The following is a 139,097-nucleotide window of genomic DNA, read 5'->3' as shown; positions in this document are numbered from 1 at the left end:
GCTACAACAAGTCCTATGATTTTTGGAAGGTCATCTTACCTGTCCCATGTTGTGAAGGTCGCCTCGTTGAGTGGAGATGCCCAAGGCGTCTATTTGACGCATTTGTACTCCTGCATCTATATCATGAGCCACGTGAACAGGTTAAAATGGATATGGTAAGAAACAGGATGAGATTTTGAATTATTGTTTGCTTTTTAAGGACAGACCAATGTCCAGTGTAAACAGAGTTCAACAGACTTTAATTTAATCTGTTCAATTTGCATGGAACTCAAAGTATGTATAGTGGACAAAAGAGCATTTTACATGTCAAACAAGCCTTTTACATATAGTCCAATAAAACAACAGCACAGGATAACAGCCTTTAAAATAAGAACAGCCTTAATCAACTTAAACACCTATTAATGGTGTTGATTATTGCATTGCTACTTATTAGATTGCGCTGCACAGTAGCCAGGTGTACCTAAAGAACTGTGTAAGTTAGTCGGTGTTCAGCTGTATATGTTCACTTTAAAAAAAATACAGAACGGACATTTTAACATGAATTGCGGTCATTTGTTAATTTGTTAAATTTGCCTATTAACAATGACTCACATCCCTATAACTTCTTGGTATAGTTGTAGCAACAGGGAATGGTGCAACTGTACCTTTCACAGCTCCTTTTGACCACAGTGATAAATCCTTCAAATATTGCATCTGGGTCCATCTCCACATAACCGACTTCTGGATACAAGGGAACAACCTGGAGAATATTACCAGAATAAGAAAGATCAGCCTCAAAATAATCTAGATTGTGTAAATCTTTGCAGAAAGACAAAGGATGAAAGTGGGTGCTGTATTTGAGAAATTTGAGGCTGAATGGACAGCGAGAGGGTGAAGAATACCTTGGTGGTGCATGATCCTCGGACATTTGCCTCCTTGTCATAGATGTGACATCTTATTGTTGTCGTCCAACGTCCACTGACAAAATGAAGCATTCCTTCTTGAAACCGTACCTCTGACTTCCCATTGTTGAAACGTATGTCCTAATATTCCTCAACTTAGACCCACAGTCTCCATGGTCAGCTCATATTGGTCTTGTTTACAGCCTGAATGGATGGCCTGACCCAATACCTTATCTGTATTAGCTGAGTTGTCGTGCTGAGGCTGCAACGTAACCTTTGGACCGCAACATTCTTTGTCCAGTTCCAGTTCTACCTGTTTTTTACAACAATTACAGAGAAGCAGTGTTGGCAATGGAAATCTTAGATTTCAGGTTACCTTCAACGATGTTCAGTGAATAGGTATAAAAGAAGGGTAACATAATACAGCCCACACCTTACGGTGTAATTATCTGGCACTTACTGTGTAAGTGCCAGATAAAACATAGGCCTTATCTCATTGGATAATAATATATTTTACATTCATTTCCAATAATTGTTTTACATTCCCAGATAAATCAAATCAAAATTTTAGCAGTACCCTTAACTTAAAGGTTACTATTGGTCAGTACAGATACATTCTTACAGTTCCTACAGATACTTAAATGTAGGTACAGTAGAAACAAGGGACTAACAATTGAGTATTTTAGAAGAAAAAATGAATAACTTTTGTACATACTGGGGTACTTCCATGGATAAAGTACCCCACAGTTGGCAACAATGACATCCTGCGGTACCTCTAAGTAATTTATGGTGACGTAAATTGTATATTCATCGTTGAATGTGCTACCAAAACGTAATATACTAATAGATGCCCCTTTGCTCATGGCAGTTGTGTTTTTACAAGTAACCTACACCCACAGTCCAGAGTCTTCTCAGGTGCAACAACTAGGGAAGGCTTACATTGTCATCTAAGGACGAAAGATTATATAAAGTATTGTAATTTCAAAGTCCAACAACCAGGTACATGCTGTTCTTCTTACCCATTACTTACAGTAATATTTTGATTTAATAAAGCTGTTTACTTAAACTCTGAAGTAAAGTTTTTTTTCTGTTGTAGAAAACATTCATTTGTAGATTTGGCTTCAGAGAGGGACAAAACAGGTAACTCAACTAAATATAATTGTTTTATCACACGTTCATTTAAACTCCATGTAAATTGCCATATTATATAACAGTGCAGTGGTAGATCTTCCATGTTAAAACCACAGGAAGGCAATTCATCATTGAGAATGTACATTTAAGTTTTTATTTATTTAACTGCTAGAATATTTTATTTATGATGGAATGATCTGGGAATGTAAAACAATTATTGGAAATCAATGTAAAATATATTATTATCCAAGGAGATAAGGCCTATGTCTTCTCAGGCACATAACTAGAGAAGGTTACCATTGTCATCTAAGGACAAACGATTGAATACAGTATAGTAATTACAAAGTCACAACCAGGTATATGTTGTTCTTCTTACCCATTACTTACACTGTAAACATTGAGGGTGAGTATACTTCATGCAAGTATACCCAAAGAGAAGGGAACAGTACACACGTTGTTGTTGTTCGTAATTACAAGATTGTATTTGGTCTTTCGTCATTGAATGACAATAGAAGTATTCCATAGTTGTAGCACATAAGGCTGAAACACTGTAAACATGTGGCTGAAACACTGTAACACATAAGGCTGAAACACTGTAACACATAAGGGTGAAACACTGTAAACATGTGGCTGAAACACTGTAACACACAAGGCTGAAACACTGTAACACATAAGGGTGAAACACTGTAAACAAGTGGCTGAAACACTGTAACACACAAGGCTGAAACACTGTAACACATAAGGGTGAAACACTGTAAACATGTGGCTGAAACACTGTAACACACAAGGCTGAACCACTAACACATAAGGGTGAAACACTGTAAACAAGTTGGCTGAAACACTTGTAACACATGAGCTGAAACACTGTAACACATAAGGGTGAAACACCTGTAAACATGTGGCTGAAACACTGTAACACACAAGGCCTGAAACACTGTAACACATAAGGGTGAAACACTGTAAACAAGTGGCTGAAACACTGTAACACATGAGGCTGTATAACTTGTAACACATATGGCTGTATATGAGGCTGAAACACTGTAACACATGAGGCTGTATAACTGTAACACATATGGCTGTATATGAGGCTGAAACACTGTAACACCATGAGGCTGTATAACTGTAACACATATGGCTGTATATGAGGCTGAAACACTGTTAACACATGAGGCTGAAACCACTAACACATGAGGCTGTATAACTGTAACACATAAAAGCTGAAACACATGAGGCTGAAACACTAACAAATAAAGCTGTATAACTGTAACACATAAAAGCTGACACACTGTAACACATGAGGCTGAAATACTAACACACGAGGCTGTATCATTGTAACATATGAGGCTGAAACACTTTAACACGAGGCTGGCTCATGTGGTAGTTGAGTAACTCAAGAGTCGGTTAAGCTACTTGGCTACTCAACGCTCTAGCTGTAAGGAAATTGCGCTTTAGTAGTGAGGAAAACAATCCTATTTTTATCTCTTAATATGAATCACCTGCTACCCAGATATTTACCATAGATGTGCTCATAGCAGTGATTCCGTACACTGAGGTGTCCGTTCTGTTCAGGAGAGATTTCGAAAGTTGTTGCTGGTGAATCGCAAAAAGCTAAAATCCCTCTGGGCACCCGTCGTCCAGGATGCGCTTGCGCATGCGTACCGCTTAGCTAATAAACGATCTCATGCGGATGTTCTTTGCTCAACACACGTGTGTTTAACGGCTACGACGAGTTGCGATCTCGTGGTGAAAACTATGGAACAAACAAACGTAAGAATTACTTTACTTTACTTTTACATTAACCAGACTCCAACCTGCACTGGGTAGATGTTTCCACGCTACACAATTTGTTAACGGCAGCTACAAACTAACAAGCTAACGTTTTCAAGTGGGGTAACTTCGTTTACATACATTTTGATAAGCCTTTACAATTTCCAAGTAGTTACCGAGGGATTAAAAAAAATATCCCTGGGTTAAACATGTTAAATGTGAGGATTTTCTGCATTTACTACACTTATAATGTGAATATTGTGAGGGTTTGGAAGACATCGCTTTGGGCCCTGGGAAATGGTTATGGCCATATCCCATGACTGTAAGCCGTAGTGTTAATGTAATCTTAAAAACGAATTGAACTAATTAATCAGTATTGGATTTTTTGGCTTGCAGGCTTGCGCACAAGAACACAGGCTCACTAATTGATTAATGTGTTTTTCTTTTTCAGGGTACAAGACGTAGTGGAAGACAAGGCAAAGTTGTCCCCATGGAAGCTGTAGAAGAAGCGGAGAATGTGAAAACTGGCAAGTCTTTTCTTTAAAAAATATTGAAAAATTACAATAAATATTACTATTTGGATTCTACAATTATATTAAAGTTAATACAACTCAATGTATTGTTTCAGAAGGACAGACTAAGACTGTCTCTTCAAGTGAACCCATGGTTGGTACCGAGGTGGATGCTCCTAAAGATGAACAAGGTACTGTACAAGGCCAATGCATTACACAAGATGTCTGATTTATATTTCGGAGCTGTGCCAATAACAAAGCTGCATCTCTAGATATGATTTTTTATTTTTTTTAAGAATAGTAGTCTAGGGAGGAGTGTCCCTCCTGGCACTATAGCAACACATTTAGTATTTGAAAACTTTGAACATTAATTGAAATCAGCAGTATGTGTTGTGGCTTTCAATGTTTTTACAAACATCTACTCAGAAAAATGTGCCAGAAAAGTGAGATGGGACTAGAAATTGTGAACACTGTTTGCCATTTGAACTCACGTTAGTTAGTTATGGTGTCCTTGTAACATTTTGTATTCGGATTGTAGGAAAAGGGAAACGGAAGGCACCCTCTTCTGTTGAGACCCCCGCTTCAAAGAAAAACTAAGATCGATGAACGATGGTATGAACTCAGACTGCTAAATGTGTTCTGTAAGGTGCCTTTATACTCTTGCCCTCACACATCTTATTTCTTCGTAGGATTTTGTCTTTATGTCGGCAACCTGAACAACACCAAAACATTTGAGGAAGTCAAAGATTCATTAACAAATTACTTCATGGCACAAAGTCTCCTGGTTCAAGACATCAGAGTGGAGCCGGTCCAAGTGAGTAGGCTGTTCACAATTCAGGGCCCCTCAGCATTATATATTGTTTGTTTCATCCATTTCGATGTAATATTGCTGCTACTTTAAATACTAAATAAACTCTGACATAATTTTTTCCTGCTGTAGAAAACATGCATTTGTAGATTTGGCTTCAGAGATGGACTTGACCAAAGGTTTGACATTACATGGAGAAATGATGCATGATAAGCCAATGAAGATCGCCAAAGCGAAGGTCAAGAATATGGACAAGGTGCAGGTGAAAGCTCAGCAAAGGAACACAACGGTAACTCAACTAAAATAAAATATTATTGTTTTATCACGTTTATTTAAAGTCTATGTAAATTGCCATTTTAGATACTGGTGCAGTCGTCGAGCATGTATGTTAAAACCACAAGAATGCAATTTATCGCTGAAGCTATAAAACTGTACATTTCGTTTTTTAAATTATTATTAAGCATAATATAATATTGTCCAAGGAGGGGGATAAAGATTAAATGTCTAACTCGAGTACTGTGCTGTGTTTGGCAGCCAAAGATGACAGATGCTTGATTCTGAAGAACGTCCCGTACAACGCAACAAAAGAAGACATTATGAAAATCTTCTGCCAGGCCGTCGATGTTCAGTTTCCTGGTGGAGACGGAAGGCCCAACGACAGGGTGAGAGATTATTTATTTGGTTATGATAATCTAAAAATAAAAAACATGCATTTATTGGATATTTGTAATAAATACTGATTTGAAATTTCCATTTTCAACAGCATTGCCTTTGTGGAGTTTAAAGAGAAAACTATTGCTCAGAAAGTACAGCAACAAAAGCAGAAAATGATGATTCAAGGCCGGGTTTTGACCGTGGACTGTGTTATAAAAGCAAATCGGAAAGTCTTTAAAGCTAAAGACGACAAAGAAGACGCACATGGTAAGTCTCTGAACATTTAGAAATCTGTCGATAGATCACCTGATACTTTATTAAATTGTTCTTTCAAAAAATAATCTGTACATCAATCATTCAATGGATTTACATGTTAACAAAATATCTCTTTTTCACAGCTGCAGCTCCAAATAACACCTTGTTTTGAGCAATTTGCCTACCGATATAAAGGAGAACTTCCTCAAGAAATTATTTAAGACCGCTGTTAGTATCAGCATTCCTCAGTTTGGACGGCAAATCAAGGGGGTAAGAACATGTACACTGGTCTCTTTGTTTTTTCCAAGAATAAATATTCAAATGTTCTCAAGAAACATCTGTAATTCTTTGCAGGTTTGCGTTTGTCGAGTTTGCAGCTGTGGCAGATGCGGAACAGGTCTTGCAGTCATCTCAAAAACCTGAAAAATGTACAAGAAGGTCGTCGGAGTACAATTCAGCCAAATGCAAGCAAATTCAGAGGAGAAATGTATGTAGGATTGTTCATAGGTCTAATATTCAAGAGTCAAACATACATTCATGTGTTTCTAATTTTTTATCCATGACTAATGAACAATCTTTTTTCTTTAGGTCAATCAAAAACACTGATTGTGATGGGCCTTGGCCGAGAATACGACTGCAGAGACTCTTAAAAGTGCCTTTGAAGGGTCTTGCAGCACAAGAGTCAATCTTGATACAAATACAGGAGTTTCAAAAGGGTGGGTAGCCTAAAAGTTATCTTCTTAGTGTCATAATTGTTTAATGCTTTACACTGAATTGTTTTATTGCCACATGTTTCTTCAGGTTTGGCTTTGTGGAGTTTGAGAGTGAAGACAACTGCAAAGCTGCCAAAGAAGCCATGGAGGACTGTGAGATCGATGGCAGCAAAGTGACGGTGGCTTATGCAAAAGCCCAGTCTGGAGAAGCTCCTCTGACACCTGGGGGACAGCCTGCAGCGCAGGGGGCTGGTGCAGAAGCTCCTTTGACACCTGGGGGACAGCCTGCAGCGGCAGGGGGCTGGTGGAGGCAAGAAAAGAGGTAACATTTAGTTCAACTGGTGTATCAAAGTCTTGTTGTTTTTTTGCCAGTTACAAGTTGAAGCCCATCACTTTAGTTTTAACTAATTAATCAATTAAAGATCTAGTAATGTGAAAGTGTTTACTTTTACTGGTGATCACACAATTATCAACTCTGCAGTTCCACTTTCATAAATAGTCTTTGCATCTGTCGCCGTTTTTGTTTATTTCCATGCTCTCAACTCAAGATCAGCAGGCAACGGCTCTGATTAAACCACATTTTGCCTTCTGCCCGGAACTAATTAACATGCATTACAGCCACATTTGGCAAATAGCTAACTTAGTGGAGTATTTAAATTGTTACAGCTTGTTTTGCTGCCCACGTGTTGCCTAAATATATGGGGTCAGATCAGTCTCTAATTGCAAATGCAAACACATGCATTTGAGTCTTTCTGTGTGCATTTGCAATTATTGAGACTGATCTGACCCGATATATAAATAATCACAGATTCAGCTATTCTCTCGCAGCTTGTTTGCATCTGATGGTTTGCAATATTTTTGCTGATATTGAGCTCAAATGTTTGATACAGGGAGAGCTGGTTGTATCTGGGTATTTATTTTGTTTCGTATCCATAAACAACAAGAGCCTTGAGTTTACTGTCTTTGATTTTTTTTTTTTATTCCAGGCAAGAAACGTGGAGCTGGCAAACCACAGGAGGCTGTTAAAGAACTGGAAAAAAAAGTCATACTTGCTTGAGAAAACCCCTGACGTCAACTCTTGGGAAAAGTTATCGAGATATTTTTCTCTTTTTTTTTTTTTAAATGTACAACAATCTGAAAGCATGTACAAGCTCAAGGTTGAATTTGCATGGTGGTGAAAATGTGCACCGTATTGTTAGTCCTACCTGTTGGCAAGACGTGTGACATCTTGTTAGGCTGTCATATTTGTATTTTAAATCTTTTAAATTCATAACTATTTTTGAAAACATGGGAAGATCTTATCACATTATGTAGTTGTGTCATGTAAAACGTTGATAAAGATATACTCCTAATGTGAAGACAAATACATTTTAAAACCACAACCGGCTGTGTCTGAGTTTTGTTTGTAACTATCTGTGATGAAGACCCGAGAAGGACTGAACCCTCAGCCAACTTGCAGACTGTTCCTCCACTGAAATGCCATCACCGCCTAACGGGACATAAGTTCCACCCATCGACCCCGCTATCTCCTAAATGTTGCACAACCCGGGATCTGCTCCGTGCATCCGCCTCTTGTCTTTTCCGATTTGTTGCAAGTCGCCAGGAATTCAACCCAAACCCGGTGTCCGCTCGTGACCTCACATCCTGTTTTCCCCCCACTTCCTTCTGAATGGACCGATTTAGGACGGTCCGGTCTCAGCGCAGCGTGGATCTGTGTTGTGTTTGGCGTGTGTCTTCACACATTACGGCCACAGTGTTGCACGACGGCAGAGGGCATGTGAGCCAACTTTTTGATGCCACGGTTGACTCACCCTGTCTGTGCATTGATGAGGGACGTCGTCGGGTAAGTTGTCAATGCGCGTTGTACTTAATTCCACAGTGTTTGTATTTGCGGCTGTCTCATGAAGATTACAAGGTCACAACCAGGTATATGTTCTTCTTACCCATTATTTACACTGTAAAAAATGAGGGTGAGTATAAATGCATGTATAACAAAAGGGAAGGTACATTACACACCGTGTTCGTATTACAAGATTGTATTTTGTCTTTAATCATTGAATGACAAAAGTATTTCATAGTTGTAACACATGAAGCTGGAAACCATAATGTAACCGAGCGTTCTGGGTTTGTGTGTGAGGTGCACTTATATCATGTTAATGAACGGAGTCCGGGAGATTGGACATGTTCAGGACCACGGCTTCCCTCTTTATTTATTTGTTCCCCCCCAGTCCAGTTACTTTTCCCCTCTATGGCAACCCATAATCATCTCCAATACCAAACACATGAGACAGTCTGTTACATAACGTACCCCCCCCCCCCCCCCCCCCCCCCCCCCCCCCCCCCCTCTCAATTAGAAACGTCCCTGTTTCGTTACCAGCAAAGGCAAAGAAATGAACACAAATCATCGAGAGAAAACAACAAATGAACATAGTTAATGGCATAAATCAGACTATAAATGGCACCCGAAATTGCAAGGCGAACAACAAAACACAACACCGTATGCTTCAAAACAAATATAACGGCTTACACCAGGACTAACATCCCGGGTGGCAACCCAACAGTCAAAACAACATATTGTTGAAGATGTGATGGGGAAATGCACCACACGACCCTCCGTGGGACCGTACAGGGTCAAGCGGCTCTGCCAAACCTCCCCCAAGGCCAGTGTCCGACTGGCCGAGAAGCCCCCACTTCAGGAGAAGAGGGGAGAGAGGGGGATGTGTCAGTGACAGCCAGTGATGGTAGGGGCAGAGTGTCCCGCTTCAATCTATAATGATGAAACAACTGGGCCCGGTCCAGCGTGGGTTGACAATCCTGTATGTCAGGGCGGCCTGAAACCAGCGCCTGCTCAACCCTGTAGGGGCCCTTTCAGTGAGGCGCCAGTTTGGTGCGACTCTGTCGGGTTGTTAAGCCACACTAACGCGCCCTCTCCATAAGGACGATGGCAAACATCCTCCTCATGGTACAGTTTCTGTCTCTCATGAGCTTCTGTAGCATGATGCCTTGCTGCACTGAAGGCTCTATTCAGCCTCCCCACCAGAGATGGCACATACTCCGGTAGGACTCCAGAGCCCTGAGAAATATCGACCCTGTTGAACATCAGCTGGAACTCGTGCCTTGTGTCTGTTGTAGGCAAATGCCACCTGCTTCACATAATCATCCCATTCACCTCCATGTGAAAGCAGCATCTTCGCCAGCTGATCAATCAGAGTCCGGTTTTACGCCCACCATACCGTCTGATTTGGGGTAGGAGGCAGCAGTGCATGTCTAATTTTGATACCTAACAACTTGCAGAGACTCTGAATCACCTCTGCTACAAATTGTCGGCCTTGGTCGGTGTGCAGGACCTCAGGGATCCTATGCACTACCACATCGTCATCGAACAGGCAGCCACTGCGTGAGCAGTCTGATTGGGCAGCGGATACAGGTTAACACATTTGGTGAAATAGTCCTCCACCACCAATATATATCTGTTCCCCCGTGACGTTACAGTGCAGCTCGAGGATATCTACAGCCACCCGCTGTAGAGGACGACTAACCTGGGACCCTCCCATGGGAGCCCTCTGCCTGGAAACTGGGGCCCTGTGGGTTTGGCAGGCTCTGCACTGCTCACACCATTGTCTAAGGTCTCTCAACATCAAGTGCCAATAGTAGGCGTGTCTGGCCTTCTCCCAAACACAAAGGTGTGCAGCAGCTGGACCCCCATGCAGCTGCTGAAAAAGCTTGAGCACCAGAAATGAGGGGAACGTGCCTCTCCCCTGCTGGAGTAGTCCTGCATAACAAACCATCATCGAATGACAGATGGTTGAATTCAGTCCATAGTTTCCTGAGGCAGAGGGAGGACCCCCTCAGGTGTCTGTCTATATATATATATATATATTGCTATCCAAATATTTACCATAGATGTGCTCATAGCAGTGATTCCGTACACTGAGGTGTCGTTCTGTTCAGGAGAGATTTCGAAAGTTGTTGCTGGTGAATCGCATAAAGCTGAAACCGCTCTGGGCACCCGTCGTCCAGGATGCGCTTGCGCATGCGTACTGCTTAGTTCAAAAACGATCTCATGCGGATGTTCTTTGCTCAACACACGTGTGTTTAACGGCTACGACGAGTTGCGATCTCGTGGTGAAAAACTATGGAACAAATAAACGTAAGAATTACTTTAATTTACTTTTACATTAACCAGACTCCAACCTGCACTAGGGTTATGGTCATATCCCATGACTGTAAGGCATAGTGTTAATGTAATCTTAAAAACGAATTGACAAATGAATCAGTATTGGATTGTTTTGGTTTGCGCACAAGAACACAGGCTCACTAATTGATTGTTTTTCTTTTTCAGACTACAAGACGTAGTGGAACACAAGGCAAAGTTGTCCCCATGGAAGATGTAGACGAAGCAGAGAATGTAAAAACTGGTACGTCATTTCTTTAAAACAATTGGAAAATTACAATAAATATGACTGTTTGCACTCCACAATGACATTAAAGTTATACAACTCAATGTATTGTTTCAGAAGGACAGACTAAGATTGGTACTGGTACAAGGCCAATGCATTACACAAGATGTCTGATTGTATTTCTGAGTTGTGCCAATAACAAAGCTGCATCTCTAGATCATCAGATGGACACGGTCATTGAAGTAAAAGGAAGTTCTTCCACGGTGACTATTGCAAGTGATCAGATGATGGACAGCGGTAAGGATGTTGACAACATTCAAAAGTTACTATTTTTTATTTTTAAACTAAAACATAGGAGACTGGTTTTCATTGTCTTTACATCAAATCATGACTGCAGTTGACATACAGTAACCTCACACAATTGTGTCTGATATTGTGACTGTTGTCAGTAACAGAGCCTCCTCTTCAGAATCTCAGGTGGACACTGTCGCTGGAAGTACAGCTCCAGTAAGTGTAACATGGGAGAAGAACCAGGAGGGAGCGCGCAACGATGTTCTAAAGGAAACCAATGGAGGTGAACAGATGAAAAAGACACCAGGTAAGGATGGTTCCAAAGTGAATGAGTCGTCAATGATAAAACAGCTGCATTAAGTTCCTGCTACTGTTGTTCTCTTCTTTTCACTTTACTCACAAAAAAACAGTCTGGACTGGTCTCAAATAATGTGCAACAGGGATCAGTGTCCTCCTTCTGGCACTATAGCAACACATTTAGTATTTGAAACTTTGAACATTAATTGAAATCAGCAGTATGTGTTGTGGCTTTCAATGTTTTACAAACATCTACTCAGAAAAATGTGCCAGAAAAGTGAGATGGGACTAGAAATTGTGAACACTGTTTGCCATTTGAACTCACGTTAGTTAGTTATGGTGTCCTTGTAACATTTTGTATTCGGTTGTAGGAAAAGGGAAACGGAAGGCACCCTCTTCTGTTGAGACCCCCGCTTCAAAGAAAACTAAGATCATGAACGATGGTATGAACTCAGACTGCTAAATGTGTTCTGTAAGGTGCCTTTATACTCTTGCCCTCACACATCTTATTTCTTCGTAGGATATTGTCTTTATGTCGGCAACCTGAACAACACCAAAACATTTGAGGAAGTCAAAGATTCATTAGCAAATTACTTCATGGCACAAAGTCTCCTGGTTCAAGACATCAGATTGGACCGGTCCAAGTGAGTAGGTTGTTCACAATTCAGGCCCCTCAGCATTAGATATTGTTTGTTTCATCCATTTCGATGTAATATTGCTGCTACTTTAAATACTAAATACACTCTGACAATGTTTTTCTGCTGTAGAAAACATGCATTTGTAGATTTGGCTTCAGAGATGGACTTGACCAAAGGTTTGACATTACATGGAGAAATGATGCATGATAAGCCAATGAAGATCGCCAAAGCGAAGGTCAAGAATATGGACAAGGTGCAGGTGAAAGCTCCAGCAAAGGAACGCAACGGTAACTCAACTAAACATTATTGTTTTATCACGTTTATTTAAAGTCTATGTAAATTGACATTTTAGATAACGGTGCACAAAACATTTCGTTTTTTTAAAAACTGTTAGAATAATGGATTTATGACTTGATGATCTGGGGAATGTAAAACAATTATTGTAAAATATATTATTGTCCAAGGAGGGGGATAAAGATTACATGTCTAACTCGAGTACTGTGTTTGGCAGCCAAAGATGACAAATGCTTGTTTCTGAAGAACGTCCCGTACAACGCAACAAAAGAAGACATTATGAAAACCTTCTGCCAGGCCGTCGATGTTCGGTTTCCTGGTGGGACGGAAGGCCCAACGACAGGGTGAGAGATTATTTAGTAATGTTGTCACTGGGGCTGCTATGATGATTATGATGATGATCAATAAATAAAAACATGCATTTATTGGATTTTTGTAATAAATACTGAATGAAATTTCCATTTTCAACAGCATTGCCTTTGTGGAGTTTAAAAATAAAACTATTGCTCAGAAAGTACAGCAACAAGAACAGAACATTATGATTCAAGGCCGGGTTTTGATTGTGGACTGTGTTGGAAAAACAAATCGGAAAGTCATCCAAGCTAAAGACGACAAAGAAGACGCACCAGGTAAGTCTCTGAACATTTAGAAATGCGCTGTCGATGGATCACCTGATACTTTAGCTATTAAATTGTTCTTTCAAAATAATCTGTACATAAATATCTCTTTCTCACAGCTGCAGCTCCAAATAACACCTTGTTTTTGAGCAATTTGCCTTTCAATATAAAAGAAATCTTCCTCAAGAAATTATTTAAGACCGCTGTTAGTGTCAGCATACCTCAGTGTGACGGCAAATCAAGGGGGTAAGAACACATGTACACTGCTCTTTTTCTTTTTTCCAAAGAATACATATTCAAATGTTCTCAAAAAACATCTGTAATCCTTTGCAGGTTTGGGTTTGTCCAGTTTGCAGCTGTGGCAGATGCGGAACAGGTCTTGCAGTCATCTCAAAAACTGAAAATGTACAAAAGGGTTGTCGGAGTACAATTCAGCCAAATGCAAGCAAATTCAGAGGAGAAATGTATGTAGGATTGTTCATAGGTCTAATATTCAAGAGTCAAACATACATTTCATGTGTTTCTAAATTTTTATCCATGACTAATGAACAATCTTTTTTCTTTAGTCCAATCAAAAACACTGATTGTGATGGGCCTTGCCGAGAATACGACTGCAGAGACTCTTAAAAGTGCCTTTGAAGGGTCTTGCAGCACAAGAGTCACTCTTGATACAAATACAGGAGTTTCAAAAGGGTAGGTAGCCTAAAAGTTATCTTCTTAGTGTCATAATTGTTTAATGCTTTACACTGAATTGTTTTATGCAACATGTTTCTCAGGTTTGGCTTTGTGGAGTTTGAGAGTGAAGACAACTGCAAAGCTGCCAAAGAAGCCATGGAGGACTGTGAGATCGATGGCAGCAAAGTGACGGTGGCTTATGCAAAAGCCCAGTCTGGAGAAGCACAGGGGGCTGGTGGAGGCAAGAAAAAAGGTATCTCTTTAGTTTAACTGGTGTATCTCGTTTTTTGTTTTTTGCCAACTGCAGTGCCTTTCATAAATACAGTCTTAGCATCTGTCGGCTGTTTTTTGACATTTAATTTAGCCATTTTTGTTTAATCTCCATGCTCTCAACTCAAGATAAAACCACATTTTGCCTTCTGCCCAGAACTAATTAACATGCATTACAGTCACATTTGGCAACTGGCTAATTTAGTGGAGTATTTAAAGTGTTTAGAGCTTGTTTTGCTGACCACGTGTGTCCTAAATAATCACTTGATTCAGCTGTAATATTCAGCTATTCTCTCGCAGCTTGTTTGCATCTGATGGTTTGCTGATATTTGGTTCAAATGTATCCATAGAGGGAGAGCTTGTTTTATCTGGGTATTTTTTTTTAAATGTTTCAGTTCCATAAACAAGGGCCTTGAGTTTACTGTCTTTGGTTTTTTTTCCATTTATTCCAGGCAAGAAACTTGGAGCTGGCAAACCACAGGAGGCTGTTGAAGTGGAAAAGAAAGTCATACTTGCTTGAGAAAACCCCTGATGTCAACTCTTGGGAAAAGTTATCAGATATTATTATTATTTTTTTTTTTTTTAAATGTAGCTACAACTATCTGAAAGCATGGACAAGCTCAAGGTTGAATTTACATGGCGGTGAAACTGTGCACCGTATGGTTAGTCCTACCTGTTGGCAAGACGTGTGGCATCTTGTTATTTAGGCTGTCATATTTGTATTTTAAATCTTTTAAATTCATAACTATTTTTGAAAACATGGAAGATCTTATCACATTATGTAGTTGTGTCATGTAAAACGTTGATAAAGATATACTCCTAATGTGAAGACAAATACATTTTAAAACCACACCGGCTGTGTCTGAGTTTTGTTGTAACATCTGTGATGAAGACCCAGAAGGACTGAACCCTCAGCCAACTTGCAGACTGTTCCTCCACTGAAATGCCATCACCGCCTAACGGGACATAAGTTCCACCCATCGACCCGCTATCTCCTAAATGTTGCACAACCCGGGATCTGCTCCGTGCATCCGCCTCTTGTCTTTTCCGATTTGTTGCAAGTCGCAGGAATTCAACCCAAACCCGGTGTCCTCTCGTGACCTCACATCCTGTTTTCCCCCCACTTCCTTCTGAATGGACCGGTTTAGGACGGTCCGGTCTCAGCGCAGCGTGGATCCGTGTTGTGTCCGCGCGTGTCTTCGTCACACGTTACGGCCACGGTGTTGCACGACGGCTGCGGGCACGCGAGCCCACTTTTGATGCCACGGTTTACACACCTGTCTGTGCATTGACGAGGACTCGTCGGTAAGTTGGTCAACGCGCACGCGCACGCGCGCTTAATTCCACGGTGTTTATATTCGCGACGGTCTCACGAGAAGATTAGTTCTATAGAAGTTGTATCACAGCAACTTGCGACCCCCGCTTTTCTTGGTGGTTATGTGATTCCAACTGCGACTGAAAATGGCTCCTCAAGCATTATCTGATGTTTGTTTTTCCGCTCTGATGGTAAACTTCTGACCTGAAGTTTCTGTGGTCTCTTTTAAAGCGTGTTGCTGTCAGGGCAACGACACACAGGGCTTCTCGGTGTGTCAAAGTACCCACCTCATTTGACTTAATGTGTTACAACTTTTACGGTGGATGAACTGATTTGTTGACACAAAGTGTGGAAACCTCTACAAATGTAATTTTAAGTTCGATAAACAATTAAACCAGTGATGACGTAAGTACCTCTTGCTCCCTGACGTCAGTACACGTGCGAGAGAGTTATTAAGATACGTCTGGATTTTCTTGTGTAAACTTAAAAACAAAAAAAAAGTTATGGCAAGTTGCAACGAGGTCCGTGCCACACTTACTGCCTTGGTCTGACATGCAGGACTCCTCTGGCTGCTGTCGCACTGCAACATGGTTGTTTTGAAGCCAGCCCCGTGTGTAGTTTTGGCTCTTTTTGGGGTCTTTGTCTGGATGAAAAACAAATCTTATCCAAAGTCCTGGTTGGCTTGCAGACGGCAACAGGATTTCTATTTATTTATTTCCCTGCCTCCTCCAGTCTGCCAAGAGCACCTTTAATGTTGGGGATGGTGCTCATGATGTAAGATGGAGGAAAAGTTCAGCTTGTCTTAAACTTTCAGATTTTTTTCCCCAGCAGATCAAGTGTCTTATAACGTTTGTACCTCCATGGTTCAATTTGTTTCCTTTTAAAAACATTCAAATGTTTTCTAGGGATTAAGACGCACTAATATAAATCCAGAGGGATATAAAGTAATCCAAGAAATGTTTGCTTCAAAACAACCTCACACTGGTCAATATTGAGAGATCCGGTTGAATAGACTTTGAGTCAAACATTACAGGTGTGACTGTTGTTGGACATAAACATGTGTGAATGGTGCAACAGTTTCCATTAATTACAGCCTCTGCTGCACTGCGTTATTGCTCCACACACGCGTTGACAGGTTGGTGTGTTGTGAGGCTCAGTTTAAAGTCCTACATATCAGACGTTGAAGGATTTATTTCAATCCAGCCAACATGAGGCTGTACTTCAAGCTCCATCTCGGCTAATGCTCGATAAAAGAAAGCCACAACGAAGGGAGTCGTTAAGCTTTACATATGGTGTCTGGTTGTTACTAGAAAGATATATGTCTCTCCTTTTAGATGGCTCTTTATTTACCAAGTAGATATAGAACATTGTGTTTTAACACTTTATGTAGTGAATGAATCACTGACTTCCTGTTTGGGCTCCTTTATGCTTCAGAAGTCATAACACTAAATCGTTGACCGAGATTAAAGTTGCAACGTCTTAGCTGACCACAAAGCATTAACAACTTCTATGATAAGAACGCTTCAGCGAGTAAAGCAACTGTTGGAAATACAGGAAATAAAGTCTTTCTTTTTCTTTGCAGTTGTTGCTCTTCGGACACAATGAAGATGAGAGAGGTGAAGATTATAAACCAGGGTCTGGAGGATGAGATGGTAAATATCACTTCTCGTTTTAATAATGTCAACATTGTCGTCTTCATTGAATCATTAAACTTTTTTTTTATATTGTGAAAGAACAGTTTGGTGTGTGATTTTCAGTTAGTTTACTGAATACAATCATTATGACCAGTTTGGAGGGAAATGGAGGGTGTCACTCACAAATGATAACAATGAGAGATTTGGTGCATTTTGCCTTTTAAAATAAGTCATTTGTACATGTATCAGTGTGGATTGAAATGAACGTAGCGTTACATTTTTTTTAAATTGACGACAACAGAAATCACACAATGTAATTTGGAGAAATAGAGGGGAAAACAAATATCTTTACTCTGTCCCAAGTTAATAAAATCCACCAATCAGGTGCTCTAAAATTCACTTATTGGTGGTAGGCAGAGTTTTACCTCCAGACAGAGCAAAACCAAGCCGGTTGTTTCCAGTATTTATGCTAAGCAAGCTAACCAGCTGCTGGCTTTAGCCATATCATTAACATACAGACATGAGAGCATAATATGTATTTCCTCAAATGGCATAAACAATTCCTCTGACCATCAGACTTTCAGCAGGAGAGCGGATAAACACCAAAAACACCACTAGATTTGTTTGATCTCATTTGTGGCCGCTGCAGTGTGTCACTGCTAAGACAAGATGGCAATCAACACGTGTCACCGTAAAGACAAAGGAAGGAGTGATTATTGTTTTTATCAGCCTGAAATGGATGATACAAATAACAAGACATCATTTAGCCACACTTGCACTGGACAACATGTTCCTTCATTACAATGAACATGCACATCATGTTATGAATTCAAACCCACATACATCCTGTTACTGTAAATATTCTTGAAGCACCAAATGTGACTAACATCTGCTGATAAATAAGCTTTTTTTATACATTTTTTTAATAGAAAAATATTGGCCTTTTTCACAGAAGACATTTTGACATGTCACAGTAGGAGAAGCACCGATGTAAATAATGAAATTTTCTGATACTTTCTGAAGTATTGCATCAGAAAAGCTCTATTAAAATGTAAATGTGGGAAAAAGTTTTTACACTCGCTCGAAGTGTTTTTTTTGTCGAAAAAAGACTCGGGTGAATTATGGAAACGCCTTTGCCGAAAAAATTCTAACGTAGCGAATAATGGTTCCCAACCTCTACTTCTCCAACTGGCAGATTACAGCCATGCCGAGTCTGTAGTGCCAACTTCTGCAGCCCAGTTTATCACTGCATACCTTTTTCAACATTGAACAAGTTCCCTTAAACAATTAAATAGAAACATTGCAACTGTTGGTTTTGGTCTTGTCGTGGGTTTTGTTGTCAATAAGTACACAAGTATAGTATTTAAATGTCCCACTTCACAAGCTACAGAGCAGTATATTGGTCCCCGTCCTCATGAGTGTTTGGCCGTGCAGGAGGTGTGGGGTTACCAGCCCTGTTTGTGGAAGAGGGTCCTGGTGGGTGGAGGTGCTGTGTGCTCCGGAGGTCTCCTGCTGCTCCTGCTCTACTGGCTGCCTGAGTGGGGTGTTAAGGGCACCTGCACACACACCTCGCTGAGGGACGCACACACACTGCTGCTCAGGACCACGGTAGGAAAACGGCAGAATTTCTTTTCTTTTTTCACATAATTCTTTTTCCTCTGCAAGTTGTCTTCAAACGAGTAAAGTAAATAATGTAAATTCAGCATTTTTTTTTTTTTTAAATGAGGCTATTGCTGTGTTTGTCCCGCTTAAACAAAGAAACAAACAAGAACAATGTATCTACTATATACATATACTTTATATGTGGCTGAATCCTCTTCTTCTTCTCCCTTGTGCTGCCGCTCATAAATCCTTCTCACTTGTGTTACAAAAATTAAATTCTTTATGGTAATAAACAGGATGAGTTTAAGCAGTGGTTTCGAGCCAAAGTTCACGTGATGTCGGCTCCGGGGAAGAAACCCTTTGACAGCTTGGATCTGCAGTCCACGACCCGACGGCCCAACGTAGGCGGAGACCACGGCATCAGCGCTGTGCACGAGGAGCATCATGGGAAAAGTAGACAACCTTTTCAGGTGCCTGGAAGATTTTTTTTTTTCCTCTTCATTATTTGTTCCTCATCTGATGCTAATTCCATCATTATTATTAATCTGAGTAACTGATTGGTTATCTGATTATCTCTTCCCCCCTCTCAGATCCACTACTTCACCCACCACAGTACTAAATACTACTGGAACGATATGATACAGAACTATGAATTTTACAAGTAAGAGTCCAGAGGAAAAACAATCTGCTTGCTTTTGGATATAGTTTATTATATTTTTGCTAAATAAACTCAATGTCTGGTATTGAATAGTTGGTACAGTATGCATCATTTGTGTTGCTCAGTAGAAATGAATGTGTGTGACTCTTCTAGAGGCTTGGAGGATGTAAAGGTGAGCTGTCCAAGCATCCACTCTGACCACAGCCCTGGACTTTCTAAAACACTGCAGGACTACAGGTACACACAGATTTGATATTTTCCGACAGATTGTTCTCTCATGTCATATACTAATTTAAACGTTTCATTTTTCTTATTAACCATAGAGCAAGCATACGCATATAAACTGCCCCGCAGGCAGATTACAGCCATGCCATGTTAAAGTTACAGATTGCTTAAAAAAACTTTTTTTTCTATTAGGAGGTTGTTCTTTGGGGAGAATGAGATTGCCGTAAAGGTGCCGTCTCTATTCAAGCTCCTCATAAAGGAAGTGAGTTTAGAGCTCTTAATATCACATCTGCCACTTTTTGTTTTTAGCATACTAACATCATCAATGCTAATCTTTTACGTGTTTCCTTCTCTTCCTCCATCAGGTCTTGAATCCCTTCTACATTTTCCAGCTCTTCAGTGTCATCCTTTGGAGTGCTGAGGACTACTACTATTATGCTACAGCCATAGTTTTTATGTCTGTGATTTCAATAGCTACCTCACTGTACACCATTAAAAAAGTGAGTCACAAAAGAAGAGCAGCCCTTCATAATCTTGTCCAGAGAAGTCTGTATTCAGCATCTTGTGTCTCTCTTATTCCAGCAATATGTGATGCTGCACGACATGGTGGCCGCACACAGCGTGGTCCATGTTTCAGTGTGCAGAGGAAGTAAAGGCATGTTTTACTTTCTGGCTATTAGTGAAAACAAGACTGTCAATCATTCAGGAATGACTTAATGTTTTGAAGGTGTGATAGTGTTTACTTTGTATGTAGTATTGTATTTAAGTCCTATTATGTTTCTCTTATTTTGTAATGCATTATTCACAATATCTCCAGTAGCTTTCTCATGATTCCCAGCAAAGTGAGTGTGTCTCATTTCCACTGCTCACTCTCTTAATGTTGTTCCTAGATATTGAACAGGCCATGTCAACCGATCTCGTGCCTGGTGATGTCATCATTATTCCAGCCAACGGGATGGTCATGCCCTGCGACGCTGTGCTCGTACATGGGACCTGCATTGTAAATGAAAGCATGTTGACAGGTCGTATATCCTTCTACTTCTACTATCACACAAACAATCTTAACCCAATGTGTACTTGTTAGCGTTTCCGGGAGCTTTTCACTGCATCTCAAGGTCTTCATCAGCAGACGGAGCTTACTCAGTTCTCATGGAGTCTTCATGTTGAACGTCCTGGGAAAAGCTAGCAAATGGACTTTGAGTTAAGATTTTTTTTATCAAACTACTATTTCCAAGGTTCATCCTAACTGTCCTTTTTAGTTTAATTTTATTATTTAGACACACAAGAGAGAACTGGTCTTTTATTGTCTTGACCAAGGCAGGGCGAGTCCCACACTGACACGGTTACGATAACATGGGCAACATGTAAACCAGAGGCACTTCTCAAATTGATCTGAAAGATTCACGTTCCCACACAAAACAAATGAAGATTCTTCTACATTTAGCTCTTTATTTTCATACATACTGTATATGTGTGTATGTATAAGTGTACATAATAATTATTTTGATGAAATAATCAAAAGGCATTGCAGAGGTGAATTAAATGTGTGGGAACTTTCCTTTGCTGTCAATGAGCAATCACAGTTATGATGTTAACAAATACATACAAAAATTCACAGGCATTCTCGCTGTTGTGGTCTTGAAATAGAGTGCAGAGCCTTTGAGGAAAAAACAATTAAAGACAAGACCTTCAAAATGTGGTCTTGAAACCTACGTCTTTAGCTACCTGTACTAACATGTCACAAATAAAAACACAACAAAAGTAACTATGTTATGAAATCTATCGTGGTCTATCTCTCTGTGCCATCCAAATGTAAGTGACACTGAACATGCTGGCTATATTAATAGAGCATTAGTTATTTCAATTAAACTCAAACTATGAATTCATGTGACTTATTTGGTCACATTCCATGGCAACTTTATTGATTTGGCGCAATATTTTGGTTCATTCATTATTTTAAGTGCGCACAACTCTGCGGCTTTTGTTTTGTTTTAAGGTGTTTTATTTGATTTTAATCCTCTGTCCATCTTCAGGAGAGAGCGTGCCAGTTACCAAGACAAGTCTGCCCAGTTCAGGTGAGGAGGCGGCCAGGAGCTTCAATATGGAGGAGCATAAAAGACACACCCTGTTCTGTGGGACCCACGTCATCCAGACGCGCTTCTACGCCGGAGAGCTGGTGGAGGCTGTTGTCGTCAGAACAGGTGAAACAGGGACAGAGTGGGAATAACAGCTTAGATCACCAGTCTTCAGAGACTGATTGCCCTCATGATTGAACATATTCAGCCTCTGCAAGTTATTGCAAGAAAATGGTAAATAATCAAATGTCATCCCTTGTGTGTTGCCACAGGCTTCAGTACAGAGAAGGGCCAACTTGTGCGCTCCATCCTCCACCCTAAACCCACAGACTTCAAGCTGTACCACGATGCTTACCTTTTCTTGTTGTGTCTGGTGGGGGTGGCAGGCATCGGCTTCATCTACACCATCATCCTCAGCATCATGAACAAGGTAATCTATTCTTCTGGAATGTGGAAGGAGAAGCTCACGTTGGAAGGTTTCATTTAGGATGCTGTATCTCAAAGAGACTTTAGGCTCCTATCTTCCTATAGAAATCCTTCTTTGTCAGTCATTGATGGCTCCTCATCGATCTCCTCCAGGTTCCAGCTAAAACCATCATCATTGAATCTCTGGACATCATCACCATCACCGTGCCCCCCGCTTTACCGGCAGCCATGACAGCCGGTATCGTGTACGCGCAGCGTCGTCTGAGGCGCGTCGGCATCTATTGCATCAGTCCTCAGAGGATCAACATGTGTGGTCAACTGAACCTGGTTTGCTTTGACAAGGTAGTCTGAACCATCCTATGTTGCTATACTAACATCATTTCTGGGATTGTTTCACTTGGACTGAAGAACGTCCTGACTTAGAATGCATGAAAATGAGTTTTACGAGGCCTCCAAACCCAGTTCCAGTTCCAGTTCAAGGAGGATGACTTCATGGTTTTACGACCGTCAAAATCACTAATTTAGATGAGACATGATATGTCTTGAGGCAGGGATGTAGTTGTACATTGATTCCATTTGGCCACAACACCAAGCATTATGCTTCTTAAATTATGTTAATAGTGTGGTATTGATTTAATTGGAAAGGATCTTAATCTATAATGTGACTTTGAAATATATAAAAATAAACTTCCTATTGCTCGAAACATTCCTTTCAGTATATCACATTGAGTGGCCATGGAGATACTTGTTATACTGTTGGTGCCAAAGGAACCGTCAAATTAAAGCTCAGACCATTATTTGATTCTGACAACCGATTAATCTGATGTGAATATATATCTTTTGGTTTTGCGCTGTTGGTCTCATCAAACAAGCAAATTGTCAGCTTGGGCTTCGGCATTTATCAGCATCTTCAACATTTGAGAAATTCATTTAAACAAACCGATTCATTCATGTACTGACAATAATCAGAGTGGGGTTTGTGGTTGTGCAGATGGTCCAAAACATTTCCATAGCTGGGATTTCATTCTGCCTGAAAGTGTTTCTTAACTGTTACTTTTTTTCTTCTACTTTTTGGATCGAACCACAACAGTCCGTCCTAAACTTTTATTTTTTTTAATTTTTTAAAATTTATTTAACCAGTGTTAGCTCACAGTTGTTGTTTTTTAACATGTTTATTCTTATGTTATATTTATATATATCTTGTACATTGGGAAAAGAGAGTTAATTCAATTATTTTACTTTTATGATTTAAACACAAGACAAAATCAATGTATGTACCTCTGAATTGAGGCTTATAAGCATTGATTTCCTTCTCTGAGGTGTGATTAATACTATTTGTGTTGATGCATTAAATGTCTGCATGTTTCCCTTCAGACTGGTACTCTGACCGAGGATGGTTTGGACCTGTGGGGTGTTCAGACAGCTGAAGGTGGCAGGTAAAAGAGAGTCTCTTGTATTACTTGTCTTTTTGCAAAAACATCTGTATGAGTTTAACCACAAGAGTAACCATAAAACAGATTCATACAAATAAATCCAGCTGGATGTATTTTGTCTTCATTATTCTGACACATTATTTGAATGTTGGGCACTGGGACAATTTGTACTGTGAAACAATACAAAGGTATCAACAGATCTTTGGCATGACGTTAAAACAGCCATACGGCCGTATTGGATTTGATTTGGATAAACAGTTTCTCAGTTGATTGTTCACACCTGAGAGATCTGAAAGAAAGATTTGTGCCTGCTTTAGTCGACCTGACTTCCTAGTACATTGGAGAAAGAAACATTCACAGAGGTCTAAAACTAAACTATTGTTTACTTTATTCAGTAAAGGAGTACTAGGTTTTTATGTGGAGTTATTAACATTTATCACAGGACGTTTCATAGTTTTTAAATGACCTTTTAATTGGATTCAGCATCCGCCAGTGAATACTATATTATTATTCTCTCCTCCTTTCCTATTACAGATTTTCTCCCCCAGAGGCTGATGCCGCGATAGAAAGTCTGGTTAACACTGTGTTTGTGGCCGGCATGGCCACCTGCCACTCACTGACCAAGATTGAGGGCGTGCTCTCCGGAGACCCTTTAGACCTCAAGATGTTCAGCGCTACAGGCTGGGTAAGCAAAGATTGTCAATGTTTACACCTTACGTGCTGAGTCACTGACACCACCACTAGCTGGGGTACTGGCCTGTACATGAATTAAGCTGCACCACGCTCATCGCATTGGCAGAGAAAGCTCTTCTTGGCTAAAGTGGTTACAGTCTGGTACCATGGATACTGCAGCATGAACAGCAGGAAATACATAGACTACGGTTACACGGACTAGAGAAGTCTGCAAGCTCGGCATCTTAATAAGATATCATATGATCTCATTTTTGTTTATTTTTGTTAGATCCTAGAGGAGCCCACAGAGGAAGAGACTGCGCTCCACAATCCCATAATGCCCACAGTGGTTCGACCTCCAAAGCACTCCGTCCCTGAAGCCAACCAGAACAATCCACTAACTCACAACATGGTACAGTAACAATCAATGTCATTATTTTGTGATTATTATTTTGTTTATTATAGTTATAGTTGCTTGACCCCAAATTATAACATAATTAAATCCTTGTTTTCCCCCCAGGAGCTGTCTGAATTATCAGTAAGTTGTCTTTATTTTATTTATTTACAGCAAATGGGTTGACATTTTGCAAAATACCCTTACTCAATTTCTTGTCGAGAGTTAGATGAAATGATTGATACTACTCATGTGTTTATCTTAAATATGAACCTACTGCCAGCAGCTGGTTAGCTTAGCATAACATAAAGACTAGAAACACGGACTCAACAGGTATATTGTGGTTTTATGGGGGGGATTACATGCAGGCTCTTTCTTGGTTAGGGGCAGTGACTTGCTGTTGTGACAACCTCACAGTGACTACATGACTCCAGCTGCTGAAAGATGGTTCTACAGAGTCAGGCTAGCTGTTTCCCATTGTTTCCAGCCTCTATGCTAAGCTAAGCTAACAATCTCTTTGCCGTTGCTCCATATTTAACATGCATACATGAGAGAACGATCTGCCTTATCTAACACTCGGGACATTCCTTTTGCACTGAAGGTGAAATAAAAACTGATATGAGGTTGTTGTTTTTGCACTGAACATGTATACAGCGTGTCTTCTTCTCCTCAGGCCTGTGAGATTGGTATTGTGCGTCAGTTCCCCTTCTCCTCGACCCTGCAGAGGATGAGTGTGGTGATCAGGAGGCTCGGGGAAAAACACATGCATGCTTACTTGAAAGGAGCACCGGAGGTTGTGGCCAGCCTCTGCAAACCGCACACAGGTTTGACCCTTGTCCTCTATGTTAAAGGTTTGGGTGGATATTTCCTCCATTTATTTGTCATCACTACGAGGATACACAAAGTAATCAACAATAAAGTATTACACGTATTTCAGTGTCTTTGATTACGGCCTCTACTTCTCTTCCACATACTGCACCCGTCTAACAAAGGCCAGACTGACATGGCTCTGTCACTCTCTTCAGTCCCACAGAGCTTCACAGAGACTCTGGAGACTTACACCAGGCAGGGTTTCAGGGTTATTGCCCTGGCACATCGACAGCTGGAGTCAAAACTCTCCTGGCACAAAGTCCAGAGCCTCAGCAGGTACTCCGTCCTCCACAGATAACATTGTGCACAGAGCTACTGGCAGAGACCCCAAATGACAAACTGTTCAAAGTCAGCTTTTGTTGAAATAGCTTGTGTTTCCCGTTTTGATATCTGGAGGACTTGGCTCCACGGATACCTAGACACACATACATCAAATGACATATTTTCCAAATATTAACAGTACTGCTTGTACTATAATGTGAGGAAATGTCAGGTTGTGGTGTCACTTATCTCTGAGTCAAACTGCAGGCGGTTTGCTGGACAATTTTGTCACAACAACCTGCTGGAAGAAATCCATCGTAGAAGAAGCATTAAAAGCGTCAGTTTTCCCACAAACCTCAACCATATCATGATGCAACAAAATATAATAAAATATATATATATATATATATATAAATATATAAAATATAATTTAGTTGTTTGGTTGTATTGCTAGATAACAAGCCCATGTGACCATTTTATTACAAGCAACACAAATAATTGTGGAGGTCTTAAATCATTTTGCTAAATTTAGGACACATTTAACTTCCGTAGAGGAACAAGAAAGGTTAGATGAAAGCCAGGATATAAATGTGATATTAGCGAATACATAGTGTCTATGATCGATTGTATATTGTTTGCTTTTAGGGACCTGATAGAAACCAACATGGAGTTCCTTGGTTTGATCATCATGCAGAACAAAATAAAAGAGGAGACTGCCGGGGTTTTACTTGAATTACGGCAAGCTAACATCCGCACTTTGATGGTCACAGGTAAATCAGTTTTGTGATTTAATTCACTGATTACACCTTTTAATGTTTTGTCATCAATGCATCGACAGCTGATATGTAAAGGGGATCATCATGAAGGTCAACATCCGTATGTTATCTTATTCCCCCCCCCCCCTTTCTCTCTTTTATCCTCTGTTAGGTGACAACCTGTTGACGGCAATATCTGTAGCTCGAGATTGTGGGATGGTCCGTGCACATGAGAGGGTCATAATTGCAGATGCTGCGCCTCCAAAGGATTTCCACCCTGCTAGTATCACATGGCATTACACTGAAAACCCAGTTCAGACCAACAAGAACAATCAGGTGAGACAAAAAGCCTCTTAAGTAATGAATAAGTCCGACATATAAAAACACAAAAAACAATAGGTAGCCTGTTTATTGGAGAGAATATGTGTTTGATCTATCTTTGTTAGGCTGGGCTTATCACGATAGCCTTTTGTTTTTATGACCTGACCCGTCGACAGCCGCCTCCGCGTTATCCATTCTTGTGAATGTGATATCTCAGGAACACCTGGAGGGAATTACACTTGCACTCAAGGATGAATTATTCAATAGTAATCAACGGTCACTATGGCCTCACAAGACACAATAATGAATATGCTTATTATGACAATTGAACACAATGTCTAATAGGATCAAATTAAGTGAAGTGATGACCTGCACAATTATTTGGGCCTCAAGTTCAAATGTTTGAACAAGCTAAATTAAGAGTTTGGTGAAACCACTGAAAATGCTTTGTGTCGTTCATTATTGCAGAGCCTGTTGCATGCATTTACACTCCCATTAAAAGTAATGCAAGATAAAACAGTTTGCTGGTGTTCTAGTAATACTGACTCATTCTTTTCCCCTTCAGACTGTGGAGATAAACCTGGAGCACGGGGTACACGACCAGAGAGTTACTCAGCAGGAACAAAGCTATCACTTTGCTCTGACTGGCAGAGCCTTCGCTGTTGTCACCGAGTACTTCCCTCAGCTCGTCCAAAAGGTACAGGTTCATCTTCAGACACATGCACATGTTCAGGTTGCTGTTAGGTTTACATTAGGAGCAGTTGTTGCATCTGTTTTACACTGGTAGCATATCGGTTGGATTATGTTGTAATTCTTTGTCTCTCCACCTGGGGGCGCTGCAGCTCGTGCTCAGAGGCACTGTGTTTGCTCGGATGGCTCCGGACCAGAAAACTCAGCTGGTGGAAGTTTTGCAGAGCATTGAGTGAGTCTCTCATTTGTTTGTTTGTGGCTTCAGTTGTAATCTGTTGAGGATCATTTGATTGAAAAGATTCACCACCACTGGCAAATGTACAACTTTCACCCACTTCTTCCAGCTACACTGTTGGGATGTGTGGTGATGGGGCAAATGACTGTGGAGTAAGTATGGATTATTTTTATTTAATATATACACCAATTATACCTTCTAAATATACTTCATCCCATCGCTTGCAAGACTGATGACACCTTTGTACACCAGCTTGCATGCCGGTGTCTAATTGGCTCTTGAAAAAGTGACGTAACACTTGAGACTGTGTGAAGGCGGTGGAGGATTGCTCCTTTACTAAAAAAAACAACGTTATCACATTTGAAAAATAGTCAACTATCCAACAATTAAGAAACCTTCTGTGTGAGTGTTGAACTGTTTGTACAATTTAAAAGTTGTAAGTGGTATATCCAGACCTACATCTATCCATATATAACAACATGTAATGTTTCTAAATATAAACCTTATATTTACTAGTATAAGTTACTAGTATGATACTCTTAAAGTAGTATCCAAAATGTAAAATATTGTAACGGTCTGAAAAATCAAATTATACAAATAAAGGTGTGTCACATTGAAACTCCCACCCCTTCTTATAGGCAATATTTAAAATAAAAAGTGATGAATCCATTTAAGATTTCTCTCTGTCTCAGGCTTTGAAGAGAGCTCACAGTGGGATCTCTCTATCTGAGCTAGAGGCCTCTGTTGCTTCACCTTTCACCTCCACCACCTCAAACATCTCCTGTGTCCCCAACCTTATCAGGTAGCAGCATTTGACATTTCAGAAATACACCAACATGATTGACACGTGTTTTCCAACATCATTGCATCAGTTCTGTCACTAACCAGCAGGCGTGTGATGACGCGGATACAAAGTTCACAGTTCCACGAATACACTAATAATGATTTGGTTTGATAGTGGAACATCATTTTGTATTCTGATGGAATAAAATGTACATTTTCTCTTTTACTTTTGACATTTTGGTGGCAACTACGAGCATTGACCTTTTAAACTTTTCTTCTGTTCATTCTGATCATCTCTAAATGTCTCGCCTTCCTAAGAGAGGGCCGAGCTGCCCTCATCACATCGTTCTGCGTGTTCAAGTTCATGGCTCTCTACAGCATCATCCAGTACCTCAGTGTCACCTTGCTCTACTCGGTAAACACGTGGTATTGATTTACCTTCAACAAAATGCAAAACAAAATTAGGGAACAACTGTTAATTGTTTCCTCATTGAGAATATGTGTGGTGTTTATTCATTTTCCTCTGTGTTTTAAAACGGGACGAGGTGAAAACAACATCTTGTTTACATGTTATTGAAGGTCCTGCATTTGTTAGCTTGCATGTTTGTGCCTTTCACTTACAAACACTTGTACGGTTCCCACATGGCATACAGAAGGTTCATCAAGGGCAGGATAATGGAGAGGGAAGGCTTTCAGGAAAATGCATTGACTGTGACGTAAATGAGATTTACATTAAAGCTGAAGTCAGTGAGTCTTATAGATTGAAGGGTTGTAGATCCATTCCTGTGATTGTTTATTTCCTGATATTGTAGATTCTCAGCAACTTGGGAGACTTCCAGTTCCTCTTCATTGACATCGCCATCATTCTCATCATTGCCTTCACAAGTGAGCAGCATGAAGAAAAAAAAAGAAGCTTTACATCAAAGTTTGAATTTGATGGCGATTTCGATTATTTTAACTTAACAGTATTAACACGCAGTAACTTCTGTCTTCAGTGAGTCTGAACCCGGCATGGAAGGAGCTGGTGTGGCACCGCCCCCCGTCCAGTCTGATCTCCGGCCGGCTACTCTGCTCAGTTCTGACCCAGATCCTCACCTGCCTGGTCTTCCAGGTCCTGGCTTTCCTCTTGGTACGTCAGCAGAGCTGGTATGAGACATGGACGCCTCAGTCAGAGTGAGTGACATACCGGAAATTAGCTCCAGCCAAATGATGAATCAGTAAATCACTTGTTGGTAAATATATGTAAATCCTACTGCATAAGTATTTTGTCTGGTGAAATATTATCCTCACTGCACACTTCACGCTGGTTCCAAACTATTATTGCTGCCCACATGGCCAATAATGAAAAAAAATGTAAACAAAAATAATGAGTGAAGCCAACTGACAATTCAGTCTGAGTGTCAGGCTTTGTTCACATAGTGAGTCTCCTTCTGTCTGGGGGGTTAACTTGGCTAATGAAAAGAATACAAAAAGAATACATTGTTTATCCATCCAATTTGTTTTATTACGAGTCTGCCTTGTTTTTCGTTGTGGTTAGATACAGTAACATATTTTAAATAAGTTGAAGTTGATCAGTAGGCAAACAGAAGAAAAACAGACGTAAAGAAAGCAAAAAAAGTCTGACATCTTTTGGCTTATTTTTCTTTTTCCTGAATGCAGAACTTCCCCGAGGTTTGCATTGAGTCTCTTTTTTTCTCTCCTCCTTTAGTGCCTGTAATGTTTCCAGCTCCAGTCTCTCACACAGCTGGAATGTAACGAGCCCCCACGACCACAAAAACATCAAGAACTACGAGAACACCACCCTCTTCTACGTCTCCTCCTTCCAGTATTTGGCTGTAGCCATCATTTTCTCCAAAGGAAAGCCCTTCAGACAGCCGAGCTACAAGAACTGTAAGACTTATTGATTGGGCTGTAGCGTTGATCGATTGTCAGAGTGTGGAAAGCGATTATAATCGGCACAGAACAAGGTTAAATTTGCCGGGCACATTTTGAGCTGGAGTATTTTAATATAATGCTTAAAAAGAATAGTAGAGGTATTTATAATTAATAGAGATTATAAAGACATTATGTCATTTTAAATTCAGTTTTCCAAATTGGAATAATTTGTTAATTATGCGTCCACTCCTGTTTTAAAGCCATTTATTTACCACTTCAATATGAGAATGACAAAACAAATGTATTACAATCTCTACTGGCACTACTATACTTGCAAGTTGAAAATACCATTTAAGCTAAATGTTTTCCCATCAGGGCCGTTCATGCTGTCCTGCATCAGTCTGTACACCTTCGTCCTCCTCATCATGCTGTATCCGGTTCCTGCCATCGACAGCTTCCTGGAGGTAAATTTTAAGTCTTTCACATTTTTGGGGGGTTTTGTTTTCGTTGCGCTGCCTGCTCTAAAAGATATGTCCCGGTTGTAGATCTGAACAGCAGAAACATGAAAGTAGAAAGGTTTTTGAAACCAGAGGTTAAGGTGTAACGACGGCTGTTGGGAAGGTGCATGAAACTGACGGTGTGTGTGTGTGTGGTTTTGCATTCAGTGCTCTCTTCCTGCTGCTCTCAGATCGTGTGTGTTCCCCATGACTGGCGCGTTACCCTGGTCATTATTGTCATCGTGAATGCGGCCGTGTCTTTCATGCTGGAGGTACGAGACATCACACCTTGCAAGCCCTCTGTGATTGATCTGCTCTTTTGATTAGAATACCGGGACTTGCATGCATCGATTTATTTATTTTTTACCCTTAATAAATGAAATCAATGCATCAATGTTTTTTTGTTTTTTTCCAAGTTTCCTTTTTGAGTTATTTCTCTGTGGCTATAACCCAATCTTCATGACCAGCATATTCCGAAGTGACCACTGAAATCTCCCGTAGATTTTGATCCTTGACATCATCTCGCGGAGGCTAGTTTTCAGATGCAATCAGGGGGTCAATCGCCCCACAGAGCCGCTCTCTGCTGACACGCCTCAGGTTGGGAAGCTTTTCACTGCACTTTTGTTTGGTTTGGTTTCACTTTAATGATTTCGGAAAAACATTAACTTTTAACTCTCTAATTCTCTTGCTTCATTTTTTCCTTCGATGACCTCTTTCATGCTGCATAAATAATCAAAAACAAAATCGAATAGATCTGAATATTACATGTTCAAGCTCATCTTTCAGTCTACTACTATTTAATTTGGTCTTTGTGTTGAGAATTAATTTTGGCGGATGTCATGAATCCGTGGTCTTTTGGGCAGAAACTTAACAAAACATTATTAATATAGACTCTTGATAATAATGCAATGTATAGCTTACATGTGTCAACCAATCTCAGCATTTCCTGCACAATACATTAGGTGCTTTGTTCAAAAATGCCTGAAGAGGCTCACTGCTGCATTCAGCAGAGATTATGGAAAGACATGTTTATTGCTGACTGTTTTCATACTTTACGTGTTCCCAGGAGGCCAACGATCGCTGGGGCTCGTCCTTTCTCTCCTGGTTGTTCTGTCGGAGAAACAAGCTCCCGAGGGTGCGCTACATGCACCTGGCCCTGGAGCTGCAGGGCGACGCCGACTGGCCTCCCAGACCCTCCACTGTCACCTACGCCAGCGATCTACAATCCCACATCGCTGTCCCCCTCTGACAACCAACGTGACCGACAAGCAAACTACCGCACAGACTAAACCTAAAACTTTAGCTTGAGTTAAGCTCAGAGATGTGACAGATGATGTGTGTGGGATTTTGAACCGGCTGGCCAATCCAGGAGCCTCGTAAAGGTGAGGCGTCCTATTGCAACGAATGGCCGACTGCGTGAGCTGCTCATACAGAAAGTTCTCCTTTTTGTTTCGGTTAACCTCATCAGGATAGACACACACTGCTGAAACTGGAGCCAGAGGCTTCTAATAGTCCAACACTTTGGGAAATATGGAACTCTTATTCGCTCTCTTGCTGAGAAGACTGATAAGAGAGTGGTATCAATTCTTCTCGGCGAGAAAATTAGCATGCAGTATATCCCAAAATGTTAAACTATTATTTTAAGATGATTACTAACTCAAATGTACTTAACTACCAGTTGCATACACTTGCCATTGAGGTATACGAGTGTCAAATAAGTCTTTTAATTGTTTCCAGCCGTGATGGCAGCACAAGGTATTGAGTGTCATCACAGCAAAATGTGGTCCTGGAGACACCAGGGCTGTGGTCGAAATTATAAGAGCTGTTTGAATTCTGGAAATGCTAAGGAAAGGTGTTTCAATTCCTTTCTTAGCTCCTTTAGTATAGGATACACTGGGCCATCCTTTACCAAAGGAAAGAAGATAATGCCGCCCCACAATCCCTTGCGGCGGCAACAACATTTAAAGTGACGCACCATTCATTTTATATGTATTTATTTACTTCAAACATGTAACAAATTTGTTACATGTAATAAAATGAACAGTAAATATATCAAACTGTCAATGAACAAATTCTCATCCTCAATAACAAGAAGCATCAGTAAAAAAAAAAAGAAGAAAAAAAGCTAGTCCTATGATAGAACTGTTAAAAAGCAATAAATAACCGAAAGGTTGAATCTGAAATATTGATAGTTTCACAGATATTGCACACCTTAATTGTGAGTTTCTACTGGAAGCAGTGTTGATTGTATGTAAGTGTGACAGCAGCAGGAAGGAAGGAGCTCAGGTTTCTCTCCTCCACAAACCGTATGTTGCCTGCATGCTAAATTATAATATATTTCATAGGATAATGTCGTCTTAGGTGCGCTTTTTGTAGTCCTTCTTCTTTCCTTGACCTCATGATGTTTTCCATCGAGGTCAAGGAAAAGTGCTTAGGAATAGACGTGAGGAGTTAATGTTTTTACTTTTTGACCGTAGCCAACTGTAGCAGAAACTACCAACATGGTCTCTAGTTTTAAAAAATGTTTAATAACGTGACCCAATACTATATTATACATAATATACAGAAAAACATTCCACTGCTGCATTTCTGTCTCAGAGTTGCTTCGGTTGAAATTCTTCCTGTGGAAGAGAGAAGCAGAACTTTCTGTGTCCCTTTTGGTGTGTGTGTGTGTGTGTGCGCGTGTGTGTGTGTGTGTGTGTGTGTGTGTGTGTGTGTGTGTGTGTGTGTGTGTGTGTGTGTGTGTGTGTGCGCGTGTGTGTGAGTGTGAGAGATAGAGAAAGAGAGAGCAAGACCGTGTGTTAGTTAATCAGAATAAAAAAACATTTCTGTGTCCGTTGATTGCACGATAAAATCTTCACGCTCAAAATACGGCTTTCATTGTTTGCAAAGAAACAATAATTAAATCGTCTAACATCAGCAAGGTACTGTACAGGATTGATGTTGAAAAAATTAATTAAAGCAATAGAATTAATCAAAATTAATCAATGAAACACTTGCTGCTGTGACAATTATTTAACAGTTGATTTTAATGTTTGATTTGTATATATTCGTTGCTGTTGTATACATATTTTTCTAGTTACGGTTAAAAATGAAATAAATGTGAAGAAATATGAGAGTTAGTCTCTTCATTTTTGTCTTTATTGCCATAATAAATAACATTTATTAAGGGAATACGTTTTTTGAAAATTGCAATACAGTATTTGTACTTATTTTCTTATTTTAACAAAATGTTTCAGTGTCTGGCAACAAATATTGCTGTGTTTGCTCTGCAGAACTCCCATTAAACTTCCCAATAAATCTGTATATTAAGCCACTCTTGTGTGCTTCGTGGGGGGCTGACCTTGGTCACACTTTTTCAGCCAAGACTTACTGATCAATTATGGGCTTTCCCAGCCTCCTCGCTGCCTGGCATATGGGTGCTTAAAGGCGCGAGAGTGGAGGAGAAAGAGGGGTATCATTTCATGTGGAGATCAGGGCCTACAGGCAGTGAATGGGTGGATTTAAGGGGGACGGTGAAAAAGGGAAGGGGGTCCTCGCTTGTACCGAAAAGAAAAGAATCTCCCACAGATCAGGGAAGAGCCTTTTTGGGAATATTCATGATGAGGATGAGGAGGCATCATGAATTCATGTGTGTCTCCCTGACTTGCACGGATCATCTTTTCAGTAAACACTGGTGGGCACAGAGATGGCTTGCTTTCCATCCGTGTTTGCGATGTAGTTTGGTGGATAGTGTTGCCTCTCCACAAAGCAATATGGGTTTTTGTGTCCTCTCTGCTGTATTCCTTTTGTATCGCTGGAGCAACAGATGGAGAGTGGTGGAGGGACATAAAGAAGCTAAAACACACAGCCTTTCTTCCTCACAGCCAGAAACTCGCCCCAAAAAGATTTTCTCAAGCTTGCGCTCAGACGTGCGCTATTTCAAACATTTCTCCTTTCTCTTTTACCCATGCGAGTTGTGTGCTTTGGGCCTACGCCTAGTCTTTGTTCCTTTACTCACAACAGTCCCCGCCACATGATCAGGACTGCTTAGAATAACTTGTAGAGTAACGGCCACTGTTGCAGACTTTTGTGCAGCAAAAGTTATCATTTCAGGTGCTTTCTCAATGTGTCTGTCAAACAGCCCATGCGTTCACTTATTCTTCATAAAGTCTGCGAGCAGAAATCTGCTGCAGCTTCTCTGAAAGTAGTTGGACACTCATAAGGCCCCCGTCTTGATTTATAGTCAGGACACAAGGCCAACCTGATGCTCACTTACGGTTGGCTTCATTTTACAGATGACACAAAGGCAACCACGTCTGGTAAAAGGTCTGTGACCTACCAGACGGTCACAAAGGCCTTCTCCTCCCTCCTGTCCCGTAAGCATGGGCTCCTTCTCCGGCCCTTCATGGCGTCCCTGTCCCCCTTCCTTTATCAGTTCTTCCCGGCCTGAATGGGCTCTGTGGTTGGTCAATAAATTCAGTGATTCAGGGGGTGGACAGATGCAGCCGTGTTAACGTTTGTTCACAGGCTTGTTGGAGGGACGGGCCCCACCCCGCAGCTCTTTGTCCCCCGTGGTCCCTCAACAGGTTAGAAGTCAATGGAGGGCCTTGTGTGGAGGTGGCAGGGGCATGGATGGAGCCGCCTCTCACATGGCGTTCACACAGGGGGAGGACCGGTCCGGATCACTGTGACACTTGTTAGTGTGGGGCCACACAACATTGCTTGGGTTGCCTCTCCCGCTCTCCCTCGAGGGCCCGTGCGATATTCAGCACTTTAAACAAACTAATGGTCGAGGCTGCAGGGTTGCGCTGACGTAAGATGATCTGCACTCAAGAGGCCTGCAGTGACCACACTGAAAAGAAGTGCACAAGTGTATCTTACAATCTCAGGTTACAGATCAGACTCGCAATAGAAAATGAGGTCAGACCTTCATTTGGTCCACAATCTGTAGTTTAAGTTTAAACTAGAATAGCATTAATGCACTTTAGTGGCCCCTGAAAGTGTTGCTGAGTTATAGTCTGTTTCTCAGACTCAGCTGGGCCGACGCATGGGAACAGCCACGCTGGGAGAAAAGAGACACAGAGAGCCATAGATGGAGCAACACACACACAGAGGAGGGCTTTAGGAGACAGAGAGCAGTGGACGGAAAAAGGCACACAGAGACTGAAGAGGGACTTAGAGCCATGACTGAAGCCTAACTGTCATGAGAAGATGAGAGTTGCCATGGCCACCCAGGAGCCACCCAGCAAGCATGTGAGCAGGGGAGGCTCGGGGGCCCGGGCCCCGGCCGGTGGATCACATGCACTAACCAGGGATTATGTGCATAAGTGATGAGCACTAAGCCGGCAGGTGAAGAAGGGAGGCCCTGGGACAAGGAGCGCGCCATCCCTCAGGACAGCTCCCCCTGTAAAGAGCAGGGACTTTTTCCCAAGTGAGGCTGATCTTCCGTGTGAAGGGGACTCAGCCAGAGGTCCTCGAGTGCTGAAAGGGCATCCCCCAGGCTGCTTTCACAGCGTAAGTGGCCAAAACGCTGGTCTTGTGAGTCATCTTGAGTGGCAAGAATGGGCCATCTTCACATTCATAAATCCTAATGCAAACACACTCGTGGATATGGACTAAGCTTGGATCAGGATGAACACCACATGGCAGCGCATCAGCAGGGCTCAATGTTGACGCTTTTCGGGCTTGGTGCTGGTTTAAAAACAACCAATTCTACGGTCTTTTATCTGTCGGAAAAAAAGACAAAAAGAATAGTTTAAGCTGTAGCTAAGTTAACTTTACAGTATATTTATGGACAATAGCTTCACTTTATAGCCCGGATTTGATGCAAGGAATCAATGCTCATAAAATCAATGGCCTTACAGGAATGTGTTTGAACCTTCATGGCACAAAGAAATCACATTCCCATGGTCCACAGAGGAAAAATACACGGTTAACCAACCTCCCCCCAACACCTTTTCAAGACGATAGTATCCCTGAACATATTAACATGTAAATACACTTAGATACTTTGACAATGCACTGAAATGCATATAATCTACATGCTAACTAGTCCTTTAAAGACTTCTCCACCACTGAATGTGGTTTGGGAACACTTTCATGTCTGGGTTTTAAAAATTAAATGTGAGGCCTCTCTTAGAATCTCAAAAAGCGTTTTTCAATTTGATGAGGGATAAGGCGATGACTGGTTTCCCTTTTCAAAGGGGGAGACCTAGAGTTCAATAAGACTTCAGTCTCATTGCCTTTGCCTCCAAGTTGGAGATCTAAATGCTGGCATCTTTTAAAGAAAGAACCCACCACGTTAGGTGACAGATGGCAGGTTGTTCTGCTGAAATACCAGTTGCTATGGTCCCCTTCTCCTCCGCAGCTTCACTTGCCACAGCTAAGCATCCTCTCTGCTGGTGTACTGACTTGGAATAAGCTGACTTGAAACTACTCAGGTTGTTGTTGACAAACATGAGCCTAGATGAGTCTCCTAATCTCCCGCTCCTTTATTCGCTCTTTATTACCGTATAAACAGGGCTGAATACGCTAAAAAAAACTAAACCTCTGTTTTCAGCCTTTTCTTATCTCACGCAGGGTTTAATCTAATGCCCTCTACCCTTTTTACATCTCTGCCTCCGCTAAATACGACCATATTTTTGATTCAGCACGTCGCCATGACGACCAGTTATTTCCCATCCTTGAGCCCCCCCTTCAGCTACTCTTCTCTATTGATACTGCTACCTCCCCCTTCCCCTTCTTTTTTTTTTGTCCAAATAAAACAAAGCTCAGAGTGAATGTGCTCTGAGGTAGGTAAATGTATTCAGTGACATCAGCCAGGACGAGTCTATTCTGCCGGATTCCTGTACCACTTGTTTCCAGCCTTGTCTGGGGGCCGGACACTCTGTTGGGCCCATTGTCCCACGTGTATTCCACACAGGCCCGCAATTAATGGAGGCCTTGTCTAAGGCTTCTGGAGCAGAAACTGCTGTTGGGGAGGGGGACAAAAGGCAGGCAGAGCCGGGGGCTGGGAGTTGCTATGGGAGAGCCCCCCCCCCCCTCTTTAAGGGGGAATTCAAAGGGAGAAGAAGGGACGGAGAGCTAGCGGAGCGCTGGATGAGATGTTTAAGTGATCCCCTCTGTCTGTGCCCTCCCCTCCTGGCCTGAGATGTTTTCATACCAGCAGTTGAAAGGAAAACCTTCGCAGTATTTGAAGATGAGGATGGTCATTTCACTGCCCACATGGCGGTGGTGGCATGCGGGGGGGGGGGGGGGGCACGTTCAGACCAGGTGGACATTGACAGGAGGGTGGCGACCGTGTCGAGACCGCAGAGAGATTTATCAAATTTGATCAAATCTAGTTTTTGACAAAAAATGTCTCCACTACATGAGCAGTAATTCCAGGGTATGAAAGCTAATTGTTTCCACAATAAAATGACATTATACTGATGACATGTAGAAGCTCTGTTGTGCTCAAGCTCTGTTTGTAGACGATTCAGCTATCGTTGTCTCATAAAGATCATTAAAAAACAACAACAACATAATATTAGTTGATTAATTAAATAGATTGAGGACATGGCTATCTGAGAATATAGGCTTCTTTTTTTCTGAGTTTCTTGTGTGGATGAAAATCAAAGGATATATATAATATAATATCTGTCCCGGTTATTAAAAGTATTTATATCTTTCTGCTCCTGTTTCCCTAAACTTGTGGTTATCAGTCACATGCTGACCTTGATAGCTTCCTCACCCTTTCTTGGCTCCCTGGAGCCTCCCACCCCAGGGTTCCCACACTGATACACATCAGGGCTCCGCTATAAACTCCATGTCCACATCCCCATTGGCACAATAAAGGGCTGTTTGTGGCAGAGCAGCAGGCTCACTGAAAACAGGACTGATAGGATGTAATTTATTGTTGTTTGGCCTCTTCTCCAGAAAACCTTCTCATCTGCTGTGAGCAGAACCTCGGGCTGTTTCAAAGGAGCATCTTGTTAAAGCATCCAGTGAGAGGATTCATTTTTACGAGAGCAGTTGGCCATAGATAGAACAGCGTAGCTTCCTGTTTTCCTGCTAAACGCTTTACTTGGTACATTTAATAAGCTATTTTCTTTTGTGTCTTATGAGTTTAACCTAAACAACAACACGTCTGTCTTTATGTTCTATTATCAACGAGAGCAACAGTCCTCTTATCCTGAATGAGTTATTTTAGCAAAGAAAACATCAACACTGATCCACTTATCTTTTGTTTTATAACAGATAAAACCCATTTCGACTGGGAGTTCGACTCATCTAACTTCATTTGATATGGACTTGTGTAAAGGAGCCAGTGATGCTTGAAGTTGTCACTCCCAGACAGAGAAGAAACTGTCGATGCAAACATTGACCTGGCTTTTGGGGTCATTTCACCTCTGAGGATTTAGGTGCTTTAAGGAGAGCGTTTGAAGTCCATCAGGGAGGATGAAGGCATCTGATGAGAAACCTGGAGAGGTAGAGATGCCTGTCAATAAAAATATCAGCGAACATGCAGCACAAGTTCAGTTTTTACATTCAGTTATCCTACTACTACGGCGAATAATTATTTTGTAGCGGATTCTATTCTTTATAAATCAAAAATATTGAGCAAATAAAGATTTAAACAAGGAAAATACTTTTCCCCTAACCTTTATCTATACAATCAGGTTAACAAATTGCATCCTCAGTATTTGTTTTGTAACCATTTTGCAAATAAAACAGAAAGTAGCCTTTTCTAAAGTTTTCTTTCTCCTTTTATCTCAACAAATTCAGTGCAAATGGGGAAAAAAAAGAATTCTAAATTTGAATGTTGATGAAACAAAAAATACAAAAGCATTTTCTATACATACTTTTTCTATACATACATTAGCCAATAAAATGTGTTTATTTGTGAATTTAGTCTGGCAAAAGAGAAGGAATCTACATGAAAATGTGTTTTAAGTGCAGAAATACTGGGCTCTTAATAATATCTGTGAGGATTTTGTACACGTAACCTTTTCCAAACAGCACAATAAAAAGTAGCTCATAAATGTATGATTTTGTAAAGTAACTAGTGCTGAAATGGTGCCACATTTATCTATATATAAATACATAAATAAATAATAATGATAATAGTTTTATATTAGGAACACAGAGCTCAACCTGCGATAACAGACCGGAGGTGTCAGAGTTCACTGCAGCCAGAGGACGGCTGAGTGTGTCAGAGATGTTCTACTTCACTGGACATCAGGCCTGGAGTGTGTCAGAGGATGAGGTCTTCACCTCAAAGTCTGAAGCACTCGATGACCCCCGAAGAAGTGTGTCTGTGTGCGAGTGTGTTAACTTAAAACAGACATACACGCAGATAAAGAACCTGTACAATTGGAAGTGAATAAGTTCTCTGGACAGCTTTTTTAATTAAATAAATAAAGGATGTCCTGTTGCAGAAGCTGCATTATTTTTTGCATGACTGAACTTTCAGGCTGTTATACCACATAATGTAATCATCAATTAATCTCCAAATTCATCAAAGTTAGTTTTACTTTTGGGATGTGTGGTTGGCACCTTAATAAAAAAAACTCTCACGAACTCTAAATAAAAGTGCTAGAAAATACCCATAGAACAGCTTCTGTATTTGTTTATTACAAAATGTGCCAAATGATAAAGAATTTGTGATGATTAGTTTTGAGTAAAAAAGTTTGAACTTGTTTTTGAATTAACCAACATAACGCAAAAACTAACAATGTATATCTCTATTTGACAACAATATATTTAGACAATTATTGCATTAATGTATTAATATAACAGATTAAACCACGAAATTGACGAATGTATTTAACATTAATTACAGTGTAATATGTCGTTGCAGCTGCTGAGCAGCGTTTTATTTTATATTTTTTATTCAAGCAAAACAGTTGTGCGAACAAGCATATTTGTTTCAGCCAAGGAGTTATGAACAGATCAAATAAATCAAATTGTTCTACCATATCTACAACAATAACATGAGGCAGTGTGTTCATTTAAGAGTTAACACACCTGAGTCGCCGAACAGCTCTTCTTTGTAAAATAGTACCTCAGCATCCTGACAGGTAGCCAATGGGAGCGCCTTGTCGCACGAGCCCGTCGCCTCCCCGGCACCGAGTCCCGCGCGCCCATTGGACGGAATGATGAAACCGGGGGAACTCGCACACGAGCCGCTCGCGTGCAGGCTCAGGGACTCTATAAATAAACCCCAGGCGCTGGAAACAGGAGCGGACTGGGTGTCAGTTTGGCGAGGAGACAGAAGTCACTTGTGACATTTGTCATCAGTAAACTGCTCCGTGGTGCACGCGGGACTCACTGCACGGGACGGACTTGGTATTCCTGTTATTGATAAATAGTTTGGACGAGTTTTTTATTTGTAAGCCCGAAGATGCCAGCCGGTACTTTAGAGAGAACCTCTCCGGCCGCCGTGGCTCCCACGCCGGCAAGTGGAGACTCCACACCCGAAAAACCCCGGAGTCTCACAGAGAACAGAAAGGTAGACTATCGGAACAGTTTATTTTGCTAATATTCTTTTGTTTCACAGCTATTGTTTTATTTTGAAACTGTCATATGAACTTCTTCTTATCTATTTCAAGTCCTCCAAACCAATCATGGAAAAACGGAGACGTGCGCGCATCAATGAGAGTCTGAGCCAGCTGAAGACTCTCATCCTGGACGCACTCAAGAAAGATGTAAGGATGTCAAAATTAGACATTAAGATAGATTGAAAGTATGGATTCAGCGTTTAATCGTCACTTCCGTCCCTTTAGAGCTCCAGACACTCCAAACTGGAGAAGGCGGATATCCTGGAGATGACTGTGAAGCACCTCAGGAACCTGCAGCGACTTCAGATGACGAGTATGTACCGTTTCTGGACTGATGTTGTGGATGTCTAATTTTAGATGGTACATGTTCCCAGGGTCTCCACGATGATGTATTACTCACGCACAGCTGGTGTGCTTGACCTGATTGCACATAGCCCCATGAGCTTAATGACGAGAATGTGTATTTTATTATTCAAGTTAGCCAAATTGCCAATTATTTAATAATATTATTTTGATTTGTAAACTCTTAATCTCTTAATATTTGCTTTACTGTATAGCACATACTCAATACTATAAATGTGTGTATTAATTTGTATATATTTGTATTTTTGCTCCAGCTGCTGTGAACACAGACCCATGCGTCCTGGGTAAATACAGAGCCGGGTTCAGCGAGTGTGTAGGAGAGGTCACCCGTTTCCTCTCCACAAGTGAAGGAGTGAACACAGAGGTGAGGACTCGTCTCCTCAGCCACCTCGCATCCTGCGTGACCCAGATCAACCCTGTGAACTTCTACGCGCCTCACCCAGTCGCACTGGGACTCGGACAGACAGGTCCACAGATCACAGCGGTCTCTGCTCCACAGATGCCTTCCAAAAGTGGCTCATCAATGCACGCTTCCCCTGAAGCGATGAAGCTGTACGGTGGCTTCCAGGTGGTGCCAACGCGGGATGGACAGTTTGCTTTTCTTGTTTCCAGCGCTGCTCTGATGCCTCTCGGAGCACAAAACAGCCATCACATGTCACCCGTTGCACCTCAGGGCACCTTAGACTCTGTGTGGAGACCATGGTAGGAATTCAGCTCAACTGATTTTTTTTTTGGAGGAAAAGGACTATTTTTTGTAAATTTTGTAAATGTTTTCAATACCTACTTCAAAAGGATGTTTACACACATATTTGTGTTTTTATATGGACATCAGGAGATATTCCTGGTCTCTTGCCCGCTGTTTCCCCTGTTTTTGATACGACGCATTTGCCGCAGCAGGTCAGGAAAATCCTTGCAAAGCACTGTATTTTTTTGAGATAAATAAAATATTTCTATGATGCAATATTTGCTGCTATGGCGTCTTTGTCGTCTCTCCTCCCTCAATAACACCATCAGGTTGTCATGTCAATGTCCACTCATTTAGAGGCAGGTGAGCCTGTGCTACCTTTGAAAAATGCTATATAGTTAACACTTTGACTTTATCTCAAACCTGTAAACATCTTTTCAATTAACATCCCGTGGACAGCAGCCATTTAATTATAGCCCCCTTCCTGGGTGCGTGGTCCACACCCGCTCATCCCCTTTGCAGTGACTGAAAGTAAATACCTCTCTAATGAGGTAAAGAAACTGAGAGGAAACAAAAGGCGTGCAGTCTTCTGTTGCATGCAGGTCTGTCTGGAAATCATGCTGAAATACTGTATATTAGGGCATGATTGTAAAGTTAAAGACGGGGCTAAATGAAGACTAAATCAATTCTTGGGATTACTCAAGGATTAAGTGTACGTTGTTACTCTTCCCTGCATTATCTGCCACCAGAAGAGCGATAACTGATATTTATAGAACGATTCAATCTTTTCATAAAGCAGGAGATCTGATTTGATGCCATAAGTGTGTGCGTACACACTAGCTTAACCGCAGCAGACCTGAAGAGCCCGTCCAATCATTGTCCATTTAGTGGACAGTTAAAGGGCTGACAGTCGCAGCGTGTGTCCTGAGCGTGGTGCTCACACAGCAGGCCGCAAGCAGAGCGTGACCAGAGGTCACAGGTGCCCCTCATTCACACTCCAAAGACCACGCAGCTCCAACAGCATGTTGCCCTAAATCTTGCAACCCATCAACAGCCCTGTCAGCCCATCACCAGAAGACAAGGCCCCCCTTTGACAGCATCAAAAGGTGGCACCTCCAAAGGCAAACGCACTCCATCTACGACCATTGGACGGTTCCTGATTACAAGTTGTTCTTGTTTCTCAAAGAACTGAGAAACAGGTGTACAATATTCTGTGCACGTGTGTAAATATTGTTAATATGTGGCAAGGAGCAATTATTGAAAATAATTTGTAATTCTGCATTTCAACATAAGGAGCCATGTGAGTGTGAATCAAATCATCAATCGGGCACTCTAACAGCTGTTAAAACTCCTCACTTTGTGCAAATGATACAGTCAATTAAGTTTACATCTTTGTTTTGGCACAGCTGAGAGAAGACTGGCAGTAAGGAGGACTAAAAGACAAAAATAAGAGCTCCCCCTTCTATCAGAGTATCCTTTGAGAAGACCCTGAACACAAAAACAAAGACGGGCCCCTCAGTGGCTCAATGGCTCCTCTCTTTGTGAGCCTCTCCATCTTCATAAAGGGCCTTCCCCTTGTTTATCCAGGAAGAGGTTTAATGGCTGTAAGGGGGGGGAGAGGACCATGCTGTCACTTTTACCGTGCTAAAGAAGGCTTATTGTTGCCCCCTCTCAAAGGTCCTGGTCTTAAAGGCTTTTTGAGAACTCCTCAGGCCGGGCTGTTCAGATAAGAGGAGCAGTGAAGTTCTGACAGGTCGCTCCTCTCCATACCTATATGATGGAGGACCTGGAGTGGTTTTGATGGAGGTTTGTGTGCTATATAATGTGTGCTGTTTATCGGTGTTGGTGCCCTCCTTCCATCTTTTGTCTAATTGCTTGATATCCTCTCTCCCTGCCCCAGTCTCATTAAACCCGCAGTCTGATGCAGTATTCTCCCAAACGCTGAATAGTTCATGTGAAGCAGGTCCGCTGTGCTGCATGATTGATGGTCTGCCCTCACAAACAAAGTGACAGTGACAGGTCCCCCGCTTGTCGAGACAGTTTCCCCCTGACGCTCACCGGAAACCCTCACTGCCTCCGCCTCTGTGGGTGAATTGGGGTATATTGTTCTTATGGTTGTTATGGTGTTTGATGGGGGTGGATGTAGTCAACGGTGGTTCACATCAATGCTAATGAATAGATTATGCAGTCGATATCAATAGTGAATGAACAATGCTCTTTGTCCCTTCACTCCAATTCATCCCTTTTTGATTTAGCTGGTTGTTTTTGAAAATCTCAACAACATACTGATGGAAGTGAAGCTTCCGGGGGGGGGAATCTAGTATCAGCGTGACACAATAAGTGGAACATTTATCACGTTGGAGCCACACAGTGATAATGGCATGACTATTAAAACCAAATAACTTTGGTTCTGCACCACAAGCATCACATCTTCAAAGGAGATGTTGTGCTGCATGTCGGGGTGAGGGAGAGGAGCTCTTGTTTTCTTTGCCAACGAAGAAGACCATAAAGATAGATACACGTTCACTGCATGGGTCCCATCGACGTGAGACATCCCATAACACAAATGCTCCAATTTCAGCCTTAACGTTTGGGCCTGGCAAGTCTGACACACCATGTGTGAGGCATGAGCCAACCTGACAGAGTTCATAAGGAATAAAAAATGTATTACTTTTTTTAACTTTTGAAATGGGTTATTTGGTCTTATAAGTCATAATAACATTGTACTTACAACGTTCATTGGCCAAATTCCTGAAATGAAATCCAGTAGGGCAAGAAACACACGCAGTCACATTATCGTAGGTTTTAAACCAACTTCCAAGTCAGCCAAACTTCTGTGGAAGGGAAAACAAAATGCTAAAATGTTCAGACCAATTTACTGGTTTTCAAATTAATTTGACTTTTTGGGGCCACAGTGAACTAAATCTTGACCATTGTTCAAACCTCAATGCCTTCAGTTTGAAACTAACCTTTACTGCATGACGTCTCCTTTCACTCTTTCCTGTGTTTTCTGTCTGCCTCTTGAAAATCCAATCATTTGAACGCAAAAATAATAACTTGACAACATTGTTGGCACGTTTGTAACTTGTCAGATGATCCGGTTGCACAGTTTAGCTTGTGCTTTTTGCCCTGTTTGAGCCAACAACTTTGTTACAACAATGTCACTCAGCACTTACGTTGGTGAGTTCAGTGTTATGAGAACGGACAGAAATGTCTGAGACTGTCATGTCTGTCACGAGGTGTGGTGAGGCAAAAAAATCAGGTGCAGAGGAAGTAGGCAGGACTCCAGGTACGGGGAAACAAAAAGCTCTTTTTACTCAGAAAAAGGTAAAACATGGAACTCAGGCTGGAAAGGCAAAGTGACACAAACGACTAACACAGGGACTCTACAGGAACATGAATTAACAACAGGACTAAACAACAATCTGGCAGGGCACAAGGGAAAGAATGGGAGTATATATAAGGGGGAAACCACAGGTGTAGGGCATTAGTAATCAAGGAGGCAGAGGAGCAGGTGAAGGGAATGAACAATCAACAGACACTGGGGGGACAGAACTAACAGGGTGTTACAGAGACACTTTCTTCAAGGAATTTGCCATTTATTTATTTAATTTCCAACTATAAAGATACAATGACATTCAGAGAGGAGGAAACGGGCGGATACAGGTGGACAACATAAAGAATACTGAAATAGAACAATTAACATATGCAGTGAGGAAGATGCGTGGTGAACAATCAATGTGGGGAAGCGGCTGTGTGGAGTCAGTTTTTGAGGCATTTGTTGCGGCAGCAATAATAGAAACAAACAAAAGGACTCGGTTGGAAGAGGAAAAAATGCATTGATTAATGATTGAAAAAAAATAAATAAATCAATGCGACAATAACAATCTTGTAAGCCGTTTCGGTGTTGTGTGTTTGTGTCTGTGTGTTTTCCCCTTGAATGTCTGCCCCATAAGAGTGTGTGTTTGGAATAGTGTGTGTCCTATTTGTGCATATAAGCAAATGCATTTATAGATAACAATATATATTTATTCATACTTGTAAGAAGGGCTGATTTTTGTTCAAGTGTTACCTGTTGTGTTCAAATATTTAACTACTGTGGAGGTGGACGTGGACAAACCTCTGAGTAACAATTTAGTGGAATCGTTTTCTTGGCATAGGTAGGAATACCAGAAGAGGCGTTGTGATTTGTTTACGTGTTGTGTCAAATATTTCCAAGTCTCCTATGCACAGTGACGGGGATCGGAGGATGCTGCATTCAAAGAACAGTGGTATAGTTTAGCAGTTATTTCTTTCCAGAGGTTTTGTACTGGTGGGCAGAATAAGAGTGCATGGAAATGGTAGTCAGTCTTTCTTGAAATATGTGTTTAATTCCTTGTCTTGAAGTAATGATATATTATGGCGCCATCTGAGGGTGAGTTCAAGATTAAGCTGGTTAGAGCGTGGTCTGATATAGTTATTGGATGGATTGTGGAGTTAGATATATCAGTCATCATCAAATTACTAGGACTACTTGGTGGACTGTGAAAAGTAAATCTTTTCATTAGAATCTGGGTTTTATAGCCTCCAATAATCGCCAAGACCCAAGTCTGTAATCTTTTCTGTAGAGAGAAAGTTTTTGGTATGATGTGACGTTGTTGGCGTGTCTTGTGCTCAGTTGATGACTGAATTAAAGTCACTTCCATTGATATCAAAAATAAGGTATGGAATAATGTTAGTCAATCTGTTTTGAGACCGTATACAGCCAATGGTTATACATCTAGATGTGTCAGGAAATGTTCTATTTTAGGGTTGGGGTTAGGTACTTTATAAGTTGTAACTAATAGTTTTATAAATGTATAATACAGCATTTGTCTATGCTTTATAGATCACAACAAAGCACTTGGCAGATAACTTTAATCTTTAGGTTGCCAGATTACCTCAACCACTTCCCTTTGGATACCAGCTGCAGCATGTGGGCCATAATTAATGGATTCAGTTCATGGTTTTGTGAAGCACTGAAGAGTGACACTTCATTTTAAAATGTAAACAAGTCGCGGCTGTACACGCTAAACTTGGAACCAGGACATGACCAGCTTTGGACCTGATGGTACTGTATTCATGATATGTGAAATGAATGATGCTTAGCAGGGCTTTTGCTAAACCATCATTTTTGAAGAGCACTCAAGCAACATTTTTGTGTCGTTCCATTGTGAAACAATGGCCTTTTCAGAGATTACTTCTGCCGCTGGTCGTTGGAGTGCGGGAGGTATTTTTTCAATTGTTTTGGAGCAACAGGTTTGGCAGTGACCCTTAAATTCAGACTGCATGCATGCATAATAAAACATCTCTATCTGGGGAGCTGGAAACAAAACAAGTATAGGCGTATAAGAGCAGGGTCCGTAGGGCCATCGTTTCTGATTCATCCTCCATAATTGTAATGTGATTATAAGGAGCTTATAGCCTCTTGTTGTCCTCCAATAAGAATGGACAAGACAAAAGCCAGCATATCATGCAAAAGATTACCATTTTGGTAACATCTCTGCGTCCACTTAACACCCACATCAGGTCAGCTGTTCTTAATTTGGTCAGCAACACCAATTTATCCTCCACCCAGGGGCCTGGGTGCACTGAGGGGTAAATATTGACCCTTGTTTGTAAGCAAGGCTCCCATTCTGAGTGTGCAAAATGGTGTTTAGGTCATTGTGTCATGGAGGATGTGTATCACAATCTCATAGGCTGAGCGAGAGAGATAATCTAATAGACACCTGCCCTCATAATAGCAACTGGTGATGGTTATCATTTCACGGATGACTGAGCTCATTTACAATAAGCTGAAACCCCTCCAAAACAATGAGCCTCATAATCAAAGTAGAGATAAATGTTCCATTAATGTCTACGAATTTGACATTTATGATTAAGACATATGCACCGTGTTTGTAATTCAGTGTGATATTATTAATGATAATTTTGATGATACACCTGATCTGAAATTAGTTACAATTTTCAGACCAAAAAACTCCCCTCTTGAATTCTTGGCCCAGGCATTGAGTCTGAGATGACCTCTACTCTTTGTCCCGAGGTCGCTGACCAACCCTCGCCACCTCCCTCCTCACAGGCCGGTCTAAACTCTGTGGGAAACCCCCCAGTGCTTTGTGTTTTTTTGGACATTGTCTCACCAGATAATGTCTCCACCCCTCTGTTTCTTTCCTCTCCCATCTAAAGAGCGTGGTATGCAGCGTGGTGTCCGCCGCTAACTGCCAACTAAGCGGGACAGAGAGATGGGATCTGACGACGGGGGTCAGTGCTGCCTCACGGCACTCAGGCCCTGCTGCTGTGAGGCCAATGAGAGTAATTGGCAGTGATGGACACTGACAGGTGTTCTGGTTTTGAAGATATCTCTATTAACCTCTAAATATATGCTGTACCTAACAGTAGTTTAAGCTCTACAAATATCTTCATCAAGTCATTACTCAAACCCACATAACATAAGCTTAAATTCTACTGGCAATGCCACACTCTTCAAAAAAAGCCAAATATATAAACCACAGTTTTGGCTAAATAAGTATCAAATATGTAAACTGTGCAGCCAAAAACACGGCACTTGAGTTTGGAATATATATTTAATATTATGCAACTTAAGATACAGAATATCCTGAATGCAATATTATCAGAAACTCCAGAAAAGGTTTTTCTTGAAGCTGCATTAGTTTAGTTTAGTTTAGTTTTTGGACACTGAGGGGCAGCACAACAAAGGTACAAACACAACATTGACATATCAACCTTGTAAAGTTGATGTGGCTAACGTGTTAGCTACGCATATATGGAGCCATTCACGGAGAAACACTGGCATTCATGTGGAATCAATGTTTCGGTTGACCTAATAAATGTAAGTAAGTACAGGAGTCACTCTCCCACCAACTCAATAAAAATGTCTGCAGCAGTTAAATGCTCCGATTTGTTCACTGCTGCAATGATGAAAGTGAACCAAAATAGTAAAGCTGTGGACCGTAACAAACAAACAAAGAGTAAGCGAAGCCAAAATGCTAAGTAGAGCTGAGAGCGAGCTGATCATTATTTGTGTTAATACCATCAATATTTTGTGGAGGAGAATGAGGTTTGTTTAGGCCGCTCTAAATTATCAATGTAAACCCTGGCCACTCTCACTGAATACAGATATGCATTTAAAGACTTCCACATGTCGTGTTGCTCATTAGCTAACAACCCAGTGCTTTACATGTTAAATGTCCTGTTTATACCAGAGTTTTGCTCAAGTGTGGATTACCTCCAATTTCATGCCATCACTCCCAACTTTGGGAGTAAGACAGTCACCTCTTTTTGTCATGTGAATTGTGATGTCATTCAACTCGGACGGAGGACCCAATCGACCCCCTGGCCTTTGACCCTCATTAACCCCGGGGTAGAGTGCTGTATTCAAGGTGTAGCCATCTGTGAGCCTTGCTGTGTCTGGGCTTCCCCCCTCCCTCCCTCTTTATCGTCCCTCCCAGTGTCCAGGAGCAGTAGAGTGATCAACCTTTGAAACCCCAAGATGACGAGACGGTTCATGTGTACAATCCTGTAAAAAATAAATTATATATACAAGTGTGCCAAGTACAATTTTGAGTCACATGTAGAATTCCATTTTATACTACTTTATACTTCTCCTACAGATGAAGATATTGCACTACGCATGTATAACAGGTTTCTTTATAGATCATGATTTTATGTATAAAAGCAATGTTGAGCTCATTTGATTTAATGCTATGAGTAAAACTACCCAACAATGATATATACCAAAAAATTAGCTTCACCATGACCAAATACATCATTAAAATGCTGCATACACATTATTGCATCAGTAATAATAATCCAATCACATATGATACAATAGTATATACACTAATCACAACAATGACCAGAGCTATTCTACTTTTAAATACATTTTGCTGATGATACTTCCGCACATTTTGACTTGAATTTGAATACTTTTACATTGTGGTATATACAACTGTAGTTAAAGGAGATATATCAAGCTCTTTTCCAGGTTCTTACTTTATTTAGGGTTTCTACCAGAAAATATTTAAGTGCTTTCATGTAAAAAAAAAAACCCACATATTTCTTGTCTTACTGGCCCAGTCTTCTCTGATGGGTCAGAGTTTTTGTCAACCCTTTCCATAAATCAGCATTTCTGCAGATTACCCACAATTCATAGCAATGTGACGTTCAACACAGGGTTACCAGTGGAAACATGAAGACAAATTACATTTAATTAGAAACATTAAGGATTAAAGATGGACCATAAAACACATGAAATCAGAGGAATGCAAGCAGATATTATTCATCATACATTTATTTTTTTTATTGTTGTTTATATTTTTTTACAGTTTTGGTAAAAACGAGTAAATAGATTATTTTAAATGACCTCTGATCTCGTGAGGAAAGAGACTGAAAGACGTTCAAATCAAAGAGTTAAAAATATATAAAATAAATACCTACAATTGTCAATAATATTTAGTTTACATTGTCATGGTAACGTGATATGTTGCAGCAAAGTGCTGTCCCATTTGTATTTACCCCATGTCACGCCCTTACAGCCTCTCACACTCAACCACTTAACAGGTGACGTCAGTAAGTCCCTGAGGGTTCAGGGTTTAAGTTCTTAGGGGGGACACTGGGATCGGGCCTCTCTGTGTGGGTCAATGTATGAAGAGAACTGTGCCCCATCCATTCCTATGAATTTGCTGAATGGCGCATGAAGCAAAAAAAGTTAGATACAAAAATCGCAGTATAAAATTCAGATAAAATTATCTGGATCTTCCGGTGATCTTTAGCATCCATGGAGCCCATTGAGCAAGCACACTAACATTCCCTTTAACCCCGCCTCCAAGCACCCGTTGTCAGGCCCATTCACATGAAAGGAAGAAGGAAAATAACTCTGAATTCAGCTACTAGTGCATTTTACAACTTTTAGGACTTAATGATTTAAATAAGGACTATTCAAGTGTTCCTACCGTGAAGTGGATTCAGCAAAAAAAAAATATCCACTGATTTACAGACGTCTCTTTTGTAGAGTTTAGCGACACGTCTACCGGTGACTGTAAAGTTGCGACATCACAACATTTACGCAGGTCCGGTTTACTAGTTTAAAAGCACGGGTCCTGAATATGGGCTCTGTGCATGTCTTTGTGGATTGAGCGTCTTGATACTTGACACATTATTTATATAGCACAAAGACCTGCTTTATATTGAAAGAAGACATGTACATGTCACTTTCTACAACGCAGGATCTTTAGGTGAATGATCTGAATACTTCCTTCAACATGTTTCCTGCCTTTTTACATTTTAAATTCAAATAAATCAGTTTAAGAAGCAAATAATACATTTTATTGACCTTTAAACAGCTGTTTCAAAACATTCCTAAGTATTCTGTACTTGTTCTGATGATCAGTTTGACAATGCCAGTGTACACAAACAATGGAGCCAGAAGCATCTCCTGAGATTCGACATGTCAGCAGATGATTACTCAAAGTTCCTTTGAGCAGTAATCTTAATAAGCAATGGGTTGAACTTTGAACTTTACAAGAAAAGGGTTCATCCACCCCACTTATCATTCAGCAGCATGCATATCAGGTGGTGAGTTAGATGTTTGTTTAGAGTATTGACTGTGACAGTCAGAACATATATGTGACTCTTTGTATGAAGAACCGCTGAATGCACTGAGAACAAAGTCTGAAGAAGAAGAAAAACTACTGAACAGGGATCTCGATCATTGTCTCATTACTGCATTTAGGCTCATGTTTCATAATATGCTCCATAATGCTGCCGTCATCCTCCTGAAACTGTACCTTCACTGTCAGTGGAGAACATGTATCCATTTTACAGTTGATAATGACGGTGTCACCGACAGCTTGAAGGCTACAGCTCCTGAGATCAGGCATGTCATCTTTAGACACCGGACACACCAGCTGCTCCTTGTCGATTGAGACGACTGCCCGGCTCCTCAAATAGCCGGGGCTCGCACAGACCACCCTGTCGAGCATCTCTACACCTCTGCTGTTTGTCAGCATCCAGTCGTGCAGGTACGACATGCGGCAGTCACATTTCCAGGGGTTCCCGTGCAGTCTCACCGTGTGCTGCATGACAAAAGGGTCTAAAAAGCCCTGTGGGAGACTTTCCAGCTGGTTGTCAGACAGGTAAAGCTGCTGAAGGAGAAGCTGGTCCTCAAGCAGTTTGCCGTTAACATTGCTCAGGTGGTTCTTGTTTAGATGGATTGCTTTGATGCTAGATAGATTATGAAATATCATTTCAGGCAGCAGGGTGAGCTGGTTTTCAGACAGATCAAGATTCTCGAGGGCTGTAACATTTCTAAAAATGTCCTCAGGAAGGTCGGAGAGCTGGTTCGAGGACAAGATAAGGTCGGTAAGAGACGTCAAACTTCCTAGAGAGGACAGCTCAGTCAATCTGTTCCCTTTTAGATTCAGCTCCATCAAATGTGTTGTCTCGACTCCAAACACTTTATCGCTGAAAACTGTTAGAAGGTTTCCGCGGAGGTTCAGCACCTTCAATTTGGTTAAAACAAAGAAGATATCGTCAGCGAGTTCTGATATTTTATTACCCTCAAAGTGCAGCTCTATCAGCTGAGAAATATTGTGGAACATGTTAGATGTCAGATTTCTGATGAGGTTGTTGTTCATTCTCAGAATCTCCAATCTTGCCAGACCAGAAAAAACTTCCCTTTTTACGTCTTCAAGCTTATTTTGGGACAAATCCAGGACACGCAGATTCTGAAGGTTCAAGAAAAGGAATGTAGGCAGATCTGATATGATGTTGCCTTTCATCTGCAGAGTTTGGAGCTGTTTAAGAGAGTCAAACATGCCAGGAAGCACCGTCTTGAACCTGTTGCAGTTAAGCAACAGTTTAGTCAAGTTTCCCTGCTTTGAGAAAGTCCCCAAGTATAAGTGCTCCAGCCAGGGGTTCCCACTGATTTCCAGCTCCTGCAGCTCAGTCAGATGCTCAAACGCCTGAGCGTGAACACTTCGTAGTGCATTACTTAGGAAGATAAGCTTGGTGAGTTGGGGGCTCTCCTCTAAAGTGGGGGAGAACAGATACGATACGGCTGAATTGACCAGGATAAAGTCCTTGACCTGCCTGGACATGTTCCTGGGTAAAGATATCATCCGTTCATCAGAACACAGTATTTGGACTGAAGTGAAACAGTGGCAACGGTACGGACACGAGGTTTGTGACTGTGTGTTGCCTCGGTGACAGAGAAGCAGCGCCAGGAACAGAATCAGGCCCAATTCTTTGTCCATTTTTCACTGTCAAAACATGAGGAAAGTTTCTATGAATTAACAGGAAACCAAATGTCAGTGTTGTTTTGATATAAGAGCAGAATAAACGTATAAAAGTTTGTTCCAAGGAGAGAAGAATGAATGTTTTTGTATTGAAACAAAGAATGAAATCCAACATACCTGTGTGTAACGGGGATCCCTTAGCGTGGAAGCAGATGTCCCTGCATGTCAACCCACTGACCAGCTGACACAAAGTGCAAACGACAAGTTGGAATGAGGCAAGACGAAAACCTTTGGTCAGCGGCTAGCTGCTGCCATGGTTTCATTTGCTCTCAGAAAAAGGGGACACTCTTTTTGTCCAACAAATAAACTCACAGAGCAGGAAATAGTAAACATGTAGTAGATACTTTAATATTAATATACTGTCTTTTTTATTACTATTAGTTCCAGTCTGTCAGAGATGTGTCACGATTTACCAAAACAAGGCTAATAGATAGGGAATGTGCTGGTAATAATTTTTTTGTCCATCAGAAATAACTATACTTTTACAACCAGCAGGACTCCTACTAATAGGTCTATTTATTAAACCTGGAAGTCTTTGAAGACACATAGTTTATTTAACGAGAGACCCTGGCTAAGACAGCAGAGCAGACTCACATACAGTAATAACACATTAACAGAGAGGCATCAAATGAAGAGCTTGAGCATTATGATCCATTACACACGTTTTAAATGGCTTTTGAAAGCACAGCCTCAGCTGTAGTGTAAATACAAAATGTGAATTGCTTTAGTGCGTTTGAGTCCTGTGAGGTTTCGATGGTTGCAGGAGACCATCACCTCCACTAGGTGTCCTCCCGCTCTTCCTAACTTTACAGTTAGAGTTGATGACATTCCTGGATCCTCCTACTCCTCTGTGATGTTCCCTGAGGATGCATAGGCATTCAACCTTGTTTAGGATCAGATCCACCACCCCAAGCCTCCTGGGAACTACATCAAGAACAATTTAGGAACTTTTAAAAATCTTTTTCTCCACTTTCATCTGCTCTATTTTCTGAAATCAAACGATGGCCAATGCAGGCATACAGCTTCTCGGGTTTACGTTGGCCTTCCTGGGCCTCATTGGCACGATAGCATCCACAGCCATGGTGGAATGGAAAGCTTCGTCGTATGCAGGAGACAACATCATCACAGCTCAGGCAATGTATGAAGGGCTGTGGAAGAGCTGTGTATCACAGAGCACTGGTCAAGTTCAGTGTAAAGTGTATGATTCACTTCTACAACTACCAGGTAATGTTGTTTTACATATGTACACATGTACCACTGATCATATTATAAGGCACAGCCCAGTGAGCGTATAACAATTAAAGTATATTGAGTCCTAAATCATTTCTCTTCATCATCATTTCTTCTTCTACTAAAATATGGGTGTGGGAAGAACAAGAGAAATGGGATAATGAAACAAAGTTTCAATTATGAAATTGAAATTATGAATTTAGGAAAGGTCTCAATTTTAAAAGTAAGATGTGTGTATGCTGTAAACAAAGGAATGTGTGAATCCCTGTGGTCATTCAAAGCTCCCTAAAAATGACGTGCATGCTGAGACATGCCCCTCAAATACCAGCAGCTGGATGATAAAAAAAAGTATCCTTCTTTTCAATCAATTTAAGAGGGATATAAGTTATATATATATATAAGTTGTTGGATTTGAAATATAAATGTGGACTTTGTAAATGGATTTCTAATTTCTATATGATTAAAGGTTGATCAGATAGGAATGCGTTGAGTTCTTCTTAGGTGGATGTGACTCATTTCGTCTGCACTCCCGCCTGTTTTGTGCTTTACTGAAGAGATTTATTAAGCTTAGGTTTTGTTTAAGCTTTTATTTAAAATACATTAGGAATTAGCAAGTAGTCACAAGTAATCCCTGGTTGCAATTAATATGTATTTGAAGTACGAATATGGATGACCGAGGGAGACATTAATAAAAAAAGAATTAGAAAGCTGGGAAATTGCATGAAACCTGCTCAAATCTATGATTCTGTGTGGTGCCCTTGTTTGCAGGGATGGTACTGGGCACACGTGGACTGATGCTGTGCTCCATCATCCTGAGCTTAATTTCTATGTTGGTGAACACGGTGGGCATGAGGTGCACCACCTGCATGGCGGATCAACCGGAGCAGAAGGACAAAGTGGCTCTAGCTGGAGGGGTTATCTTCATCATCGCTGGTCAGACTCCATTCACTTCACACATGCACACACAAGCAAAGACACACACCGCTTGAGCATCAGCTTGCTTGGAGGGATATGTTTTGCCTTAAAGATGTTGCACCTCACTACTCTGTGTTTTGCTTCGACGACTGTATTGCAACACGTCTTATAGATGATTTGGCTTGAGGTGAATGAATATATGGGTTCATAGAAATGTTGATACATGACAGATGACAGTCGTGCATTTTTTAACCTGCAAAACTATCAAATGTTTTTCCGTTGATGGTTTTCAGGTCTGCTTGCTCTGGTGGGAACATCTTGGTATGGCCACAGAATAGCCAAGGACTTCTACAACCCATTCACTCCGACTAATTCTAGGTGAGAATGTCCTTCTCTGCACCTTCAGTCAGTAATTCACAGTAATTATAGGGCATCACTGTGTCTGTGTGCAAGGACAAAGAGGACGGACACTTGCCAGCTAAACTTTTTATTATACTGTTGTTCTCCTGCCAGTCAGTTAATCAGTTAGTATTACACACATAGTTTTTACTTCAGTACCAATACCATTCTGTAAAGATGCATACAAGTAAAAGTCCTTCCCTCAAGATGTTTCTACAGTAAAAGTACAAAAGTAATATCAATAAGTAGAATCCCTTGCTGGGCAGTAACTATTTTATATATTATTGGACACTTTAACTTGGACACACTTGGATTGTGTTCATGGATTGTATATATTGTTTGTACAATCTTAATCTGCAAACTAATTGGTAATTATGTGTCACATAAATGTAGTAAAGTGGAGTCCAAGTAAGCATATAAAGTACAATAACAATGAACCACTCAAATACAGCAGGCTACAAGTACCTCAGAATTGCAGCCAAGTAGGCCGACTAAATAATTGGATAATTCGGAAAATATGAAGCTACAACCAGCAGTGTGTTAGCTTAGTTTAGCATAAGAACCGAAACAATTGGGAAACAGCTGATCTGAAGTCGTTATAGTGAGAAGTCTCTAAACCAGCAGAGATCCGAAGTAAAATGTTTTTTACACTTTTAGCCAGGCTAGCTGTTCCCTCTGTTTCCAGTCTTTGCGCTAAGCTAGGCTAACTGTCCTCTGGCAGTAGCTTCCTCTTTAACGTACAAACATTGTCACCTAACTCTCAGCAATAAAAGCAAATAAGCAGATCTCCCAAAATGTCAAATTATTTATTTTTATTTTCAAGCATATTCTTTCACGCTTGGATGGTTCACTTTGAATTTTACTGCTGTAAATCAGATCGAGCCCAACGGAATATAATATATTCATCTTGTATTTAGACTTGATGACTTTCAATGCTTGTCTTTTCCAAATTTAAGCATAAATATCAGTGTGATGTGTGAATAATTCACAGATATGAATTCGGAAGTGCCTTGTTTGTTGGATGGGGAGCGGCCTGTCTCACCATCATTGGAGGGAGCTTCCTGTGCTGCAACTGCTCAAGCAAGGGCTCAGGGAAATCTCCCCACCATCCACCGTCCAGCTCCACAGGCCAGCCGGGCCGCGACTACGTGTAGGACAGTCGCTCCATCCGGCCTTTGCAGGGAATTGTCTTCTGTCTTTCAGATTTTTGTTTCTGTTTCTTAATGTTTTACAATGTATATTTGCAGCAAAAATAAGAAAAAAAGAAAAAAATATTGTTATCCCTCAAGTACTACATAATAACTATGGAAATCAATATTGCAGATGATAATAACTTGAACCAGTATGTTTTTGTTAATTGCTTTGAAACTTGCCACTATTCCATCAATTCATATAAAATATAATACTCATTGCGTTCGTAATATTGTATGTTTTTATAGCATCATGGCTGGTGATTAAATCCCATATAAAACCCCTGCGAGCCAACAATGTTTTTGTATTTCTCTGTACTTTTTAATTTTCCAACTATGTGTGTGTCACTCAACCACAAGCCCACTCGCTCTTTTCATGCTTAAAACCGGTGTACAGATATTTTAAAGGAATTATTATTTCAAAGGTGTGTGTGTTTGTGTGTGTGTGTGTGTGTGTGTGTGTGTGTGTGTGTGTGTGTGTGTGTGTGCTTGTGATACTCCTACCCAAGGTTCGGTATCTTGGTCATCGGCATCTTGTTTTTTGACCGTCACTATCTTGTTATTATATCTTGTTACGTCTGAATGCTGAATAAGACATTTCTAGTTGACCAAAGTGTTAAAATTAACTTAAAGTTGTAAAACAAAAACTCAGATTAGACAACGCAGTGGTGGAAACATGTCAATCACAAGGTAGCAACGCCCTAAAGCATACACAGGTTTATTGTCTATTTGACTCTATTTTATTACCTTTACTGGCTCTTATAAAGAATGCAAGTTTAAGGCACTTTTGTATTGGCGCCTGAGTGTGGCATAATGCACTTTGCTTCAGTACCGTTCTATTCCACCTGAGAAGGATGGTAATCACAAATGGTCAAATGTTGCTCCACCTCTCCTGAGCATTGGGCAGGTTAAATTACTACTCCAAAAGCTCAACGCTCATGCAGCAGTTGGTCCTGACTGCATCATTTCATTCATGAACATTATGAAATTCTCCACTTTCCAGTGTTAATGCTAACTATATAACTATTGATCCAATAATTTGTTTTATGGTTGTATGGTTTTAACTTAACTGTCAGTTATGTGGCATGTTAAGGCTTTTATTTGTCACAAACTTTTCCATATGCAGCCTGAATGGATGACATCATGGAAGAAGAGCTGCAGAAATATGTTGCCTTAGGGACGACAAAACTAATCCCGACAGAGAGAAAGCAGGCTGGGGAGCGGCTCCTGACAAGCATACCTGCAAGCCACTGACTCTTGTCCCAACATGCCTTTTCACAGTGAAGCCATCAGAGTTTATGAAAACCTGATTCTAAGTTATTTAAACCCATCCATGTTTCGTGAATAAACTCACATTGTGCGATTCTCTACATGGAAGAATTATGTACATCCCCCACCACATCCATCCCACCAGCACGCTCAAAACAAGACTACTGATGTATCTGTTGTATCAACATACTGTTGTCTTCATTGTACCACACACAACACACACAACACACACAGTGCAGTGATACTGCAGCAGCGAGCGCCACCATCTGGTAACCCTTGAGTCTGCTGCTCAAATACCAGGGAGAACATGCAATGGGGGTGGTGCAGTGGCTAGCACTGTCCCCTCACAGCAAGCCTGGGATCGATTTTTTGGGCCTGGGATCGATCTCTGATCCCAGGCCCAAGTCAAGGTCAAGTCCAACTCCCTGAACTGGGGAACACCCTGTGAGAAGCAAAAGTGCACTCAAAGTTCATGTGATGCGGTTGTGGTGTGGTGACAGGAAGATTATCATTAATTCTTCCCCCCTGACTTCCAGGAATAATCTGGGCTCATATTACTGTCAGTGATACCGCGTAGTATTGTGGCGTACACCAAGAGTACAGTTAAGGATATACTGACGGGACATATTAATAAAAGGTATCCATAAACAGCTAAATCTGGGTACATTTAAAAGCCTTACACTAGCATCTATTCTACTGCCATGTTACAGGAACATTTGAAATTGCAAGCTACAAAAACATTAAGATATGATTCAAAATGCAATTTTAAACAATGTTATGCCCATATAGATTGTATCCTTCCATTGTATTAACTTTTCAGAAAATTGATGAGAGAATAAAATATCTGTTGTTTACTTTAGTCCAAAGTCTAAGTCTAAAGTCTAAGTGCATTGTGAAAATATGTGTGAGAAGTGATCATGTGTGGCCACTAGAGGGCAACATAGGCCAAGTTGTGCATCAATTTCCCAAAACCTGACATACATGAGTATATATATATATATACATACATACACACACACACACACACACATATATATATATATATATATATATATATATATATATATATATATATATATATATATATACATACATAAGTCATGGATACTACTAGTTTGATGATAATCCTAAAAGACACAAAGGAGGACAAACATCTCTTGATCTTATAAGCACCAAGTAAATGTATAATTATCGTTGTTAAGCAAAGAAATTATATATTTGTATACTTATTTTTCTTAACTATTAACTATCCATCCATCCATCCATTTTCAATACCGCTTATCCTCATTAGGGTCGCGGGGACTATTAACTATTACTTTGTTAATCATTTGACATTTTTTCATGACCCTATTTACACTTCTATATGACTCTCACTCTTGTTAGCATTAATATCTTTAGAAGTGGTATATCATCAATAATCGTGCACTGCTGCAGCTCAGTGTGAAGAACGGAGTCAGAGCAGCTTGAATATGAATGTTGGGGTTTCTTGGATTCTCGGCTACTGCTGTAGGTCAAAAAAGTGGAAGTGTGCAAACAATAAACCACATACAAGTACTCAGATTTGACCTTTGCTCTTCCTCACACTTTATCTTCGGACAGCTTGAACAAGTCTTGAATAAATTGCCCAAATCCTATTTCCCCAAAGCTACGATATCCACAGCTGCTCCATGCGGACGTTACTGAAGCCAAGTTTGTATCGTAATTCACAGCGCCATTAAAAACTTTCTTTTATTTCATGATCCATCAAGTATTACGAAACACTGCAGTAAAGGTCATTCAGAGTGACATTTTTATGATCCTTCTAAAACAACTGGACGTTCAGACTGAGGAAGTGCATCAACAGAGCAGCACTTACAGTAACTCCGGGGCTTTTCCCCTCTTTAGCCCGCTATTGGATCTGGATCTGGACCAAACTCTAACTCAAACTGCTGTAATCAGCAGAGTGCAGCTGCCAGACATCACAGACAAATCATTGAACGGGTACACAATCAAACAGGAAACTAAGCTGCTGCTGCTAAAATCAGTTATGTCTTCCAGTGTCATCTGATGTCTCTTGACCACTACAGAACTGGAAGTAACACACTTGTCTTACAATAGTGTGTCAGCTCTACAGTCAACGCTGGGCACAGATCAGCTTAATCTCACGGTGCAGAAATCCAAACCTGAATTATTTGAGATGTTGATCTGACTAAAGTTACACTGACGCTCCCTTAAGATAGAGAATTACTACTATATATAGAGTGTATATAAAAATAGCTGTGCCTGTTACCAGAGAGTGAATATGAGTGAAGTAAAAGAATCACATAAGGATATAATGACTTCTTAAAGTTGTTATACAGACAGTGACGGTCAAAGAATGACGTTCCATTTTTCTTCGCTTGCTTGAGTAATTTGTGTGCTCTAAATTTTGAATCTCAGAAAGATATTGACCCTAACTTAATATCTACAATATGTCAATGGTTTATTGTCTTTGGTGCAAAATTGCTGCATGAAAAGTCTTTATATTCCAACAAGGCTCTAATAGAAACCCTGGAAATCAATCCACTTTATGCTTCTATTCCACTTCATTTCAGAGATAAATATTCTACTCAACTGCATTTATTCGACCTCCCTGTGAAGGTGCATTTATTGTCCTGATCCACCTCCTAGCTGTTTTCATTGTTATGTTTGTATTTAAATGGTACTTCAGAGGAATAAAAGCACACATTGAAATGTATTGAGACTTAATCATTGCATCTCAAAGTCGTGCAGCTTGCAACTCATTAACACTCATTAACACTTAATAACTCAGCTGACCTCCTCCAACACCTGGATCACTTTCTGTACGAAGCTGTCTCCATAGGAACCAGGGTCTCCATATTTGTCATGAGTAGACGCAGGCACTGCTTTCATGTAATGTCTCCATCCTCTACACCACATAGAAAAGAGGGCGATGGATGAACATTTGTGATTAAAATGAATAAAAAGTAATAACATTTCTATCATTTTAATCCCATCTTATGTTGAGAACGTGGTAATACAAGGACAATTATAAGATAGTTAACACACAATATGGTTAACTATAGTACAACCTCAACAGAGATATTCACTTGAAAAGCAATAACATGAACACAAAATGATACAATCTGCAGTGCAATTCTCTCTGCATTGAAGCTGTAACAATATAAAACAACGTCCTTTAACTCAGCAACAACATACTCAAGGCCTAACTAGTTGGCATTCCTTTATCGGAGTATCACATATATACAAATCTTCACCTTTTACATCAGCAGTCAACCCTTGCTTGACTATCAACTGCAGGATCAAACATTTTGCATGGTTCCCTCTCCTTGTATTTTAGGAATATTTCCACCTTCTCTCTTTCTCCAGGTGCATATTTTGGATTCCTGGCAGGAGTCTCCAAAATATCCAAAGCAACATGACCAAGATGTGGACACAAATGATTTACACACAGAGACATTGCCAGGCGTTGCTGCTCTGGCTCTCTGCCGCCTCCCATCTGAAGAAGAGCGGGAGCCAATTGGATCCAAGACCCGTCACCTCTGCTTTCCTGAATGATGCCACGTGAAGACAAACCTATTCAAGCCAGGCCGAGGGTCTGTGGAGTCATCGTTTGTCAAGATATACAGTGTATGAGAACATTGGATAATTTTTTCTTTTACTTTTTCTTTTCATGCAAACTTTGTCTAAATATTGCTGTTATGCTTGTTATGCAAGAAGTCAAATGATGGCGTCCCACTGTAACTTCACACTGTCAGTGAAAGGCCCCGCCCACCATGCTTCCAGTTACTTAGGCTGATTAAACCTCTTCGTGGTGGATTTCGGGTGGTGCTTTGCTGAGAGTTGAGTAATTGTATCTGCTCGGACGGGTGATAAGACACAGAGTTGCTGAGCCAAACGCAGCAATGTAGCGCCATGTTGTCCATCCAAATGCATCTTACTTCCATATTAGAGGTGAACTATATTAGAATGAATATAATATATGGATATCTTATTTACAGTAAACACACAAGAAATCAGACTTGTATCTGTGACTAAATGAATGCCATTCTTTTGAGCTCCGTGATTTGGACAACCACGTTTCCATCAGCAACGAGCAAAAGGTTTCAGCATATTGATGTTTCCTAAAATACCAGAGTGGGTTGGGAGAGACGGGACAACTGAGAACATAAGGAACTGGGAGACCTTAAGTGAGTCAAAAACACTGTGAAAGGTGCCTGGCAGTTGTGTGTATTGGAGGAGGAGTGTTGTTCCCTCACCTTGACAACAGAGGGAGTTAGGAGAGACATGGACTTATCTTTTGCTGTTGCAGTTCTCCAAAAACGGCGAATGATTAGAATATTTGTTGTCTCATGCAGTCATATGCAATTCCTCCATTCCTCCAATTAAGTATTTTGTTCTGGCTAACTGGAAACACTAAGTTAGAAGTTAACTCAGTAAGTCTCTTCATCACTAAAGGACTACTTAAATGCATGCCTGTATTTATGAAAAATCCCTTCTTATTTGTGGGAAACCACATACCAAAATAAGTACTGGAATTTCCCCCTTTGAGCTGACAAGTGAAGCCAAAAATGCAGATTAGCACTGGAATTACATGACATATCACAAATATTATGATATGGTATTTCACATGTGTAGTTTATGTCAATTAATTAAGTGTTAAAGTGCCTTTCATTTCCCACCATAAATATATGGCAGCCCTCCACTGGGGTTTTGAAACAGAAAAATATTAAAATACAATTATTCCAACATATGTTTGGTAAAATATATTTAAAAAAGGTAAAATATTAAAAAAATTAAAATATATTTGCTAATACATAATTGAATCCTGTTTTCTTTTTCCCAATGAAAAGAAACAATCTGAGGGCCATACAGTGATACATATTGCATATTGGTTACCAAAGTCTTTGGTGTGTGTGTCAGGCCTGATCAATATCGTTACCCTCTGCTACAGTCATGTGGGCAGACCAGCAATAAACATGTTACATATGCTCTCATTGAAAAGATACTACATCAGTGTGATATGATAATCCAGTTTTAAAGGATTCCTTTGTGTTTAGGAGTCTGAATCAAATCAACAAAATCCTGTCAAAGAGCTGGATACCTACCACTTGTTGTGCATACGTCAATCCCACTTATAGCATCATGCATCATCACTATTGGTCGTCTTCGAAGGCGTAGACTCTAACAAGGCTGCTGCTGATGAAAAGAACACGTAGACTAAAGTGTATCTATTGCAATTTGTAAGGAAAGATTCGAGCATCCAGATTCAAGCCGGACACAGTGTGTTGATAGTGTTCTCATCTGATTCAATTTACAAAGAACATGTGAGTGTCACTCAGAGGACAGACAGGAAACTGTGAGCGCACTGCTGCTGTTATTTCAGTCTGAAATTGGCCAAAATGTGCTATCTGTATATCTGACGATTTGATTAGACTCCATCCACCCCCAGTTTGCCTTTGGGAGACATTCACTGTGCACAGCATTTCTCTTCACAGCAAGGAGTTTAAACTTTAAAAAGAAACTTTCAACATTTTGGGAAATACTCTTATTTACTTTATTGTTATTTTCGTCTTTAATACTGGAGCACTTACGGCATTTGACGTGATAAACTCATCAACATTGGAGAAGGAATTGTCGGGGTTATATTAATTAGTGGGGAGAGGACCCCGAGGCGTTCCCCGACAATGATCGACCCCCCCTAGCCAGAACGACCCCCCAGCCAGACCGGCTGGACCAAACAACCCCTGGAAGAGGAGTCGAGAGGGAGGGAAGTGGAGATGGAAGCTAAAACAATCCAGGCAGGACCGACGGCTATTCCTCCACTCAGTCGGCTCCTGGCTAATGTGGGGTCGCAGGGCGCTCGGTGCTCAAACATAGACAAAGTTGGTGGACTGTGTTTCCTAATCTCAAGATGGCGGCCATAATGTCCAGAGAATTGTTTTGTTTCTGCTGTTTCCATTTTTCCTGATTCAAAAATGCACTCTTGTTTTTTTGTCTCGTTTTTCCTGTGTAGCAATACTCCAACTGCATTTTGTTGCGCAACCCTGTGTTGCATAATGACAACAAATTGTCCTTGGATCCTTGAATCATGCTGCACAATTTAACACGCAGCTGGTTTTAGCTTCAAAGTTACCGTCGAACAATGAATCTTCTCATCCAACGATCAGTGTATTTCTCTTTTTCACAACATTTTGGGTTATTCCTTTAATGTCTCTGCTTTGGGAGCACATCTGATTTTCCAAGTTTGTTTTGTTTACTGGTTTCTTCTTCTGAGTAGAGGAAAGAGCCCAGGGTAAACAGCGGGGTGTTCAGGCCCCAGTATCGATTATTGACCCCCAGAGAGTGTCGGTTGCTAAGGCCAATCTCGGCCTTTAAGCTACGGGTCACGAAGTGTTCATTTAAAAGTGGTTGCTGCTCTGTTGCAGCCGGTCTCTGCAGAGCCAGTGGAGAGACCACACACATGCAGCATGACGCACTGACTGGTCGGTGATTGAACTTGTGTAAATCAATACTCGCAATCATTTGGGGAATACAAAGTCAATAGCTGACTTTGAGGGGAGAATAATGAAAATGTGTGAGCCTGTTGAGATGTGATGGGCTCAGTGAGACTTGACACCAACACTCTACATACTAGAGTTCCTCTAACATCCAAATGCCGTCTGGATATCTCCGTGGAAACAAACATGCGTAGCGGCTCACAGTTTGTGTAATCTACTTCAGTTCAATAACTTTTTACGAGTTAGGTCCTCCATGGTTAATGTTCCCCCCAAATATTGAATTTATCACCTTTCGGGGAACTGAATTAGGGATAAGATGTTTCATGCACCTTGATAATTCAAAATATGTAAACACTACATTTTGGCTGAGTACACAGAAATACTACTGAGCATATTGCTCATATGAAATATGTGCTGTTATTTAAATGTCAGAGGAACAAGTCCACATACCCGACATAACCATATCACTGTTACAAAAACACATTTGTATGAGCATTTTGCTGATGTGCTGCCTCTGCGGGTTAAAGCTGGTATAATTAATCATTATTACGTCTCTAATTACTATATTTAACATGAAAGGGGTCACTTAGACACAGATAATTATCACACAAATCTGCAGTTCCCCTCAGCACAATGAAGCGTTTTAACTTTTGGTTTATTCTTAATGCAGTAATGCTTAATCAGTGTTGTTTCCAAACGCAGCAGGCAGCTGTTTCCAGCAGGACAGCTCTGATGAACCCACTCTACCTGCTCCGCTCCAAACAGCCGGCAGACACAGTTAACGACTAGCTGTGAACATAGTTTAACATTTTTGCAGATAAAGAGCAGGATATTTCCCTCGGGGCTTGGTGGAGACCAAATACCGAGCAAACCACTTTAAATGGATACTAATGTCTGCTGAAAGTTGGTCAACAATCAGCCAATTTGCTGACATATACCGCTGTGATAATACTGTATATCAGTGTTTATGAAAAGATCATAAGGAACAACTGTGACTGCATCCGACACATCCAAGCTGCATCCAAATTGCACTCTCCAATGACTTTGCAGCCTAAAAGTGTAATTTGGTCAATTTCCCGTATGACATTGAGACAATGCAACAAAGAGAGGTATACATGCGATGAGTTTTTGCCGTTTCACCGGGCTCGAATAGTATCCAGTAAGAAAAACTGAACGGAAACGGCTTTCTCAGCAACAAAAAACTGGTTTATTTCTGTGTGAATCTCACACCAAAGTCGTGTTGGTAATGGCAGCGTGAACACAAAAATGATTTAGGCGACCTTTTCTCATATAAAAACTGAACCTGCATGTTATTTTTTTGTCTTGTAAATGTTTATTTTTCCCCAAACACCTCATGTGTTTGTTTTTTTTTACTTCTTTTTGCCTTTCCTCACCTTATCTCTCTCTTTTTACCTCTCTAGTTTTCACATGATCTATACAATAAATACCAGTATAATAAAAGTGTGTTTGGACCCATCGCTCAGACTAAGCAGGGCTATTTGGGCCTGTTTCCTCTCCTGTGTCCTAGCAGAGGAATGTGATCTCTCAATCCACCCGGATCTCCTGCGGCGGATTGTAAACTTTGCGCGAACTGCCTATACAAATAAAGGTTTTTGTGTGTCTGTTTAGATGTACACAAGATATTCAAACTGTATTTCATGTATAGATGTTGAAAAGATATATCATTAGTTATATCTATTTATTTTTTTTTAAAGTGTGTGTTGCGGGTGAGAGGGAAGCCTGGGTCGGCCTGCTGAACCTGCTGCCACCGCGACCCGACCCTGGATAAGCGGCTGATAATGGATGGATGGATGGATATATCTATTTTTTTTACATATTAGGAAATGATGGATCAACACTTCAGTTTCCCTGATGCCTTCTTTCCAACACGGGGATACAGTGAACAGTGTTAATTACAGCCATGGGTTACAGTCTCTAGCAGACGTGTCACATCATTATGTGTCTTCCTTCTCGTTCCTCGTGCATTTACGGCACCTCGTTGCAAACTGATCCAGGCAGCGAACACCGACTAGTCCTGGAAATCTGTCACCTGAGGTGTCAAATGCAGAGCAGCGACAGAGGGCCCCACCTACAACATGGCCGGGTCCCAAATAACCCCTGATGATTTGTCTCATGTACGGCGCTGCCCTATTTCACACCTCTCCGTCGCTCCCGTGTGGAGCAGTTGTTTACCTCTAGCTCGGGTTACACTTGTGGTTGTGCCTCGGCGAGTCTTGTGAAACCAAAGCGATGACCTGGAATTCTATCCTTTGACCCCTGTGTGAAAGGTGCGCTTGTGACGAAGCAGCACTCACATGATTGGGTTCTTTCCTTCTTTCCAAACCATTTATGGGAAAGAAAGACAAAATCGACACAGCCTAAATAATAAAACCATACTACCTTATATTAAATGCAATAAACATTTCAGAAGGAAGTCTTCCATTCAACACTGTTATATCCAGTTTCAGGTCATACTCCTCAAACTGGATTTACCGTCTCTGTGTTTAGCCCAACCTTGAATGGACTACAGAGTGCATATCTTTCAAAAACACCGTGGCCTCGGGAACAAAGGATTGTTTCGGTGACATGAAAAGCCTGTTTACAGTATCGTAAACAATCTGCCACAGCAGGTGAAATATTTTTTGATTCTTATGACCACAATGGGAAATGTGACACTTATAGAACGTTACTGTTAATTCACGAAAGAGTCATCGCTTTCTTTGCATCTGTGTGTGCCTGAGCCCCTCTGGACAGAGTGACACGAGGTTAAGCTACCTCGCTGTCAGGCAGTAATGATGCAACAATATACATTGGTTAATAATTGATCATTACGCAACTCTTCAACTGCATGTACAGACTAAGCAATAACTTAATGGGACTTGCGTTGTAATTCACTACATATGACCCGGGCCAGCATGCTCCACAAGTCGAATTTCTTTGGTCAAGTTTTGCTTCGTTGAGGTTTTTGGTTGCTGGGATCCAATTCCTCAAAGTGCCGTGTTGTTTATCAATGGCTTTTCAGATTTCCATGAACCTCACCTAGATTTTCTAAATGCTCACATTGTTATTTTGGTTTCCAGCAACAGTGGAATCATCACGACAAGAGTGTTGAGTTTAAGTGCTTCCATTATACAACGCGGTTAAAGGAATTTGCTCGACATTTGGGGAAAGACACCAGTTCGCTTTCTTGTCCACATTCAGATGAGAAGATTGATACTCTAAATGCTATAGTTTAGCTTAGCATAAAGACTGGAAACAGGGGGAAACAGCTAGCGTAGGTCTGTACCAAAGGTAACACAATCTGCCTCCCAGCACACGTAAACCTCACTAAAGAACATGTTATATCGTGGGGGAAGAAATTGGTCATTATCCATTGGACAGGGCCAGGCTTGCTGTTTACTTGGTCCTCTTCTCTTCTCTTTGTACACCAACTCTCTCGGCTCTGTCATTCGCTTGCATGGCTTCACCTACCACAGCTATGCTGACGACACCCAACTGATCCTCTCGTTTCCCCAATCTGAAACACAGGTAGCAGCACGAATCTCTGCCTGTCTGACCGACATCTCTCAGTGGATGTCCGCACACCACCTGAAAATTAACCCGGACAAGACTGAACTTCTCCTCCTTCCAGGAAAAGGCTCTCCCACCCACGACCTGACTATTAACTTCAACAACTCAGTGCTGGCTCCGACTCCGACTGCCAGGAACCTCGGTGTGAGACTCGACAGTCAACTCTCCCTGACTGCCAACATTACCACAACAACACGCTCCTGTAGGTACATGCTGTACAACATCAGGAGAATACGACCTCTTCTCACTCAGAAGGCGGCACAGGTCCTGGTCCAGGCTCTGGTCATCTCACGACTAGACTATTGCAACTCCCTCCTGGCAGGTCTACCTGCTAATGCCATTCGACCTCTACAGCTCATCCAGAATGCAGCTGCTCGACTGGTCTTCAACCTCCCGAAATGTACCCACACTACTCCGCTCCTCCGCGACCTTCACTGGTTACCGGTGGCCGCCCGCATCCGCTTCAAAACATTGGTGCTTGCGTACCGTGCTGATAGTAATGTAATGTACTCAGTTTCCATTCTAACGCTAAGCTTAACAGCTGCTGGTTGTGGCTTCATTTTTACCATAAAGATATGAGACAAGGACAAGGAAACGAATAAGCACATTTCCCAAAAATTCCAAAACATTACAACTGTTGCGAAAAGAACATTGAAGAGACAAATGTATAGAGACATAGCACCAATATATCAATTCATAAAGATATATATATATATATATATATATATATATATATATATATATATATATATATATATATATATATAAGCAAAACCTGGATATTAAAAACACAATAGTATTTTTTTACAGATTGTAAAGTCCATTGTAATTTGTGATTTTGGGCTATACAAAATAAACTGAATTGAATTGAATTGAATATTTAGTGTTGAGGAAGGTTCCAAGTAAAACATCAAAAGCTTCTGCAATATGGATGATTAAAAGCATGCCATCTGCTCTGCGTGCGACACGCATTTTTTCCCCCCATGTTGCACCAGCATTCCTGAAACTAACAGCACATATATTTTAACTGTCAGACAAAAAAAAAACAAGACACGTGTATCTCCCACACAACCCTGCAGAGAGGGGGACACGTGCACTGCCAGGGAACTTCATATTTTCTGAGCTGCAGTTAAAAAGTTTGACATACCCATCTGTCTGACATTAACGCGGGTTATACATTAACCCGCTTCCTAAATACCTCCACTGCAGAAGCAGCATAGCTCTCTGTTTGTTTGTTTCTCAAGGGCAGGTGTTTCCCTTTAAGAATGGGTAGTAAATCACAAGTCGTTGGAGTGACCAAACAGGTTGAAAACCAAACTCATATTCTAAACCCGCTTTTGTGAGTTAAGAGTTGTCACTGCGAGCTGGGAGGGAGAAACGGGGACTAGAAAAAACACATTTAAAACCCGTGGACCTCTTTGTATTAAAGCTGCAGTGACCCAAATAAAAAAATGTTCAGAGAAGAATTTATTTCACCCCATCACTATGGCAACGGGTCATTTTGGACCAGCTGTACTCAATGAATCACATCTGTGCTCGACACTCAGGTTACACAGTCATAGATATCAGCCAGGGTAACTTAGAGGCTGCCCTTATGAAACACTTGACCACCATGTGCATGATCTCCTGGAGACATCCAATGACAGCCACCGCATGGCTTACATATTTAGCATGCAGTGATGTTCTGTATGCTTCACATGCAAACCCCTGCTTAAGGTCGAGGGCGGATCTGTGACCTGAGCATGTCAGAAAAGGGGGAGCGGGGCAACGTGTTTTTTCTTTTTTTTACTGAAGGCAGGGTTGTCTCAGTCTTTTAGAGGGAGAGAAGGTTACCTCTCGAGGCAGCAAGTCATTTGTCTTTATAGTCCAGCAGTTCCTCATTATATTCTGCAGCTTACAAGCAGGACCACTTTGTCGTAAACATATGCATCAAACTATAAATATGTCACATAAAGAGACAATGACATCTCTTGGTTTAAGAACAAAGAATGGTTACACTAATCATTGTACATGATTTATCACTCGTTTGTCATTATTTTTGGCATTTGCTAATTCCACATATAGTGGACACAATATTACAGTTAAAAAGAGCACACTGAAAAGAAACTAAGATGAAGAAAACTTTTTTTCAAGAATGAGATCGTAAGTGCGTGGTCAATAAATTAACAAGTGTTGCATTCATTCTTCATTGAAATCTTGGCTTATTTTGAATGTCTGTGTTTCGTTTAGCGGTCAAACTGTTTTTCAGTGCCAATATAACATTTTGGAAGTGTTTCAATACTACTATAGATATTCAATAATATAACGTGTTTTTTTAAAGATGTATTTCAGTTCAAGTTTTGTTTTCAATGCAAAATATGAAGCCCCTGTCCTGGCTCCATATGATTGCAATTTAGTTTCAATGTGAAGATAATGGTCCACCAGCTGTCCACGCACAGTTTTAGTTATGTTAAAAATTCAAGTGTTATATTATCTTGAGATAGTACGGGGAGCGTTTCTTTTATTCACCCCAGTAGCTTTCATTCAGTCCCTGAACTGAAATGGCCTGTAACATGAGCCCTTGACTGACATTACCAGCAGTAATATCTGTTGTATAACCTTGGCAAATCTAGAATGAATGTGTGTCCTCCGTGTTCCCACTTTCCCTCCTCTTTGGTATGCAGACTTCTGGCATCTTCAGTCACATCGTCCTGCAGCCAACTCCATTTAGATCGTCTGCATGTGACAAAATGAACCTCTTGCTTCTTCAGAGGCCACCGAGTTATAGAATTCACATATCACATCCGGATTAGCTGCTAATTGGCGTGTTGCTCTTATGACCATGCCTTCAGTGACTGCAGCTGGCTAATAGCATTAGCTCTGTGCTCTCTCATGTCCGAATCTTAATCAGGAACAATCAGCAAGTTGTTCACTTTTCATACAAGAGATCTTTTGAAACGAATAATAAATTACAAATGTTGTCAACATACTTATGTATTATTGCATGCAGTTAAAATCAAAAAGTGAATGGGTTCAAGTTTCAAAGGAGGGCACCTGAGGTCTTTCGAGAGCAGGCCCAATAAACACATGTCACCAACATCAATACATACAATCCTTCCTGTGTGAAGCTTCCAGCATCTACTGACTCAACGCCATGGTTTTTTTTTAATTTGTGAAGATCAACTTGCTTAACAAAATGTTGAAGTGTCATAAAGCCACAGAGCTTATTTTCTGTAAAACTCCCGTTGTTTTTTTGTGAAGGGAACCAGTGCGACGCTAACTTCCACGGTTTGCCTGCAAACAATATGTCAGCTATCAAATATATTTTTTTATTTCATTGTCTAAATGAAATTATTCATTTATATTTATATTGAATTAGGGCCCTATGTTTAGTATCAAAAGAAATCAATCAATTAAATTAAACAATAAAGTTAGAACTCAATATAGTTGTTTACCTCATTCACAAGAATTCTTAAGTGACCTTGATTTTCCCATAATTAGTTTCCTTTCCCGCATTCCCACATTAGTGTTTCTCCTGCATTGTTTCCGAAATGTTGAGCAAACATGCACAAAAACCACCGGCTGCCTTCCAACATCACCGAGAGCCATTGTTTATATTTCAGTGACATTCACACTCTTTGGTTTGTGTTGTGTTTTTATAGGAGCTCTGGTTCGAAGAGGACAAAACAAACACAGAGAAAATACAGACTGAAATTCAGCTTTGGAAAATTGTTATCCTCTCAAATCAAGAAAGATGGAAAGCATTGAATGTGCATGTAATTAGTTTATTTCCTTGTCGATAACAATGGTTTATTATATATGCATAAAACACTGATACACACAGAGACAAATATGTTTTTGTTCTTGCATTTCTTTAAAATGTGTACACACTTTTATTTAAGGAAGATGATTAGGATAAATATCAAATGTTAGAACTATAACAAATAACAAGCTACTTCAGTGGGACAACCTGATCTGCATGTTTATTTCAGAAAACACCTTTATTTCGCAACGTGCCATCTTCATACACTTCCACTTTGAGCTCTGGGAGCTGCACGAACAGACGGCCTCTTTTTCCCCCTCATGCCGCTGTTGGCAATTTAGTTTGAGAGTATAACCAATCACAGTATATTGTACTATTATGACTATTATCGTTAATATATTTGAATAAATTGAGTTGAACAGTTGCCTGGACTAGCACTGCAGCACCTTGCCAGCTCCTAATTGACTTCCTCACTCAACTTGATCAGGGTTTGTTTAGATAGATAGATAGATAGTTAGATAGATAGATAGATAGATAGATAGATAGATAGATAGATAGATAGATAGATAGATAGATAGATAGATAGATAGATAGATAGATAGATAGATAGATAGATACTAATCCCTAAGGGGAAATTCATAATTAATATATATATATATATATAATTAATATTTATAATTATATAATTTATAAATTAATAACCATCCGCCATGTTCCCTTGGCCCTTTTTCATGTCGTTGGTCTGTGTCTCACTAATGTACCTTCCCCTCAGCTCTGGGTTCGTTTTCGGGACAATCCGAGTTATCAGTCCAAACCTCGTGGTATTGACGTCAGACATTTCTCAACCATTTTGCTTTCCGTGTAGTGCTGAAATTGGTTCTTTTAACCTCTTAGTAAGTACATTTCTCCAAATGAATTATAGTTTCAGTAAAGTAAACATGTTCAGATGAAACATGTCATTCCTCATACATTATTCTCATTGAAATATTCCCAGCCATTGGTATTGCGAAAGTCAATTTCCAAAGCTTAACCACTGGAGAGGCACCCACAATCACATCAATAACCATCATGACTGTCCCTATCTATCTCACACACACACACACACACACACAGACACACACACACTGCCCTGCCCCCTCCGTCCTCCCTGAGGTTTAGCTGTAAAACAACAGGGGAATCGGCCGTGTTGACGCGGCGTCCCATGGTACTTTTCCACAGATAAAATGAAGTGAGCGGTAGAGTGTTGCAAAACGTGTTTATATTGACTTTGCACATGTATTGCCTCACATTCCACAAGGTAAACTATACTCAAGTATTCTTTCAGGGCAAAACAGTAGCAATTAAAGCAAATAGAAAGATGAAAGAAGTGGGCTGGAACATGTGAGGCCTGTCAGACGACCAAGTGTGTCCGTGAACCTGTTTTCAATAAACTCACGACTGTGAAGTGTGTGTTTCCCAGACAACTCACTGCACCTTACATGTGTCATGTTGTGTACAATCCATTTAGCCAAACCGAGGATGCTCTCTTTGAAGAGCAACAAAGCCACCATTCACGTATCCCCTCTCAGCATTTTATTTGAGATTAGACCACGAGGACGAGTCCCCATCCTCAAGTGACCTGAAACCGTCATGATGATCCAAATAATGTGAATTTTTTTTTTCTCTGGTCAGTGTTGAGTAACACTGCACACTGGCTTGTTGTTGCATCAGCGGACACTCTGAGGCCGCGGTTCTCGAGCTTTTTTCAGTGATGTACCTCTTGTGAAAAAGTGCAATGCATTTTTGGTTGGAAAAAAAAAGATTTAATACGCAGCGCTGTGCCGTCAGTGTCTGATTTAATATAGAATGTATACAACTTACACTTATATTGAATATTTATTAAATAACTATTTTTAATGGATGCTCATTTTAAATAAAAATCTATATAATCTCTCGTACCCCCAGTACAGTGGAAATGTTGAATCTAAATGAGTGTTTTAAATGTTTTTCACTGTTATTAAGCAGGCATGATGTAAAATAATTAACTTAAATAACTTTAACTCTTGCTAATTTATTGCTGCTATGATCTTAAGGGAACAACAATGCTCTGAATTCCTTCCTATGAAAAAAAATGTGTGCACGACAACAGCATTGACACAAATAAAACAGGTGGACCCCTTTAGCAATAAAAGAAACATATTAATAAAAGGTATGAATATTAAATGCAGGATTTCTATTATTTGTATCCAAAGTGCGAAGAGGAAACTAAATGGCTGAATATGAAACGGTAAATGTACGTTTCTGCAAAGCTTGAAATGCGCTGAATGTCGACATTTATGAAAATAAAAATGAATAAATATATTTCATATCAGCCATTTAGCCTTTTTCTAAAACCGTATCACGGTTTTAGAAAAATTACAATGAAGTTAGAAAATAAATATCATGGTTTAGGTTAAAATAATAACGTATGCACGAAATGTAACAATCGTAACAAAGTAACTAACATAAATACATCACAACCTTTCTCCGGAACAAGCATCATAGTCAACGTTTGGTTTTCACACGAGAAATGAAGGCACAACTTCTGGGTCCAGTAACACTCTAAAAGTCCAGTGTTTGTTTGCCCCATCCATCATCATCTCCACCATCATCTCCATCATCATCTCCACCATCATCTCCATCATCATCTCCACCACCATCTCCATCATCATCTCCACCATCATCTCCATCATCATTTCCACCACCATCTCCACCACCATCTCCATCATCATCTCCACCACCATCTCCACCATCATCTCCACCATCATCTCCATCACCATCTCCACCATCATCTCCACCATCATCACCATCACCATCTCCACCATCATCTCCACCATCATCACCATCACCATCTCCACCAGCATCTCCACCAGCATCTCCACCACCATCTCCACCATCATCTCCACCACCATCTCCATCACCATTCTCCACCACCATCTCCACCTCCATCTCCACCTCCACCACCATTCTCTACCACCATCTCCACCAACATCTCCACCACCATCTCCACCACCATCTCCATTCTCCACCACCATCTCCATCATCATCTCCACCACCATCTCCATCATGATCTCCACCACCATCTCCACCATCATCTCCAACATCATCTCCACCATCATCTCCATCAGCATCTCCACCACAATCTCCATCATCATCTCCACCACCATCTCCATCACCTTCTCCACCTCCATCTCCATCACCACCACCATTCTCCACCACCATCTCCACCTCCATCTCCACCACCATCTCCACCTCCATCTCCACCACCATCTCCACCACCATCTCCACCACCATCTCCACCACCATTCTCCACCAACATCTCCACCTCCATCTCCACCACCATCTCCAACACCATCTCCATTCTCCACCACCATCTCCACCACCATCTCCACCACCATTCTCCACCACCATCTCCATTCTCCACCACCATCTCCACCTCCACCACCATCTCCACCTCCATCTCCACCACCATCTCCATCATCATCTCCACCACCATCTCCACCATCATCTCTACCACCATCTCCACCACCATCTCCACCACCATCTCCATTCTCCACCACCATCTCCATCATCATCTCCACCACCATCTCCACCATCATCTCCAACATCATCTCCACCATCATCTCCATCAGCATCTCCACCACCATCTCATCATCATCTCCACCACCATCTCCATCACCATCTCCACCAGCATCTCCATCACCTTCTCCACCGCCATGTCCATCTCCACCACCATCTCCACCTCCATCTCCACCACCATCTCCATCACCATCTCCACCACCATTCTCCACCACCATCTCCACCTCCATCTCCACCACCATCTCCACCACCATTCTCCACCAACATCTCCACCTCCATCACCATCTCCACCACCATCTCCACCTCCATCTCCACCACCATCTCCAACACCATCTCCACCACCATTCTCCAACACCATCTCCACCACCATTCTCCACCACCATCTCCACCACCATCTCCACCTCCATCTCCACCTCCATCTCCACCACCATCTCCACCACCATTCTCCACCACCATCTCCACCACCATCTCCACCTCCATCTCCACCACCATCTCCACCACCATTCTCCACCACCATCTCCACCACCATCTCCACCACCATCTCCAACACCATCTCCATTCTCCACCACCATTGTTTCCGGGTGACAAAACGTGAACCGTGTTTCACTTGACAAAAAGCTGCCGGTTTGAGTCTTATCTTGTGTCTTAGAGGCAGCAACTAACTTTGTTTTTTAATGACCCAATTATGTTCTCAATTAATCAATAACTTTTTGGTTCGTTAAATATTAGTGTCTAAAATGACAGTTACAATTTCATCGAGTTCATGTTTTCTAATAGCTATTTATAATATATATATAACGCAACAATTTTTTCTTGAAAATTACTTAAACTATTAATCCATGATTAAAATGATTGCCAATTCATTTTATGAAGATCGACTAATTCTTTCAGCTCTACAGTGTTATGTTTCACGTCTGGATATTCACAATATAGATTCGCCACAACACTTATTCACAGATTCAATCCCCTTTCTGTTTGACACCAACGCGTTTGATGCATCCAGTCAGCTGAAGTTCATTGGTTATTATATAAAAACTGCATACCAGCAATGTATATATTTACTTCTGACTATGTCCCAAGCAAGCGCGTGAAGGCAGTTCAAAGTTCACAATGTTTTGTTTTATATTCAGTGTTTCATATTCAGTGTTTCATGGGGTTGTGTGCAGTGTTCATAAACAGCTGCTGAAAAATGACACTGAACTTTGTGCTATAAATAAGTGAGTCAAGTATTTTTATGCGTCTTGTTATACCTTCATACACGTTGATCACAAACACGCTACACGATATTATTATTGTTTTGCCTTTTCTGTGGAACCATTGTGCCATGCAAGAATATACCGACCGACTCATTATGCTGCAAATTTGTTTTTCTCTCTTGCATGCTGCTCCCCAAATTCAAGTGCACACTCCTGCTTCAACAGACCTCTCTCTTTAGCCCCTTCGGCAATGTGTCTGTCAAGACTGAGCTAGTTTTAGAGTCATATTTTACTGATATGACCTTTGATCCCTGTCAGACAACCATGTACCTGGGTCATGTTTTGGGACAGGCACGTTGATATCCGTCTGCGTCCTGGGTCAGCGGGGTTCATGAGAGGGGGAGGGGGGGGGGGGCGCTTGTTAACACATAGCAAAGCCTCTTTCACTAGCCGAGGACTAGAGGGGAACGGCAACGCATTTGTTCCAGAGCTGGCTGGAAAAATCCCATGTGTTGTTTTGATGACGTGCATTCTTCACGGGCCCTGCAGACAATTTATTAATTTCACAGGCACACATGATCAGAAGGGGATTACATGCTTTTTTTCCCCTGTTGATCTTCATTTAAATTTAGTGATTTAAAAAAAAAAAGTGGCACTCCACCCATTACTCATCACGGCTACTGCTCCTCGGTCAGTAAAAACAATAGAAATATGTAAAATATCTTCGATCTTTGGCGGAGCTTTCTAAAGGAAATAACCCTGAAGATGTCATTGTGATGTCATCAGGGTTATTTTTGAGTGAGGTCAGAGACCACACACTTAGATGAAACTTAAAGTTTGGACTTTGAAACAAGTGAGACTTTACCTGGCAAGGAAGGTCTGAGGAGACAGATACACGATTGAGTATTTTTGAAACTTGATCCATACAAGGGAATAAAAGTCAGCTTCTGCTGCATTATCTTTAAATGTGTCTTTTGTAAGCCTCACAACATCAAACACATTGTGGAGGTGCAACAATAAATCACTGAGGTGGCCCTTCACCCTTTAACCCATCTCTGTGACCAACAGATAAAACGGAGACATTGTCTTCCATTTTCAGCAGATGAGGTGATACATTAACTTTGTGTCGCAGAAAGAATCAGACCTTGGAGGAAAACAAACAAACAAACTGCCAGTGAATATGGACTCTTCAATGAACCACGCACAGCGGTTTGTGTGTTTCACATCTGCTCAAGCTTTTCTGCTATTGTACGGCATGCAAACCCCTAATGTGAGGGTGAAGATTCTGCAGTGATATGAACAAGAAAAAGGCCGACCGATCAAACGTATGCAGCCTCGCCTGCAAATAAACAACTTTTTACCAGGAAATCCGATGTACCGGTATATATTCTGCCACGGCTCTCATACTGAACAAGTTTTGCCTAATCTCATTCAGACCAGAAAGTATTACTTCTTTCAAAGGATGTGAAGACGATCAACCTACAGGAACTTGGGCCACTAAAGATAACCGCAGGGGGAAAACATCTAGAGTGAAAGCATTACCCAGAAATAGACCTCTTTGTTGCCATAGCCACCTGAACAGCTGTAATTTAGATCTGTTGAGCTGCACTGTTCATGTATTTCACAGGGACAATTCAGTCAGAGTTGTTTTTTTCTGTCACAGATAAGCATAATGGTGGGACTAAATACATATTTTGCATTGTTTTATGTGCGGGGGATTCGAGCAGTGATATAATATTTGTATAAAGATTTCTGTGAACAATCACTAAGTGTCATTTTTACTGTTCCATGTATGTTGCTAATTATGACCGACACATTGTAATTGACACTTATTGGAAGCTGGTTAAAAACAAAGGTGTTTACAATACTAATATGAGCAGTTGTAAACATGTGTGCAGAGCACTGTTAATAATGGCATACAGTAATATTGACAAAACGTATGCTCAATAAAACTGGATCAATGAAGTCTAAATGTTTAACTTCAGTGACGAACATGGTCCTTGTTAAGTCACAATTACTAGCTCTGGTTCTCAATTACTGTGGTTGTGTTTTTCCTCCCACTGAATCCTCCGACCTGCCTCACTGCAGCTCACAGTGAGAGATTTAGGCAACACTTTGCACAAGGCAAACCGAATCCTGCAGTTATCAAGAAACTAGTAGGAACACACCACTTATCGTAAAATAGACACAACATAGTAACAAATGTGTAATAAGTACTTTAAATGTTGTGCTATTTAACAGCTCATTTGGAGTTAAGAATTAAGAAATTGGTCAGATATCTAGAAAACGTCATTACACACTGGTTCTTTTATTACATAGTATGTAGCAGTCTGGTCTTTACAATCGTATCATTATATAATTGTATTGACATTATTTATACATTTCTTCTTCAGAGTAATTTAGGAAATTTTTGTTAGTTGTTCAACAGTTCCTGATTTGTTGACTAATTAATTGGTAGCATTTAGGATTTGATGTGACCCAGATAAATATACAGCTGCGATGTTAAGACAGGAAGTGGTGGGAACACAGACGAGTGCAAGTGAACCATTGTTGGAGGGTTGAGAACTTTACACACAAACATTGCTTTCTAAAACGTATGTGCGTGACATTAAAATAGGACGTCACGGCACACACACTGCGTGCAAGGAAAGGCTGCACACACTCTAAGATGTGAGATAAATGATCAGTAATGCAGAAGTTAATAAAATGTTCAGTGCAAACTTTTTTATAAAACGTAGGTTAAAAAAGAAAGTATTCACGTAAGAATATGGCCAGAAAATATTCTGGGTTGAAATCAAAGACAGAAACATCTGGTGCGAAGATTTTACATAAGAAAATAAAACTAAAACGGGGGCATTATACTGCTACTTATTAGAAAACAAGACGACTGACTTTTCTCAACTCTTCGTGGCACCTCAGGCAGGTTTACTCACATGCTCTCATATTCCCCACGGTATTTATAACTCGGTCAGCTGACCTTGCACTCGGACCCGGCCACTACACAGGGAGCTTAACCCACTAGGAAACAAAGTTATTAACTGATACAACTACTCACACCGCACTGACCAAACACAAAGGAGTAATTGTTATTTGCGGCTCATCGCAAATGTAACACCGTGCAGTATTGAGGGTAGAGGGTGGACATGACGCAGATGGTGTGGGGTGTGGGGGGGAGCAGCTCCCCCGCCGCGCAGATAATGGTACGGTCCTCTGTTGAAATTCCGAGAATTGGGCTGTTGTGTTTCTTAGAACTGGATTCTCAGAACTGGCGATGCACAGAGTTTCGAGGAAACTTTTACAAGGTGACTTTTTTTTTCTTTCCTATTTTCCCAGCATTAGGTCAGAAGTGTGGTGAAGTAGCAGATGCTCGTGTGACTGCTCCGGGGGCTGGAATCGTTTCGATATTTTGCATATTTAGTGATTTCGTTGTGAACTAACAGATTTGGAGTTTGATGGTTGACTTTGATAGCTGCGCTGTCTTTGATTGTGTTGTGAACGTGAGACGGAAGTGAGGCTCGTGAGGCTGCGTGCGGATTTAATTGCACCTTGTGTACTTTAATAGCTGTCTATGTTTGTTTTTTGGGCGGCGTTATCCTTTTTAGCTTAGGCAGCCATCTGTATTAATAGCAAGCTCGGTATTATTTTGGACCGTTTATAGTTATATGTTGTTACAGCATTTGTTGGAGGCGCAAACAAAAAGTGGCGCAACAGGACAAGTCGATCTGGTTGTCCCACCGCAGTTTGCTCTGCGCATTTCTTATGTCGAGAAAACAATCTTCACTTCACTAAATGTCTCCAACGTAGAGCGGGTGACTTTCCAGAAGTTTTAATTAAAAAATAAATAAATAAATACAACAACAACAAAACTAATCTGCAGTACAATCTCCAGACTTGTCAGTAAAACACATTGTTTGTAAACTTGAACCGACTTGATCCCGGCCTGCTCAGCCGAAGTTACGCAGCAACAACTATAACCACTCCTTGGAAATAACATCCTACGAAATCACGCTGTCTCGGTTTAGTCCTAATAATATGTCATAACTCGAGATATCAGTCGAGCAAAGAGGAGTTTTCGCGTTAATGTGCTGAAGGAGACGACTGAGTTCTACTTTGGGGAACAGGAAACCTCTCTGTGTAACGTTGCTGGCAACTTAATCTGAGCAGCGGGGACGGAATGTGCTCGATGTCAAAGCCCGTTGACAACCTCCGGGCTGCAGGCGGCCAGCGCCGCGGTCTGCAGCCCCGCTGCACGCCGTCTGCACGCCGTCCACGAGCCGCAGCGACACCCGTTATTTACCACGAGAAGTCAGCGGTGTTGCGTTTGTGTACCGTGTGCACGTTCAATGTCTGCACACACACTGCGAACATGTGTTTGTCGCCTCCAAAAAAAAAAGAAGATGACCAGCGTTGTTCTGACAACCGGACAATACATATCTATGATATATATGTTAAAACATATTGCCTCCCGTGATAACACCGTCATAAAGGCCGAGTAAGAAGCACGCCATGGCTGAGAGGGTTTAGTGAAACTCCCTTTTTACTTTTCTGTTTGCAATGGCGCCGCTCCTTGATGGAACACGGGAAGACACTTGTCACGTTCAAGGTTTTGATCCCTGGCGGCAGGTGGCGCGTCATAGATAAGCATGATGACATGGGTGTGTTTATTATCCTATAAGTGTTCGTTAATTTACAATTTACTCATTATAATTGATTACAATGTACTTAAGCTTAGAGTTTAAGATAAATAAAACAACCTAATTTGAATGCTGCCATTGTTTATACAGTGCACACATTATTATTGAGTAGTGAAGCAATATTTTGGTTATGCTCATATTTGTGGCAATATACTCCATGTTTTTCTCAGCTATGTGCACCTCTCTTTGCTCCCGGCTGTCTCTACATTTAACATTGGATCACTTTTTAGAGTTGCCAATAATGATTTATTTGTTATTTGTTGCCCTTGCTCAGATTGTAACAGCATGGCCACGACTGCAGATGACTGCATTCAATTCACACGCCATGCAGGCGACGTCCTGCTCAACTTTAACCGCCTCCGCAGCAGGAACATCCTGACTGATGTCACCATACAGGTGGACGGAGAGCATTTCCATGCTCACAAGGCCATCTTGGTGGCCTGCAGGTATTCACCATCATAAGTTCAGCAGCATGAGTACTTGCTTTAGTTTTAATCACTGCCCCTGACACGACCGTATCCCAAATTAACAATGTTCAATAACATTGTATCCCCCTCTCTTTTGTTCTCTTGCAGTGGTTTCTTTTATTCTGTGTTCATGGACCCCAAGAACGCAAACCTTGGTGCCATCAGCTTAGACCCCAAAGTGGACTCCAAGGGTTTCTCCGTCTTGCTGGACTTCATGTACACATCCTGTCTGGACCTTAAGGACAGTCTGGTCCTGGCCACGATGAACACGGCCATCTACCTACAGATGGAACATGTGGCCGACACCTGCCACAGGTTCATCAAGTCCAGGTAAAGGGGGAAAAAGAAAATGTGACAAGACGCACTCTAATGTCTTGGTAAAATGGATGAGATCTGAGTTGGAATTCATAACATCTCATTGAATATGTCTCTGCAGGCATCAGATTGAAGAGGTAGAGATCAACTCATCACATCTGACTGAGGAGATTCCTGCTTTGATGCCTGTTGACGAGAAAGAGCCAGACTATAAAAGCAACCACATGTCAACCTCATACCCTCTCCAGGAGTGCAGGGGCTTCATCCCTAATGTTTTCAGGGGTATCAACACCTCTGGTTCCAATCACGTCTATGGTGACCTTCCTGTCCCTGCTGGGATGCTGGAAGGTACCTATAAGGTCAGCGACCTTCCTAGAGGAGGGGCTTTGTCCCAGAAACAATGCTTGCAGGTAACCAGCGCCAACATGGCTCACAACGAGTCCACCACCATCATCTCCCACCCTGTGCCATCCCACCCCGGTATCCCCACCACTATCATCCGACCTGCAGGAGCCCACGAGAGCCTCCAAAGGCCTGTAACTCACGTGGAGGAAGACGACATTCAGTATCCACTAACCAGCTGCCTAAGATTGTCCCCGGGTTTTAGCAAAGGTGTGATTTGCAGCCCTCAAAGCCCCCTCAGATCTGACTGCCAGCCCAACTCGCCCACTGAGTCCAACAGCAGCAAAAACGCCACGCTGAGCCTCCGACAGCCCCCGGACTGCCCTAACGACGCCAAGGCCCGCAACTGGAAGAAGTATAAGTTGATCGTGATGAACCGATCTCCTGATGAGAATGAAAAGGAGGCTCAGGGAGGCAGTGCGGAAGCTGTAGCCATGTCCCCGACGCTGAGCCACTGTGGGAGTGGTGCATCCAGTGGACACGGTGAGCTCCAGGCAGAAGACGGAGCCGACAATCACAGAGAAGAAATCCTCATGTCTCAGAGTGTGGACAGCTGCAGCAGCAGCACCTGTAGCAGCATCAGGTAAAACTCTTAACTCATTGTGAGAACATATCAACATAATACAAATTGTTAAGCGAAGAACTCAACTTTATTTGAACTCTGTGGTCGTCTGTCTCTGTTCAGCTACCGCAGATGCTCCTCTTGTGGCTGTGAGAGCCCCCGGTGCATGGAAATGGGTCACCTGTCTCCGGACTCATACAGCCGAGATGACGCCACCAAACTACACTCAGAGTGTTCCTCCTCCAGCTGTGGTGAGTGGACTCCGCAAGTGCCATCCCATTAACACAATTACTTTAAACAAAACCAGAGGCGTGTTGAATTGACATTGATTTTGTTGCTTCTTTGTACAGAAGGCAACGGATGTGACTCCAAGTTCACAGAACAAGATTCCCTGAAAGAACACATGGCCCAGGTTCACAGTGACAAGCCATACAAGTGTGACTGCTGCCAGGCCGCCTTCCGCTACAAGGGCAACCTGGCCAGCCACAAGACCGTTCACAGCGGTAAGATTAATAATTTCCTTTTTAAAGTAGCATCAAGGTGACTGGATTGGATGTGACCGTTTCATTCATTGCACAACCTGCTGATCTCCTCTTCCAGGTTCAAAACCCTACCACTGCAACATCTGCGGCGCTCAGTTCAACCGGCCGGCCAACCTCAAGACGCATACCCGCATCCACTCTGGAGAAAAGCCATATAAGTGTGAGACATGCGGTTCCAGATTTGTCCAGGTGAGAGAGAGAGAAAAGAAAAGTACAGCGTCGCACATGTCAAACCACTGCTTTTTAATTGTACGTATTTTAATATATGTTTTATTGTCCTCCAGGTGGCCCATCTTCGTGCCCATGTGTTAATTCACACGGGAGAGAAGCCGTACCCCTGTGAGATCTGTGGGACTCACTTCCGCCACCTTCAGACGCTCAAGAGCCACATGCGCATTCACACAGGAGAGAAGCCTTATCATGTAAGCCTCCTCGTCACTCCCTTCCTCCTTATCCACCGCGTCTGCTGGCTAAAAAGAGAGTAATCCCTTCTCCCACATGATCCATGTGCCTATCTATAGTTATATATAAACCCTCAGAGGTAATCCTAGAGAGCTATGAACTGTAGCTGTGGGGATTGGGGGATGAAACTGTCACCTTTTTTTTTTTTTTTTTTTTTAAAAGACTTCTTCTAAATTATTGCTCTCTTCTCCTCCAGTGTGAGAAATGTGACCTCCACTTCCGACACAAGAGTCAGCTGAGGCTTCATCTGCGACAGAAGCACGGCGCGGTCACCAACACCAAGGCTCAGTACCGCAGGACTCCTAGCAACATGCTCACGGGCCTGGTGAAGTCCTGCTAAGCCCGCTGCAGTCCCCATGCGTGTCATTTTAGTTTTCCTTTTGCACCGCCCGCCATGTTGTTCAAAGGTTTTTATTATATATATATATATATATATATATATATATATATATATATATATATATATATCCATCATGCATTTGTAAATTATGCACATACTTTAAGCTCTTTGGTATTTCAAAGATTGTAGAAGTGTATGCTTTTGTTGTGACTATCTAACAACAGAATGAACATTTTGAATGTAAATTTGAGCAGTCTTTTCTCTATTTTGCAAATCACTCAACAGAATGTCAGCGTTGAAGGACAGTCCTCTTCCTCATTCAGACTGAGAATCACTGTTACAGTTTTTCTGTAGATATTGATATGAATTTTCCCAGCAATGTGGTCACAGTTCATGCAGTTATTTTCCATTCGGTTATTTTATGTAAATAAGATAATATATTTTCAGATTGCCATCTGCTGGCAGAGTACAAGTATATTTACTTTTGAGTTTGTCGTTAACAAAATGGTTTGTTGTTTTTGCCATCTCACAGCTTATGGTACGCGTATTCTTTTTTTTTTTTTTAATTGCTATGTACATATTTCCTTTTTTCAATCATTTCTAGCCTCTTGGTATTTTGCACATACTCATAATGCTGTAATTCATTTATTTTCAGTAAAATATTTCTACTTAAAATGTAAAAATGTAATGTTTAAATTGTTTAGACCCTTTGCCCAGCACTTGCTATTTTCTTATTTATATTCAAAGTTTTATTTGATGTATTTTATTACGTTTTGGTCGTGCAATGATCCTTGTTCCTCAGCGGGATCATTTAAGTCTGATTGTATTGTATCTAACTATTTGTATTATAGTGCTCTCGTACGAACCAGTTTGAATAGTGCCTTACATTCACACTTATATATTTGCTACCTACCCAGACTAACCATTAATGTGTTATAACTTTGAGTATATGAAAGGATAAACTGCTGTTGTGATGCATTTTACATTTGGTACATTTCCCTGTTGTCATGTGTATGCAAGTCTGGTACTGTTGTTTTGGAAGCTGATATCTGTTAAATGTGTGGCTCTTAAGATGCAGATGCACCAGGCCTCAAGCTAAACAACGCTCAGGAATATTCGATATATGTAAGCAAATTGCTTTATAACTGCAGATTATATATATATATATATATATGACATATGTCATATAATAAAAATAAAAATGTTTAATGTAGCAATTGGTGCACTAATTGTTCATTATTTTCAAGTGAGATGTTTTTAGCAAAGATGTAAGTGAACTTTGACGTATTTAATATAATATTCTAGTAGTGTTGTAGGTATAAGTAAAGTATACTTGCTTCTCTGTGGCCGACCCTGGTGTTCACTCTTAAGAACCATCATTTATTCTCCTCCACAGTATAAAAAAAGACAGACTTGCAGTGAGCATTTGGAAGAGCACAGGTTTAGTTAGCCAATCAATTAGCCTCTATTTGTGTGAGGAAAAGTGAGGACAAAAGTGACTTATCAATAATAACGTGAATAAATTAACAGTGACATTTGAATTACCCATTTGAATTAGTAAATCACTTTCTCAAATATATGAATTGTGAAATACAGAAATGCTTTACAATTATTAGTGATGTATATAGATATAAAAAAATACTGATAGAACAAAGAAAACGTTAATAATAGATTTAGATAAGACATAATAAATAACACATGTATCTGTTAAAGATCTATATTTAGCACTTTTATACTTATAAATGTAAACATAATTTTGTATTTCACCAACCATTTATTATTTAATGATGAATGAGTATTTTTCCCTCCTTTGTGAAATTCCAAATGACAACCTGCTAAAATGAGTGAGGTCTAGCGCCCCCTGCTGGCTGATAAGGGTTGAAAGCTATTAGGTTTTGTGAATTTTTAAAACCTTGTGCAGCCGTTAACATCTTCAAAAATATTTTAAAGTAATGACTACAGCAAAATACATATACATACATATATATATATATATATATATATTAACATATAGTGAGAAGAAAACTGAAAAAACACATACTGTATGAATAAACAACCCTCACTTAGTATTTACTAAATATTAACTAGATTAATTGAGCAAAACAAGGGGGAAAAGTAAACGTTTTTACTTTTCCATCAAGCAGATACAGTACAGAGTTAACAAATTGTCATCTTCATGTTTTCTCTGTGATTAGTCACAAGTGTCATATCTGTGATGAAGCACATCGAGGCGCTGTGATACAAACATCTACCTGATAACTCTACATGGCAGAAAAGCGCCTGCTCCTGCCCATTCAACATGAGACAGATGGTTCATGCATTTTATTTGGAGGCTATTGGATGTTTAGTCTTAAATCGATCCCAGTCTGTCGTCATCAGCTCAAACTATTTGGTCTACAGCATTATGGCTGCTTCCAGTGGCATGATACTCTGAGGATAACATTTTTGTGGAGACTTTAACTGCTAGAGCTTTGACAAAAGAAGTGTCTAAGTTAATTATACACTTTGTTCTTAGGCAAAGGCCTCAAACTATGATGAGCATAACTCTTGTGAGCATGAACTAGATGTTCGGCAACGCTACTTCTCATTCATACCAATACATATTGTGCACACACACACACACACACACACACACACACACACACACACACACACACACACACAAATAGATGGAAATATGTAACCAAAAGGAGGGAAAAGTCATATGAATGGACATATCAACGTGTTATAGTGTACTTGCAGTTGATAAAGAAAACTAAAAAAAAAGTAGATAAGTGAATGTTGTTGGCAGTTGGGGAACCTCAACCCTCTTTGTCGAGGACGACTTTCACATCAGCAAACACCTGAAAAAGGAAAAAGACGGTGAGAGTTCATCCATAAGAAGACTGAACAATTACAAAACTCAAACTAACAAGAGTAGCCCGAAACACTGGCCATATTCAGCACTCAGATCCTAAGTAAAATACAGAGAAAAGCATTTGAGCATTTCATTCATCAACTTCACTGGTGAGATTTGGGGATGAGGTGAAACGGCTTCATAAAAAAGGTCCAGAAGGATCCCTCAGAAGGATTTTATCTCAAGGTAGAACTGCAATTGAGGATTATTTTTCAATATTCATTATTGAGGCAGCTGTGGCACAGAGGTAGAGCGGTTAGATTCCACAGCTCCCACAGTCCATGTCTATGTGTCCGTGGGCAAGACATCTGATAGATGTTTACAACTATTCAGTTGGGGAAACATTTTTGCTTTTTGTTTTCACTTCCAGGCAAATTAAAATGTAGATAAAGACCCCCTACAGACAAGTTTAAATATAATATACAATTGTTATTGCTGAATAACATAAGATATCCACTCTTTCATGTCAGAAGTTTAACTATTAAACAGTAAGTTGCATATTGGACCACGATTGGCTTTGAAACTAGTTACTAAGATGTCAAAATCAGCTGGTACATTCACATCTTAAACTCAGATTGAAGGTGAGCACAGAGTAACTTTCCACCTTCGGCAAACAAAGGTGAAAACAGCCTTCGCTGTCAAACTTAAGCATCCAAGTCAAGAAACCATAAGCAAAACATATTTTTGACTAGAGGGAGACTTTAAAATCTGTCTTGTTGTTGTTTTTGTTTCCCCCCCTTTAGATAGAGGCACTCAATCCCCAAATGTTAGCAATTAATGCCAAATAAAATAACATCCAGCTGGAAAAAAATCCATAAACTTTACCGAACTGTTGCCAGTGCCCCATCGAGGCCATGCAACATCTTGGACTTAGAGTCTATGACGTCAGCCCTGTTTCTTTATTTTTGATCAACTATTGAAACTTTTGACTTTACAAATCCAGTATTTTCTTTTCTTGCGTGATCGTTGAAGAGCATCTAGTGGCCACCAGATGAACTACATATTAAGGCATTTCCCCTTTGGTTTACACATTTGGGGAAGTTTTCCCTTCTGCCTGACTGGAGGATTTCCCTGTTCTACCATGTATGTACATCAGTGACACCTCAAAGCCTGAATTAAGTTCTCTGTTTCCACAGATTTTTTCCCCCTAAAGTTGATGGACTTTGTTGACAAATAGAACAAACTACTTGGCAACAATGTGGCCAGTAAAGTGCGACTGGACTTAATCTGGTAAATGCTGCTGCCTTACATCTTACATCCTGATGTGCAAGCTAATGCGGAACTGCCTTTAAGACGCATTTCTTCAAATTACCACAACCAGATGTAATAAAATTTTTTATTAGACTGAGGATATTAGTGTGAAACCCCTCTCATGTCTTTTTAAGTGCTTCTTTGCACAGAGTGACACCTCTTCCTTGGCTGCACCCACAAAATGTCCCTTGAGAAATCTACGTATGGCGCATGGCGCTCATGGCTGTTTTCCTACAGGCGATGCCTTTTACTCACCTTATCCAAGGAGCGAGAGGCGTCTACAGTGTGCACTTTGCCGCGTTTCTCATACAGTTCAATGATTGGTCGCGTAGACTGCAGGTAAGTTTGGATTCTGCAAAAAAAAAAAAAAAAGCCTGGTTATTGGGGCCAGATGACACAGGGGACTCAAAGGAGACACAAATTAGGTCAAAAACATACATGCAGGAATCCAACACTCAGCTAAATGGGCCAGACAAATCTATACCAATCAGATGTGCTTGATGTACTTTGTTACAGACAGAAATAAATCAGTTCATGAAATGTTAAAGGCAGCAGTACAAACTTCTGCGGTTCAATACTATTAAAGTCTGAGGGAATGTATTTTCTTCTTGCACAATAATACCTTTTCTCCAAGCTTTCTCTGTTGTCATCTGTGCGTCCACTGCTCTTCCCTCTTTCTAGACATCTGTCGATGCAAACCTGTGGACAAAAAATACATAAATCTGGAGCTCAGTGTAAGATGTCTCTGAGGATATCTCCTCAGTTCCCTGTGTAAAAAAAGCTGGAAGAGTTTTAGCTTTCTAGTTTCCATGACTCACCTCATTGCTGCAGTCAAAGAAAAGCACAAATTTGACATCTGCTTTGCCAACCATAACGGTGTCCCACCCCGTAAGGTTGTCCTCGTTTCGGGGGAAACCATCTATGAGGAAACGGAACTTTTTATCGTCTTTCTGCATGGTCTCTTCCATTGCCTTACAAAACAGAAAACAACAATGCATAAATACTTTACTTGTAATGTGAATTAATGCAACTCATTCAACTGACATGGACATATCAATTATACTCAATGTGCTCTGTGTACGTCTACATGAAAAGAAAATGGCATCATGGTTCTGACAAACCAGGCACCTTGATGAAGTGCATCTGTGATTCTCGACATTCAAACATTAGCAATGATCCATATCAGAAGAGGTATTGGGTTGGAAACCATATAATTTTATCAGGAACAAAAATAGAGCAGCAATTACGGGAGAGTCTTTCAAATCAAAAATAATGACAACAGCAAATCAAACTTACCAATTACTTTTTTACTACCCTCATTCCCACTAAACCAAAGTATCTCAAAGTACATAGTAAGTAACTGTTTATATTATTCAACGTGTATAGCAACTTTCTCTGTTGAGGTAGACACTATGCCACTGTATCTTTATATAGCAAATTGTTGTTTGCTGCTATATTAATGCTCTGAACGCTGTATGTTGCACTTTAACTAATTGACTTTATGTATAAATGAAATCGATGTATTGATTGTCACAGCCTATAAATTGAGTAATTTGCTTGGTTTCAGCACTAAACAAAAAAAGAGGTTCTGCCCAGATATTGGCCAAGAGAGTAGACTGAAATTCAAAGCATTTTTTTGTAGTTTTATTTTCTTGTGTCCTCTATGACTCAACAAACAGGTCCTGAACAAAAGTGTCTGCGCCCAGGCAGGCTAATTGGTTAGAAGTTGAGTCTTGCGAAACAAACAAACGTAAACCTGACATACAGCATTTACTTAGTGCATACCTTCCTGAGTAAGTTGATGGTGATCTCCACAGGGACAATTTTGCCCTCCTTGATGTAGTTGTCAATGAGCTGTCCAAACTCTGACTCCTTTCGGGATCGCTCTGCCCTCAGCAAGTCCCCAGCCGACAAATGGGTGTAGTTGTAATTCTGGGAGAGACAAACGTTGTTTTTTATTTTAAGTTGATTTCAGGTGATGGAATTTGTATCTCATAGCAAAGCCCTTCTGAACTAGCCATCAAGAATGAATTACTCTGGTGAGGAGAAAGTGATGGACGGCCATTTAGATTTATATTAAGACTAAAGATCTGTATTTGACAAGACGTGAAGTGCACTGAATGAAAGGAGCCTCTATGCATAGCTGCCATTCAGGCTCAACCAGCACCCTTGAAGCACAACAGCCAACACCATCCGTGACCAGAAATAGTTATACAGTCTCTCGCTCAGTCAAACACACACATCACATAATCCACAGCGGGCGGAGTGAGGGCATAACTGCAGACATTTGGATGGAAACTGTAATAACGATGCCTTCAATGTACACATTCCACGTTGAGGTGAATTATGTTGACGTATGACTCACCATCCCTTACACCTGTATAGAGTGATTATATAAAAAGTCCCATAGCCAGTCAATGTCTTTGTCCCCAACTGCTTCTGTTTGTTCAAAGGCGATGGTGGCGTGACCAAGCCCAGTCCGGAAAGGAGTCCATGATAAGGTAACGACATAGTCAATAAGGCATCTCCGGCTGACTATCCGTCACTTAATTGAGCCGATTCATTGAGGCGGTTGACAGCGCAACACTTAATTAACACTGGGCTACATGTCACTGCTTTGACTCGCATAACAGAAATTAATAGTGGAGTTTCAGAAGAATGAAGAGTATTAACGCTGTATTGTGTATCTTCTGTATTCAGGTGCACATGGTCGTTTATGAGCCCATAAAGTGTAGTAACCGACCATCGTGTGTGGCTAACTGGCTAGCTGGCTAACACAGGTTCATTTTAGAGGACAACCGGAAGTCAATTAAATCAAGACATTACCTCTTTAAAAAAGGCACGATTAAAAGGGCACAACCATTCTGAAGATTACTTAATTACATTTTCGTCACGACATGCTAAATCACAGCCGCCCAAACCGGTAGTTTTCATTGTCTTTTCTCTCGCCATCTCTCGTAAATTACCTCCACGATTTTGGAGCATTGGGTCCCTTTGCCTGCTCCAGGCCCGCCCAGCACGAACACGACCTGCGGCTTCATCACGAGTGACACCCGGTACAAAAAGCTCTTCGCCCTCTGAGACACGCTACCGAGCAAAAAGCCGATCATAAACCAGCGCCAGCAGCTACAGAAGTGAACCGGCGGGGTGGGGACACATAAAACGAGCCAAGTTGGCCGGTGAATGCGTGTCAGTTTTGGGGAGTAGGAAGTCGACGGGCACGAACGACACCACTTCCGCTGTTGACTTCAGCGACCAATGGGATTTCACATCGGAGAGTGACGCAAGGATGTAGCCACGCCCACGTGCACTTGTTATTTTTTTTTTTTCAATGCAGAGGTCGGGTGACGCCCCTCCCCTGCCTTTCTAGCATCAGCACCTCCAAATTGAACAAGACGGCTGGAAAAGGATGCTCTCCGGTCCACGATGCTCACCGGCTCGAGGAGACGTAACGATGAGGCGACACGCGGAGAGACGCTCGAGCGGCTGGGCATAGTCACTGTTTCTGCACGTTTATGCTGCCTCGCTGCCCCCATTCATGATGCACCATTCATGCATCCCCAAGAATGGAAGCACATTGCGAGGAAAACATAAAAATAGCCTTTTATAGCCCTGTTTTTCTTGCCTTTATAAGACACATTCTTGCTTTTTGGATAAAGCTTATTTTCATGTAGGTCAAGGTGATGAAGAGTCCGATTTTGTCTTTTGAGGACACCGCGCGAATGTAGGGCTAACACGGGGAAAGCCAAGCAAACAAAAGGCATCCAGCCCCCCTCGACTGACGCACCTGGCTGCCCTGTCGCCACTTGACATGACGGCGCAGAGCCGGGAGCAGAGCAGCAGGATCAAGGGGCACCGACGTGCAGCCGGACGCGTGGACTCGCCGAGGAACAGAGGAGCATCCGGACGCACGGCGGAGAAGCAGCAGCTGCCCAGGGGAGGCCGGATTGCGATTTCTGGGGACGAGCGCCAAGGGCAGTGCGGCAGTCGGCAGGCAGAACGGGGGGAGGAAGCTGCGGAGATCTGTGATACTTCCCCCCAGGCCCCGTTGCGCTCTCACCTCCATATCATCGCGAAAATATGATGGTGGACGCTTTTATGTTTGAGAGCAATGGTGACTCTGATACTCCCCGTTATTTGTCTTTTCCTTTTTTCTCATTCCCAACCAATCAGTGGTGATGGGCAATTAAAAGATTAGATCTGCTCTTCAGGCAAGGGTGGACCCCGGAGGGGACTGATGTGCATACTGGCCAGGTATCATTCGCTCCCTTCTTCTCTGGTTTTGCTCATTTTGCTTGTCGCCTGCACTATGGGCTGTATTCAGAGCATTGCATGCAAGCCCCGCATCAGACGGGAGAACATTGTGGTGTATGAGGTATCAGCCTCTATCGACCAGTGTCCCACCATCATTGAGGAGAACTCACCGATTGTGCTCCGTTACAAGACGCCTTACTTCCGGGCCTCAGCAGGGGTTGTGATGCCACCAGTGCCCCGCAATGAAACCTGGGTGGTGGGCTGGATCCAGGCTTGTACCCAGATGGAGTTCTACAACACCTATGGTGATATTGGCATGTAAGTGTACAACAGACCCTATAAGACAGACTTGTTGCCACTGCATGTGCTCAGTGTGTGTGTTTAGGTGGGTAAAGTTTGGATGTGCACAGCTGTCTCCGCTTATATCACACACTCAGAACATCTGGAACACAAACCTGAACCTGCAAAACTTTCTCCTCCTCCGTCCACTGCCGCAGGTCCAGCTGGGAGTTACCAGAGCTGCGAGAATGTCGGGTCAAGGCCATCAGCGACTCAGACGGCGTCAGCTACCCCTGGTATGGCAACACCACAGAGACCGTCACCCTGACCGGACCCACGTCCAAACCGTCACGTCTCACCGTCAGCATGAACGACAACTTCTACCCCAGCGTGACCTGGGCTGTCCCCATCAGCAACAGCAACACGCCCATGCTCACCCACATCACCAGGGACCAGAGTTTCATCACCTGGCTGGTGGCCATGAACTCCGTCACCAAGGTAGGAATAAACCTTGGAGAGCAGCTTGACACTGGAGATATATCAATTTGCTCCCACTCGTATTTTCATAATGTTGCGTTTCTTTCCTAACGTTTTCCCAGTTTTCTTGCTGATTTCTGTCTTATGTAGTACAAATATATAACACTGGCTATACATCTTCAGAGACTGCTCTTGCATTGTACACATAGACTGACTGTGATGTAATCATCTCCCCCGGCGCTTTCCCTTTCTGGTGTAAAGTTACAAAGTACCTCATCATTGCCTTCAACTCTGCTGAATAAAGCCCCCGTAATGGCCAAATAGGTCTAGCTTAAAGTGTGTATCAAAACACTTACAGTATTCATGTATTGTCTTTCTGGAATAGTTTTTACTCTTTTTAGAATATTATAGAGAAGGTTGTCAGGTTTGTTTGCTTCATTGTTAGAAGATAAGGTAAGAGCAGAAGAAGAGTATCTATCTAGGGACAGAAAACAGGTGTTCAAATTCAGCATTTTAGCCAATTTTTCTTCTGTGTCATTTAAGATAAAGTGATGTTTAACAAAGCTGAAGTAATACACCATTTATTAAGGATGAACATGAACTACACATCTACAAGCAGTAGAAGACATGATGCACAATCAATCAACTTAAGCTTTAACAAAACACTCTGTGTACTGTATGCACAAATCCACGTATACAGGATTGACCCATATAACATTACGCTGCTCCCCTCCTCCAGGAGCGTATTGTGTTGCAGACGGTGCGGTGGCGGATGCGAGTGGACATTGCTGTGGACCCTGACATGCCACTGGGCTCTCGGGCCTCTTTGGTGGGTCGTCCCTACCAGGAGCAACCGCACATCCTTAACTACCAGGAGCCCATCCCTCCCAACGCGCTGGGGAGGCCGAATGCCAACGACGCCCAAGTGCTAATGTGGAGGCCACGGAGAGGAGCGCCACTAGTGGTCATACCGCCAAAATAAGAGGGGAAATGGTTCCACGGACAAAAGAATAATTGTTCCCTCCTGCAGAAAAGGGGGCACGAGGAAGGTGATGAAGTCATGAAGCCTATGTGAGAAGTGACGGTTTCACTGCGCTCAAGATGCCAGCTGCTCATTATCCCTGAAAGGTTTTAGTGGACCATTATAAGAAGCCAGAGTGGATATTACATCAGCTTGGTGTCCGAATGGAAGTCTACAACTAACTAATGTCAAGGGCCTGGGTTGCATCACAGCTTTTTTTTGGGTCCTCGACAAGTTTTGGACTGCATTAAAGAGTTCTGCCTGCTTTTTAGTGAAGAAGGAACGCTGTTTTTAAACGTACCACAGAGGAATTAGACCACAGCAAGAACTGCACACCGCATCCTTATGTAGAACTTATTGCATGAGAGAGTGAGAGTGACAAGAAACACTGTCCTTGAGAAGTTTAAGAATAGCATTTGTTTTGTATAACTTGATACCTGAAGACATTTTGATTGAAAAGTCAGCCAAAAAAAACCCTGTGGGCTGGTTAAACCTCGTCAGTGCCAACAACGGCCTTCAGCACACTCAGAGTTAAAGGATGTATTCAGAGAATTTAAAAGAGACAAAGTATTATATGAATCTTTTTAGGTTAATATTAACTCATGCATCAATCAGATTGTATTAAGAGCACCCACCTTGCATAAAAGTCTGGAAGAAAAACCAATATGCTATAGTTTTCACTGGAGCTTTTCTAATACACCAAACTTATGCACCAACATATCAACTCCCTCGCCTCTGTCCTGCAGCTGATACTTTATTCAGATGGGTGACAAACTATCAGTGAGGGGAGTTGGACCTGTTACCGCATTAGATAAATAGTGCCAGCTATGCTTTCAATAAGTGCAATGTCAATTATGTGGATTATTGCCATACAACTAATTTAAAACAAGAGGGTGATAGCTGGAATGGGGCCAAATTGTACTCAGGCCCAAGGTAGATTTGATGTGGCACGGATCCGGCCATGTTGCACCACCAAGTGACACAAATCTTCCTACAATCAGGGAATCTAAATGTACTCTTAACAGTTTCCTTGTGTTGAATTAAACCAGGCGTATGAGGTCACAGCTCAGTTTCTCCTCCCATCGTTAACGCATATTATGTGCAGTAGTTCTGCAGATAATCCTCAATGAAGGTCTCCTGTGTCATCCTATAGGCTCAGTCCAGGTTCCTGCCTGCCACTCCACACAGGAGTCACATGACTCATCCTCCATCTGTGCTTCTCTCCAGGTTCACGCCTGCCTGCTCATTTTTCTCCCGTCTGTCCACTTCACCACATTCACTATCTCCACCCAAATAAACTCATTTGCTCCGAAATCCCAAACTATGCAAAGATTATCTGTGACTGTAAACTAAACTAGAAGGTCAAAGATGTGTATTTTTGTGCATCTGCCTCAATCTTTCTTATTTGTCAGGGTCATTGTTGAATAAAAATGGCTGTTGTAAATGTAAAATACTCACAGATTAAAATAGGTTATATTAAATCAGTGTGTCTACATGTGTCGTCGCAGCTCATTCAGCCATCTGTTGCTATAGAGACTGGTTTGGTTTTCCAGAATGCACTGCAACTGGAACTGAAAGAAAAACAGTTCAAAATATTCATGGGTGTGCCTCGCTCTGTGTGTACGCATTTGTGTGTGTTGGAGAGAGTGTGCGCACACACACACACACACGCACACACACACACACACACACACACACACACACACTCACAGCTCCAACATATCCATTCATTTCACTTTGAAGTAAGAAAAAAGATCAAGGCAGAGCTGGTTGCTTCAGCATATAAATATGCCTTAATTTATTCATTTGTTTTCACATAAAGATCTTTTTTGCATTTAAATAACAGCAGAATGAGTGCTTCTGGTATAAATACTCAGACTGGGAGCAGCAAGGTCAAAGCAATCATACCCCATCTCATCTCATCTCATATAAAAAAGGACATTCAGCATCCCTGACCAAAGGTAACCCCTCCTCTTTGCAGTTTGCTCCTCATCCCACCACTAGATGGAAGCTCTGTTGAGGAGTTTCCTCTCTTTAAGGCAGGCGCTGTCAGCACCATCAATAGACTGCCTTTTTTTGTTAAGTAAATACACTCCTTTCCCCAAATCCCACCACACATAATTACACATACAGTATATTGAACTATAAAATAATAATGGCTTCCAAATATCCACACGGCCATGTTTTCATCATAATCTCCTCCTGGTCCCCGTAAATTGTATTTAGAGAAAGCTACGTTTCCATGGGATACTTCTGTCATACAGTATGTGAGTTTTACTGCAACGATCTCTGTTGTAATGGAAAGTTAGCTCCATTGTACTCCTGTTAGTATTTCAAGTGAAGAACCTTTAAAAAAATAAATATACAAAAGGACCAGTATATATTATTGACGCCCATCTTTAGTGAATAGCAGCATTTTGCCAGGAGGGAAGGGCAGCATTCAGCTGTAATTGTTTGATAGTAACAGGTTTCAGCCCTTCATTGAGTCCGACTCGGATCTCCGTCGTCGTCACTTCTGTCATAGCACACTTGTTCATACTTTGATGGCACTGCCAATGGCCGGTTTGCGTTCGTTGCTGTAGAGAAATGTGGCCGCAATAACCAGCACTGCCCCGAGGAAAAATACACTGAGAACAATGGAACAAAAGAGAGAAAATAATGAGGCGTTACAAATTGAATTCAGTAAACAAACAACTGTATACTAGGTCATCTAAACAAGTTAACACCGGCGTTTGGACACTTTTAATTTAATGCTACTGACAGCATGCTAACATGCTCACAATGACAATGTTTACATGATGTACATTATCTGATGTTTGGCATGTAGGCCTATTGTGTTTGCCATGTTGACAATCTTAGTTTAGCATGTTAGCATGCAAACAAAGACACAAAGTGCAGCTGAGGCTGATGGGTTTAGCAGCTGTAAATCAAAGTATTGGAGAACTTTAAACTTTAATCTACTGTTGCGTTAGATTAAAAGTCAGAAGATCACCATAATTGTTACAATTCTTACCATGGGAATATTTATTCAAAACCATAAATGTCAACTGCGTAGTGGCGCAAGAGGCTAATGTCAGGGGGTCATGGAAGTCAGTGGGATACAACAGAGTGTCTGTACAAAAATTAAATTTGAAATAATGCATTCTGGACTGAAGTGGTGGACCAACAGACTGACATTGCCATCAATAAAGCCATGCAGCTAACTAGCGTGGCAAAAATATAGCGGGCAAATTATTAGTCATGAGTAATTATTTGCAAACCAGAATTAAGAATCGTGGGGGTTTTCACAAGCTCGTATATATTTACCCTGTTGGGTTAAAGTCCTCCAACAGGAAATATGAAATAAGTGTGGACACGATGATGGACAGAGAGGTGGCAAATCCTTTGAGGATGTTGTCTGCATATTTAATGACCACTGCTATGACCAACCCGCCCAGAGCCTGCAGAGACAATTAGAAGGTGTTCAGACAGAAACACAAAACATGAAGACAGCTCTTTACAAGTCCAAGTGTGTGATTGTGTACACCAAATGCATTTGAAGGACACTTTGACAAATGTGAGATTGAAGACATAATGATCAAACCTGCAAAGCCACGACCGTGCAGGTGACGGTGTTGTAGCCCTGAAACATGCCCAACTCTCTCACCGTCTCGCCGTCATACACTATCATTCCTACGAAGCCAAACACAACGCTAAATAAACCTGGAGGAGGCAAGGAGAGAAAACAAGGTCAGGTTTGGGTTGAAAATAAAGCCTTTAAAGCCAAAATCACGGACTTGCTGAAAGACGAATGCAGCTGTTTCTCAGGCTGTTAGCATGTTGGTTTCTCCGCTCCTTGGCACTTTTTAACCCTGTTATTTATTTATTTTGTATTTATTTTTATTTTCCTCTGCTTTCCCTCAAGAGGTTTCGCCTCTTGTCAGGCCACAGTTGAAAATAAGAATTTGTTCTTAATCTGATTCGCCTGGCTAAATAAAGGTTAAATAAAAAAATAAAAAATACAAGGCTGGTTCAACTGATCTTGGACAGGAAACATTAAGGCAAAAAACAAACATAATGTGCCCGGCCCATTAACTCCTGTGCCTCCCAGCACTCATTCACTCATTTTTTTGTGCATCATCACATTGTTGTAACACGAGCACATGCATCTGGAGAAGTCCACAAACAAATGCTGTCGTTTTCTCAATAGGCTGTGTACATACATTTCACATCAACTGATTGCTTTGTTTCTGGATGTTTATGTCTAATGCTCATTGAATGAATAGAGTGCTGCTGGAATGAGTCCTGGAAAGCAGGAAACGAGTTTGTATTTTTGCATTACTGATTTTCCCTCGTCAGGAAGTCAGTGGATTTGTTATTAAATGCCTGAAATAATGTCTGTGGTTAACACAAGTTTAAGAGTTTTAAAAGTTTTGTGCTACGTATAAAATACGTCAGTGAGTACCGCTCTCTGAAAAAGGTGATTGCTAACAAGTGAGACTACAAAATGTCATCCGCCTTCACAGCCTCGCTCTGTATACTTGTGCTCATGCGACCGTGGTGTAGTTTGTTTAAAGCGTTAGCTTTCTACTTCTTCCATTTGTGAAGAGCATCATGCTGAACGAAACATGTAAGTATCGTAAACATTTGTTTGCTGCAGAGCTTATTTTCTGCAGTAGTCCAAAATCCAATAGAAAAACCCCATTAGGGAAACAGAGCGATGCTAACTTCTAGGGCTGGCCTGAAAAAAATACAACATCCCTTCAAAACTTTATGGAGAAGTTTCAACAGGAGAAGAGTAAGAGGAAAAGAGAGTCTGTCTTTAACATGTTAACCTCCGGCCTGTTCGCTCATAAAGCCAGGCGACCTCTTTTAAAATGAGGTTGTTTCAAACCATAAAAGTTAAATGAACCGGTCGTCTTAGGAAGCGTACAGCTGGAGCGAGAGAGACCGCTTTCTTTTTAGAGGAAACATTTATCTTTTTTCAGAGCAAAGGAGAGTCTGATTCCCGCTCTTAAATATATCATAAATCATATGAGACATTGCAAAGATGCTCCTATAATTTAAAATGTTCACCAAATTCCGTCCCTGTCCTGAGAATATTTTACTCTAGGTTTTCAGAGAAAGTTAACTATTGCATTTGCTTTGTTTCCTATATTTTGCAATGTTTTATTGATGAGTGACCGCTAAAGGAATCAACCACCTGAAAGTTGTTTCTTTATGAAAGTGGCAGTGGAGTGTGCCACTATTAGATGTGTCTACAAACAGTGGTCACACTTTTTTTCCGAAACTATTTTGTTTAAACTATGAGATACAATTAAGAAGTAATTTGGAAAACGATGACCCTATATTCCAGTTCATGTTTGTGACACACAGAGCATGAATATGAGAAGGGGATGGGTTATCTTGTATAAGTCCTTTTCTAGTTTATCTATCTTACACACGCACACCATTATTCACTCAACACACATCGAACCAATCAAACGGAGGTAACACACTCACCCAGCTGTATGTTACGAACCCACACACTCTGTTTAGTCTCCTTGAGGATTTTCTCAAAGTAAACTCCAGCGAAGCCACTGGACACACAGGCCATCAGCACAGCCATCAGTCCCACAAACTGGGAGCCCGCCGACAGGATCAGCTGCTCAGAGTCACCTTCAGACTCTGTGGGCCACTGTGGAGGCGACAACACTGAGCATCACATGCAGGGACAGGCACACATGAACCATCTGCCAATTAGAGTGACTCATTTAGGACTAAAACATTTGATGAGTTAAGAGCAGATAAAACGCTGCATATGTAAATTGCTCAGTGTTTGCTGGTACCTGCACTAGAGTGACTCCTGCCATCAGGAAGAGCAGGGAGAGCCACTGGTAGAAGCCCAACCTCCTCCCCAGCATGGAGACAGAAAACAGAGCTGTTGTGAGGATCTTCAGCTGATACGTGACCTGTGTGGAGCACAACACAAACACACCTCTAAGCAATGGAGAGTACCAACTGATGCAACAAAAAAAAGTATAATTAACACATGTAATGGACATTTCAGGATCTTATGCATTCTCTTTAAAGAGAGATGTTATGTTTCTCCAAACAGCAAGCTTTAGTGCCTTATGCATTGACCAAGGACAGAAGAAGATAAGAAGATAAGATGGCCTTTATCGTTTGTTCTGTGAGATGCTGTTCTTGTACCAGGAAGATAATGTGTACTCGGCCGTCTCCGGAGTAGAAAACACTGGCTTCTCCTCTGTCCTTTGCTCATTTACGCATCTCATTCATTTGACTGTGGTGTGAATCCGGCTGCCGACGCTTGAATTACACTTACAGAAAGACAAAACTTGACTTTGTTGTTGAGAAAATTGAGAACATATTTTAAAGGATTCTTGTAAAAGATTTAAAAAAACATTTCCCCCTGACACATACCAAGCTCTGCAAATGCATGGCTACAGAGTAAGGCAAATACCAAACCTTATAACCAGTAACACACACACACACACACACACACCAGTACATTCATGTGCTACCTGATAGGTGGCTGCGTCCAGGTGGGATAAGGCAACATAGAGCAGATTGTTCTGCAGAGTGTAGATCCCTGCAGGAATGGCCAGCTTCATGGTCTCCACAGGCTTGTTCACAATCCCCTCCTTCAGCAGCCGCACGCTGAAATCTGGCAGAGACAGAGAGTGGGTGATTTAATCAAGGGACCACCCATGGAGTGAAGAAGACAGTGAGAAGAGACAGAGGGGAGCTGACAGTCAGCCTGATATTAAGAGATTGGAGGACATTTATATGAGATTGTGTGCCCTGTAGAGCCTACAAATAGACTAATGAGAGATTTAATAAAACAGAGAAAATGCATACTGTCACCCTCCCCACCCTTCAAACTCACTGTTCTCCTTGAAGACGAGGAGGGTGCAGACGAGGATCTTGAGCAGCTCGGCCGACACCACGGCGGAGGAGGCCAGGTAGCGGGGGCCGTCTTCCTTCAGGGTGCGGGAGTAGCGCATGGTCAGCACCAGCGAGGTGGTCTGCAACACCAGCACCCCCAGAGACAGATACTTCAGGCTGAAGGAGTGTGGCGAGGACAACGCCATCGTGGAGGACTCTGTGCCAGAGTCAGCAGACAACTGAGGAGTCTTTGGGATGGACAAAAAAAAAAAAGGAAGAATGAGTGAGTCTGGTTCAGTCCGAGAAGTTAGGGATTCCCTGCAGCTGTTGCCAATCTCAAGGACGGATGGAGAGAGACTGTAAGCCCTGCAAGAAACTGGCTTCTGTTGAAATCTGAAACTGTTATTTCACAGTACAACTCAAAGTACAAAACAGCCGTCATCTTCTCTCCACTGAGTATGGAAAACTGCTGATTCAGGAATTAGGGATTGGTGAAGCTTCAAGTGACTAGCAGTTTGTTATCAAAATACACAGCCTTCTTTTTAACTTCATACCAAATATTTATGAAACACATTTTTGTTCAGTTATATTCGTATTCTTGTCTGCTTGGTGGTAGTCCCACTGTTAGTTAGTTCTGCCTGTTTTAATGTTCTGTTCAAAGAGACAAACTTGATTTTTTGATGTGCTTCTGACTGGCTGTGTTTAGCAGAAGTACTCTCTATGAGTATTCATAGATAATATTTGTAATGGGTCTTCTTAATAACATTTGATAATGCTATCACTGGTGTAACAGTCAGTGGGTGCAGATGTGCTCAGATCCTTGAGTTGAATAAAAGGACCAATACCGCAGTGTAAAAATACTCCAATACTCCAAGTCCTACATGACCGATCCTACCCAAGTAAAAGTACAGAAGTATTATATAGCATATATTTTACAGAGGCAAAATAATCCAATATTTCACAGCAAAAAGCAAAGCGAGAGATGAGGCAAAAGTACAACAAACAAAAACTTTTGTTTTGTAGTGGAACACATTGTTGCATCAGTATCAATAATCAAGTTTTTTGATGCTTTAAATACTCTTTACTGATAATACTTAAACCTTTTTACATAAGTATGATGATGAATGCAGGACTTTTACTTGTAATGGAGTAATTTGATACTATTGTATTTGCACTTTTACTTAAGTAGAGGGTGTGAATACTACGCCCACGCAGGCGGCCGAGTGTTCAGTCTCATTGTTATTCATAACCTTTCAGTCATTAAAGGTTCGGTTGAGAGTAATTAGGTAATTATTACCCGTCTTGTGACTATGGTGTCCGGGAGGCTTGAAAACATTTTTCACTCTTTTGCTTTACATTTCTTGACTAAAGCATCTTTTCTCTGAACTGCCAGTTCCACTTTTCTTTGTCACATCATCCATTTGCCCCTAAATAAAAAAAAGATGGAGGCCAACCGCACTTCTCTCCCTTCTAGAATCGGTCTGCTACAGCCCCCTTCAAGAGGTGGGAGGAACTGAGGGACCTTTGCTGGGTTATATAAAAGGTCAAACTCAAGCGTGTAGATTGTTTGCTCTAGCTAACGTGTACCTGGATCTGACTAACCATAATCCTAGTTGTCCTTTCCCGCAGCGAGTTAAATCATCATCTTCTAATTTCAAGCACACAACCCAGTTATTTGGTGAAGATAACGCAGCAGGGACTGCAACTGTTTTCTCTTATACTGAGCGATAAAGTCCACTGAGCCATGGCATAACATAGTTGTATGTTTTCTATATGGTTTGTAAATCCTTTGGTAGAAAGAGGCCGTACCACAAGCCACGAGAGCCAAGGGAGTGTTGACAGTACAGGAGGTGTGGTGCGTTCAGGACACTGCGCTCCCTATGTAGCAGCTCTGCTTGGCTAAGGGGCACGGCTACACAATCCTTCTCTGTTGGTGTGTCAATGTGTGTGTGTGTGTGTGTGTCTGTGTGTCCTTCTACACCCACCAAACAAACTCTCCTCTCTCTCTTTCTAAAAACATTTTTAAGAACACTATCAGCTTTCATTTGCAAGGATCATCACACTTTTTCATAAAATTGTTTGCCAAAATTTACTTTACAGCTGCAAGAATATGTAACCTCTTAATAAGCAGCATCCCATTGGTTGGTCATTACAAACCCATCAACCTACAGAGTCTTTTGTTCATTCTTGTGAAGTTTCCAAAGTTTCCAAAGATACCAAACATGTCAGGCTTCATTTGTGAGACGTCCATATTTTGTTGATTTCTGGACAACACACTCAAATCTTTCACATGACTAAAGGTATAGTGCAAAGTAGATTTGAAGTATTTGTAGTATTCACATAGAATATATTGGTAAAACTTGCAGCAATGTTAGAACTACAAGATGATGATACAATATCCCTATTGGATGCTGAATAATTCTTGACTGTGATTGGTCCGTTGTTCATCCAGATGGACAGATTGTCAGCGCAGCTTCAGTATCTGGGAAATTTGCCTTCTTGCCATCCAGCTAATCCTTTAGGATCTGGGCCAAGTTTTAGCACGTTGTTGTTGTTGTTGTTGTTGGGAGTAATATTTGTACCATACAGTAGATTATTAAGTAAAAGGCTCTGAGTATCTTCTACAACACTGCCACAGAGTACTTCACTCAGGAAGTACCAAAAGAACACCGCAATAATACAACACCTGCTCCTGAGGGTTATCAGTTCATAATCCACCATAAACCCCCCTGATGGGAGCTGCAAGCATTTCTGTCAACGCTAACTTAAATCCACTGACCCCTGACCTTTAAATACAGCAATCCCTGGTCTTCCATATTGACCGCCCTTTAGACAGTCAAGACATTACATTACATTACATGTCATTTAGCTGACGCTTTTATCCAAAGCGACTTACAATAAGTGCATTAAACCATAAGTCCAAACTCAGAACAACAAGAGTTACAGAAACGCTAACATAGGCTCTGTGCTGAATACCTGTTGGCAGTTGTAACTCCACACGCAATCCACCAGCAGCATCAGGGAAAAAACCTCAGTCCAGCTCACAGATAAGTGTAACACTACTTTGACATAGATGTCATGCAGAGCTTTTCACCTGGCTTAGTTCAAATATATTTTAATAATAGATTAACTCATCCCATTGAAGCTCTGGCAGCCTCAGGAACAGTCAGTTATTGTGAGCCGCTGAGCAGAGAGCATGGGGAAACACATCAGAAGAGACCTGATGGAGCAAGACGTCATTCACAAAAACTTTTGTTCTGATATATTTTGTCTCCCGTCACAAATTAATTGCATGGCATTGACCTCTGAAGAGCCAAAGTGGTTTATTTGTATCGCAGCGTCTTCACAAACCAGGTTTCAGACCTGTGAGTCAGATCAAGGGTCAAATGTAGCCTCACATTACCCTTTTTTCAAAGCAGATGTAGCATCATATAACATAGAAAACATATAAACAAGGTCTGAACTATGAGCAGAGCTCATGCTGGATATAAGATAGTATAAGCATAAGTTATTCACCTGAGCGCTAGGTCGGGACATAAGAGCAGTGCTGACCATACTGCCATCCATTGCAAACATTCACTCATTTGTTTGACTTGAACAAATATTTACAATCACAAAGTCATCAGGATGTGGATCCGGCAGAAGACAAAGTGTTAAGGAGAAATTAATCAAAGGCTCAATCTGATGGTTATTATTAGTTGCTGATAGCGTTTAATCCAACTGTCCCTGAAGGGATCTTGACATCCAGATTAAACTAAAGACAATAAGAGCCCCTTCTCAAACTCTCCATCATACAATAATGTACCTGTTGGACTGGACGTCAGCTCAGGACGTGGATGAAAGTGTCCGACACTCACTCGCTGGATGGTCTTCTTCTTTTTTGCTCCTCTGTACTCTTATCGAAACACTCAAAAAGTTAATCCGACCCTTGTGTAAACCAAACTATGGCCCAAAACACAGACAACTATCTCACTGCTGTAAACTGGACCATTTTTGCGGTCAACCTGAGTCTATCGCCTCCAGCCGGGACTGAGTCTACCGCTATCTGCTCTGAAGCGTCGACATGTAGGATACCGACCATACACCAAACCTTTAGCGACTCCTAGTGGAGGAAAAGTTACTTTTTAAATTTTATTTTAAACGAAGTACGTTGAACGCTTCATCCAATTACACAAAAAGAAAAAGGAAAAAAAACATATAACAGCTAATTAGAGCAATCCTTATCGGAACTAAATGAAAAATAAAAGGAGGTGAACAATATCTTGTATGAATCAGCTGGGTAAATTACGCATCAACGAATCTTAATGGACATGTTCCCATTTCTACTTTCAACCTTTTATCGTTCGGCACCGTACACAATAATGTAATGTACAAAATATTTGAACGTAATTTGGCTTTTACTTTTTGAACCGCTCCAATACATTTTTTTTAAATTGTAGATAGAATTGGTGGATAAAGACTGAAAACGCTGTGAATATGTCGCTGTAATGCTGCTGAGCGGCGGTAGGTGGCGCTGCAGCGCGCGCTGACTCGACGTTAAACGGTCGCCGAAGAAGAAGAAAGACACGTGTTTCCTCTTCAGCCTGCTTCGTGGGAGCGAGCATCCTGTAAATATATTATATTGAGCCAGCGGAAGGGTATTTTTTGTTGTTGTTTAAAAATGGTTCGTAAATTAAAGCACCATGAACAGAAGTTGTTGAAGAAGGTGGACTTCATCAACTGGGAGGTGGACAACAACCTGCACGAGGTCAAAGTGTTGCGGAAGTACCACATCGAGAAGAGGGAGGACTACACAAAGTAAGCAACGACGTGTGTGTGTGTGTGTGTGTGTGTGTGTGTGTGTGAGAGAGAGAGAAGAGGCTGCTGGCCAGAAACAAACGTGTCTATTTAGAGTGTAAGTCCAACTACATGTAGCCGGAATAGCGAGGTTGAAACTCAAGACACAAATGTATATATTGTTATTGTACCTGCCACGTGATATGTCCCGGTACCAGATAGCAGAGCTTATGACCCCCACACCTTTTTGAAATTGTATGATTTGAGTGAACCCATTATATTTGTTTTAAGTGACGCAGCTGACCGGTGAATGGTAGTGCACAGTACCAGTTTTCTTTCTCCTCGGTCTCAGGTACAACAAGCTGAGTCGTAACATCAGAGATCTCGCCAAGAAAATCCGAGACATGGACGAGAAAGATGGCTTCAGAGCTCAGTGCACACACCGACTGCTGGAAAAACTGTGAGTTTGTCCCATGACAAAAATCATCTCTCTCATAACTTTTCAGTCAACACCTACCGCGTCTGAATCAGGAAGCGAAATAAGTGGGTTATCCATCTCCCTTTTGGGCCCCGGAGCTCTTTAACTTGGGGTTTCCTGTAACAAGAAGATGGGTCACTTTAACAGTGGACATCACCATGAACAGGAAGCGGTTTGGGGGAAGTCTTGCTTTTATCTGTTTTTAAGATCACAAGAACAAACTGATGATATTCTCGTTTCTTCACACAAGGTACGGTGTTGGTCTCCTCCCCACCAGACAGAATCTGTCCCTCACAGAGAAAGTCTCAGCGTCTTCATTCTGCAGGTAAATCATCCCACAAACATTTAAACCTATTCCCTTTTAATGTGAACATGTATATCACTACTGTGGTTGTCTGTCATTCATTTCATCTCTCTGGCTCCTGCAGGAGGAGGCTGCCCACCATCCTGATGAGCCTCCGTATGGCTCAGAACCTGAAGGCAGCCGTCACCTTCATCGAACAAGGACGTATCCTTCATTGCTTCCGTATTGCAAGAGTTTGTATTTTGGAAGTCAAGTTTTACCTCTTGAATTTCCTTTTGAATGATTGGTTAGTTTTGTCTATGTCCGAGGGGAGAACTTGTTTTGACCTTGACTCTGTCTCAGATGTGCGTGTTGGCACAGACGTCATCACAGACCCAGCATTCCTCGTCACAAGGTTAGTGTCCACATTTTAATTTGTGTTGAACCACTTTGTGCAGAACTTTATGAATTCTGCACAAACAGAAATGGCAGTATACACGTGACAAGGCGTCTAAAGTGATCAAATACTAACGAAACACTGCCACCTTTTCCAGAAATATGGAAGATTTTGTCACTTGGGTGGACTCTTCCAAGATCAGGCAGCATGTCATGAATTATAATGAGGAGGTGAGTTTTCTGATCTCACATCCGCTACAAGTCTTTTGTTTGAGTCGGTGATGAAACCTGCAAGTGTCTTCAGCTGATGTCGTGCAACCACTGCGTTTCTTTTGCAGAGGGATGACTTTGATCTGGTGGCATAAGCCTGTTCATCATCCATTCGTCTCCCTGGAGGACAGAAAAGGGACACGCACTCTGCGCCTGTGACATGAATAACTCTACAAGAGGATGGACCAAGTTGCACACATCCAGGGGCAGATACTCGGGTTCAAGACAAACAAACTTAGCTGCAGGGCACAGAGGAGCTCTCCACACTGTGAGGCTCCAGGCTTTTTGGAGCCTGACCGTGTGAATAACTCAAGAGGCAACAGTTCAAATGCTATCAACATAAGTGTCAATAACTCAAGTTTAATCTGAACACGGCAGAAGAAACTTCAAGGCTTTACTTCGGGAACCAAACACCTCTTTGTGAAAATGTACGACTAAAACCGGATCTATTAACCATCCAAAATATGTGGATTCATCTGAGACTGTATTTGTGACTGACATCACCTGCACACTCAGTTTTCTCCGTTCATCTCGTAGTTTACTTGAACATTAGCAGTCACCTCCCTCTACAGAGCAGCTTTCAGCGTTGTTTGGGTGACTATAACCCCCCCCCCCACACACACACACACACAGTTTGCTTTTTCAGTGTTCTTTGTGTGAACATGAGCTGGCTTCACAGAATGTGTGTGTGTATGCCATAAAGAGGACTGTCGCCTGTTCATGATATTAACAATGTCATAAATACTGCAGTAAAATAGAACATTTTGATAAATATTTAATTTCAAAAAGACTTGTTGCAATGTAAACTTTTACAATAAACGTGGTTTTATCACAGTATTAAGACTTTTCACAGAACTTCTGCATATTCATACATTGTTTTCCTGAATACTGAAACTGACGGAAACCCCTATTTCCAGTTTGATAATTTATCAACGCCCTGATCTTAATATTCCAGTAAACATGAACTCACCACTGAGCATTCGCTCCAATACATACGCAATGTCCCATCCCAGCCCCATGGCTCCGTTTATACTCTATACACAACATTGGATAAAGCATAGAAGTCGTTTTAACCTTCAATAGGGAACGCTCGTATACGATCCCTTAAGGCACCCGGGTATTTAACAAATTGAACCGGATCAGTTTATGTGCTCTTTCCAAAAAATAAGCACCCTCAAAGTCCTTGTTGACAGTCCATCAGAGCCACCAGAAACGCACATAGATGATGAGTGTGATGAAGAACATGGACACAGCAGCCACCTTGGCGTACGTGGAGCGGGTATTGAGATATTTGGCATCGCTGCGGTACTTCTTTGACAGGCTGGACAGATTGCTGGCTTTTGTATCTAGAGCTTAGGGAAATATACAGATGAATGACATTTAAGCAATTCATGTACATTACATAGAGTTGTGTAACAGTGCTGATGTAATAGTGTGAGAACAGTAGGTAACGGGGACACTTATAAACAATACATTGTCAATAATATTGACTTAAGAACAATCGACACCTCAGAGATACACTGAACTAAATATTGATTGTGTTCTTGATGATTTGTCCGTTGTGTTTTGTGCAGGTTAGCTGTACTTTTTATAACTACTTACCAGAAAGAGATTCTCCTCTTTGCAGAACTTCCTCAATATTTGCCACCATAATTCTCTGGACATCCTGTAGCTCTATGTTAATACTGCCAAAGTTCCTCCTGGCCCTACTGTTGATGAAGGCCTTCTTTGTTTTCTGGATGTATGTATCTGTAACAACACATGCGCAACATAAGCTTAGTTAAGGATTCTGCTCTTTTTGCATAAAGTTTAAAAGACAAAACATGTTCTTGAATGTACCGGATCTCAAATCGTCTTACCGAACTCGATGAAAGAGTACGGCCTTGTTACTGTGGGTACTTTCTTTCCATACTGCTCATGGAATTCACTGTGGAGGTCTCCAAGGTATGCAAAGGCCATCTTTTTGGGAAATGAAGCCTCACAGAGGAACAGGTAGCACACACCCTGTGCTATTAAGTAGCTGGAATAAAAACAACTTCAGTCCGAAACGTGGATTTCCCCCTTCGAGACAAAGTACTTTGAGCTGATGGTAACTCACTGGAAGTTCATGTCTCCAGCCTCCAGGGTGCAGCGGTCCGGACTCTGATCGTTCAGCTTACGGAGCAGCTGCTTGGCTTGGCTCTGGTAGTGCTGGAGGTCTCTTCCTGACTGATAATAAAATAAGAAAAACAGGTGGCAGTCAGACCTGGATCAAGTAAAAGGTGTACATTACGTTATAATCGACATTACAATACATGTATACACGTTTCAAGACTATAAACATTCATGTACATTATATTTAAATTGCTTCTTTTGACTTCAACAGCTGTTTTCAGTTAAATACTGTCCCATAGAGTGACAGTAGAAATGTAACTACTTTCGTTGTTAGACGATTTATTAATGCCAAACGTCCCAAAATATTAACGCCTCGACTCTTGTTTGGGTGAATGTGCCTAACAGTCGTTAAACATCCCTCTTTCTGCAAAGTGCTCTCCACAGAGACGTTGATTCAAACCTGTTCATCCTCCTGTATGGACGCCGCGAGCGGAAGTCCGTCCGTGACACGCGCGATTATCGTGAGTGAAGTCATATTCACGGAGGTCAATGACCGGAGAATGTCCACTGCCGGTTGTTCTCCGAGACAGTGACACTTTAAAACAACTTGGTGTGTTTCTGCTGTCAACTTTGATGATGCGTAGGAATGGGCTGGACGAAGTTCCGGGTGCGCCGTTCAATTCGGTCCGAGTGGCAACAAGTGACAATTCAAACTTCGTAGTCAAATTTCCAATCGCCCGAAGAGGTAGGATGCTTCCAAAAAGCGTACGGAAATAAGAGTTTTGCGCTGACAAATAATAGCGTTTAATTTATTTATTTTTAATTTGAGAAATATTTGACTGGCTTCCTTATTTTCTAATAGGTTGCCACTAATGTTTCACTTTACCAGAGCATCGGGCCATGAGCTCCGACCAGACAGCTGGCAGACGTACTGACTGCATCTCGACTGCTGATGTCTGTATTGAGCCGAGAGGTGCAGATGCGGTCTGGGTCCTGCTTCAGGAGTGAAGCCTCTCTGAACTAACACCAGAGGAGCCATGGACAAAGCGGAGAGGTAATTCTGCCCCATTGTTGTACCTTTTCATTTAGCTATTGTTCGTTTACTTGGTTCCCTGCTTGCCCAGATCGCCTCGGCGTTTCCTGCTGGCCGTAGAATGGCTGCTCTTTTCGCACCTTCTTTTGTTATTATTTGTTTTAAGGAACCCTTGATCGCTGTCCCGTCTCTCCGATGTTGTGAAATGAGACGAAGGTTTGATATTATGCAGCTTAAAGGGAATGCATGTTCCTCTGACCTCTCGTTTCTTATTGGCTTGACTAGAATTGTACGAGTCAGCCCAGCAAAGCACCGTTTATAGGCTGCAGCTTGTGTCTCTATACATGTTCACATGTGAGGAGGAGAGTGGTGTGTGCGGTTCAGCTGATCGTGCACTCGGACTCGGCTGAGGAGTAAGTGCGTTTTAAGATAATCATATCATATCGATTTCAATCACTATGCATTTTTCCAGAGCTGATGCACACAACTACCCAGTGACTTGGTGGAAGATACCGTGGTGTCAGCCATTGCTGCGGGTCTTCAATGTCAATACAACGGTGGAGATGGGAGAGCTTTAATCCTCTTGAGAGCCACATAAACACCCCCCCCCCCCCCCCCCAATCATTCACTAATAGAAATGAGTCTGCGGCTCGCTTGGCACAGTGGTGTCCTCCCAGTTTGAAAGGCCTCATTGTTGCGCTGCAGCTGGCACAACCACGCGCACGTTCTGATTGCTGGTTTCCCAGACCGGCGTGTGCATGATTCACACCCGGCTCGACCGTCTATTTTACGGTCTTTTTTCCAGAGGAGGTTGGGATGCCCGCGTGGTTGAATGTTAGGGTGGGGCTCTTCATAACTAATTGATTGTAAAAAAAAAAAGAAGAAGAAAAGAATGATTCCCCAGCTGGAGTTCCTGCGAAATGGAGACTAGTTTACTTCTTTTCCTTTTGAGAGCTAATGCTAATTCAGGAGAGCACACTCTCCACTGGATGTCTCTGAGATGGACACATGCTCCTCAGAGGATTTCCCCACAGACCAAAACCTGAATCAAGGGGCCTGTCTGTGATCAGAGGGGTCTTGCTCACTCCTGATCTACACATATCCAACCATACTTTGTGATATACAATCATACCTCCGCCCCCAGGTGTGCCTGTAATGCTCAGGGGTGAGAAGGAGAGCAGCTGAGGAGGAGGAGATGGGCTGCACCTCTACCAAGCAAGTGTCTGCGGTGCCCAACGGAGAAGAGGGCCAGAATAAAGCCTACAGCAACGGGGACCTCCTCTCTGGTCAGTCTGTTCCCTTTTGATCACATTTACAATGCACCTCCGTTATCAGTTGCTATTCCACTCCCTTGATATTCTGGCTTTAATTTGGGGTCAGAATGACCTTTTGATAAATATGAGGTATTTGCCACCATTCATCAATGTCACGAAATGGAATTTCCCTTGTGATTCAGCCACATTTATATATCGATATGGCTATGTTCAATAAAATGATTTCTTTAGTTTATTAAGCAAATCAAATTATTCCAGCTCTCTTTGTAATTATATTACTATATAAACAGAGTATATATTGTATATGTTTTGAGAAAACACAAATATTCTGTCTGTAAAAAATCTACACTAAACTTTCAAGAATATTTTATCTTTTGTTTCAGCTTCTCATATTCACAGAACCGTTGTGATTTCAAAAATTAAATACTACAACTACTACCAATAATAATAATAATAATATCAATGATTTTGATAGTTTGTATGGTAATAATAACTGCATTTGCAAAATGCTTAGCCATGATTCAAAGTGCTGGAGTGAGCTTTTAAACGATTAACTGGCGAGCTGTCTTTCTGTTAGCTAAAATAATAATGTGTTATAACTGTATCAGGCCGCCGTTGCCATGCATCGTTACTGTATTCCCATTTCCTTCTTTCTAAATGCGTGGGAGTGATGTAGAGGAGGGGGGGCCGCGCATGTGTGAGGGGATAAGATGGGGAGGCCGAGAAAAGAGGAGAATCAGGCTGACGGCTCATGTGTGTTTGCCAGCCATTGTTAGGAGAGGATTTAGTCTGGAGCGTGAGAACTTGAGCACATAATTACTTTGCCAAGTACTGAAGTGTGAGAACTATTAGCCCAGAGGATTGTGCTGCGAGTGTGTCGTCCTCTGCTGTCATGTATTAATAAGAGGAGATGTGCTCCTTTCTGTCACAGATGAGTACAAGATGAAAGGCGTGGAGAAAGTCAAGTACATCAGCGGAGAAGAGGGCGCCGTGGACGGCCAGGACAGCACAGTGCGTGGCGCTACCGTGTTCTTTTTATGTCTTTTATCATGTCTACAACGGGACATTTACTACACAGTACGATGGATCCTGTGCATCTGTAAAAATAGTAACATTTTAATTGAAATGAGTAATAACATCAACTTCATAATCAGACATTTTTCTGCACGATTTTGGAGCTCCGCGCTGCATTCAACTGCATATTAATGAGGAAAAACTCTTTTGTAGTAATACCACACATTTGTCATGTTAATCTTTTTGGATAATTAATTCATACGTGTAATTGGTTAATTGTGTGCTGTGTCTCATGCTGTTTTCTATTCTGCTGAATAATGGGATCATAAGACAATGTTGGGATCCAATGGTTGATTGTGTGTGTGTGTGTGTGTGTGTGTGTGCTTGCAGGAGAAAAGTGCTCTCCTTGGTAAAGGTCAACACATGGATGAAACGGGGTCAAACGGAAATGGAAAGATTTTGTAAGTGTCACCAACTGATGACGCTGTTACAATATCATTTATATGTATTTATATGATGTGTATTAGGAGTGGGTTTGCCTGTTTTGTTATAGTAAGTAATACTGCAAGGCTCTAACCCGCTGTACCATTTTGCTTTGCAGGAGCATCCATTCCTCAGAGAGTCAGCAGGAATTCTTCAGGATGTTGGATGAGAAAATTGAAAAAGTAAGAAATGACAAACCATCATTGGAGTCCCTTTTTTTTAGTTTCCATATTTTCACAAAAAGCTTCTGTTAAATTACATAATGGAGATTAATCCTATCACTGCATCGCATCTGTAGCAAGTGGGGACACAGCAGATGTCATACTCAAGCCTCAATCTGTCGTGTCCTGTGCTTTCCACTGTTGTTGAAAACATGTTGCACTGAGTGCTGCAGTGCGATTGTATCTGGTCGACCAGAGGATTGGTTTGGATAAACTGGGCCTCTTAATGAGTCGCGTTGTTTTGTGGCAGAAAGGTTAAGTGGTAAATGATATCATGGGTATCAGAGTATATGGCGGAAGCCTCCACTATTATTCTTATCTCCGCCTGGTGGATCATGTGATCAGCCGTGTGTGTGTGTGTGTGTGAGTGAGTACCGCTGTGTTGGTCCAGGGCTAATCGTGCATTTTGCTGCAGCACGCGGCATGATCCTTTTATGGGTGGCCAGTTATTGCTGCATACTCCAGGACCACATGCTCTCAAAGCCCCGTTTATTGTCTGTTTTATACGGCCAGCTGACTGCTCACTCACTCTTCAAGGCCCCCAGCCAGTAGAAGTCACTAGTGATAACGTGTGTGTGTGTGTGTGTGTGTGTGTGTGTGTGTGTGTGTGTGTGTGTGTGTGTGTGTGTGTGTGTGTGTGTGTGTGTGTGTGTGTGTGTGTGTGTGTGTGTGTGTGTGTGTGTGTGTGTGTGTGTGTGTGTGTGTGTGTGTGTGTGTGTGTGTGTGTGTGTGTGTGTGTGTGTGTGTGTGTGTGTGTGTGTGTGTGTGTGTGTGTGTGTGTGTGTGTGTGTGTCTGTGTCTGTGTCTGTCTTCGGAAAATGAAATACATACCATCAAAAAAGACTGAAAATCTAACATCTGTTTGGTTTACAGGGCCAGGACTTCTGCTCAGAGTAGGAGGACATGTCGTGGTCGAGTACCCATCGGCCCCGGTATGAAAGAAGTGTCATCGCAGTGTTCCGGATGGACCGCGCCATGCGTTACGACGTAGGGGGGGAGATTAGCAACTTGAATCAAGCACCTTTTTGCCCTCCTGCGCACCACATTAGTTCCTGCTCATATATCAACCAAGAGGGAAAGGAACTAGAAAAAAAAAAATCAAAGATGGTTTAATATTTAAGTTATTGAGGTTTTACTTCCTTAATGAAGCCATTACAGGATGACAGAGTTTGGGGTTGTGAGTAACACGTGCGTTTCTTTCCCTCCTTGGATAAGTCCTGGAAGGTCAGTAGACATGGCTGTTACCCAGACGTCCGATAAACATTCAAACTGTTGCACATGAACATTCCCAACAACAGAAGCAACCTGCGCTCTCATGGACTCTCAAAGTGAAGATTATGTCTATCTGCATTATTTTTGACTATTTCATTCTTAAATGCCTCCCTGAAAAGTCAACAGGTTGGGACACTTCCTGCATTCCAAGACAGTTTGAACCTCTTTTCTACAGTTCGTTGGCCAGTACAGTGTCCGTCTGTCTGTCCATGTCTGTTTCTGCTATGACGTAGAGTATTTATGTTGAATAAGGCTCAGGGTTGAAGTGTTGTAATCCGTCTCATGTAGTCAAGTCCCTCCTTTCATTAGGACACTGTTGCACCGTTAAAACGTACTCGCACTCATGCACTCAAACAGCAGGGTCATCGGCGCCCACTGCTCCAGCATCTGTCCCGTGTTACACCTCCAGGGTGGACTCTGCTACGTCACATAACAAGTTTTATTGTGTTTTTCGCTCACCAGTGTTATGTTGTCGTGTTCAGTTTCTTTGTTGAATTTTTGGTTTTCTAGAAAAAAATAAAGTGATTTCAGTAAGTTATTCACACAGCGGACAACTTTGTGTTACTGTAAAGAAAAGCCAACTGAACGACCGGGACAGATTCATATTTTGGTCAGCAATAAAAAGGGTCCTCGCTGAAGCTCAACCAGCTGTCAGTGATACGCCACTGCTGCGTCAAACGGTATTTAATATGCTGCACCATGTCATACAAACATGTCCCACCATGAGATACTGGAGCTCGTGAAAACCCCTAAATTGGGTGATATCATTAATAATGGACAGCGTAATGCATTTTGTAATGAGAGCCCAGTTGATGGCTGATATCAACAGGCAATTTTAATCATAAAGATATTAAGTAACAAGGATGAAAAGGACAGAAAAATTAAGAAAATCCTTCCGAATGAAGCCTTTTCTAATTAAGACGTGAACTAAAATGACACATTTTGAATATAAATGACGTCTCGATTGGGGGTTTGACCACAGTTTGCGTCCAAAGTATAACAGCTCTGTTGTAAACAAACTACGTCCACAAACCAACATTAAAAACTCACTAGTTTGCACGGCTGGAGCCGAGAGGCAAAAATAAAAGCCCACATTTATGGTCGGACGGGCAAATACACCTCAAACATTATGAAGGGGTGATTTAAATTATTCAGAGTGTGCACCACTGCATACTATCGGGAAAACTAGTGGAATATTCAGGTCCATGAGCATGTAAACAGCTGATTAGGAATATCGTCTCTTTTGGAAAATGGGCAGAAAACATGAATATCTTGAGTCAGAGTGCCACCGTTACAACCACACATCGTATTGCATTGATTTAATGTTCACTTTTCCGGTGTCCGTCACAGCCGTAAACGTAGATACCACCATTGACGTTTTTCACATCGGTCGAGACTCGAGGGTCCTTTTTCTGAAAGGTTTCGTGGATCCCCTGAGATCAGGTCCCACCTGAATGTTCTGAGGAAGGCAGGTAACCTACATGCTGCCCGGCGTCAACAGCAAGTCTCTGAAACGCTACAGGTTTGTATTTAGTCAACTTCAGACCTCTGACAACGGGTCAAAGGTTTTAACGAATCACAAGACAACTAGCTGCAAACCCCTCAACTGGATGTCGCAGGTTGAAAATAGCTTGCCGTTTCTCACCGAGAGCACCTGTACGGGCTCTGTGGTTCGGTCCATTTGCACCTGCTGCCATGTTGTTCTCTGTACACCTTTAGAGGAGCAGCTCACAGATGGACCGATAGACCAACTGACCGAGTGCCCGTCCCACTCTGCTCTCCCGATGTTTCGCCAACAACATCAAGATGACGCCACGCTCCAGCCGGTCAGTGCTTCTGCCGTCTCTTCCGGTGCTGCCGACGTCCCAAATCCTGGAAGGGGCCGGCGGGAGGGTCCGGTGTCACCAGCCCATCGGTCATCCTCTGGTAGACCAGCGTGGAGTCAGAAGCCACGGCACACAGCAGCATGGGGAAGCCTCGGTCCAGCACGTGACGTATGCTGCACAGCGGAGAGGAGACATTTTGTGATGGTAAAAGTGCGGAGACCAAAAGGAAGGAAGGGGCCAGGACGTTGGGAGAGCTTCTCCGGTGTCGTGTTACCTTCTGTGGCTCAGAGAGCGGTGAGCAGGCAGTGGAAGAACAGTCTGGACGGGCGCTCCTTCTTTCTCCCTCCCTTCCAGCAAAATCACCTGCAGCTCAGGACTCTTGACACAAGACACCTCTTTCCACTGACGCACTGCGGACAACAAGGAACACAAGAGTAGAGTGAGAGCGGCGGCCATAGCTGCCATCGAAGACACCTTTGTTCATTTCCCTTGGTATCGTTTCAGGGAAATTGGGACGTTTTAATAACCCGAGGAGTTCACAATCTACTACACATTTAGGGATTTAAAAGGTGGATTCCATTACTTCTTCCCCCTCAATATCTTAAGACAAATGAAATGAATAAAAGGAAAATATAATGAATGGGTTTCTCATTTATTCATCGTAATTATCTGTTATGTGCTGAAGCAGCATTTTAACCACAATGGTGGGAGATACAACTTACAGTAAACACAAGTGATTCTTGTTAAAGCACAATAGATTAATGGGAAAATAAATCATATTCAAGAAATAATATCATCCTGTTAGATGCCTTCCTCTCTGTATGACACCAACAAAAACACACAACACTATTAGCTCCTGCTAAACTGACCCTCAGTCAGATCCATGTGCACGAGGAAAGCTGCGTGTACTTGTGCACTGTCCTCGAGCTCCAGACTCTTCATTTGTTGATACTAAAACAAGAAGAAAGACACAGATTTTGATTTTTTTTTTGAGTACATGGTTTCACAACAGAACTCTGAACGCTTCTCGGGGATCCACCAACACTCACTGCCGGATGCTGGAGGATCCAGTTCGGAGGTTTCTCGGACACGTCTGCTCTCTTTGACGCTTCCGACATTTTATTTACTGAACGAAAGGACACAAACTACCGTCTCATTAAACACGTGGTGCCATCGCGAGCGTGTGAGAGAGTTGTGTTTTCAGGTTTGCTGCTGTGCTACAGTGTAAATCGTCCGGGTGGAAAATATGTCTCATTTGGGTTTTTTTTTAAGCGAGACTGGGGAAAGGCACACCAATTATTTAGTTTCCATTAATGGTAAATTGATTCAAATGTTCTCCTTTTTTGGAATTATGTTATTTTAATATGTTTTTTATAGATTATTATGTCATTGTTTTTTTATTGAGTGCGCATTGCCATCTGGTATAAAAAACATTTATTATTGCATTTTGCAAAAAATAAAAACTTGGTTTGTAGAAGTTGTTCCTGTTTGTTTACTAATGCAAAGGTTTGATTTAGTGAACTGACAAACAAATAAGTACGTGTTAATTAGTCAAAACTAACCAATTTTGGCTAGCAGACCTGTGTAAATGTCATTCTTCGCATTTTCTTCTCATTTTACAATAATGTTCAGTGAGAAAACTACACAAAAATGTAACCTGAAATCCTCTGATCCTAAATCATTCATATCATTATTCTTTCTTTCAGCTCCAGACGAGCAGGGTCCCAACCACTGGCCCCGCTCTCGGTTCACCCACATGCTCTGCTGCAGGGGCTCAGATGTATGTATGCAACAATGGCCATTATGGATATTTACCAGTGCCCCTCAAACAAGACCAGACCCTGGAAGAAGAGGCACTCACTAAGCACTTCCACTAAATGTACATATTATGTATGACTATATAATTGACCCATTCTGAATAACAGGAGGAATTTCAAGCCTCTCTTTCTCTGTCTTTTAGCGACATAAAGGTATTAAAAAAGTATCAACACTACGGATATCACTTTGAAGGAGTTATTCATATCATATTTATGGATTATATTAACACTGATGTGTCTGTTTTGTAATTGAAGTGGTTGTAATTTTAACCAGCACACAAAGCAATTGTAACTCAAGGCCCACTTACTCGCTGGCTCTGTAGCTTTTGACCATATTAAACGAATAAATTACTTTTTACCACTCACATAATGCTCTTTCTATATGACAAAATATAGTATATTGGGATATACAGACTTATTAGTAGCCTGGATTAGAAAAAACAAGAAAATTCAAGCACCTTTAATGCTGACATTTTAATGGGTGTCTTTAGTTTTATTGTTGTAAAAATTGACAAATGAGGCTTCACCTGTCAGAACATTTTAAAGGTCATATAGCTGACTTGTGACTATGAGGAAATATGTTTCCTTGTGTTGTCCACAGAGCTCTGATACAGCTTGGTACAGCTGGGAGAACTCCTCCCAGCTGTACCAAGACCCGGGTACCAAGACCCATGTTCAGACTAGAGGGGAGACCGGCTGCTTCCTCGGCCACTAAAACATCTGGAAACAGGAAGCTTTGAAGATGTTTCAAGCGAGACCTAGCTAAGTGCAGGAAGCTGGAGTGACAGTATGAAGAGGTTTCGGCCTTCCAGTGCAGATTGCTGTCACGTGTCTCCCCCTAGGTGGTGCAGCAGGAACTGCTGCTGGAGGATGACGTGAGATTTGAGCCCAGGTTTTGCAGCAGGCTGGTGACTATTATGGAAACTGTACAGAGGGTGGGCCTTGAATGTGACCTCATGTCAGGGACTTTGAACAAAAAGCTCCCTGTTGATGAGTTCCTACCTATCATGTTCAACAAGCACCCCAAGTGAGTCTCAGCCACCGTATGTATATTAAAATGTCATGCTTTGAATTCTAGTTTGTATTCAGTCTAAAGTCATTATGTCAACCTCCCAGCCCCTTCAGAGACCAATACATGCAGTATGACGAGCAGAGGGACCCGAGAGCCTTTTCAGTGGAGCATCTGCTGCTCTTCCCCACACACCACACCGGCCAGCCGTGGACGACGAGGCCAGTGGAAACCGACTGGGACAGAGACGGTGAAACGGAGAAAGAACGGTCTCTACCTGTGGCTCCTCTCTCTGTCAGTGGAAACAGAGAGGAACTCTGAGGGGACTTGAACATCCTCAGGGGGGCACCGGGGCACATGACTCCTCCCCCTCTCTATGCAACGTGAACAGTTGTTCTAAAATGGAGCAGGTTGTCTGTGTTCATTTGAAAAACGTGTGTATAAAACTGAAATGATGGTATAAAAACTACCTTTCAGTAAAAAAAAAAAAAAAAAAGGACACTCTCTTCAAGCCCTACCCTAATAATCTCAAATTGATATTGGGCTCTGGTGGTATTACTATATGGTGGCATATTTCAACCAATTTTCATTCAAATTGGTTTGGAGCTTCTGGGGCCCCAGAGCAGCTGTTTGATGGAGGCCAAACATAAACCAGGTTTTTAACTGCATTTGTGTATCAATAGTTTCCAGTTAAAACGGTCTCTCATGTTAACATTCTCTTGCTGACATACTGACAAGATGGAAGTCATAAAAAATATCGATGGCCAAAGTGCAAAACCTATCTGCAAAATTATCCGTGGAAAAAATATTTTGTATTATCTATTGGGTATCCTTAATAGCATTCTGCAAGAAAACAACAATTTCTTTTAGGTTTTCATTCACTCATTATATTTTAATGAGTCCACAGTGTGATGTGTTTTAATAATGGGCTTAATAAATGTCGAAGTTGTGTGATATAACTACATAAAATGATATATTGTTATAAAGAGAAGTTCCCTGGAAAAACATAATTTGGTACTAAGAAAAAAAGAAAGAAAATATATAGAATAACATTAAACACAATGTTGTTTGAACACATGGCAAATCTTGTTAAAATGAGGACATTGTAAAAAGAAACCGGGGACTTTTTTGCCATTGTGGCAGCAATACACAAATATAATGTATGAATACAAACTTTGGATAGCACTTGAAAAAAAAAATTAAACCCTGCTGCTGTAAATGAATTTCTGGGTCAAAGGTGCCACTCGTCTTTCAACAATGGTGACGCCACGTTATTAAAGCCATTTGTTTAGGAAATATGACGAGTGAGATTCAGCTAAAACATTGTACATTGTATATATATATATATATATATATATATATATATATAGTATATTATATAGTATACCTCATTGAGCAGAAGAAAAGAAACAGATGAGCAGAAATCAACTTAAATGTTTTAATTCTTTAAAAAAGCACTGGTATTTTCATGTCAAGCAAACAATGGAACCATTTTATATTAGCACTGTTCCATATCACAAAATGAGTAATGAAAAGAATATTTAAACCACACAATTTTTTGGAATAAATTAATCAGCACAACAAAAGAAGTAAAACATGCTTGTACTTAGGTGTTGCACAGGAAATATTGAAACTCCAATGCTCAAAATGTAAGACACCTGAGAATATAAATATCAAAACGACTTGTTGCAGCAGTAATTTAGTTCCACAGTTCCTCCTCTTTACTGCAACTAAAGCTTTGACAAGAGGAGTTTTAAAAAAATTACATAAATGTAAAAATTAGGCATCAATTTAAAAAAAAAAAAAAAAAACATAAATTTTTGTACAATGTGCATATCTGAATTAGTGTGGTGACAAGCGACATCATCGCATCTTCTTTCTCAGCAAGTCAGCAAAAATGAAATCCAAAGTGGACAACGCTCGTCTGTCATCAAGCCACGTTCAGCGATATGAACTAAAGGATTTGGACTGAGCTCCTTCAATTGAAATCTGCATTGAAGTGACAGTTTAGATATTTGTTCTTTACATTTGAATACCCTTCGAGCAGCAGCGCGTCTTTCCCTTGATAACCAAGACTCCGGCTGGGCTTTCATGACAGGGGCTTGATTTATCCCAGAGGTTCATTTTCTACTGACTATTAACAACAGAAGTTCATTGAGGCAGGAAAAATGAAATTCTGCTGTACAGGTAGTAGTGATGTTGCATATAAAGACAAGATAAGGGCACGGGTACATAGCACACCATCGAGCTGATACAAACGCATTTCTGAAATCCACGGTTTGATGGCTATTCAGGACTTTCTGAAAGACAGTTTGGATGGATTTTGTAAAGACACCGATAGAAAAAAAATAATCAGTGAGGTATGTTGTTATTGTGATATTATAGCTTTGAGACAGACAGGAGTCTGTGTGTGAAGACACTCATCTGTGAGAGGAGACGAGTGCAAATATTTCCATTTGAAGAGGTACAAAACAAATATATTGTGTGTGTTCCTTAGTTAAACAGTCCATGTGCGGTTACTGCCAGCAGCAACCGAAAAACTGTCAACAGACCAAACTTCTGAAAATGAAATGTGTACAAAATTTCCAAGCATCACATTCACTCCAATAAAAATGAGATCGACAGTGAAACGGGTGAATGAGGAAGACGTCTGAAGTCTGAATGTGGAGGAGTCCAAGTTAAAAGATCTACCGTAAATAGAAAATAAAATTTAAAAAAAATACATATTCAAATCACAAGAGATGGTCTGGATGACTACGCCACACACATAAAAACTACCAAAACTTATTGTATCACGCTTTCTGAAGCACTTGGACAAAAAGGCGGTTTTACAAACCATTGGTTATTAACACATTAGTTCCACAGTGCTTGCTCGTAGAAGCATCGTAACAGTGCAAGCCATTACACTATTCAGCCAAATACACCTGTAAGAAAAAAGTGCCATATTGCATAATGAGTATCTGTGATGAGCCCACATGAGGGCATATATACCTATACAAGGATCCAACTGTAAACATGGTGCGAAGTAGTTATGACATAGTTTAAGGCTTTAAGTGTTGTTCACTGAGATAAAGGAATATGTCCATGCGCTGGACAAACAGTGTGGAAACATTATTTAAAAAAAAAAGAACAAACAAAGATTCTACCTCTTTTTATAATCAGACCTGGATACTGTATGTCATTGAATAGATTTGAAATATCTAAATTACTTGAGTTTTGCTGATGAATGTTATTTTTCCTGAAATACATGGCTGATTGACTGTGTTTTTTGGCATTTATAGGAATATTTAGGTGTCAGTTCTCCTCAAATGGAATGAACAGGTTCTCCACACATCTTCATCTGTTTTTCCAACATTGTAACGCGTCTTTATTACATTGGATATTTTGACTTGTCAAACACAGGCGTAACCAATGACAACATTGGCTGTATTCCATTCACACGTGCCTGCTGGCTCAATGACACCCATAGAAGAGTCATCATTAACTTATTATTCATGTTAGCTGCACATGGGCTTTGACAAGTCAAAATTTGCACCTCAATAAAAAGGTCATGAGTTCTGGTTATTTTGCTGCTGAAACTCAAACCATAGAGAACAACCTGGTACACCTGATCCTAAAATGCGCTCTGCCGTCTGGCTTCACACCCCTGATGAGTGGGATGAAGACTTTTACTTTGAAGGCAGCAGGCTGAAAGTCAAGCTCAACTTATGTCATCTTTTCCCCACAAAAAAATATTTTGACATCATAGCATACACTTTTCCCAGTTCTGTCGCTAACAAAAATGTAAATAAAAATACATACATACTGACACTCACAGGCAATGCCATCCTATCAAGAGTATACCGTTACCCCTAATATAAGGACTACAATTCATCACACATTAATTCTGCTGCTAGTAGCATTACCATTTATCTACATTAAAAGCGTATATACATTTGCATCAGTATTAGACATAATACTACTGTGCCAGCATTCATGAGTGATAACTGATCTAGACTTAAAGATGGCGTGCAAACAGCTCCTGTAGTTTGATCCACTTTCTGGCAAAAATCAACATTTGATCACTAATTGGATGTATAGAAAATATTATAAAATTGATTCAATGATGGTTACCAATGCAAGAAAGAAATGAAAGAATGTCACAACTAAAACTTTTATATGGAATGAGCAAAGCTTAAAAAAAAGATCTAAAAGGCTCCTAGTCACTGCCTCGCTACCTAACATCACAATGTTGTGCTACTCATGTAAATAAATGGTACTGAAGAGCACAACAACAATCTACAAATTAACCACATGAAAACCGAGGAGTTTTGGCTTTTGATGAATGTGAAGATTTTTTTTTTTTTTACAGAAAATGTGGAAAAATCCCTGCAAGTTGTGAGTTTTTGAGAAAATGTGGTTATGGTTAGGGTTGGGTTATCGATTCAAATCTGCTTAATGATTCCCTTTCTAATCGAATCCTGAGTAAGAAAAGAAACCAAAGTATGTTGAAAGTGAAAAACACATTTATTTTTATAACGTCTAGGCTGCCATATACACAAGTTATAAATGACAACGTTTTTAGTGATTTTGTTTTTGGTTAAAAAAATATATAAATAATCTTAATTGAGCCAAATTGAATGGTTTTTCATTTGATTTTGCTCTCTGAGGCAATAAAGCCCAATAACATTGTCGTATTAGGCAATGTGAGGCCATCAATGAGCATGACTGCTTTATGGTATAAGTAGGTCTACAGGAGTTTTGCATCAATGTGATGAAGTAAATTGATTTGTCCTGTAATTAATTGATTGGATTAACCAAAAAACAGACACTCATCTGGTTATGTGATCTATAAAAAAAAATTTCATTTAATTTAACGGTCATGATACAGGACAACTAAAATGATTAATTCTTAAACCATTCTGTCATGAATGTGTTGTCATATTAGGCAGATGGTTTACCCTCGCATGAATTTATTTTCATTTAGCGATTACATTTCAGTGCATCATTATTGTCTTGTCTGAAGCGTAGCCGCACTTTTAAAAGCTAGCTCCAGTCCGTCATTTTGTAAATGAAGTGCTTTGGTCCAAACTCAGTTTTCAGGAAACGATAATAAGTGGAATCGAAAAGCACATTTCTTTAACGAATCCCCACCTCTTATGGATTTGGAGCATTCTAGATACCCAACCCTAGTTATGTTGAGCAGGTGGATAGTGGTCACATGAATCATCTATGTTGATGGAGGGAAGAAGCGGCTTCAACCTCACATCCAGCTCTCTGTGTGTGTGTGTGTGTGTGTGTGTGTGTGTGTTGTGTATGTGTTATGTGCATTTTTGAGTACAACACAGCAATGCTAAATCCTAATCAGTGGATCTGATTGTAGCTGGTTAACTTGAAACCACTGTGACCTTCTGGGAAAGCCCCAACCCAAACCATTCTAATGGTGCAGGATTGAGCTGGGAGAGGAGGATGTGCCCTTGTTACGGCCCAACATGGAGGGCTTGAAGTCAGGATGGCGACGGGCATGCTTGATCAGATGGTCGCTGCGCATGAAGCGCTTATCGCACAGTGGGCACAGAAAGCGTTTTTCCCCTGTGTGGGTGCGGGTGTGGCGGGCGAGCTCATCGGAGCGGGCAAACTTCTTTTCACAGTCGGGCCAGGAGCATGGGAAAGGCCTCTCACCTGCAGGGTGGAGGCAGAAGAGAGGGGACAACCATTTACCACCATGTCATTTATCATAGCTCACTTAGCTTTACAACACAAGAATGCATTAGATTTTGGGAGAGAATCACTTATTCTGTACAACTGTTTACACTAACACGTGTTGTACCAATGCAGTAGATGGGTGAAATAGCAGCCGTATGTGTATATATATATATATATATATATATATATATATATATATATATATATATATATATATATAATGATTCCCATTAACGATAATCTGCAGAATTCTACAGTGATTAATCATTGGGTCTTTAAAAATGTCAAAAGACAGTGAAAAGGCCCATTACCATTTCGTAAAGCACATGGTGATGTCTTCAAATAGATGATTGTTTAACCAACAGTTCAAACCCACAAATTATTCAATTCACTATCACAGAAAGATAAGAAAAGCAGAAAATCCTCCTATCTAATAGTGAAAATAGGGAATGATTGCAAATTATCAAACGATAAATCGATTATCAAACTAATATCCGACTCATTTCTTTCGCATCTAATTCATTTCTCAATTGTGCATGTATTTTTTTGTATTTAATACATCATATATTCAATAATAATGAGATTTTAGCATTGTATAGTCCGTGTATTACGTTTTAATTTGTTCCTTCAAGATCAAATAATCATTTGCTTTCAACCCAACGTGTGGCAGAACAGGTTGGTTAACCATTTCTTCCTTTAACAAATGTACTATGTGATCAAATATTGGTAAGAAATGTGTGACTACATTCCTTGAGTAATGTGTAACTGAGCTCATTTAATACCAATCAGGGTCACAAATCATACTGCCTGGCATTACTTTTATAAAATATGGTGTGGACAAAAAAAACAACAACCTCTACATTGTTAATAAATGAGTGTCAAAATATATCCAGGCTTTTAGATTCTCCAGATTAGTTTTGCTAAGCTACCACTAGCCTTAATCTCTTGCAGGCAACACGAGCACAACCAGGATAAGCGAGTAGGATGCTCGGTGCCATTTTCAAGATCACAAAGCCAGGCCACGTTGTTGTTGCAGAGTTCTTTGTGGGCGTTCCCCCACCAACGTTTCTCTGAGCCGTTTCCTGTCCTTAATCCCTTTGCGCCTGCTCACTGACCCTGAGAACACACCGATTTATTTTAGCGAAAATGCACATGTACGTTTCACATGTACGTTGAAACGTACATGTCCCCCCCCCCCCCCCCATTTAGACAGGTTGATCCATTTCCAACGACACGTAGCTAGTGCATCGTGGCAAATGCTTCTGTCAAAACTCGGGGGTGAGGTGCAGCCACACGTTCAGGGATTTCCCTCAGCTAAACATTCAGGAAAAAAAGAAGAAATGAAAACGTGTTCATCCAGACATCGGGGTGACGCATCCAATATCGGACGCGCCCTCTGCAGCTCTTCCTCCGACGTTTTTATCAATAATTTACACATCGCAGAGAATACAATCGATTTAAACTCGTTAGCAGACGCCAGGAAAAGGAGTTGATGCCCAAAGAAAAAAACTCAATAGCCCAAATATCCACAATATGCTGCTTTCGGCTACCGTCAACGGGACCAACTTTGCCCGATAATAAACTCTCTCGCTCTCGACGTTAAGGTTTCATCTTACGTTCATTTCATATGCAAATGCAGGCGGGAGGAAGACCATCGTCACCGATTTTCACGTCCAGCCCAGTTCTTTTGTTAGTTTACTTCTTTGTCAGTCTGAGGGGAGTTGTTCTGTCTTTGCCTCTTTGTTTGGCCACGTTATTATACCAAGTCGAGGGAAATGGGAAAACATTTCCACCACCACACTACCATTAGCTAATCCAACAAAGAGCACAACACGTTCCACATTTCTCCATAGTAGTCCCGTAATAACAACGTGGGCTTGCATGCCACCGACATAGCACAGGTCGGGCACCATGTTTATATTTAGGGGTTCGCTAACTAACTTTATGGAGGAAGCTCCACGACATGTTAACTGCTGATGCGACCAAACGGTTATCGTGTCTCCATACCTGTGTGTGTCCGGATATGTGCCTTCAGGTGGGACGATTTCCCGTAAACTCTGTCGCATCCGTCAAAAGTACACTGATGTCGCTTTACCGGGGACCGTGGGGGCCCCACGCCTCCTCCTCCCCCCCTGAGCTGCTGCTGTCCGGGGACAGGGGTGGCAGAGGGGGTCATGGTAGGGGTGGTGGGATCGGACAACGTGGTGTAACCGCTCTCCCCACCACACGAGGAGTTGCTGCTCTCCGAGTAGGCCGACATTGGGCGGAACTTGCCGTGTAGGTCGGTGAGGATACCGGCCACCGCCATCATGTTGGCCCCCTCCAGTCTCAGTGCCTCCCGCACTTCCCTGTCCTCGCACGACACCTCGGGCTCCCCAGGGAGCAGGCCCATCGGGGCCGACTGACTGGCGGGGGCGACCGGGGTGGGTCTGTGCAGGACAGGACCGCTGGATATCGACACGAGACACTCGGCAGCAAAATAATCAGACGAAGCCATCAACGACATTGTTATCGGTCTTGTTTGGTGGCTTTATCTACAAACAAAATAAACGAAAAAGAAAAGTCCGCCAGGAGGGGCTAACGGTAGTCTGAGCCTGACCTCGTTTTCATCAAACTCGACGAACCAACCGTTTCCAGCCGAGCCTAGTTACAGCCATACAGCGTGTCGGTAGTTTAAAAGAGACTAATTGTATCAAAAAAAGATACAAAATAGAATAATAATGTGCTAAAACCGTGCCAATGCCTCCGGGCAAACGTGCGTGTCCCTCACCGTCTGACGGTTCATTGTGTCTGAGCCTCGGAGAAGCCGGTCAAACCTACGCCCCCTGGTCCGGACTAAGGATGCGTTCAGGGTCTGTCAGACAAAATAGGATGGAAGTGTTGATGTGTTTACATTTGTATAAATTCCGAACTCGTAGGCACATTTTATTCTCTCACTGCACTTGCTTCAATATTTGATTTATACATTTAAGTCACTGTCCTATATCAAATCCCAAATCCAATATTAAACTAAAACGGCGCATCTAGTTGTGTACTAGTTTACTAAGATATTTGTATACTTGTTTTTGTTACATCATAATACATCCTATTTGGCATACTTATTGTAACTTATTGCACTACTATTTTATGACCTAAAATGTGGGTGGTGAAAGCAGGTTTGCAGTATTTTAAGGAAGGTTCTAAAATTCCATTTTGGGGTGGGTTGTGAACGCAGCGTCAACCGGCAGCTCGCAACGTCTGACGTCGCAGCTCGGGCGTGGACCGCGGCGGCGGGTGCATCCTGGAAAGTAGGTGGCAGGCAGCTTGGGTAATGATGGGGGAAGGAGATGGGGTTTGAACGGAAGGCGTGATGGGTTATTTAGTTTGAGCCCAACTACGTGGCTGAGCGGTGCCGGGCTTTCTAATTCACATTTCTGGCTAATATAGTTATATGAAGACGAAGAGCCTTTAGGCCCTATAAATCTACTTTCAACAGTTTTTTTTATCACGAGACACAGACAAGATCGTAGCCCACCTCTCTCCACTAGTTGTATTCAGAAAAAAGTTGGGTATGTGGTTTATTGATATTGACAGTGTGTGTATAGGAGTGTGCATCTCCAAATAATCTCCAAGCAAATCTATTCTATTGTTGTAGATGTACATCAGCAAAAAAACGTTGGCAATTATTATTGCGGGGTTTGTTTGGTAGTGTATTGTACTGCATACATAAGGTGTTGTCGTTATTGTGTCCTTATCTATCCTTGCAGACAACTAAGTCATTATACTGCCATCATTCAAACTGTTTAACGTTCCTGCAATAAACTTAATTTTCCCATGCAGCTGTGGCTCATGTCCTATGTCCAGGTTAATGGGGGGAATAAGAAGACTTTTTTTTGGTGAGGCCCAGTACTGTGACAAGTGATTGGCTCAGTGAGTGTTTGTAGCCCCAGCAGGGAAGGTATTTCCTGATTGGTCGCTGTGAGCACCATGGGTCACTGTGGGAGCCCATGTACAAGTGTGGTCTTTCAGTGGCTGTGAACAGTGCTTGGTTTTCATTTTGCTTACATGTGGAGGCTTAGATGCAGCCAGACCTGCCGTGACTTAGGGTTGCTATGGCTAACTTCTTGTTACTTCTCAATTGTCTAAATGTTACACTATCTTTCTTCCTGCTACATGGTGAGTTTTATGACTTTTGTTGTTTATCTTGTGTGCTTCTTTTCATTCCTGGTGCGCCATTTATTTTCCCATTGAATATAGAGTTGACAAGAGTCAAGATGACATGAGTGTTCAGTATATAGGAGGCATTGTTTGAGAATCTTATTTCATTTCTTGTCATTATGTCTGAGATGTGTTACCTGATTTTCTATGCAGGAGGTGATGGCTTTCAAACCAAACCAAATCTCTGTGATTCAAGTTGTGCTGGTGAGAATCCAGTTTTTGCTCATGTTGAATATGATGCATGCTCATTGACAAATGCTGAAATAAAGGGTTTTTTCTTCATTCAAGACATTCACTTATTTGTACTACAAGATTTGCCTTGGTGACATAATTCTTTTTTTGAATCTCATGATTATTGTTTCATGTCTGTAGGGTTTCCTACCATTGACTTGTCCTATCAGAGAGGGGTGAGGTATACTTACAGATACAGCACAACAATTACCACAACCCTTCAAGGCTCCAATGCTGGCAGGAATGGATTGGCTTTGGACTGTGTGGTTGATATTGACGTGGTTTCAAAGTGTCACCTAATGATGCAGGTCAGCTTTCATAAAGGAGATTTTGAAAAAAATAAAAAAAACAAAAATAAAGTAGGCTACTGCAAAACGTCAATGATCTATGCACATGCTTGTCCAACAGATTAGGAATCCACAGATAAAGCGTCTTTCCCCTCAGAAAGAACACTCTGTGCAACGTTTAAAGAGCTTGAGGTATTATTCTTTTGATTACACACAATTTTATGTGTCTTTATAAAGTATAGTGAATGAATAAATGTTGTTCGGCATGCATGCATGGGGTTCTGTCTTTTCTCGGCCTGCAGCAACCAAAGTGTAAGTCCAGATCATTTTGGAATGCCACAATTGTTTTTCCTCTGAATGTGATACTCTGTTCAGACGCTCCACTTGTCTGTGTTCTCGGGTCTCCGTGGGCTCATCTGGTGTTTTTGTTTCCCAGGGAGTCACTGGAGAGAAAGCGACTCAAGTTCTCCCTCCGGGAGGGAAAGGTCACGGCCCTCTGTCTCCAGGAGGGGGAGCAGGTGTGGGCCCTCAACATTAAAAGGGCTCTACTGAGTATGCTCCAGACCTCCCGCATGGCCTCCAAACAGGAATTGGAAAAGGAGGTGAGCATTAATGGGGGCTATGTTCTATCTTATATATGCCCAATTTGTTAGATGTATACACACCGGCTCTTAAGTCTTTATTGAGGTTTAAAAAAACTACTTATTCTAGTCTGACCAATACAACCTCTACTCCTACTGCAAACAATAACCGCCATTAACACCCTCTTGACTTAATATGCTGCATTCACATGGTGATGATCTGACTTTTCTTAAACTCCTCTTTCTCAGACCGATGTGTACGGAACGTGCACCAGCAGGTATGAAAGGAGAGGACCCGTACTGCTGAAGAGCAGGGATCTAAAACAGTGCCAAGAGTCCAGGCTGGCAAACTTCTGGCCCCATTCAGTATCTTTAACTGAAGATACGGTGAGTATTTATTAATGTGGCTACCACTGTGGACATAGAGTTTACATTCTATTCAATACAAAAATGTACACATGGTAGTTGTGTTATGGGCTGTTTCCAATGTTATTAGACTCTCTGATATCTGAGTTCAAGAGAAGTGGAAGTTGAAAGTGGGCAATGACGTTGGTTGTAACTTTTCTTCACCACAGAATAAGAGGATGTCTTAATATTGTTCTTTTGTCATTTGGTTCAACTGTTGGTTTCAATTCATGCTTTTTTTAATGGGAGGTTTGTCTTTTTTGCTAGTCAGTGCAGTCAGAGCTGCACTGTGTTCAGAGACATGGATCAACAGTGATGGAAGAGGTCAACTGTACTGAAGCCGTTTCCATGGCAACGTGGTCCAGGGCTGCAGGGCTGGTGAAGACCCAAACGGTATCTACCTTGCTCCTGCTCAGAGCCCAACCGGGGGCTCCCTCGGCAGCAGGTCAGGAGAAGTACCAACACTTTAGCAACCGTGTGGTTTTACAGATGTGGACTCTGATGCTTATGCTCCTCAATGCTCATGCAGATGTGTTACGTCTTGGCGTGAGGACTGACCTGCAGTTTGAGGATGAAGGGGCTGCAAGGCCAGGAAAAGCCAGAGCATCAACACCTCAGCAAGCCAGTCAAACTGTCAGGATGTTATGTAGCCTCACCTCAGACGCCCAACTGGTAGGACTCAACAGGTTGCAGTCCTCTTTAAACTGTATTTATCTGTAAAGAACACTTATCGTCTTCAATATAAATCACTTATAGTAGCTGTGACCTGCCCGACCACTGTTGGCTTGTATGTGTTTGTATTTGTTGCTTAGCTGTGTATCATTTTAATGTGTCCCATACACAGGAGGCCAATCAAACCTAATCAACCATCATCGTAGTCTATTTACATGGGCTGTGTTTAAAGGGGGCCATCAGAGCTTGACACACTGGGATGTATTACTGTGTTGGGATCAGGTGATTGATGTGTTGAAAAAGTGTCTTCACAGTTCTGCAAGAACCGATTTTGTTTTGGTTGAAAAGGAATAGTTTGGAAAAACTGGAGTGTACATTTCACTTGTTTATGATGTATATCATGTCCTTATGTGTTTGGATTTTCTTCAAGGTATCACAAAAGTTCCTTCAACTGGCTTTCCAGCTGAGAGATCTGACTCTTTCTCAACTCAAGACACTTTGGCAAGAAGCGTCTTTCAAGTGTCGCAATGACTGGTCAGTATATCTCCCCAGTGTTTAATAATGGAGCATCTTCTGTCAAGTCCTTCAGGTTTCCATCAATGTCTCTACATGATGGTTTAGGTTGGGCATTTACACACTTGTTACAGTTAATACAAAATTATGTATCTACCAGTAAATCGGATTGAAGCCAAAAGGACTCTTGTTTATGGGTTATAGTTCTAAAATTCTCAGCCTCTGGCCAAGTCAACAAGTAAAGAAAGAACAATCTGTGTGGGACAGAAACTACTATTAGACACAGATGACCTTCAGTAGAGTGCCTCCTCCTTAGTCCTTAGCATCGCAGTGTATCGAAAATAAACCTTTATCATAGAGGACGTTGTTAAACACAGGTGTAACCGATAACAGAAATAACAATAACCTCCTTTCAGTGAGGTGTGGCACTACCTCATCTTGTGTACTATTGTATATTGCATGACTCACTGGCCCAACTAAATGAGATGGAGATTGAAAACCACCTCATGTCAATATGAAGCTACAGCTGGCAGTCGGTTAGCCGAGCATAAAGACTGGAAACAGACCATTTATACAACTCCACTTTATAATGTGGGACACAGGTTACAGCAGAGGTTGATATTGATGCTGATTAACTGTTTGGACAGGCAGCCTTTGTTGGATGCGTTACCGGCCTGTGGATCTGAAAACTGCATCGTACTACTGACCGGCCTCATGCAGAACAGAGAGCTGGAGGAGGAGCAGGCTCACGCTTTCCTCACCACCATAGCCCTCATCCCTCATCCATCGCCACAGATCATCACCTCCATCAATGTAGGAACATCTATGTGACATTAATGATGGCCTGAACCTCTCGTCAATGCTACTTTCGGTATTCACTCTTGATAGATAAGTCAAATCGATGCCAGAGCTATAGAAATTTAAGCAGCTTCTCCATCCATCTATAAAAAGTAAACACCCTCGTTTTGAGAAAGAAACATTACGATCTAGAGGCTGAGCACATACTGTGTCTCTGCTGTCTTTGTTAGGCCTTACTGGAGTTCCCTGAGGTGAGGTCCAAGGCGCTGTTAGCTGGGTCATCTCTGGTCTATCAACTTTGCCAAAGATCACAAGGCTCCTGTAGTGAACTTCCTCAGGTACAGTCATTCATAGAGACGCTTGAGGAAACCCTGAAGGACGGCTGCGAGGGAGAACAACACACTGGAATTGAGGTACCTTTTCTTTGACAAAGACTCATTAAAAACTGGCACTAAAACTGGTGCTTTGAACACTTTTACATAATCAATGCCTAAGTATGTATATATTTTGTCAACCCGACAGCTATTGTATGCACTGAAATCAGTGGGAAACACTGGTCTGTCGGCCCCAACCTTCATTCCTCTGCTTAAGTGCTTCATGCTCGGCCACTCAACGGCACTGGAGCTGAGACTTGCTGCCATTCAAGCCTTCAGACGCTTTCCCTGCTCAGCTGATGTGAGTTGATTCTGAAACTAATTAAATGGACTTAAATGGACATATCATGAGAAAAAAAATCCCTTTTTCTGTGCATGTGCACGTACATTTGGGTTTCTGGAGTGACTACCAACCCACAACTGTTAAATAAGACAACCCTGTCCGTTTTTTGTGAGCAGAAAACATGTGATGTGAGCCATTTAGAATTGGCTCCTCTATGTCACATGCAGGCTCAGAATATACAGCCCACCATTTCCACAGCTTGAGAAGCACCTTTGCAAAGGCACAACATGTTTTTCTCGCATGCCAATCAGAGCAGACTGTTAAGGGGGCTTAAAGAGACAGGCGCTAAAAATAAGCATTTCAGACATATGTATATTATATTACATATGTATTGTATACGTATATTAAGACAGACAGTATAAAAGATATGATGTGTTTATTTGACATTAAAGCACTGAAATGTTTCAGTATAAACCCGAAATGCAAGTATGAAGCTGAAATATTTGCAACAATGACATCAAGATATTTCTTTCACACCTTCCTTCACATATATTTTCTTTATATTTGTGGAGAGACACAACTTAGCTCACTTCCAGCTCACTCTACATAACAACATAATTTGACAAGACACAGATCCTGGACTTTTTAATTGATTATAAGCCAATGTTCACGTTTACGGGAAGGTTTGTCACTCAAATGTAAATATAATACGTCTTCATATCACAGAGGCTAACTTTCTAATTGATTCACGATGAGTGGAGGTGGAGGTGAAGAGGTGACCGGCAGTCTAACATCAGTGACTGACAGGAGTTTCCTTCCTTCAGAGATCTGTGCTGTTGCAGCTGTACCGATCCTCCCAGGAGGATCCCGAGGTCAGAATCGCTGCATACCAGCAGCTCATGCACTGCTCCGATCAGAACGTGTTTGAAGTGGTCAAGATGACGCTGAGGAACGAGACATCCAGCCAAGGTCTCATTTTAACCACTGTAGTATGTAGAGGGGGAAGCTCATAGCAGCTTCTCCCAGTGAAAATGTTTAGCAAATAATAATATTGATGATTTGAGGCCACTGCTGCTCATGATCATATTTCTGCTTCATTGTCAAACAGGTAAAATATTATTTATTGCAGCCACTGCAACATGTGTTTTCTGTTGTTTAAATGTTGTGTTGCTGTACCACTGGAAGAGGTGTGCTTACCTTGCTAAATTTCTTGTTTCATTCATAAGCCTTTTCTCGCCTCCTTTATTAGTGGGATCATATGTGTGGAGTCATCTGACTAATGTCCTGAGGAGCGAGGACCCCGTGAAGCAGGTCCTAATCAAGTCACTGCCTGACGACATCATCAGCAGAGACTTTGAAGCTGAGGTTTTGAAATACTCTTCCTATTCAGACCACACAGTTTCATCAGGTAACGGCAGCTTCACTTCAGCTTTAAATACAGCAAAATTGCAATCGGGATTAACGTCTGAATTGTTCTGCTTCTTTGTTTGCTTCAGGTATGGGAATTACAAATGTGGAAACATCTCTGGTTTTCTCTCCCAAATCATTTCTACCAAGATCTGCCACGGCCAACCTGACTCTATATTTTCATGGCAGAGCCCACAACCTTCTGGAAGTGAGTTTCATATCCATTTGATTCCCATATTTGTATGTATATTAGAGTCAAAATGATGTTGAATGCATGCATTTTGTTTTCCAACTAAGGTGGACCTTCGAGTTGAAAATGCTGAACCACTTTTGAAGAATTTATTTGGTCACCAAAACTTCAACTCCGATGGAGAGTCTATGGCTCAAAGTCGAAAGACGCAGCCTAAAGAGACTAGGAGGACAAGAAGACAGACAGATGATGACCATAGAGCAGATAAAGAAAAGTGTTTATCTGACACCAGCAGTTATCTGGGCCAGGCCAGGGCCATGGTGAGGTCACTGTGATTGTTGTAAAACAATCATCTCTACTGGGGATGGGGAGGAGCATTGTGAAGCAGATTAGCAGCCATTTACATTGTATTTTAGATTTTTTTGGTCAATGCTGATATCTTGACAGTGCTTTTATAAAATGCAATGTTTTTGTATGAGCAACAGCCCAAAACCCAAAAAATATTCAGTTAACAATAACTGGAATAAATGTAAAAAGCCGGAATCATCAAATGTTTGGTATTTTGGCTTAAAAATGACTTAATCAGTGAGCCAAATAATTGGTGATTCATTCTTTGACAACTCAAATGATGTATTAATTGACTAATGGGTTCAGGTAGAACCTTGATAACCAGCATTTCAAGAGTGCCATGAATAAAGATTAAAAAAAAGATAATTGCTAAGATAAAGGAATACGATTTACAATACAAGGACGATTTTTTAGAATTTCAAATCATTCAATTTCTAGAGGAGGAAAACTAATACCCTGGATTTCAATAAGGATATTGTAAGAGGATCATAAGCGAGGCAAACATTTAGAAAATCTTTTGAGAATGAGAGATTCTTTATCGCTTTGGCATTGAGTACATTTCCTTCCAACATGTTGTGACTTTGTCTTTTGCAGTTGTTTGGGAGGAGGAGAACAGAGGAGAACAGGCCCAAGTGTTGGCTCAGTGTTAAGGTGTTCGGCAATGAGCTCAGCGTGTTCACATGTGAAGATCTCTACAATCAGATTGACCAGCTGTCGCTGAGCATGGCAGGACTGGCTGTCAAACTGCTCAAGGTATACTGGAGGTAGATTGTTCTCACAGTCGCTGGTCTCTTCTCTGGCTGAACACCTCCCCCCCCTTCTCATTTTCATTCTCGCTGCTGTTCTCAATCCCAATCTGCCTTCCTTCCTCCTCGTCCTCCAGGGTCAGGAGGTCCAGCTGAACCACAGGGCCGTGCTGATGACAGACGAGCTGGTTTTACCGTCACTGTCTGGTTTGCCCATCAAACTGAGCATCAACACGACCTCCCTCCTGTCGCTGCGTCTGAAGGGCACTGTCAACTACAGGGATACTTCTCACTTCTCCCTGACTGGATACATCAAACCCAAGTATAGTTCCATCTTAACACATGTGACATGGGCTACAACCCTGACCTCTGGTTCCAAACTGTGCCCTTCAGTAGAGTGTAACCGCTGTCTTTATTCTCAGTGCCTATGTGGGTCTGTCTGCCATGATGGGGGTTGACGGTGCTTTGGGTCAAGCTGCGGTGGACTGGGTCTCTGAGCTCAGGAGCTCCACCAGTCTGGACGGCAGCATTCAGCTGCAGGAGGGGCGGGATGTCAGGGTGACACTTAACACACCGGAGGATGTCATGGACATCGTCTCTCTGAGGTGAGGGCATTTATTACAATGATTAAGAGAGGGACTACATGTAGGTGAAAAACTTCAAATACAATTATAGATGGAGAAGGTTGGCTGTTTTATCCTCTTTACTACACATCATGTAGGCTTCATACAAAAGTATAAATATATGCATTAAAACATCAAGTAGTTTTTGTTTTGCCTCTTGAAAATATCATATTATATGTTTGCATAAGTGTACAAAGTTTACATTTTGTATACTTTGTTATTATTATGTTTAGCAGGTTGCATTATCTAATAAAGTTAAATTTAATTTAACAAAAAACACACAAAAATAAAACATAGTATCTTATTGTTGAAGAAGTGGTGAGAATGATGGTTTCCTAAAGAGCATGTGCTTTTTTGTGTTCACCAGCTCCAAAGTGTTTCAGATCAGTGGAGACCACCGAGAAGAGATAAAGGGGCCAAAGAGTCGAGTTCAGAAGACCACCTGCACACCAAAGACATGTAAGTCCTCAAACACTGTGTGTGTGTGTGGCATCATAATGACACACAGACCTTGTTGGACAGTTTGTATTAACCCTTTAAAATTGTTACTGACTTTTAAAAAAAGACCACAGCACATTGCCTATTCTGTGTGTGTGTGTGTGTGTGTGTGTGTGTGTGTGTGTGTGTGTGTGTGTGTGTGTGTGTGTGTGTGTGTGTGTGTGTGTGTGTGTGTGTGTGTGTGTGTGTGTGTGTGTGTGTGTGTGTGTGTGTGTGTGTGTGTGTGTGTGTGTGTGTGTGTGTGTGTGTGTGTGCAAGTTCTGGCTGGATTTTAAAAAGGGTGATTAAGAAATTAAATGTCTTCTGTTTTTATGCATCAGAACATTTATCTAAACAAGTGAAAGTTGGCCACACTTGTTTGATTGATCGACTGACTTACTGCAATGGTCACATGATAGAAATACAATACTTTAGCAATCCCTGATGTCCAATTCTTCACAGTGTCCAAGATGGTCGGCTGGCAGCTGTGCTCCAATGTCTCCTACCCGTTACCTGCCTCAGGTGTTTCACTTCCTGCTCCAGGACCGGTCCACCTCTCCCTCAGGCTGCTCAAGCTGGACAGAGGCCTCCATTACTACCTGCTGGAGGCGGCCTACTCCCTGCTCCCTCAGGTGCGAAGATCCACAGATGAGTTTCATCTTTGAGAGGATATTTTCTTGTTGTACTTCCCCGTGTCTCTCTTTAACTACCCTCGCAGGGACTAACGCACAAAGCTGTCTCAACTTGTGTTTCAGAGAAACACCTGGCT

At 41.4% G+C, this 139,097-nt stretch overlaps 16 protein-coding genes across 25 annotated transcripts in view; 9 read left to right on the top strand and 7 right to left on the bottom strand.

The window, feature by feature from the left end:
* gk5 (glycerol kinase 5) overlaps window positions 1-10,700 on the bottom strand; it is a 17,202-nt gene extending 6,502 nt beyond the window's left edge. The window contains 7 exon segments of the mRNA XM_034555149.1: window positions 40-62; window positions 64-116; window positions 645-660; window positions 662-739; window positions 882-946; window positions 949-1,194; window positions 10,620-10,700. Of these exon segments, the coding sequence (XP_034411040.1) occupies window positions 40-62; window positions 64-116; window positions 645-660; window positions 662-739; window positions 882-946; window positions 949-1,006 (293 nt within the window). The 5' untranslated portion in view covers window positions 1,007-1,194; window positions 10,620-10,700.
* LOC117746193 (nucleolin-like) lies at window positions 3,649-15,055 on the top strand. Of its 3 annotated transcripts, XM_034555150.1 has the most exons (14): window positions 10,735-10,871; window positions 11,064-11,139; window positions 11,338-11,418; window positions 11,591-11,719; window positions 12,081-12,152; window positions 12,230-12,353; window positions 12,477-12,634; window positions 12,859-12,985; window positions 13,113-13,270; window positions 13,378-13,504; window positions 13,592-13,722; window positions 13,825-13,951; window positions 14,035-14,186; window positions 14,656-15,055. In XM_034555150.1, exons 1-14 carry the CDS (start codon window positions 10,857-10,859, stop codon window positions 14,721-14,723), a joined length of 1,545 nt encoding a protein of 514 aa, XP_034411041.1. In that variant the 5' UTR covers window positions 10,735-10,856; the 3' UTR covers window positions 14,724-15,055. The 3 variants fall into 3 exon arrangements, with proteins under 3 accessions (XP_034411043.1, XP_034411042.1, XP_034411041.1); XM_034555152.1 differs by lacking the exons at window positions 10,735-10,871; window positions 11,064-11,139; window positions 11,338-11,418; window positions 11,591-11,719 and adding exons at window positions 3,649-3,779; window positions 4,231-4,306; window positions 4,411-4,482; XM_034555151.1 differs by lacking the exons at window positions 10,735-10,871; window positions 11,064-11,139; window positions 11,338-11,418; window positions 11,591-11,719 and adding exons at window positions 3,649-3,779; window positions 4,231-4,306; window positions 4,408-4,482.
* On the top strand, window positions 5,236-7,754 carry LOC117746195 (nucleolin-like). The gene is given in 12 exon segments (XM_034555153.1): window positions 5,236-5,388; window positions 5,634-5,761; window positions 5,863-6,020; window positions 6,152-6,175; window positions 6,178-6,257; window positions 6,259-6,278; window positions 6,363-6,429; window positions 6,432-6,495; window positions 6,597-6,625; window positions 6,627-6,724; window positions 6,810-7,043; window positions 7,708-7,754. Coding segments are annotated over 11 exon segments (855 nt in total). The 5' UTR covers window positions 5,236-5,388; window positions 5,634-5,720; the 3' UTR covers window positions 7,748-7,754.
* A 296-nt stretch (window positions 15,056-15,351) lies between the features above and the next one.
* LOC117746987 (probable cation-transporting ATPase 13A3) lies at window positions 15,352-33,635 on the top strand. The gene is made up of 33 exons (XM_034556354.1): window positions 15,352-15,508; window positions 17,101-17,170; window positions 18,587-18,760; window positions 19,051-19,224; window positions 19,345-19,415; window positions 19,566-19,649; window positions 19,830-19,899; window positions 20,003-20,137; window positions 20,220-20,292; window positions 20,528-20,659; window positions 21,671-21,838; window positions 21,985-22,142; window positions 22,292-22,480; window positions 23,513-23,574; window positions 24,106-24,256; window positions 24,533-24,655; window positions 24,764-24,781; window positions 25,311-25,461; window positions 25,663-25,783; window positions 26,414-26,538; window positions 26,696-26,859; window positions 27,410-27,541; window positions 27,687-27,766; window positions 27,879-27,921; window positions 28,462-28,571; window positions 28,871-28,967; window positions 29,365-29,437; window positions 29,548-29,725; window positions 30,261-30,442; window positions 30,803-30,891; window positions 31,116-31,196; window positions 31,426-31,521; window positions 31,991-33,635. The coding sequence occupies exons 2-33, from the start codon at window positions 17,120-17,122 to the stop codon at window positions 32,171-32,173; spliced, it is 3,738 nt and encodes a 1,245-aa protein (XP_034412245.1). The 5' UTR covers window positions 15,352-15,508; window positions 17,101-17,119; the 3' UTR covers window positions 32,174-33,635.
* A 7,655-nt stretch (window positions 33,636-41,290) lies between these two features.
* Window positions 41,291-42,516, top strand: LOC117746678 (transcription factor HES-1-B-like). Its single transcript, XM_034555964.1, has 4 exons — window positions 41,291-41,398; window positions 41,499-41,594; window positions 41,673-41,760; window positions 42,065-42,516. Exons 1-4 carry the CDS (start codon window positions 41,291-41,293, stop codon window positions 42,514-42,516), a joined length of 744 nt encoding a protein of 247 aa, XP_034411855.1.
* Window positions 42,517-52,220: 9,704 nt separating this feature from the next.
* LOC117746374 (carboxypeptidase N subunit 2-like) lies at window positions 52,221-53,786 on the bottom strand. The gene has a single exon (XM_034555456.1). The coding sequence runs from the start codon at window positions 53,784-53,786 to the stop codon at window positions 52,221-52,223; it is 1,566 nt and encodes a 521-aa protein (XP_034411347.1).
* A 907-nt stretch (window positions 53,787-54,693) lies between these two features.
* Window positions 54,694-57,838, top strand: cldn1 (claudin 1). The gene is made up of 4 exons (XM_034555905.1): window positions 54,694-55,052; window positions 55,827-55,991; window positions 56,267-56,351; window positions 57,364-57,838. The coding sequence occupies exons 1-4, from the start codon at window positions 54,830-54,832 to the stop codon at window positions 57,524-57,526; spliced, it is 636 nt and encodes a 211-aa protein (XP_034411796.1). The 5' UTR covers window positions 54,694-54,829; the 3' UTR covers window positions 57,527-57,838.
* Window positions 57,839-80,664: 22,826 nt separating this feature from the next.
* bcl6ab (BCL6A transcription repressor b) lies at window positions 80,665-86,712 on the top strand. Of its 2 annotated transcripts, none has more exons than XM_034555137.1 (9): window positions 80,665-80,738; window positions 82,405-82,576; window positions 82,706-82,927; window positions 83,034-83,897; window positions 84,000-84,127; window positions 84,230-84,379; window positions 84,477-84,607; window positions 84,703-84,840; window positions 85,077-86,712. In XM_034555137.1, exons 1-9 carry the CDS (start codon window positions 80,708-80,710, stop codon window positions 85,218-85,220), a joined length of 1,980 nt encoding a protein of 659 aa, XP_034411028.1. In that variant the 5' UTR covers window positions 80,665-80,707; the 3' UTR covers window positions 85,221-86,712. The 2 variants fall into 2 exon arrangements, with proteins under 2 accessions (XP_034411028.1, XP_034411027.1); XM_034555136.1 differs by having other exon boundaries at window positions 84,227-84,379; window positions 85,077-86,711.
* A 619-nt stretch (window positions 86,713-87,331) lies between these two features.
* On the bottom strand, window positions 87,332-92,611 carry cmpk (cytidylate kinase). Its single transcript, XM_034555138.1, has 6 exons — window positions 92,334-92,611; window positions 91,153-91,299; window positions 90,186-90,338; window positions 89,990-90,066; window positions 89,623-89,719; window positions 87,332-88,063 (listed from the first exon to the last, which is right to left on the bottom strand). Exons 1-6 carry the CDS (start codon window positions 92,475-92,477, stop codon window positions 88,022-88,024), a joined length of 660 nt encoding a protein of 219 aa, XP_034411029.1. The 5' UTR covers window positions 92,478-92,611; the 3' UTR covers window positions 87,332-88,021.
* Window positions 92,612-93,661: 1,050 nt separating this feature from the next.
* On the top strand, window positions 93,662-95,401 carry fam78ba (family with sequence similarity 78 member Ba). The gene is made up of 3 exons (XM_034555135.1): window positions 93,662-93,939; window positions 94,119-94,398; window positions 95,117-95,401. The coding sequence occupies exons 1-3, from the start codon at window positions 93,677-93,679 to the stop codon at window positions 95,357-95,359; spliced, it is 786 nt and encodes a 261-aa protein (XP_034411026.1). The 5' UTR covers window positions 93,662-93,676; the 3' UTR covers window positions 95,360-95,401.
* A 1,794-nt stretch (window positions 95,402-97,195) lies between these two features.
* slc35a3b (solute carrier family 35 member A3b) lies at window positions 97,196-107,664 on the bottom strand. Of its 3 annotated transcripts, none has more exons than XM_034555103.1 (8): window positions 107,559-107,664; window positions 102,267-102,513; window positions 101,902-102,044; window positions 101,206-101,328; window positions 100,880-101,054; window positions 98,982-99,100; window positions 98,705-98,838; window positions 97,196-98,025 (listed from the first exon to the last, which is right to left on the bottom strand). In XM_034555103.1, the coding sequence occupies exons 1-8, from the start codon at window positions 107,595-107,597 to the stop codon at window positions 97,932-97,934; spliced, it is 1,074 nt and encodes a 357-aa protein (XP_034410994.1). In that variant the 5' UTR covers window positions 107,598-107,664; the 3' UTR covers window positions 97,196-97,931. The 3 variants fall into 3 exon arrangements, with proteins under 3 accessions (XP_034410994.1, XP_034410997.1, XP_034410995.1); XM_034555106.1 differs by lacking the exon at window positions 107,559-107,664 and adding an exon at window positions 106,071-106,287; XM_034555104.1 differs by lacking the exon at window positions 107,559-107,664 and adding an exon at window positions 105,782-105,806.
* Window positions 106,824-109,305, top strand: imp3 (IMP U3 small nucleolar ribonucleoprotein 3). The gene is made up of 7 exons (XM_034555108.1): window positions 106,824-107,062; window positions 107,394-107,501; window positions 107,770-107,844; window positions 107,948-108,027; window positions 108,166-108,217; window positions 108,357-108,429; window positions 108,537-109,305. The coding sequence occupies exons 1-7, from the start codon at window positions 106,926-106,928 to the stop codon at window positions 108,561-108,563; spliced, it is 552 nt and encodes a 183-aa protein (XP_034410999.1). The 5' UTR covers window positions 106,824-106,925; the 3' UTR covers window positions 108,564-109,305.
* sec22ba (SEC22 homolog B, vesicle trafficking protein a) lies at window positions 109,273-111,240 on the bottom strand. Its single transcript, XM_034555107.1, has 5 exons — window positions 111,023-111,240; window positions 110,567-110,676; window positions 110,328-110,488; window positions 110,071-110,217; window positions 109,273-109,820 (listed from the first exon to the last, which is right to left on the bottom strand). Exons 1-5 carry the CDS (start codon window positions 111,095-111,097, stop codon window positions 109,666-109,668), a joined length of 648 nt encoding a protein of 215 aa, XP_034410998.1. The 5' UTR covers window positions 111,098-111,240; the 3' UTR covers window positions 109,273-109,665.
* A 10-nt stretch (window positions 111,241-111,250) lies between these two features.
* zgc:55943 (uncharacterized protein LOC406337 homolog) lies at window positions 111,251-116,401 on the top strand. Of its 5 annotated transcripts, none has more exons than XM_034555099.1 (7): window positions 111,251-111,307; window positions 111,425-111,616; window positions 112,740-112,881; window positions 113,801-113,880; window positions 114,274-114,344; window positions 114,485-114,548; window positions 115,461-116,401. In XM_034555099.1, exons 3-7 carry the CDS (start codon window positions 112,791-112,793, stop codon window positions 115,482-115,484), a joined length of 330 nt encoding a protein of 109 aa, XP_034410990.1. In that variant the 5' UTR covers window positions 111,251-111,307; window positions 111,425-111,616; window positions 112,740-112,790; the 3' UTR covers window positions 115,485-116,401. The 5 variants fall into 5 exon arrangements, with proteins under 5 accessions (XP_034410990.1, XP_034410992.1, XP_034410989.1 ...); XM_034555101.1 differs by having other exon boundaries at window positions 111,257-111,307; window positions 111,452-111,616; XM_034555102.1 differs by having other exon boundaries at window positions 111,273-111,327; window positions 111,452-111,616.
* A 248-nt stretch (window positions 116,402-116,649) lies between these two features.
* tsen15 (TSEN15 tRNA splicing endonuclease subunit) lies at window positions 116,650-118,896 on the bottom strand. The gene is made up of 4 exons (XM_034555097.1): window positions 118,735-118,896; window positions 118,555-118,636; window positions 117,960-118,095; window positions 116,650-117,858 (listed from the first exon to the last, which is right to left on the bottom strand). Exons 1-4 carry the CDS (start codon window positions 118,801-118,803, stop codon window positions 117,687-117,689), a joined length of 459 nt encoding a protein of 152 aa, XP_034410988.1. The 5' UTR covers window positions 118,804-118,896; the 3' UTR covers window positions 116,650-117,686.
* A 3,169-nt stretch (window positions 118,897-122,065) lies between these two features.
* zgc:153115 (uncharacterized protein LOC768186 homolog) lies at window positions 122,066-129,052 on the bottom strand. The gene is made up of 2 exons (XM_034555444.1): window positions 128,204-129,052; window positions 122,066-126,172 (listed from the first exon to the last, which is right to left on the bottom strand). Exons 1-2 carry the CDS (start codon window positions 128,700-128,702, stop codon window positions 125,928-125,930), a joined length of 744 nt encoding a protein of 247 aa, XP_034411335.1. The 5' UTR covers window positions 128,703-129,052; the 3' UTR covers window positions 122,066-125,927.
* Window positions 129,053-139,097: the final 10,045 nt, after the last annotated feature.

Source organism: Cyclopterus lumpus, chromosome 17 (genome assembly GCF_009769545.1).
Source record: "Cyclopterus lumpus isolate fCycLum1 chromosome 17, fCycLum1.pri, whole genome shotgun sequence".
In the NCBI taxonomy this organism is placed as follows: Eukaryota; Metazoa; Chordata; class Actinopteri; order Perciformes; family Cyclopteridae; genus Cyclopterus; species Cyclopterus lumpus.
Note: the sequence above shows the minus strand (reverse complement) of the source record. Positions and strands in the feature narration are given on the sequence as shown.

Coding starts and splice junctions, on each gene's coding strand:
- zgc:55943 (XM_034555099.1), top strand. CDS start 112,791: ATGGGCTGCACCTCTACCAAGCAAGTGTCTGCGGTGCCCAACGGAGAA. Junction 114,345..114,484: donor AACGGAAATGGAAAGATTTT/GTAAGTGTCACC, acceptor TTTGCTTTGCAG/GAGCATCCATTCCTCAGAGA. Junction 114,549..115,460: donor TGGATGAGAAAATTGAAAAA/GTAAGAAATGAC, acceptor TTTGGTTTACAG/GGCCAGGACTTCTGCTCAGA.
- cldn1 (XM_034555905.1), top strand. CDS start 54,830: ATGGCCAATGCAGGCATACAGCTTCTCGGGTTTACGTTGGCCTTCCTG. Junction 55,992..56,266: donor GGTTATCTTCATCATCGCTG/GTCAGACTCCAT, acceptor GATGGTTTTCAG/GTCTGCTTGCTCTGGTGGGA. Junction 56,352..57,363: donor TTCACTCCGACTAATTCTAG/GTGAGAATGTCC, acceptor AATAATTCACAG/ATATGAATTCGGAAGTGCCT.
- LOC117746193 (XM_034555150.1), top strand. Junction 12,354..12,476: donor ATCAGATTGGACCGGTCCAA/GTGAGTAGGTTG, acceptor TTTCTGCTGTAG/AAAACATGCATTTGTAGATT. Junction 13,952..14,034: donor AATACAGGAGTTTCAAAAGG/GTAGGTAGCCTA, acceptor CATGTTTCTCAG/GTTTGGCTTTGTGGAGTTTG.
- zgc:153115 (XM_034555444.1), bottom strand. CDS start 128,702: ATGTCGTTGATGGCTTCGTCTGATTATTTTGCTGCCGAGTGTCTCGTG. Junction 126,173..128,203: donor ACATATCCGGACACACACAG/GTATGGAGACAC, acceptor TCCACCCTGCAG/GTGAGAGGCCTTTCCCATGC.
- tsen15 (XM_034555097.1), bottom strand. CDS start 118,803: ATGTCGGAAGCGTCAAAGAGAGCAGACGTGTCCGAGAAACCTCCGAAC. Junction 118,637..118,734: donor GGATCCTCCAGCATCCGGCA/GTGAGTGTTGGT, acceptor TTCTTGTTTTAG/TATCAACAAATGAAGAGTCT. Junction 117,859..117,959: donor CGCTCTCTGAGCCACAGAAG/GTAACACGACAC, acceptor TCCGCTGTGCAG/CATACGTCACGTGCTGGACC.
- LOC117746678 (XM_034555964.1), top strand. CDS start 41,291: ATGCCAGCCGGTACTTTAGAGAGAACCTCTCCGGCCGCCGTGGCTCCC. Junction 41,399..41,498: donor GTCTCACAGAGAACAGAAAG/GTAGACTATCGG, acceptor ATCTATTTCAAG/TCCTCCAAACCAATCATGGA. Junction 41,761..42,064: donor GCAGCGACTTCAGATGACGA/GTATGTACCGTT, acceptor TTTTTGCTCCAG/CTGCTGTGAACACAGACCCA.
- sec22ba (XM_034555107.1), bottom strand. CDS start 111,097: ATGACTTCACTCACGATAATCGCGCGTGTCACGGACGGACTTCCGCTC. Junction 110,677..111,022: donor CCATACAGGAGGATGAACAG/GTTTGAATCAAC, acceptor TTTTATTATCAG/TCAGGAAGAGACCTCCAGCA. Junction 109,821..110,070: donor AAGAGGAGAATCTCTTTCTG/GTAAGTAGTTAT, acceptor TATTTCCCTAAG/CTCTAGATACAAAAGCCAGC.
- fam78ba (XM_034555135.1), top strand. CDS start 93,677: ATGGGCTGTATTCAGAGCATTGCATGCAAGCCCCGCATCAGACGGGAG. Junction 93,940..94,118: donor ACCTATGGTGATATTGGCAT/GTAAGTGTACAA, acceptor CCACTGCCGCAG/GTCCAGCTGGGAGTTACCAG. Junction 94,399..95,116: donor CCATGAACTCCGTCACCAAG/GTAGGAATAAAC, acceptor CCCCTCCTCCAG/GAGCGTATTGTGTTGCAGAC.
- bcl6ab (XM_034555136.1), top strand. CDS start 80,708: ATGCACAGAGTTTCGAGGAAACTTTTACAAG. Junction 84,128..84,226: donor GTGTTCCTCCTCCAGCTGTG/GTGAGTGGACTC, acceptor TTCTTTGTACAG/AAGGCAACGGATGTGACTCC. Junction 84,608..84,702: donor GCGGTTCCAGATTTGTCCAG/GTGAGAGAGAGA, acceptor ATTGTCCTCCAG/GTGGCCCATCTTCGTGCCCA.
- slc35a3b (XM_034555103.1), bottom strand. CDS start 107,597: ATGGATAACCCACTTATTTCGCTTCCTGATTCAGACGCG. Junction 102,514..107,558: donor CGCTTCCTGATTCAGACGCG/GTAGGTGTTGAC, acceptor TCCATCCCAAAG/ACTCCTCAGTTGTCTGCTGA. Junction 99,101..100,879: donor GGTTCGTAACATACAGCTGG/GTGAGTGTGTTA, acceptor TGCCTCCTCCAG/GTTTATTTAGCGTTGTGTTT.
- LOC117746374 (XM_034555456.1), bottom strand. CDS start 53,786: ATGGACAAAGAATTGGGCCTGATTCTGTTCCTGGCGCTGCTTCTCTGT.
- imp3 (XM_034555108.1), top strand. CDS start 106,926: ATGGTTCGTAAATTAAAGCACCATGAACAGAAGTTGTTGAAGAAGGTG. Junction 107,845..107,947: donor TCAGCGTCTTCATTCTGCAG/GTAAATCATCCC, acceptor TGGCTCCTGCAG/GAGGAGGCTGCCCACCATCC. Junction 108,028..108,165: donor CACCTTCATCGAACAAGGAC/GTATCCTTCATT, acceptor ACTCTGTCTCAG/ATGTGCGTGTTGGCACAGAC.
- cmpk (XM_034555138.1), bottom strand. CDS start 92,477: ATGATCGGCTTTTTGCTCGGTAGCGTGTCTCAGAGGGCGAAGAGCTTT. Junction 91,300..92,333: donor AATGCTCCAAAATCGTGGAG/GTAATTTACGAG, acceptor TGTCTCTCCCAG/AATTACAACTACACCCATTT. Junction 90,339..91,152: donor CCATCAACTTACTCAGGAAG/GTATGCACTAAG, acceptor CTGTTTTGTAAG/GCAATGGAAGAGACCATGCA.
- LOC117746987 (XM_034556354.1), top strand. CDS start 17,120: ATGAAGATGAGAGAGGTGAAGATTATAAACCAGGGTCTGGAGGATGAG. Junction 22,481..23,512: donor ACCTGGTTTGCTTTGACAAG/GTAGTCTGAACC, acceptor GTTTCCCTTCAG/ACTGGTACTCTGACCGAGGA. Junction 31,522..31,990: donor TCTCTGCTGACACGCCTCAG/GTTGGGAAGCTT, acceptor ACGTGTTCCCAG/GAGGCCAACGATCGCTGGGG.